At 42.2% G+C, this 111,748-nt stretch overlaps 5 protein-coding genes across 7 annotated transcripts; all 5 read right to left on the bottom strand.

The window, feature by feature from the left end:
• Window positions 1-23,315: 23,315 nt before the first annotated feature.
• Window positions 23,316-27,062, bottom strand: fam174c (family with sequence similarity 174 member C). The gene is made up of 3 exons (XM_066647721.1): window positions 26,645-27,062; window positions 25,976-26,104; window positions 23,316-25,091 (listed from the first exon to the last, which is right to left on the bottom strand). Exons 1-3 carry the CDS (start codon window positions 26,941-26,943, stop codon window positions 25,088-25,090), a joined length of 432 nt encoding a protein of 143 aa, XP_066503818.1. The 5' UTR covers window positions 26,944-27,062; the 3' UTR covers window positions 23,316-25,087.
• Window positions 27,063-28,062: 1,000 nt separating this feature from the next.
• ptbp1b (polypyrimidine tract binding protein 1b) lies at window positions 28,063-41,415 on the bottom strand. The gene is made up of 16 exons (XM_066647274.1): window positions 41,351-41,415; window positions 40,604-40,654; window positions 39,160-39,190; window positions 36,176-36,236; window positions 35,903-36,075; window positions 35,196-35,342; window positions 34,264-34,419; window positions 34,045-34,155; window positions 33,281-33,455; window positions 33,102-33,182; window positions 32,852-32,997; window positions 31,658-31,691; window positions 30,748-30,840; window positions 30,448-30,664; window positions 30,271-30,348; window positions 28,063-30,173 (listed from the first exon to the last, which is right to left on the bottom strand). The coding sequence occupies exons 1-16, from the start codon at window positions 41,356-41,358 to the stop codon at window positions 30,041-30,043; spliced, it is 1,695 nt and encodes a 564-aa protein (XP_066503371.1). The 5' UTR covers window positions 41,359-41,415; the 3' UTR covers window positions 28,063-30,040.
• Window positions 41,416-47,929: 6,514 nt separating this feature from the next.
• On the bottom strand, window positions 47,930-53,311 carry si:ch211-262i1.4 (solute carrier family 46 member 2). The gene is made up of 6 exons (XM_066646895.1): window positions 53,285-53,311; window positions 52,368-52,901; window positions 51,011-51,493; window positions 50,255-50,338; window positions 48,914-49,070; window positions 47,930-48,037 (listed from the first exon to the last, which is right to left on the bottom strand). Exons 2-6 carry the CDS (start codon window positions 52,843-52,845, stop codon window positions 47,992-47,994), a joined length of 1,248 nt encoding a protein of 415 aa, XP_066502992.1. The 5' UTR covers window positions 52,846-52,901; window positions 53,285-53,311; the 3' UTR covers window positions 47,930-47,991.
• Window positions 53,312-53,683: 372 nt separating this feature from the next.
• misp (mitotic spindle positioning) lies at window positions 53,684-61,313 on the bottom strand. Its single transcript, XM_066648052.1, has 5 exons — window positions 61,201-61,313; window positions 57,311-59,576; window positions 56,127-56,350; window positions 55,944-55,982; window positions 53,684-55,867 (listed from the first exon to the last, which is right to left on the bottom strand). The coding sequence occupies exons 2-5, from the start codon at window positions 59,439-59,441 to the stop codon at window positions 55,775-55,777; spliced, it is 2,487 nt and encodes an 828-aa protein (XP_066504149.1). The 5' UTR covers window positions 59,442-59,576; window positions 61,201-61,313; the 3' UTR covers window positions 53,684-55,774.
• A 6,662-nt stretch (window positions 61,314-67,975) lies between these two features.
• palm1a (paralemmin 1a) lies at window positions 67,976-101,593 on the bottom strand. Of its 3 annotated transcripts, none has more exons than XM_066647403.1 (9): window positions 101,292-101,593; window positions 90,204-90,249; window positions 89,175-89,255; window positions 82,574-82,701; window positions 81,513-81,621; window positions 77,642-77,663; window positions 77,080-77,163; window positions 74,674-74,805; window positions 67,976-73,158 (listed from the first exon to the last, which is right to left on the bottom strand). In XM_066647403.1, exons 2-9 carry the CDS (start codon window positions 90,246-90,248, stop codon window positions 72,605-72,607), a joined length of 1,155 nt encoding a protein of 384 aa, XP_066503500.1. In that variant the 5' UTR covers window position 90,249; window positions 101,292-101,593; the 3' UTR covers window positions 67,976-72,604. The 3 variants fall into 3 exon arrangements, with proteins under 3 accessions (XP_066503500.1, XP_066503499.1, XP_066503501.1); XM_066647402.1 differs by lacking the exon at window positions 101,292-101,593 and adding an exon at window positions 90,739-90,882; XM_066647404.1 differs by lacking the exons at window positions 74,674-74,805; window positions 77,080-77,163; window positions 101,292-101,593 and adding an exon at window positions 90,739-90,877.
• Between the last annotated feature and the right edge of the window lie 10,155 nt (window positions 101,594-111,748).

Consider the following 111,748-nt stretch of genomic DNA (forward strand, 5'->3'; position numbering starts at 1 on the left):
GGCACTGGTCCAAAAACCAGTGTGTCTTACCACGTGAACATTGATTTCCGGCTTACAGTAAACATTTCTCCTCTGTCTTAGCGATGTAGGGGAATTGTTCCAAGAATCAAGGCCATTCATCAAAGCTTTCCAGGGACAGGCTCTGGGCGCGAGGCTACGTGAGAGCGACTGTGATGACAGTGATGCTGCTACCTGGAGGAATACTGAATACTGATGGAAGAACGCAGTGAAAGTGAGCTGTGGAGCCGTCTGACAGCCTACTGTCACCAGCGCCCCCCCTCAGGGTGACCACCACTCGTGGAGCTGCATCGTGAGAACCCGCCGCACTTCTCTTTTTTCCGTTTTTTTTTTTCAGCTTTCACCTCCAACCGGGTCGCACAAGGAAGCACTCGAAGCAAGATGAAGTGCTTTTCACCCTCTTCATCCTCCTTCTCTCAGACATAGGCCAAAGACAGAGACGGGGCACTGGAGCAGCGGCTGAAGGACAGACCAGATGTCAATCAGCATTGGTTTTTAAGGGAATTAAAAAAAGAATAAAAGTACGCTCTTGTTCACTCGAGGGTCCATCAAGCATTAATTGGCTGTACTTTGTGTTTTCGAAAGAGGTAAAGACTCCAGCGTACAATAAAACTATCCCAAAAAAAAAAAGCCTTTCAGTGCGAAGTGGGAGACGATAAAAATTCCAGTAGCGTGCAAAGCAGGTTGGATGAGGAGGAAAAATGCACCTTTCCCTGCTGCCCACTGCGGAACTCACAAGTGCAACCAATTAGGGTAATTGAAAACAGAAGATGTGTCCAATTAATAGTGTCTTTGGAGAAGGCGGCAGTGGTGCATTGTGGTTAGAGGCAAGGGGCGAGAGGAACATTGGCAATTACTTACATCTCACATGCCAACGCAATTATCCGTCCACAGGAGGGGGTTCTTGTAAATAAACAATGGGACAGGCAAAAAGCTGGCAGGTGGGGAAGGAGTGCAGGGGGGTATTAGGTGGAGAATTTGCCTGCTGGGGGGAAAAAGCCCTCGTGATGGGAGGCACTCGACCATACCTTTGCATAATACCCCTTTTAGGCAAAAGCACCAAGTTGTCAAAGACATCTGGACTTGCGGACATTCCGACCGATGGACCTGTCAGGAAGGTCTCGTGGCGAGCTTTATCCACGCGTCGTCCTGCCTGCCTCGCATGTCAAATCACGCATGGGCACTCATCGTCCGGTTGTTGCCTGGAAGTCAAACACTTTTCAGGCCTTTTTCGTCTCCCACCCCTTCCACGTCTCCCAAAGGCAGCACACAGCAATTTGTATTGATCACTCTGACAGCCATTGTGCGGCTTCTTATTCAACGGGGTGGCTACAAGGGAGCGGCACTTATTGCTATCAAAATATGGCAGAGAGATGTCTCATAAGTAGTTAGCACGGCTGGAGAAAAGTGATGGGGGTATGTTTTTGACACGCGTTGGTGTGCTGTGTTTTGGGGAGGGTAGCATGCGGCAGCCAAAATTAGCATTTAAAGTACTTGCTCACCAGGCATTAGCTAACCTTGTGTGCTCAGTCAATATGCCCCCCGCTGCCCTTTAAAAACTACCCATCTCCCCTCCGAGAGTTGCCTCGAAGTGCTGCAAAAGTTCACTGGATAAGCTTTCTTGGATGTTTTCATGATTGAAGTCGAACTTGTCCCGGCACCAATATTAGCAACACTTCACTTAGCAAACGCTAGTCTTCTGCTGTTTCAAATTCGTATTTAGTTTCCTTTCAGCGTGAGCAGATCTTCAAAAGCAAGGGATATTCTTTGTACACTTTGGGGCAGGGAGTGAGAGCAGTTTACAGATCTACACTGAGGGACCCCAAAGTGCTGTAGATAGATAAATCCTTCACTATCCTCAGTTACCAGAGCGCTACCACAGGCAGAAGGAAATCACATAACTGCACAAGCATGACCCAAAACTGACAGACAGACATTAGAATGTAGAGCTGTCAGTCAAACGCTTTCCTGGCATTAGAGCTTAGTGCAAGCTAGGATTCAGATGTCAGTGCAAAGCCTACTGATACAAGCCATTTCTCAGCCTCCATATTCGATGGGATTGCGCTCAAGCAACTCTCGGACACTCTCGGGCAGGCACAATGTTGGGAACTGGGGCGCCAGCGAATGAATTGTTTAATAACATACACTTACTGCAGGCATTGAAAGAGAGTTGGTCTAATCACGTTTCAGAGAAAAGCAAACGTTGTGTTGAGGTTTTTCCAAAGCAGGCTAAAATAATTGCTACTTGATCAGGAATTAGGGCAAAGGTAAGGGCTTACACCTGGGGTCTGTCTGTGTATGTTCTTAGGTAAACTGTCCTAAATCACCACTGCCTAAAGAACTGACAGTTGTGGGTACAAGATAAATAAAGACACTATAAAAGAAAAGACAGGCAGACAGTTTAGCAGTTAAGGTAAAGAAAAGAAAAAGATGAAAAGATGTGTGTGAGCCAAAACTTGTGGATGCTGGCAAAGAAGAGATTAGCTCACTGCAAATATGAAAAACGGCGACGTTTCTTGTCTGGCACTTTTCCCGAGTTGACATCAGCACTCGGCATACTGACACAGGCCTATTTTTCTGGCCCAGTGGGAGTTTCACCTAGTGGAGCACAGCACAGGTCAGTGCTGGCAAAAAGAAAAGCAAACCTCAGAGGATGTGAATCTTAGAAGCGCATTCGGCGACTAGCCTTGCTAACGCTAAACATGCAGCAACTGCATTCCCAGATTTGTTTACGCACTCCTAATCACTCTGGGCTCCACAAAGTAAATAAATAGAAACAGATACCCATCCATGTTTTTTCCCGTCATCACCCTGAAAGGCATGCTTGTGGTTTTCCCCCTATATGTATACATATTTCCCCAACTCACTGCATTTAAAGCTTCACAGCACCAGTGCATAATTGATTTGATGGGCCCTGAAGCCCGTTTCTCGTCATCAACGCAGCTGTATGAAATAAGGACCCGCCGCTTTGGCCGCGTCCAGAACCAAAGCCCTGCGGCCTTCCCTTCCTGTGCTCTCCACAGCAGATCCGCCACATTAAAGCAACAAAGGAATCACTCCGTTTTTGCCCCCTGGTTGTTAGTGGCTGAGTGAGTATAGATTCACTTGTTTTCAGCAAACGGGAATGAAAACAAGAAAGTCTTGATGTTTGCATAAACTGTGATAGTGGAAAGAGGAGGCAGAAGGTATATTACCTTACACGAGCGACTGGTCTTGCCCCTAGCCCACTTATAAATCACCACTCAGAAGAGTTGAACTTCCCACACATGAAAATACCCTATATCTAGTGTAAGCAAAAATGGAATACTTGACATATTATCATAAAAAGTACTGTGCAAAAGTCAGAGACCACGTTCACTCCTTATCTGTAACTGCTTTTCCGGTTCAGGGTCACGGTACGTCTGGAGCCTACCCAGAATCATTGGGCACAAGGCAGGAACATACCCTGGACAGGGCACCAGTCCGTCGCAGGGCATCAAACACATCTACTCACACTTCTGGACACTTTGCATAGTCAATCCAGCTACCACCTTGTGTTTTTGGACTGAGGGAGGAAGCAGGAGCACCTGGAGGAAACCCGTGCATACACAGAGAGAACACACCAATCTCCTAACAGACACATCACAAGAGGTGGAGCTCAAACCCACAAGCCCAAGACCCTGGACTGTTGAACAGACAATTCCCATAAATCACTACTAAAAAAAAGGTTCTGGAGGCAGTGCTGCCTTCGAGTCAGAAGGAATGTAATTGGTCACCAGCCAACAGCATACAGTTATTCTCCAGAATCATATTCATTACCTTTAATGCCATTTTTGACTCAGAATCACATATATTCCATATATAATGAGATCCAGTGGAAGAACTACTGCCTTACAACCTCTGGCATAAGTACAGCTCTCTCAAGCACAGGCTCCACTGAAAGAAAGAAAGAAAGAAAGAAAGAAAGAAAGAAAGAAAGAAAGAAAGAAAGACTACATGTGTGCAGGAATTAATGGGCTTGCTCAAATACCTAATTAGGTGACAAATGTCCTAAAGACCTGGGCTGCTGTGAGATTTTGAGCGATCTGTCGGCTTCTAGCCGCAGAGGCTAATGTAATTGTAAGGCTCATCAGCGCCTGGCTGGCTACACTGCTGGTCCTCTCGCGAGGCGGCACTAAATGAACTTCACGGCGACTGAATCAGCTCCACTTCCTCTCAGCAGGATAATGCCAGAGCCCCCCCTCCCCCCAAGCCTCCGGGACGTCCCGCACGATGCAGGCAATCTGCTGGATAAATAAGAGCCAGCACAAATAAATACATACACAATAAGCCCGGCACTATGGCCCATACTGAGTAGAAAGTGAGTTTCTCTCTCTTTCTGTTCTTTTTGTTCTCTCTCTCGGTCTCTCCCTCTCCATTCCTTCCTTCTGCTACAGAGTGGAAGCAGCTGAAGCATGGCGTAGACAAGCCAATCTTCCTTAAGGATGTCAAGAGCTGCGAGTGTGGATGGCAGCTCAGGACACTCCTCTCACACTGCTCTGCTGACAGCTTCTTCAGGAGAGGAATGAGGAAGATTGATCAATGGCGATGATGTTTGAGGGTCAGAGAAGGGAAGCCTCCAAAGAGGCGTCCGTGTACAAAGGCCAAGATTCATTCAACACCCTTCAGTATAATATATTCAAGCAAAGCCCAGACCCCGATGAGTGAGTTTATGATCGCGTCAGTTGTGGTGCTGCAGGCTGTTTGTGGTTTTGCTGTCTACGACTGCAGCCGTCCAGTTGGGATTGCTCAAATGGCTTTCTCTGAGCTCATTAAGAGAAACATAAATACAAGGACATGGGTGAAAAACAGCCAAGATGCAGGCACAAGGGAAACTGCGTTGACTATTGGAATGCTGAAGTTTTAAAGCAGACATACAATGTAATGCAAAATGGCTGAGAAAAGAAATGGTGCTCCAAACTTTGTAATAGGGTTGGCGCAGTGGTGTAGCAGGTAGTGTCGCTGTCACACAGCTCCTGGAGCACTTGGGTGGTTTTCTGTGAGGAGTTTGCTGTGTTCTCACAGTGCCCGCGTGGGTTTCCTCCAGGTGCTCTGGTTTCCTTCCGAAGTCTCCAATGTCTCTAATGAATATATTTGGTTATATTTGAAGCACGATGGCACTGCAGGAAGGTTCTGGATTCAATCTTCACATTAGGCCACTTTCAGGAGTTTGCTGTGTTCTCACAGTGCCCGCGTGGGTTTCCTCCAGGTGCTCTGGTTTCCTTCCGAAGTCTCAAAGTTGATTGTGTGAGTGTTTGAGTGGATGTGTGAGTGTGTGGTGCCCTGCAGTGTGATGTCACACCCTTAAGCTGGTAAGCGATTACAATCAATGAATAAATGAATATATTTGGTTATATGTAAAGCACAGTGGCACTGCAGGAACATCCTGGATTCAATCTTCACATTAGGCCACTTTCAGGAGTTTGGTGTGTTCTCCCAGTGTCTGCATGGGTTTCCTCCGGGTAGGTTTCCATCTACATGTCTGTGAGGATTAACTCTCTTCTTAGGATCACACCAAAGCCATTAAAAGTACCCATTAGCATCCATACCTCACTATCTCTTGTAGCTACAAAAATTATATAGTAGGTTCATAGCTGTTATTAGCGTCAAGTTTTAATAATTAAATTAAATAAAAATGCAAGCAGCTCATTTACTGAACAGTTGGGTCAGGTGTGTTAGAGCAGGAAAAACTAAAACTGTGCAGCCCTCTATGACCAGGGTTGAGAATTATTGATCTAGATAAATGCTCAAAAACACTGTGTTCCAGCTCTACTAAGGTCTGAATATCTTTGTAGTGCATGAGTGCATGAAGTATAAAGGAATGGCACACCTGTAAAGTAACTTGGCTGGGTGACCTCTCGTCCACACCAGCACGGCAGGGCTTTGATGGCCCACCTCCACCTCCTGTCCCCTGTGGATGCGTCGGACTCGGCTCAAAGCGCCGCATTTAGTCAGCCCTGGGGGAAGAGTGACAGGAAAGTGAAGGGAGACGCCGATAGTCTGTCAGCAGGGGCTGCAGAGTGTCGATACCTCCTGAGTGCAGAGAGACAGTGCGGAAGACACGGCAGATATCGACAAAGTTCCCTGCGCTTCAATGCGAGACCATACGGCGAGGCAGCAGGGTGCGGCCGCCTCGATAAACACCCAGTCTGTATACAAATCAATCACCAAACCGGGCCAAAACCCGAGGAGCCACTGAAGCGCAAGGAACAAGCTACGTGAATATACGGTGACGTCTGTATTGCTTTCGTGGGAGAAAGCATAATGAAGTGACTCCAGCAGCTTACATGAATAAGTCAGTGACTACATACCTCCATCTCCTCTGAGGATCTCGGCCCAGGTCCGGGAACGCTGGTGATGGCTTTTCTGCAGGAATGCCGGGGCGAGCCTGTGATCTGAACACGAATCTGAAAATGGCTGTTTGGACGCCAGAGAGGAGAGAGGGAGGGACGGCTGTCACCTCAGAGCTCAGGCCGCACAGAATTGCCTCAGCCTGGTGCCGCTGCCTCACACTGAGGCACACAGAAATGTGCACTTTAATGGATTTTTTTGCTGTGCTGCCCACTGCTTCCTGCTTCTTACCAGCCCACCGGTCCACCAGTGAGTGTGAATACAAAGTATACAAAGGAAAGAGAAGAAATGCTTATTTAAAATCATTCACATCTTTGTGTAACCACAAGACTATAATTGGACTCATTTGCATTTTCAAAGAATGACGGATTTCTCACTAATTGTTGTAACTTGGCTGTGAGCTCTTTAAATTCTTCAGCTTTTACGGTTGGTTGCCAATTTTTTTAATAAATTACTGTGAGGGCGACACGGGGGCGCAGCAGGTAGTGTCGCAGTCACACAGCTCCAGGGACCTGTGAGGAGTTGGTGTGTTCTCCCTGTGTCTGCGTGGGTTTCCTCCGGGTGACTGTCTGTAAAGAGTGTGGTGTGTTCTCCCTGTGTCTGCGTGGGTTTCCTCCGGGTGCTCCGGTTTCCTCCCACAGTCCAAAAACACACGTTGGTAGGTTGACTGGCGACTGAAAAGTGACAGTAGGTGTGAATGTGTGAGTGTGTGTGTTGCCCTGTGAAGGACTGGGGCCCCCTCCAGGGTGTATTCCTGCCTTGCGCCCAATGATTCCAGGTAGGCTCTGGACCCACCGCGACCCTGAACTGAATATTGTTTGACTAAGGAACATACAGCAGAAGAACTGTAGGAAACTAAATTAAACACAACTACTAAATAAAAATGTTCCAAGTCCTCTTTCTGTTACGAAAACAAATATTTGTAATTCAGCACTGAATTACAGTGTCTGTACTAACTGAATTTGCAGTATAGGTCTATAGTGCTCTTTATAGAGAGTCAAAATGGTCACTGTGATCGAGCTAACTACAAAATGGCCGACAAAGTATCTATTTCTGTAATGGAGTGATTCCAAACACAGCTTAAAGAAACACTTGGTATTTTTGCTCCAGTGCTCCCCCTATAGTTGCAGAGTGAGGACGTGAGGAGGCTGATTTCCTACACTTTTCCAAAGTGCAGTTTCTGCAGTGCTGAACCCGGAGTAACAATGACAGTCGCTCTCAATGTAACATCTCAGTGAAGCTTCAGAGACTCTGAAGCTGTAATTTACGGCAAATACACTACCGTCTCTTCAAGAAACGTTTAGCCGGAGTGAAGCGGAGGAATCCGTGTCTGAAACAGAAAGAGAGAAGTTTGGTCCCTCCGCAGCCGCGAGCTGATAATTAGCTTCTTAGCGCCACCTCCGCTCGCGACCCTTTCGGTCGGTCACGAGCGCGCTGCTCTTCCCGGAGCTGATGTCTAATTACCGCGCGCTGTGGCGGTGTCACTGCCCCCCGAGGCCGCCGCCAGCGGACACAGATGGGGCTGATACCCATAATCAGTGACGGGAAACACAACAGAGAGAGCGGCGGACACAGCGACCCAGCGGCGGCTACAGAGTTAGAACACCGGGAGCGCGCAGGGGGGTGATAACCTATTAACAAACTCGACAGGAAATCGAAGGAGATGAGAGGAGAGATGATAGCTTAAGCTGTGATCAGGAGAGCATGAAGGAAAAATGAACGCCTGTACATCTCTCTCTCTTTCTCTCAACACTAAGCAGCAGCAGGTTTTTATTATTTTATTTATTTATTTATTTAATTTTTTGGGCAACTTTTGAGAGATTTACATTAAGACAGCTGCTGATTTTGAGGATTTTTTTTGTCCCCAAACTAAAAAATGTCCTTGCTGCCAGTTCAGCGTTCAGAGCCCAGGGAATGCTGACTACACTCTGCAGGAACTGTACTGGACCTAGTTCATGTCCAAAAGTGATTATCTACTGATTCTCTGAATCCCTCCTTTCTACAGACTCTCAAACCCTTCTAGCTCTGCTTTTATAAAAATTCCAATGATTTAACATTTTACAGAAATGACTAGTCACACCTCTGTAGGTTGTTGTTCAGTTCTTATACTTTAGTAACAGGCTGCATGATGACAGCTGTACGACATTTGTCTGTTATGTTTTGATCTCTTGCTTTCTCTCTCTCTCTCTCTCTCTCACACACACACACACACACACACACACACTCCTCTCTTTCTCTCTCTCTCTCTCTCTCACACACACACACACACACACACACACACACACACTCCTCTCTTTCTCTCTCTCTCTCTCTCTCTCTCTCTCTCTCTCACACACACACACACACACATTCTCCTCTCTCTCTCACACACACACACACACCCTTCTCTTTCTCTCTCACATACACTCTCCTCTCTCTCTCTCTCTCTCTCTCTCTCTCTCTCACACACACACACACACTCTCTCTCTCTCTCTCTCTCTCTCTCTCTCTCTCTCACACACACACACACACACACACACACACTCCTCTCTTTCTCTCTCTCTCTCTCTCTCTCTCTCTCTCTCTCACACACACACACACACATTCTCCTCTCTCTCTCACACACACACACACACCCTTCTCTTTCTCTCTCACATACACTCTCCTCTCTCTCTCTCTCTCTCTCTCACACACACACACACACTCTCTCTCTCTCTCTCTCTCTCTCTCTCTCTCTCTCACACACACACACACACATTCTCCTCTCTCTCTCACACACACACACACACCCTTCTCTTTCTCTCTCACATACACTCTCCTCTCTCTCTCTCTCTCTCTCTCTCTCTCTCACACACACACACACTCTCTCTCTCTCTCTCTCTCTCTCTCTCTCTCACACACACACACACACACACTCTCTCTCTCTCCTCTCTCTCTCTCTCTCTCTCTCACACACACACACTCTCTCTCTCTCTCCTCTCTCTCTCTCTCTCTCTCACACACACACACACACACACTCTCTCTCTCCTCTCTCTCTCTCTCTCTCTCTCTCACACACACACTCTCTCTCTCTCTCCTCTCTCTCTCTCTCTCTCTCTCTCTCTCACACACACACACACACTCTCTCTCCTCTCTCTCTCTCTCTCTCTCTCACACACACACCCTCACACTCTCTCTCCTCTCTCTCTCTCTCTCTCTCTCTCAGTCAGTGAGGGGTGGTCTCTGAGTGGGGAGGGTGTAAACGCAGAGAGGAGATAAGAAGGAAATGTCTACATTAGGAAAGCCTGTGCATCAGAGTGATGCGTGAGAGCGTGGGGGAGAGGTTGCGTGTGCAAACTTGAAATGCTGCTGTTCACCAGGTGTGACCAACAGCAGCACGCGCCTCACTGAGGCTGAACAGCCACAAGCACATGTGTGGAATTAGGAAAGTAGAGGGCACTGAGCTGCATAAGGAAAAAGATAGGGAGAGACAGTAGTGTGTGTGTGTGTGTGTGTGAGGGAGAGAAAAAGAGAGACTAGGATGATTATGCCTTAACTAATTCACCTTCGGGTGGCATGGTGGCGCAGCAGGGTAGCGTTGCTGTCACACAGCTCCAGGGTCCTGAGGTTTTGGGTTCGAGTCCCGCTCCGGGTCACTTTCTGTTTGTTCTCCCTGTGTCTGCGTGGGTTTCCTCTGGGTGATCCGGTTTCCTCCTATGGTCAAACAACACACATTTGTAGGTTGATTGGAGACTCAAAAATGTCCGTAGGTGTGAGTGAGACTGGCGGCCCCTTCAGGGTGTATTCCTGCCTTGCGCCCAGTGATTCCGGGTAGGCTCCGGAGCCCACTGCGACCCTGAACTGGATAACCGTATACAGACAGTTAATGAATGAATGAAAATTACACCATAACTTGTTGTTTTTGACGCCAGTGTTTCTAATTTTCCTCTCCTCAGGGATGCACTTGATACTGTGGCATCGGTGTCAAAGAAAGTCATGGAAACATAGCACTTGGGCACTCTGTACTGAACAGGTAATAAAACAAGGCTTTACAAAGACTCTGAAAAGCCACGTCACAGGAGGATGGGGTAAAATGGCTGAACATTACGTATGAGGAAGGTGGACCAATGCACAACATGAAACCACTCGCTATGTACACAACACAAAATATAGACCATATGCTAAACTCCAACCCCTCACTAAACAACAGTTAATCATGTCCCTCACTGGAGGAGAGCCACAGCGCACATCCGGAGCCCCCTAAGCCTAACCACACCCCCTGAGCTCCAACAGAATCACAGGGACCCTGGCAGACACCACAAGACTACAATCTGATCTGGACATTTGAGATTGCTAACGTTTAACTTTTAACAGAATTTCTTCCTCTAAACCACCTCTAATTCTGCTTGCCCCCCCCACCTCCCCCCCAGAGTCAACAAAGCCCACCTCCGCTCTTCCTGGCATTAGAGGCTAATCTCAATAACTGTGTTTTCACATGATTATTATCACAGCCTCCTTGGTTTTGATTGTCCAGAGGCTCTGTTTCTGTCTCATTTCCACTGAGTTTATTTGACTTTGTCTTTCAGCACTCTGCACAATGAAACACAGCCGGTCAAGCCTCCCATGTGGAACTGAACGCAGAGCGGGCTACAAGAGCACCTCTAGACCTCAGAGGAAGCTAAGGTGGGTGCCCAGTTCAACAGACATTCACTCTGTAATCTCACTCATATTCAGCGGTGAACCATTGCACGAAGGACCTGAACACACCCCGGACAGGGCGCTAGTTCAACACAGGGCATCACACACTCACCCCGTAACACACTCAGGCTTGTGGATAATTTCACACAGGACACCGGAGCACCTGAAGGAAACCCACAAAGACACAGGGAGAACACTCCACACTCCTCACAGACAGTCACCCGGAGGAAACCCACGCAGACGCAGGGAGAACACACTGACACTTTTTGAGTCGCCAAGCCACCTACCAACGTGTTTTTTTGGACTGTGGGAGGAAACCCACGCGGACACAGGGAGAACACACCACACTCCTCACAGACAGTCAGGGGAGCGGGAATCGAACCCACAACCTCCAGGTCCCTGGAGCTGTGTGACTGCGACACTACCTGCTGCACCACCGTGCCGCCCATATTTTATCATATTTTAATTAAATTATTTGGCTTAATGTGTCCTGAAGCTGGCAAGAATTTTTCTTTTCGTGCACAGACCCTAAATGTACAAGAGAAAACACCACGAGGAGCCACATTCTACTGGAATTAACTTAAAAGCAGATCATACGTAAAGACTAAAATTAAATTAGATAAATTAGAGAAGCAATAAAACCCCACACAAACAAGCACTAACTGGATTTTCAACAGCCCCCATTATCGCACCTGGAAGTGAACAATGTAAAAACTGCATTAAGAGATTAGAGAGAAACCTGGGCTTCTGAGAGACTCATTCCTTTGAAAGGTTTAAACTTTTGATTCAAAAGAAGTGCTTTATTAATTCTAAAGAAGATGGGGTTTTTTTAAGCCCCTTACTGTGTGGTCTCCTCTAAAGGAACTCTGTTTGACCCCCATACTAAAAAAGCCCACCCTGAACCTATCATGAGACTAACCCCCCCCCCCCCACTTGATACGCGATTATGAAATGCCACAATTCAAGGAACTGTGGTGTGGGAGGAGAGGTGGAGGAGATGAAAGAAGCAAGATACTTAACAATGAAAAAAACGCTGGCTTTAATTCTTAACTGACAAGGAGCAACACTCACCTCATTAAACCAATGAAGAGGAAAAAATATCATTCTGCCTCGACTCGTGGCCTCATCTCAGAAATCAAATCCTCAGGGATAAGCTCAGCCTCCTCCCCCTCGCACCCTTCATCAGCCTCCCGTAATTTGGATTTCTAGTGTAGGACTCAGGCTGATATGGTCCTTCAAAAGTTTGGAGTCACCAACTCTCTTAAACTACTCCTCTGGTCATTTAATTAATTCCTTTAAAAACCTGTTAGTCAGAGTGATATATTCACAAATTAATTCCAAGAAGTTATGACACATTAGTTAATGATTTATTTAGAGGGACCTGGAGGTTGTGGGTTCTAGTCCTGCTCCGGGTGACTGTCTGTGAGGAGTGTGGTGTGTTCTCCCTGTGTCTGCGTGGGTTTCCTCCGGGTGACTGTCTGTGAGGAGTGTGGTGTGTTCTCCCTGTGTCTGCGTGGGTTTCCTCCGGGTGACTGTCTGTGAGGAGTGTGGTGTGTTCTCCCTGTGTCTGCGCGGGTTTCCTCCGGGTGACTGTCTGTGAGGAGTGTGGTGTGTTCCCCCCGTGTCCGTGTGGGTTTCCTCCGGGTGCTCCGGTTTCCTCCCACAGTCCAAAAACACACGTTGGTAGGTGGATTGGCGACTCAAAAGTGTCCGTAGGTGTGAGTGTGTGAGTAAATGTGAGTGTGTGTGTTGCCCTGTGAAGGACTGGCGCCCCCTCCAGGGTGTGTTCCCGCCTTGTGCCCAATGATTCCAGGTAGACTCTGGACCCACCGCGACCCTGAACTGGATAAGGGTTACAGATAATGGATGAATGAATGACTTAGCTGTAACTCAAAAACGCTATGTTTGATGTAGGAAATGCTGGTTCTCTGGATCCACCTGTTTGTGACAGTGTTCCAAAGAGAAAATACTCAGTCAGTGGGTTGACTGCTGATTACATTATTGATACACCATCTACAGTATGAACAGATGTTATAAATTTGATTTTCACAAGTTTGTCTTTTTATAAAAAATCATATTGATTTAACCGTCAAAATCTTCAAATATCACTTTAGTCTTAAGTGGATATTGCCAAATGATCATTTGTCTTCTTTCTACAGTTAAAATGCTAACATAATTGTCCCCAACCTAACCTTTAACATTGGTTGGGTTATAATGTCTTGTAGTGAAGCACTGTCCCATATTTAAAGATTCTTTGTGTATTTGTGCATCCACATTCCCACACTACAGTACCCAGCATGCATTATATTAATATTGTCATGCAGCCACTGAGAGATCCCCTTAGTGCAATATAGAAACCCTGGCTGCTAGCTAGCTTCTGATGAAGTGGCTCATAAACACAGAAGTGAGAGTCAGCTCCCTAGCAGCGGTAGCTATCTGGCTTCCTTCTGAATTAACAAGACAGCGCAGCGAAAAACAACAGCCTGTCCTCAAGTATTCACTTGAGTATTCACAAGTATTGGCCGGGGCGTCCCGAAACTTTGATCTTCTGGTAAAACCATTCTTTTTTATGTGGAGGTTTGTTTTGGGTCTTTGTGCTGAAAGGTGAAAGTCCTCTCTGAAATTCCTTTTGTAGCATAGGGCTAAATGTTTGGAAAGGTTTATAATCCTCTCCACCTTGACCATCCATAAAGCCCCATTTTCAGCTGAAGAAAACAGCCCCAAAGTGTAATGTTGCCACCACCATGCTTTACTGTGGGTGTATTGTCCTGTTGGCGTTGCGCCAAGGCTTACCTTTTAGAATTATAGCCTGCAAGTCCAACCTTTGTCTCATCAGACCATAACACAAACGTTATATAGGTTTTTGCACACTGTAGCCGAGCTTGGATGTTTTCTGTTGTAAGAAAAGGCTTAGGTTCTGCCACTGTCCCACTCAGACCTGACTATGTGAAGAATATGGGAGATTGTTGTTACATGAAGTACACAACCAATACTTGCCAGAAATTTTTGCAGCTACTTTATTGTTGCTGTATGGCTCTTGGCAGCCTCCCAGACCAGTTTTCATCTTGCGTTTACCTCTGTTTTGGAGGGATGTCCAGCTATTGGATGCTGTTGTGCCATTTTTCCACCCCCTTCCTGAAATAAATATGGGATAAAACACAGTCACTTAATTGATGACAGGTAAAAAACAGGCATTTTACCAGGGGTAGACTTATTATATCCACTGTACATAATCAGAAAGGAGTCTTCCTAATCTTTAAACTGGACAAGCTCACGTTACAGACTACTGCCAATATTTATAGCAGTCAACAAGGCATTTTAAAGTAGCTGTACTACTGTACGTACTCTTCTACTGCAAGAATGCATACATTAATAGATGCACTGTGTGGGAGATGAACAATATTAAGTCTTCACATTGTGAATATTTATTTCTTTCTATATCATAATGTGCCACACAATGTGGGCATGATGGACCTTAACAGTCTGAGTCATGTACGTCCACCACCTCCACAGCAAGCGCTGTCAAGAAAAGAAAACATCACGCTTGTTCAATTGAAAAGATGGAATGATCCTTAATGGAAAAAAATCTATTTATTTAATTTGAGCCATGTTTTTTGGGATTGCTTTGGCCCAGTGCGCTACACCTCAAAGGCAGAAAGCAGCAGATAAATGAGACGCAGTCAAAGAAATCTGCAGCACACAGAGCGAGATACGTCTGCTTTCTCATAATGGCTTTTTCAAAGGCTATTATTATTTATGGGAAAATAAGTACAGTTTGTTTAAGCGAGGTTGATAGGAGAGAAAAACTCCTTTTATTTTCTTTTTAATTAAGTTCTTGTTTCTTCACTACTTTTATTTTGTTCTAATACCACGGGAAAATTGAAGGTTATTTTGATGCAAAGTCACATGCTCATCTTACAGGAATTCATGGTGATGTGTGTGTGTGTGTGTGCAAATGTATAACTAAATAAATAGGTCTGTCTGGGAAATGTAAGAGTTGTTCAGCGCTACATATCGTCACTGTCCAATTAAAAACATGTATCTCCCAAAGTAGTAACTTTACAGGAGGAGGATAAAACCTTCTTAACTTTCAGTGGAAGTCAATGTAAAAAGATTTTATTCCAAGTCATTTAGGAGCATTTCTATTGGTCCATTCCTCATGAAATTTACACACAACGTGAAGGACAGCTGCAGGGTTCGAATGATGGAGTAAACTAAAGATCACCTCTAAACCACTTTGAATTTGAATTTTTTGTGAATATTCCTGTAAATTTATTCACACCTATTCTTCTGATTAATCATATTGATGTTATAGAGTGTTAAACACTGTGAACAGCCAATCAGAACACAGGTCATTTACATCCATCTTACAGGGCACAGTACCAAAAAAACAGCCAAAATTCATTCATTCATTATCTGTAACCCTTATCCAGTTCAGGGTCACGGTGGGTCCAGAGCCTACCTGGTATCATTGGGCACAAGGCAGGAATACACCCTGGAGGGGGCGCCAGTCCTTCACAGGGCAACACACACATTCACACATTTACTCACACCTACGGACACTTTTGAGTCGCCAATCCACCTACCAACGTGTGTTTTTGGACTGTGGGAGGAAACCGGAGCACCCGGAGGAAACCCACGCAGACACAGGGAGAACACACCAACTCCTCACAGACAGTCACCTGGAGGAAACCCACACAGACACAGGAAGAACACACCACACTCCTCACAGACAGTCACCTGAAGGAAACCCACGCAGACACAGGGAGAACACACCACACTCCTCACAGACAGTCACCCGGAGGAAACCCACGCAGACACAGGGAGAACACACCACACTCCTCACAGACAGTCACCCAGAGGAAACCCACGCAGACACAGGGAGAACACACCACACTCCTTACAGACAGTCACCCGGAGGAAACCCACGCAGACACAGGGAGAACACACCACACTCCTCACAGACAGTCACCCGGAGGAAACCCACGCGGACACAGGGAGAACACACCACACAGACAGTCACCCAGAGGAAACCCACGCAGACACAGGGAGAACACACCACACTCCTCACAGACAGTCACCCGGAGGAAACCCACGCGGACACAGGGAGAACACACCACACTCCTCACAGACAGTCACCCAGAGGAAACCTACGCAGACACAGGGAGAACACACCACACTCCTCACAGACAGTCACCCGGAGGAAACCCACGCGGACACAGGGAGAACACACCACACTCCTCACAGACAGTCACCCGGAGGAAACCCACGCGGACACAGGGAGAACACACCACACTCCTCACACAGTCACCCGGAGGAAACCCACGCGGACACAGGGAGAACACACCACACTCCTCACAGACAGTCACCCGGAGCGGGAATCGAACCCACAACCTCCAGGTCCCTGGAGCTGTGTGACTGAGACACTACCTGCTGCACCACTGTGCCACCCCAAAATTATTTTATTTATTTATTTATTTTTGTGCAGAAAACAAAGTGGACCTTGTAAAGACGTAAATATCTTTAGCACGTGTATTTTATTTATTTTATAATTATATTGTTTGGTTGTGAACTGTGCTACACATAAAGGTCAGATTTTTAAAAAGTTGGAATTTCTCCACTTTATCTTCAACAGACATTTATTCCTCACAAATGCAGCTCTGAAATTACAATTACAAATGATCCCACAACTCGACGGCGCACTGTCCCCTGTGCCAAGACCGCGCTCTCGAAAGAGAGGCACTCCTTTATGAATCAGCACAAAACAGATTAATGCAAAGTGTCCAAGGGGTCAGGAGGTCGGCCGGGTGAACAAACAATGAGTTCAGCTCTCTTTCGCTGGGGTCACACGTACAGAATGGGAGCAGGCCAGGGCAAACTGCCCAGGAGAAAGGGAGAGGTCATGAGTAGCAGACCCCAAACTCCCCCCTTCCCCAAACACACACAGTCTACAATCCCACCTCCGCTCCTGAGGAGGGTGCATGTTCCCAAACAGCGGCCCATGGCTTTTGTCCGAGCGAGACGAACGCTTAAAAAAAAAAAGAGTCAAAGAAGAGACTGAAAAAAAGAGGAGAAATCTTTAATCACCTTTTTTTTGAAAGGGACTATTGGCTGGGAGTCTGGGCGCTCCTCTGAACTGTCCGTCAGTCTTACAGGGGGAAGTTTCAGGAGCCATCTCCCCGTGACAGGCGGGAAGGGCCAGATGGAGGGGTGGGATAAAAGTAGAGAAGCAGAGGGCAGGGTTCGCAAGGAATTAGGCGAAAGAAAAAATGTTTTGATAAAGAGGCAGATCTTATAGGCAGTGTTTCCAGCTTTAAAGAGCCCTTCTCATGAAAAACCCTTTTTTTTTTCAAGTAATAAAGAGCACATGCCCTGGAGAAACATTTCTTCCTGTTTGTAAATTACACAAATGACTGTAACTACACAAATATAACACGTGGGATGTAAATAACCCTAAAGTTTCAAAAACACGCCCCTGAAACTAAGCTGTACGCATTTTGTGACATCACAAAGAGCTAAATATTTACATACATCCACCCACTCAGCCTAGAGCAGAATGCATTTTGGTTGAGGCACAGCCAATCAAATCAGAAGTAATTAGCATACATCAGCCTAAAAGAGACAGTAACAAAAAAAACAGGGTGTCTGGGTGATTCTGAGGGTTAAGTTAGAAAGGGCCAGATGGAGGGGTGGGAAAAAGCAGCAGAAAAGAGGAGAGAAAGGGTAGTGAGGGATTAGGACCAAAAAAAAAAACCTGAGTGTGAAAAAATTTTAAAAAAAAAGAAGAAGAAAGAAAGAAAAAATGACTGGGGTGGAATGTTCGCCGCTTGGCTGGTGTGTGTGACCAACGCTTTCCCACAATCCAGCTTTGTTCGCTGGTGTGTCACGGCGCAAATGCGAAGCCACAGACCACTGAGGAGAGGAGAGAGAGAAGAGAAGAGAGAGAGAGAGAGAAAGGATGGAGGGAGGATGAGGGACGGATATAAGGAACTGGAAGAGCAGCTAGCTTCTGTTCTCCGAAAAAGCTCCCATCTCTCCATCTCATTTCCATAAGATTTACTCCGGCAAAAACGCCTCAGTTCCTTTTTATTATCCTCTGGCCCCCCACCCCTTATTTAACTCTAAAGCACAGGAGCAGGAACTCTTTGATCCAGTCGACCTTCCCAGTGATAAAGCTGCTCGTATGTTGCAAACAGTGTGCGCTGATGTAGGCCCCACCGCTGGACTGAATCAGGGTTCCTGCGCTGGGACACATCAACAATTCTCTCTGATATCATAAACACTTACCGGGGAATTTCACCAGGATTCGCAAATATGTTCGGAATTACCGCATCAAGGTGTAAATAGTCATTCAGAGTGGTTCAATATGACTCTCACCATTCCAGTTGTTCATTGTGGTGGTGATAGGAGTCAGACGTGGAACATTTCTGTGAGGATTTGACTGTCTCGGGTGACATAAACATTAGCAAGGTCATAGGCTCATGTGCTGCTGCTCCCACCTCATCTCAGCTTCTCTACTGTGATTATACACTTTTAAGGAGTACGTAAACAAGTTCACTCGGCTCAAACCTACCTCGGCAGCTAGACAGAGACACCAGGTGTGAGTGGCTATATTTCAGACGTGATAGTGAGCAAACGTGGAGGAGTGAAATTTACGGTGCATTCCTGCAGATTCCCACAGCTTACAGCTTCCAGATGCCTCACTTTCCAAACACAAAGACGTTCTACCAAACCTTGAGGTTACACTGGTGAGAATGAACGAGGGGTTCAAAGCTTATAATGCGTCCTAACACATGGCCATTCACTTGTTGCCTATCGACGAGCACATTCTTCAGAACGTTCCTGGGGTTCTGAAAGGTAACCAGCAGTCACTGACTCTCCTCCATGTCGCCAAAAAACCTGATTTATGACCCTCTCACCAACAGATTAATGATCTGTTTAAAGGGGATGTCTTATAACCCCTTTTCCATGTTTCCACAATCCTCTGGTCCTCGCGAAACATCGGTGAAGTGGTTTGATTTAAATATCTCGAGAATCAAACAACACAGAACAACCTTCAGCTCCTGTTCCTTTAAATGAGACTGAGCCTCTGTTTACTGCCAAAGTGAGGAAGTTAGGATTGAGGCGCAAGCGGCAGAAGCCCTGGTTTTTGGCCATTTTCGCTTTGTGCTCTTTCTTCTCTGTTTCTGTTTTCTCCATATTTTTGGGGGGTTGTGGTTGTGATGTCACAGCACATGGGGGGTTTGTTTGCTCCTGATTGCTTCACCAGCTGCGTGCTATTGGGGTCAATTTCCCAATTTAATATTTGAAATCTCAGCTTGCTCTAAATTGACTCCAAATGCAATCATTTTACATTTACACTGAAATATAAGAACGTTTTTTCTTTCTCCTGAAAGTTACTTTTTCAGAAAAGAAATGAGATTTGGTCCAGAGACGATAAAACGAAAAGGTCACCAAACTCACAGGGCAAAACCTCTGTGACTTCCCTTGACAACGTTGAATCCCAGTGAACTTCATCAGTTGACTCGTCTTTGTTTATCAGTCCGTTAATGATTATGTATGTGTGAATGAGAAAGAGGGAGAAAGAGAGTTTGTACAAGCTTCCTCTGCCACTCAGTGGATCTATTGGTCTCGTCTCTTTTGTTCTGTCACTTCCTTTGAGGCCAGAGTCTTCTCCTCCACAGCCTTTGTGTCCTGGATGAAAAGGGCGCAGTTTATTATGTCCCCCTGTGGCACTCAGTCAAGAAGAGGCAGCCCCGGCAATCCAACAGCCAGCAAGGTCAGGAGGAAAGTTCTCCTGTGACTTTGAAACAGAGAGAGAGAGAGTGAGAGAGGAAGAAGAAGAAGAAGAAAAAGGAAGAGAGAGAACGAGAAAGATAGGATGGAAAGAGGAATGAAGGCTTATGACCAAAGGGGAAAGAAAGGCCTGAAGAAGAAGAAAAATGGCACAATATTTCTCCACATCTTTTCACTTCATATAGCTTCTTCAATTTGACCTTTCCAGACTTTCATGACCTGCTTTATAAAAACTAACCCCTACAATTTCCATTCAGAACATGGTGGATATCTAGCTTTCAAATTATAATATATCTCAGCCTGGTTAACGAAGCAGAGCAGCATTCACGAGTGATGGGAAATTATGATTCAATTTTAAACGAAATCAAAGAACAGGCAAGTTATTCCAGTGTAGGAATTCTTACGCTGCATTCAGTCAGCTCATAAAATCAGATAATGCTCATCTCACCAAATAATGACCACTGTTTATTTGATTCTGTGGTCAGAAACCGGAGAAGGGATGTCCATTACAACTTGAAATAAATAAAATTGGATTTGTCCACGCTGTACCGAAAATCTAATTTGGGGAAGGATACACATTTAATACTCTGGGATTTTGTATGTTTGAGAAATAGCCGTTAATTAAATTAATTTGGAGTTGATTAGGGCCATCCAAACGCACCATAAGTAACTTTAGCGGCCAGCGCCGCTTCCATATTTTAACAAATAAACCATTTGAGACTTTGCTGAGTAAGTTAGGACATATATCTCAGACCTCTTAACACACTGATCCCCACAGCTTTGCCTTAATGATCTGAACAGATAATTCTGTTTCCTCCCATCTATACCTCCATCTATCGTTCACACAGCTGTGAGAAACTGTAAAGATGGAGCCGAGGCCCTTGGGAAGGCCAGTTTCCCGTGTGTTACAGGATGTAAGCTTTAGTGCGTGTCCTTTATCGGAAGGCCGTGGGTTTTACACACGTAGCTCACACTCTGTACAAACGGCCAAAGACGGCCAGGGAATCTCCACAGGAAACCGAATATATCTCCACCAGATTTGGGAGAGCCACACAAAGAGGCACAAAAGGCACAAAAGGTAAGTTTTTGTGCACTGAATAGCATCTAAAAGGTAGCAAGGAGCGGCTGCTTTCCACGGCTTTCTTTCACGTGAAAGCGGATAGACTGCTGAATCGAGCTGGAGAAAATAAGAATCATCAACAACACTCCAGTTCTTACTCTGGCTTTGAAATGCAGGAAGCTCACAGCCGGAGAACACCTTCTCACTAAGTACAGGGTTTATTATTATTTTTTTTCTTTTTTTTTTTTTTTTTTGGATGGGGTGGGTGGTGAATGAATGAATGAATTTGTCTCTCTCCCAGCACTCTCTCTTTTTCAAATGTGGGATTTTATATGGCTCTGTCATTGTGTTTCCAGTGCATTTATGGACGGGGGGAATGCGGGGACCATTTTTCTTGCAGCACCAGCCGTGCCAGTCAATGGCATTCGTTCCCCTTTCTGCCTTCCCTCTCAATGCCTTTCGAAGTGCAGCAAATTGTCCTTGACACGAGTCAGCCGGAATTATCGAACGCAAATCCGATCACACACTAGTTGGGCTCTCTTATAGTCTGAAATTTTTACAGTGGAACGTTCCAGTGGGAAAATACATTGAACATCCTGAAAATATTACAAGAAAATAACTCAGAATGGGTGAACTAATGCTTACATGAATTTAAAAAAAAATCATAGGTCATAAGACTATATAAAATCCAACGTCATAAACCATCATCATAAAGAGGCCTTTCACTGACAAAATGAAAATAAAGAAACATACAAGGACACAAGAGTAAAAGGTATAACAGAGACATATCACACCTGCCATGGAACACACAAAAAAAAAGAAATTTAATCACACAGTAAGTGAAGAAAAATAAAAACTATAAATCAAATATACACAGAGGCAAACCATGACTTTTAGAGCCAAGCCTCTGCCATAAATGTCAGGCTCAAGACAAAAACAAGAAGAAGCTAAAGTCTGAAAGCCTCACTGTAAAGTTTCTAACAGCATTTGAAAATCTTAATTAAAATTAATCATAAATTTTACATAAAATATGCTTTTTATGTTGCAGTTTTACAGTGACTCCTTACAGTAAACAACCCTGGCACAGAGCTGCTGCTATCATTTTACTATGTGTTTTTTTCCCCTCAGAATATTTGTCCCACCCACTGAAAGTCAATTATGGTTGATTTACTCCCCTCTCACTTAGTGGTTTTATTTACAGCATTAAGCTGAAGCTCCTATATATATATATATAAACTGTTTTGACTGTCTGATTTTTCTTTTGGGTTTTCCAACAAAAATGTATTAGCTGTAGTATGATTGGTACAATCTGAAAACTTTGACATATAATTAAAAAATACTAAAATTTCATTCATTCATTCATTCATTAAAATTAACTCCATGTTTCTACAATATTTTATCAGCTTCACTTACCTTATAGGTGCATTTTTGTAGCTCTAGTTACAGATTGTAGTACTTCGCATTACTTGCCCCAACTAATAATATGGTATGTTTTTGGCCCTCTATTGATCTATAAACTGCTGTTCAGAACCACCACAGAGACATTATTTGGGTGGTGGATCATTCTCAGCAGTGCTGTGGGGTCTACATGAGTTGAAAATGGGTGAGCTGGGTACAAGGTGTGCATGTTTGAACCAGCTTATTCAATAAAATGTGCAGGCCAGTACCTTGTACATTCAGCCCATGCGGACTATAGATTCTTGTTTAATTTAAGAGAGGTTTTGTGCTTTCACGGACCCTGGAAGGTATCTATACATTTAACCAGTGTAAACACTTGCCCTAGAACATACATGGGTGTGTTGGGTTGGTTTACTTTGGACATTATTTTAAACATAGTAATAATACTGTTAACTTTTTTTTCTTTTTAAGTTCTGCCGGTTCCACTAGAGCGCCGCCATGTTTCCGTTGTAAACAGTCTGAGGGCGCCATCTTGTGTCTGTGGCCGAAACGCTTCACACAACCACGAAAAAATGTAATATACGTTCTTAAAGTGTTTAGTGTAAACAGTGTTTTAATTATTTTCATTTGATCGATGTTTCAGACCAATTTTAGTATTAACAGAAGTCTAAAATTGTATTTTTGTAAAATAAATGTATTGTCCGTTAAAGGGGAGCCGTACTATAATTAAAAAGTAATAAGATTTATGAGGAAACATTATGAAAAGTATAACTTATATATGAGCGTTTCCACATCTATACTATTGCTATTCGGTTTTAGAGGCTATTATATGTTTGGCCGACACACAAGGGCATTTTGAAGCCAGCTCAATTCTGCCTTAGGAGTACACGTAAATAATTATGTTCTGACTGCTAGGCCAAAACAATAAAATTCAACCCTCCATTACTAAAGAGTATGTCCAAAAAAATTAAATAAAATAAAAAATCCACAACAAGAGGAATGTTTAATTGAAGACTCTTTATTTGAAAGCAATTTCAAGGAAATTCTGTTACAGCAGCAGAGGTCCAGCCCCAGAAATGTATTCAAACTTACCCTGCTGTACAACTGTATAACCCCTGGCCAGAAAACATCATGTAAAAATGAAAGAAAAAAAAAACTGAAATTTGGAGTGGCATTCAGTGACAATGTATTTGTCTGCATATCTGTTCTCAGTTGGATTACATGCACATCCCTTTGTAATTCAGCTCCTCAGAGGGTAAGTGCAACCCTGACAACATTTGGATTTATAAAATTAACTGTAAAATTATTTCCACCTCAGCCAAAAAAATTCTTTAAACGGTGATATAGAAATATATTAAATTCAAAACACTTTTTTAACTAAGAAATTGGATCTTCAGAAGACAGGAATGCAGATAACAGTTTCATAGCTTCTTCACAAATCATTTCAAATCACCTCAGTACGACTTAGGAAAAATAATTAAAGGCACACTCTTGAAGACTTTTGAATATTGAGTATGAAGTTCCTGCAGATATTTCATGCACTCCCTCCAAAATAGCACAATAACAAATACTGTAATAAATAGCTGGTCTCATGCTTTACACCCTTGTTCATCACGTGGTATTTCAAACTCCTCACCCTGTATCTAACGAAGAACATATCAAAGAAATGCACATGTCAAGGCCTAACACACAAACATTGCAAGAAGGAATCACAGCTGTTGGATGTAGCAGGGTTGTAGCTTTGGCAGCAACAGATGTCAGAGGTGAGACATCTATTTATAGGATTCATACACAGATTAGCAGGTGAGCGAGAAGTTGTTGTGGTTAGGGGAAGTTTGTCTTCTGATTGTGTATTTACTGTGTAGAACTCCGTATATAAACATTCTCTAAGTGCAAAAGAGGAGTGTAGGAATGCTTTACACAAATAAGGGATGCACCTCTACAGGAATTATAGTCCAATGCTGATTTCCAATATTTTCCATATCTGCAAATGCAGATATATAAACATTTATAAAATGCAGATTTTGGGACTAGATCCATTCAGATTAGCATTAGAAAGAAATGACACATTTGTTTCATATGGGTAGGAAATGCCATAAACTGAACACAGTGCAGAGCCTAGTGTTACTTCATCAGTTTGAATTGTGTCTGTCCAGTGACAAATTTTAAGCACTTCACTGATTTACATGAAAATAATGTTCACATTGCATTTGTGGTGGAGTTTCAACCAGGAATTTTCTCAAAAGCAACATTTTGGACCACACATTATGACCACACCATTCAAAACCTCTTTCACAGGAACCTACACAAATACAGTATGTAAGTCCATTAAAAATCGGTGACAGTGTGTGATACGTCATTAATCTTTTTTTTTTTTTTAAAAATTGAGAAAATAAAACAAATATTATCATCGACAGAAAATGTGGAATCAAGAAAAACAAAAGACCGTGTATCTTGTTTCCAAGAGGAAACGGTGGTAATTTAGCACTATGTCTGATTAGTACACAGTCTGAAGGGCTCGTCAAAAAGAGCCTGCAAAGGAATAAGCAGTTTTGGTATACAATATCACCAAAACACCGTCCCACAAGCAACACAATACCCTTGCTTCCGAAGCATAAATCAGGACCTACTCCAGTTCAGAGATGGCCTTTTTGGTCAGTTAAGTCTATCACAAGTACACTTTCCACTTTATTGCTGAAAGATGTAGGCATTCAGCATCGTAATATACAGTACTTCTTCACTAGTCGCCCAAGAAAAAGGATTGTCTTCTCAACATTCTTCCTCCGTAACTCATCTGATAAAAACACAAGTCAGACACATTAGCAAAAAATAAATAAAAGCCTTTCTAATCACTATATTGATCAGTGGCATCAGTTTAAAGAGTCAGTTCTGAAATATCAGCACTATCTGACAATATTTTTAAATGGTGACTACAGAGATTGTTCAAAAAGTTCTGCATAAATGCATGTTTTTAGATAGAAACTATAAGAGCATTGTATTGGTTTAATGAGAGACTGTAAACTTGTGTCTTTTTACACTGCTGAGAAGCAGAGGTCTCAAACAGCCATTTCATTCATTCATTATCTGTAACGCTTATCCAGTTCAGGGTCACGGTGGGTCCAGAGCCTACCTGGAATCATTGGGTGCAAGGCAGGAACACACCCTGGAGGGGGCGCCAGTCCTTCACAGGGCAACACACACATTCACTCACACCTACGGACACTTTTGAGTCGCCAATCCACCTACCAACGTGTGTTTTTGGACTGTGGGAGGAAACAGGAGCACCCGGAGGAAACCCCCGCAGACACAGGGAGAACACACCACACTCCTCACAGACAGTCACCCGGAGCGGGAATCGAGCCCACAACCTCCAGGTCCCTGGAGCTGTGTGACAATATTATGATTTTATATATTATTTTAAATATTATTTATTTTTAATGTAATATTAAGGTAAAACAGTCCCGAGGACGCCTTGCATGGCCCCCTCCACTATGTAAGGAGCTTTAAATACGCTTCACAACTCTGTCCCTACTAAAGTTTCTCAAGAACTGAACATTTCCTGTTAAACCAAACTTTGTTTACTACTTAATCTTCAATATTTAGTAGAGCATTGGTTATGAAACATCAGGGCAATATCGTTTGAAGATGCTATCACAGAGCATTCAACAACTGTGTCACCTTCTGAGGGATTTGGCTTCGTACACAGTTGTATCCTCCTCATCGCTCTCCAGGTGTGCCATCTCCATTGTGTCATCGTAGTTCGATAAAAGCCCGTATTTCTTCCTCTGTGTGGTTGTTTTATTCAGACTGGAAAGAATATGACAATGAGAAAATAGCAGTGAATATCTGGGGTGTCGTTTAAATCCCACTGGTGTTACATTTGCAAACGCCTGTAAAGTACAAGATATTTTAAACCCAGGTAACAGCCTTCAATATAATGTCTTCGTGTTTTAGACAAATAACTTTTCATTTGAACAAGTAAACCTTATCTAGAGCACTAGCTACTCACTGACTAACTGTTAAACTCTGAATTACCATCGTACCTTATTTTTAATGATATCAAAGTTCACACACTGGCGAGGGCCTTTAAAAGTTCTTGTTTCCCACAGTTTAAATAAAACATTTGATGGAAAACAATAAAAAATGAGATAAGGCTGGATAACTTTAACAAAATCTAGATGAATGTGGCTCCAGCTGTTGAGTAGAATTTCCCTTTCCACCTTAAATGCTGCAGCCGTTACAGTAGCGTTATTTAAGGTGGAACAGCCTGTAGCCAAACAGTTAGCTTAGCCTGCGGCTGGCCCCAGAAGTTGTTCCCCTAGTCAGCGAAGGCCAGCTCGGACTCACCGCACTGCTCGGACGAGGAAATACAGCACACCGATTAGGGTGATACCGATGAGCACATATAAAGCTCTCTGGATCACAGAGCTGTCCAGACCCAGGCTGGGGGAAGCCAAATTCCCCCTGGTTTTAGCGTCAGCGGGGCTGGATTTGTTGGTGCTCGCGCTCGTTGCTGCTCCGTGGTCGGCCTTTTTAGTCGTAGTCGTAGCCACAGCCGCCGGCGTCACCGCGTCATCCGCCAAACACAAAGCCAACAGCAGAGAGACAAAGAGGGAAACCCGCATCATCATCATCTTCTTCTTCATCACCTCGGACTCGGGGAAAACAAACTTTAGATTAAAGTCGACCGACTTTCAGTAGCACACCGCTCTCCTTCTTCCTGTTGCTGTTACTGAGTGATGACGCGTTTCTGAGATAGCCCTGCCTCCCTTAGTTACTGTTACTACGCCTGTCAAGCTTTCAGCTCAGACACTTAAGAGACATGACTCAAACTATGCACAGGATTGTTAAGAGAAGAGAAAAAAAAAAGCCTTAACCCATGGTGGATCAAGACAAGAATCACAAAATGAATCAAGACAATCTAAAATCACGCTTTTTCACTTTGTTCTGGCTCCTACACGTATCTACCTTGGCATCATTGTCTTTCACATTCACTCACAACTGTTGGCATTTTCACACACTCCCCCAGTTACTCACACTCAGGCCTGGAGGTTGTTTTACATAGTCAATCCATGTGAGGGATCAAAACCAGGTCCCCAGGATCCCAGGGCCCTGGGTCTGTTACACCACTGCCTGCTGTGATTATATTTATCAAATAAGTTTTTTTTATTGTAAAAATGGTAGCCATTATAAACTGCATAGGATGCTTAACAGCCTCCAAATGAGCCTTTCTCAATCAGATTAAGAAACCTTGGTCTACTTCAGTTTCATACTTCCTTCAAACTTGTGCTAAGAGGCAAAAATTGAGTAGTACAAAGGAAAATTAAGTGTACTTTTATGTATTTTTAGGCGAGACAATAGATTTTCCACTCCACCTTAAATGGTATCAGCAAAGTAGTTTAAAAAGGCTATATAGTACATTTAATTCATTATCTGTAACCCTTATCCAATTCAGGGTCGCGGTGGGTCCAGAGCCTACCTGGAATCATTGGGTGCAAGGCGGGAATACACCCTGGAGGGGGCGCCAGTCCTTCACAGGGCAACACAGAAACACACACATATTCACTCACACCCACAGACAATTTTGAGTCACCAATCCATCTACCAACGTGTGTTTTTGGACTGTGGGAGGAAACCCACGCAGACACAGGGAGAACACACCAACTCCTCACAGACAATATAGTACATTTATTTTTGTATAATTATTTGAATTTGGGCACAAACAGTAATCAGATTAATAAATAAACGTACCAGGAGTCTGTTACTAGTTTTCTATTAGCTGCGTTTGGTCATTATAAACACATCAGTGACACTGATAAGATAGCGTGTGTAGGACAGCGGTGGGTTAAGATTGTTCCGCCACAAAAAAACAAAGCAATCCACCAATGGTTTGTGCCTGAGATGATGTGATAATACCTGGGCTTCTAAACTGTTTTATTATTTTAACAAATGAAATAAAAAATACACATCTTGAGTAAACAATTATTTAATTAAGGTATAACACAAACATAGAAATTACACTCTCCATATCAAGGAATGTTAAAGAATTTTGAAAACAGCATAACCCTACTTTCTCTTAAATTCAACTTTTCTTTTTCTAAATTCTTATGGTCCACAGCTGTAATCAAAATATACATCTGCTTTAAGATATAAAAACCTATTGCTTTTTAATATTGTGGTACAAAAATAATATCTACACCTCATCTATCCACTTTAAGGAAAGGAAATCATTCAATCAGTAAAAGGCAGATGATGTGTACTGAGGTTGTTCCAATGCTGTGCAAGGGTGCATAAGACTTAGTCCTGCCATTTTCAAAAGATCAGTATATAAAATGTTCAACAGCACATTAAGCTTTAACCATTTTGCTTATGAAAAGCATCAAGTTGCAAAGATTCTTGGTATGGAATTAAAAAAAAAAAAAAAGGTCTTTCATTTATCTCACCCCATTGGTCCCACGCAAAGACAAAACCTGCAAGACTGAAAATATTTGCATACAGGAAACAAAATGCATTACTGAATTCTTTTTTTTTTTTTTTGATTAAACAAAAGTTAACATGCATCTATATGGTATTTCATCATGTGACATTCTGGATAGCTGAATGACAGCTAGGAACAGGTACAATATTTAGCCCAGAGACTTTTAAGGCAAAAAACGGAAAACGTTTAAACTCAACAATACACCGTGGTGCCTAGAAAACATTTGAGAGACCCCAAGGTACAAATATATGCCCCTCCCAATAAAAGCCATTAAAAAAACAAAACAAATTAAGCCAGCCCACTGAAAGTACATGTGGGAGGAATGTTTGTCTCCTTATCAATGCAAGCTGAACAGAGCCTTTGGTTTCAAGCTGTAGTGTACATATAAAAAGCTACACGAGTACATAAAAACATACTGGGGCATTACAACAGAACAGGTATAAAACATGATACATGAAGGCCAATACTTAAGATCTATATGAGGTACAGAAAAGTAGCATAGGCACAGTAGTATTACAGGATCTACTGACCAGTGGCCAACATGCAATGGCCAACAGTATCAAAACCAATACACTTACAATATCAGATCTGCACACAAATGATTGCTTTAAATTAAAGACATATGTAAACATTCTATATCTATAGATACAGTATGAGTCAAATGCTGTTCAACACAGAGCAGAGAGGCCTGGGCAGACACACAATATGCATTTACACATCAGATAAAGAGACTGAAAGCCCTGAGGCTGTAGAAAAAACGATAACCATATACTAAACGTACACAGAAGTCATGTACATAATTTGTTTTGTAAACTAAGTTTCACAAACCTTGGTTTCCACATCACAAATTGAAAATGGTCATTTATGGTCTCGCAGAGTAGAAAGATTTTTTAAAAAATGGTAAGGCACAAGTAGTACCTCTGGAAACGCTGAGCAGGACTTTAAAAGGAATAAAAGCCTCCAGAGGGAAGTCCTCAATGCAAGTTTGGGGGAAAATAATAATTAAAAAACTGTTGAGAAAGATTTAAGGCTCAAAAAGGCTAATTAAGAGGAGTAAATATAGATAGGTGATAGTCCTCACAGATTTAAAAAGCAATAAAAATGTTTACATTATGATGAACCACTAGATATACTTCATAAATACAAGAGTGGAATGCTGGAAGTGTGTTTAGTGGTTGAGGCTTCTGTGAAACTGAAGTCATCTCAACTTTAATGTTTGTCTGTGACTGGTCATTCCAGTCTAAATCAGTCTTTGTTTCCTTCTCTCAAATGGTAGATTTGGAGAAGGACACCCTAAGATGGTGGTTCTCGCCAAGGTCATGGTTGTGGAACTCGATGAGTGATTCGATTGCTTCCTCCACTGAACCCATCTGAATCAGGGCCATCTTGTGGTCTTTCCTGAGAGGTAAAAATACGTTAGCGTCATGATATTTGACAAAAAAGACAAGAGAACACCACATGTTTGTATATAAAAAATAAAAAAAAAATCACTTACTGAAAGAACTTAAAGTTCTTGACAATGGCACCAGAGCTGGAAAACAGCATCTTGAGATCTTCCTCAACAACTGAAGGACTATTAAACAAATAAAAAAAGCACACAGCACAAGTTACATACACGCCATGTACTGCAAAAGGGAAGAGACAAGAAATATTCAACTCATTTGTTGCTTACGGGATGTTGGAAAGGTGCAGGGTTGATGACGGAGGGAAGATGTTTGAGTAGTTTTTGGAGCCAGGCTTCTTAAAGCGATGAAGGGGAGAGTTACTATAATCCTTAGTAAGCCCCTGGTCCTCATGTCCCTCACGCGGCAGCTGAACAGTTGTATGTTTGGACAACGTAATGCGCAGTGCTCTGCCATACAACTTCTGTCCATTCAAATGGCTCATGGCTAAGTCAGAATAAATAAACAATATCAAAATAAACAAATGTGCTGATTTAGAAATGTTAATAAAATATTAAACTTCAAATTACCCAGCTGTGCCTGAGTCCCATCAGACATCTGAATCAGAGCATTCTCCTTTTTGTTGAACATAATCTTCACTCTAATCACATCACCATATACACCTAGACAGCAGGTGAAAGAGCTGGTGAGTCAGGCAAGTCTACAAGCTTCTTTATAACAACTGTAATAACAACCTGAACCCTACAAACTTCAGATCACAATCAAGACACTCCTTCAAACGAGTGCAGCGGCATTATCCTTATATAGTGCAAGAGCTTCACTGAAATCAGAACACCTCAACAGAGCTCAACTATCCTATGCCAGCTATTGGCAGAAAATCAGGGATTTCATGATCTAGGGTCAAGTTTAAGAAAAAGTAGTTTTTAAGATCATGGGCAAGGCGAAAATGTTTCTAGCTGAGAGGACAGAGGAAGGGAACACACTGCATTTTCACAGATCGGTGGAAAAAGGAATGTAGGTCCGTATGTCCCTCCTTAAATGTATAAACGGTCTTGAGAAAGTGAAACTCAGCAGTAAAAAGATTGGGCGAAAAAAATAAAGCTGTTACTACAAAAATTATGACAGGAGTCTTGACTATTAACCAAAGTTTAAAAAGCGTCCCTAAAAAAATAAATAAATAAAAGACATGCATAAACAAACTAAATTTCAAAAGCATGCGTCTTAAAAACAGTAAATGCTTTCTAATAAAAGCACAAAAAGATACAGCATCTCATTCAGATTTGAATGTTCAGAATATTCTAACAGCCCCTTAAGCAAGTGTTTTCGAGAGTGCTGCAGCTTTTTGGAGTATCTCAACACACAAAAACAGCAGAAACCAAAGAAGCACTCATGTTTTAGGAACAAACTGCCTTGTGAGGGAAGAAATTAGAAAAGAACAGAACAAACAAGTGATAACAAAAGATGCTAAGGATAACATACCGAAAAGAATAAAGAGGCATTGGGGCGTAACTCTCTTTAGAGGACAGCAGAGGAAGGCAGCGGAGGGAGAAGGGGACAGGTAAAGATCGGAGGCAGAATGGAGGTTCAACATATCCACAGCGAGGAGGCAGTTCCACGGGAAATGGCGAAAAACGGTGGTTGGATCATGAAGATGGTTAATGGATTGGGAGCAGGAAAAAAAAAAGGAGGGGACGGTGTACATGTGGGTTGAATGTGTGTGTGGGGACATGTGCCAGTTTTAATGACAGTGTAAAAAATAAATAAATAAGATGGTAGTGGACATGTGCGTGCAGCAGGACATGTTTTTAAAACAAAAACAAAAAATAAGAAAAGGGGAAGGGGAGGGAGAGAAAAGGAGGTAAAAAACAAAGGTCAGTATACATACGGAAATACAATAGTGGTCAAGTTAACTTTCAAAAGAAAATTATTCAATAGAAGAAAGCTGTTTTTCATAAAATTAAAGATAAAAGCAATTAATTCCTCATAAACGAAAGGTATGCCTAACAGCTGGAGCCCTTTTAAAAGAATATGCCATTTTCAAGTTCACTGTATGAATGTAACATTGTTTATGCTTTAATAACACTCATCTTGAGCCAGAGAAAATTATGAGAACTATAAATGAAAACCAGATCCAGGTACTTCACAGCACCTTGCTGCCCCTCTGTTAGAAAAGCAGGTTGGTGCAGTTTTCAGAGCGCTACTAGACAATGAACTTGTGAATACGATCTAGATTTTCCTTTTAAAAAAGGCCAGCTGACAAATACACAGGAAGCTTAAATTAACTTGAAATGTTAGAAAGAGAGATTACAAACTAAAGCTAAGCAAAAAGAAGGGTTGAATATCAAGGAGAAAAAAAAGTAATAAATAAATAGTTGGCAAAGCTTATGTTAACTGACTTAAACCTTCCCAAAAATGAATTTCAATATTCAAGTTACATCATTCTTTGTGGGGTAGACCTTTCTGTAAAACAAACTGAGACAATAATTCAGCCCTGAAATACATATCCTACACAGTTTGAGGGTTAGATCAGTATTATCCTTAAACTTGGAACAAACCTGCTTTTAAATAAATAAACAGACCTTTAATAGAACAATATCAATGTCAACTTAGCAATCCTAACTGTCTTTAAGCCACGTGATGCAGTTGTATATGGGAAAGCTTCAGTCTACTAACCTCAGGGTTAAGATTGCTGACTAGCATAACACAGTGTCCACCAGAAAGGCTGGGGAAGCCCAGTCTGCCTGCTGCTGCTGCAGCTGCTGCAGCACCAGGGATGGCCAGTGAGGCCAGAGCTCCAGGAACACCAGGCATAGCCAACCCTGAGAGAGAGGAAAAGGAGGAAACAAAAGTCCAGCCAAAACCAAGATTACTACAATTACTTTACATTGTAAAAAGAAAGGTGCAGTGAATATTTTGTACAAACCTGCTGCCTGCTGAATAGCAAAGGCTGGAGGGAAAGCGTGAGCGCCAGCATATGGGGAAGCAGAGATGATTCCAGGAGTAGCTACAGAGAAAAAAAAACACATTTCTGCATTAATATGCAAGAAATGTTACTTAGTTTAAAATGCGTAATAAAAAGACCAGGTGCTAGCTATGCTTTACCAAACGCAGCCATTGCATGATGTTCAAGAGCAGGCTGGCTGTCCCCTGTTGGTAGATCAGGTCGTGTGTAGTCCCGACTCTTGTCATTGTTGTACTTAACGTTCAAACTTGTCAGCTTGGAAAAGCTGATGCGCAGAGTACAGCAGGCGTTGTAGATGTTCTGTCCATCTAGTGCCTGGGTATAGACAATATCAGCTTAGAAAGATACACACACACTTTAAAAACAAGTACTTACAAGTTACAACAAAAGAAACACACAGTACCAATACAAGAATTTTAAAAGCAATACGTTGTGTGTCTTAGAAAATGAATACATTTCCCAAAAATGCTCATGCGGTTTCATTCAAAAGGCAGTTTCAGAAGTTATGACTGGCAATATTTAACCATTCTAGATTTGGTTCTCTCGTTCAGGAAAGCTACAGGAAGTGTTCAATGCACACAATTTGTTTGAAACTAGTGAATATGATTGTGTCTGGTTACTTATTCAATTAGCTGCAATAGAGAAACTATTCTAAGCTTATACAGCAGCATCCCAACATGACTCAATGAAGTGAAAGAGCAGCCAATTAGAACGTAATATTAATATACATGCCCATAAATCTGTCTACTCTTTGTACCTGGCAGTATGAATGTAACTAGAGAATCAATAGCATGTTTAAAAACAGTAAAACAAGTACAAATATTCATTCCCATAACATTAATATTCTAAAGCTTTATAACATTACACAAACTCTTATAAGTGACCTCAAGATGGCGCCACTTACCAGCTTTGCATGCTGAGCAGTAAGGCCATCAGCAAACTGTAGAAGAGACTGGAACTGATTGTTCTTGGTGAAGGTAATTACCTTCAACACTGTGCCAAACTTGGAAAAGATCTGTTGAAGACAGCAAACATCATGAAGGACGCAAACAAGCAGTCAGTACCATGATGCTGAATCCAAACGGTAAAGCTCGTGAAAGAAGAAACAGAATGGGTAAAATACCTGGTGCAGGACGTCCAGAGTAACAGGGTAGAAAAGATTTTCCACAATGACTCTGAGGACAGGGCTGGGGCCAGTCACACCAGAGGGGTCCACACCTGCGATAGACATGCTGCCTGTCTGGACCGCATTCACAGCCTGCAATGCTGCCTGCGCTCTCTGCCATTACAAACAAAAAACAGGAAGTAACGGTCAAAGTAGCAATAAAGCAAACAATATTCCAAATTGCACAGAGGCAGCATGAACAGCCAAGCTCAGCCACACAAATAATAAAGAGGAACCCAGTAGAGGTACAAAGAAGTGGAGATTTGATCAAAAACATTTAAAAAGAAAATTAACATGGCTGTCAAAGAAAGTGGTAAAATTTCTTTTGGCATGAAACTGAGTGTTTATTCAAGCTGATTACACAACCAGACAGAAGAACAAACTGAGCGACTCCATCAATGGAATGAGTAGGTAGATAGGCCTCAGCTGTGGAATGCTGCTCAGCCGATGCATGAGGTCTCCAAAGAGACTATGTTTTAAAAAGGGAGGGCAGGCTTTTGGGCAGCGCAGTAGAGAAAACCACAAGATACATGCAAGGCAGTAAACAAGCCCTTCAGCTCATATTAACGTTCCACAGCAGCTGGGGAGAGAGTAATCATGGCTACAGCTGCACTACAAAGCGAATCGCCAACAACCTTCAGGAGATACACGTTTCAGAATGATAGCTGCCTGCACAAGTCCCTAACAAATGACTCATTCGGCAAAATATTTATCGCAAATGCAAACTGTGCCATAAGATCAGAAATACAAATTGCTAAAACACTGCTGAGAGATAACATCAAGATGACGTCTGAGCTTTAATTGCCCATTAAAATGATGTTAGAAAAGAGATGTCTGGGGAAAAAAAAAAAAGCAAATGAGAAAGCAGGAAGGTTTCACTAAGCACATACCACTTGGTTTGGTGAATTGTCTGTTTTCAGCTCTTTGTGGTTGGAATACTGCATAAAAATGGGATGATTTCTGATGACTGGTGTGACTGAGGAGTAGTAGCTGACCATAGTCTGGGCTGCTTCTTCTGTGTTCATCTCAAGGAATGCCTAAGGAAACAAAACATAGCTTAGCTCATATCCCAGCCAGAGTACATTAACTGTTTCATTATGCACTACAGGAGACAAGGAGAAAAAAATAAAAAAGGAACATGTATGATCAAATGAAAATACTTTTCCTTAAAGCCCTCAGAGCATAAGCTAACCTATCTGTGAGCAGATATTTTATACATTTTAATTGCTTTGCAGTGTCTTTAAAAATTTACAAAGACAACTGTGATGTATGAGCCAGACCAGACATTCTCCTGGTCAATGCAAGACAGGGTGGAGAAAAAGCACTGCTACATAAAACACAGCTGCAGTCTGAGAAGAGTGTGAAGCTAACTGGGATAGCTGTTTTTTCTGTTCGTTGTTGCTTACTGTCACCTGTGGTGAGTTCAGACATATCTTTTGTTTTAAGCCTCGCGACTGAACTATGAGACACACTAAGTGCAGATTGTCTTCATTTACTTGTCTATATTTAAAACTGCCTTGATCAATCTGACAGTACCTTGCATCCCTGTGCATTTTTCCAAACACTTATTACTGGGGTTGAGGCATGATAAGAATACCTGGTTCTTTCCTTTCAGCATGAGCAGGTTGGTGACTTTGCCAAAAGGAAGGCCTAGAGAGATGACCTCAGCTTCATTGATGTCACTGGGGAGCTTGCGTACATGTATGACACGAGATGGTACACCAGGACTTCTGATGTCACCTTTGAACTTCTTGCTGTCATTGCCATTAGCTGTAATAGAGAACACATCATTAGGTCAGTTTGTTAACAGATATGCAATGCACATTTAGAGGTGACATGGAGGAGAGGTTTCAATAAGACTATAATATACCTGCTGAACTCATGATATACGGCCCGTTGGAAACACAGGAGAAAAGCTCGTCAGATCCTCTCTGTTAAAAACAAAAAAAGGAGAAGTATTTGTAATGAGGCAACTTGCTAATCAGCCTTTAATGACGAGTTTCACACCCGTTTTCCTCCATTTCATTACTTTGTAACATGTCACTTAAGAACGAGCAGGCAAGAAAAAGTGTATGAAGTAGACAAATTTTTACGCTGCAGGAACAAGAACGGACATGGTGAAACATTTAGCTTCAGGAAGCTGCTGAACAGCCACAATCCTACAAGAGACAGCCAGCATACCAAATAAGGATACCTTTGGGCTATATTACACGTTGTATGAAAAAAAAAAAAAAAAAAAGTAAAAGGAAATGGGCATTGTGACAACACACAGCTTTCCTGTGCAAAGGGCGTGGTCACAGAGCAACCATTCCCCAAACCCACCAGCAAGGAAACAAGGAAGGAACTTGTTTTAAATGGTGGGTGGGGGTGGGGGGGATACTAAAAGTTTCTGGGTCATCAGGCAGGAGGAATGAGTGGGCAGACTGACATTTGCTCAGTTCTCTCACAAAGGGGAAGACCCCAAACACTGCAGTACAACTTGATTTATGTGACTGAATTAGAAAAATGCTGCTGTGCATACTTAGATCTAGATGGATAACCATGTAAAAATGAAATGTGAAGACCTAAGAGGAAACAAAACAGCACAACTCACATTTCTGTAGCTATGTCTTTATGCTATGGTCAATTTTGAGGGGAAAACAGGACTATTCCAAAAAACTTCACAGGCATTGTCAAGTCATACCATGTGACCAGAGGAATCAAATCACCCAATTCCGCAGCCTATTGGAGCCAGACAGGCCACATGCATGCATCCTCCACCACACATTTAAAATTCCACTGCCACAGGACTCAATTAAAACCATATGTAGCACTGCAGAGGGGGAGGGTGGCACCAAGGTCTAATGGGGTAAGGAAAAACAGAACTATAATGCAAGCTGAACAACGTTGTTTCACCACACCATGCTGGTTTTAGTCAAAGCTATTGCAATCCCTTGTCTTAAAAAAAAAACAAAAAAAAAAAACACCAACAGAAGACGGTCTACAGAAACCACAGCCAGTTTCACCAAAATCAAAATCCTAGAATAACTAACTTTTCTAGAAGGCACTCAAATTAAACATTTGTCATGTACACAGTGTAGTTACTACGATAAAACTACACTTATGAAGACAAAAGGAGCACTGAAGAATGGAATTTGCAACTGTCTTGGGGTGGGGACAGGGGAGTGAAGTGAAACCAGGTTAAAAGGGATTAGAAAGGTGTGGAGAAAGGGAGGAGGGTAGGAGACGCCAACAATGCATGCCAAGAATGGGGCTGTTACCAGGGCAGCCCTGATTGTCATTCGTTCACCATGGAGACGTGCCTGTGGCTGCAGGTGAATGAAACCCAACCCAGGGCTCTCTGGCCTGAATACACAAGGTTGATTGTCTTCTGAGGGCCAGGTGTACATTTCGCCTACTGTTCAAGCTAGTCAAAGATTTACCAACCCCACCACAGGTCACCATACAAGGCATCTTCCCCTCAACTCCACATGTCAGGACAACACCATTTTCACCTTGTGCACAATATGCTACATAACTGATTTACAACCAAATTAAAGTGTAACAAAAGGCAGAGTACTGCGTGAGCCCCAGTACGAACCATTAGCACTTCCCCCAATCACCATCTCTCTAATCAGCACCGCTGAACAAACACAAGAGCAACATGTGTATACAGAGGGGAGAAGCAACATATTTGCATGTGATGAATAGGCTCCATTCATATCATCGTGTCAACACCCAAGCCCCTTTTTGAGGAATACTTTAAAAAAATGGGTCCACTCACTGAGCATAAGGCAAACAATGAAGTGGCATAATGGAAGCTTGATGGAGTTTTTATTCTAGAAGTGAAAATCCAAATATTACATTGAACCCCTAAAACACACAGAAGGAAAACTGGCAAGATATTTAAATGTTTCATTAACCATTAAAACGCACATTACGTAAGGGATCACCGAATACTACTGTTCTTCATCTACAACTTTCATCAGGCATATCACTTCCTGGAAAATTATTTCAGCAGGAAAAAATCTCAAAAGAATAAAAAAAAGTTTGATTATTATAAATCGCTGTTCCAGTCGTTTAATTCATGTGTGAAAAATGATCACGTTCTTCAGTGCAGAGTGAGATCACAATGGATAAACATGTCCTGAAAAAAGACATCATTTAAGTCGTTTATAAAAAGAAAGTAATAAGCTATTCTCTTATATGTCCTATAACATTAATAATACATATTCAGGTCACTATACACACACCATACAGTGCCTGAAACATAATGGCTAGGTCCACTGTCTAAATAGTGCTTGTGAATTGCTCTTTTGTTCTGAATGTTGTAGGTCCCCCTTACTACCCACATACCACAGATGATTATCTTTAGTGAAAGACTGGGGAGGAATGCAGATGTCACAGTAACATTTGGAGGCAGATTCCAAGAAAAAACCTTTTGCTTAATGTTTTCAGTACAGGTACAAATATTGAATAGACGTTTATAAAAGAATAAATTAATTTTTAAAAAATTTAACTCACACAAAAAAAAGCCCTCCTTTCATGTCCACTTTGAATTTACTAATTTGAAACAATGTTCTATTTGGCAGCGGTGGCTGCAAAAGACGAAAACAGCGTAATTAGGCCTGTTAAAAAGGTGTTGATCTGGTTAATCCAGAGTATCCCAGCCAAGACGTTATTCTATTCAGAACAAAACAGGTCAGGTTGGTTTGGCAGGAGTGGTGAAGACTACAAGATACACCTCAGCAAGCAAGTAAGCAATGTTAGCATGAGTTCAGGGGAACTGAAAGTGTGAAGGAATGAACCACAGCTGTTTAAAGGAATTACAACATAAAAAAAAATTAAATAAAAGTATGCAAAAATAGCAAATACCTTTGTACCAACTGCAATATCATGGACCACACTGTAGAAAAAATGACAACATTAGAGAGACAGGAATCAAGCACAAATGTGTAAGAAAAATTAACAAACTTCTCCAGAAATAATAATAATAAAAAAACAACAATATGCTGAACATCTAGCCAGAACGTTAGGCCAACACAAAATACTCATTTTGACCTGAGGGTAGTATTAACCTTGTAAAAAAAAAAATCCCTGAAAGTTGTTAACATTTTCCCACTACAGTTAATCAGAGTGCATTACGCAGTCTACATTGCATCCCATCTTTCTTTCCCACAGATCTCCCTGAATGCAAGAAATATGAGTGGCATTTGGGTCCAGGCACTAGTTGAAGATTAACCCCCACATCCTGTTTCTCATGATCTCCTTACAGGAAACATAATGGCGAACAGGTCCTTTTGCAGAACACAGTCAGCCAACTTAATCATTTAGTTCAACTGCAGGGGAACAGCAGAAGTGTTTCAAACTTGAAAACATTGAGGGATTACAGAAAGCGTTCATGGACTACTCTAAACAAAAGATAATTAACTGCAAAAGCAAATAAATACCACAGTGTTTGGAGGTCAAGTGTAGCTTAGAGTTAATATGCAATAGCCATAATGCAAATGAATAATCTTTTGCCATATTTTAGGGACGTCTGGATCAAAGGACCAACACGGGCAGTTCTTTGGTAACTAATATAGTGTAAAAGAAACATTCTTCTGTGTTTGTGTAAACATAGAATGTAGCTAAATAGTTAACAGCTATGTTCCAATTGTGTTCAATATTATGATTAGGGATTAGTTACACATCTTAACATGCACAATAACGAGTTTATGGAGAAAGTTAACATTTTCAACTGACTGAGATCAAAATGTTTATTTCTATTAGACAACCCCTAGCACTTAGCTTCTGTTATGTGGTGATCAGAGAAGAGCTGAACAATTTGGGGAAAATATAGAATCTTTTTTTTTCTGATTGCAATAATTTTCTAAAAACTAAAAGCTCTACAACCAAGAGGTAGTACCTTGTCAACTTGCGATTTCAACATAAAATGATTAATCAGACTAATTGTCATTAACACAAAATTATTCTCTTTCAGCCAAATACCACCATACTTCAACACAAAACATCATAAATAAGAACATATCCTGGCTGTCAAACACAGAAAACTAATTTTAGCATGAATAATGTCTAATCTGAAAACATTTTACATTTTAATATAAAGAAAAATAAGGACAGGGGAAAAAAAAGAAAGCTGGGAAACCTTAAAAATAACTAAATCAACTTACTAAGTTTATGAATTTCATAGCATTTAATGCTTTTACTTTAGTCCTTGTTGAACATCTTAGTTACATGACTTTAAATTAATTTCATCTTTTAGTTTTACAGTACAGATCATGGTCGGAATCCAAGCTGTAAGAACATGTGGACTTACTCTAATTCTGCGTAACTCGATCCCATAGGATACAATTCAGTCTCTAGGCGGCTGCATAAAGAAAAAGATGTCAATGCCACAACAGAAAACCAACTAAACTTTGTTGCTACGAGCTTGAAAAACCCTCTATGTAATCCAAACTTAGATTTATTTGGGGGGGAGGGGGGGGTTACAATAGTGCAAGAATTGTTTACGAAATCGAAATCATGCCTAACACACCGGAAAACATTTGCCAAGTCGACTAGGCTGCAGTCAGTGAAGAAAAGTTGGTTTCTATGTGGCTGAGAGTTGTTGGGTTCATACTCGAATTTTCAGTTCCTCCTTAAGTGCTACAGGCGGCCCGGGACTTTGAGTCGGTTCCGTTCTGACGGCAACTACTACACCTTTTAAGGTGGAGTTAAAAATTCAACAATCAAACCAACTTCAGCCTCGTGGTGCTTGCTCACAGTGGGGAGTAACAAGCGAAACAGAAAACGGCGCGAATAAAAACACGACCTTAATAATTAGTAAAGTTCTGAAGGGAAAAAAACGGGGTGAATAAACTAACGTTAACGTTACCCGTTTCCATCGCAACAAAACAGTGCGCGTGCACGCTAGCGGCGACTTACTTCAATTAAAAACTAATCCACCAACAAACATTTTCTCTGTTATTTGTTCAGTAGAAAAACGCGCAGCTTTAAAAGTAGATATAATAACCGCACAGGCTTTATTATTAGTTTAGGATGAACCGCGTCGTGGGGCACTCACCCGTCCATTGCACACACAGGAACTTCGGCTGTGATCAGGAACTTCGCCGCTCGCCCGAGTTTTCTTATACAGCCACAAAATGGCGGCGCGCGCTGAGGCGGACACGACACTCTCCTGTGATTGGATATGGCTAAAACACGGGGGGGACACGAGCTGTGCCCTGACTGGATAAGACTTAACATGAAAGAAAAGAGCGGCCTTCTCTTTTGGATAAAAGCCGTCCAAGTGATGAGGAGCTCGATTCCGTTCAACGAACCGAATCCGTAGAGCTGTTCTTCTTACTGTGGTAAACCCAGGAAACTAGTTTAAACCCGATTAAATCAACGGTTTCGTCGACTGAATCAATAAAACCCCATTTACACCCACCCGAATGATACAGTTAGAAGATATTTTCAAGAAAAACATATGCCGTTCAAAAAGCGTAAACATGTTGCCATATTGTATTTAACATGTCATAAAATAATTATAGGCTACGTACCCATATACATATTATATTTCTTTCAGTACCCTTTTGTGAATATACTTAGTACCATTTCTTATGTTCCCTCACTCCTACACAGCCCCTGCTGGAGTTGCCAGGGCCTGGTTTCTTATGATGTAAGAAAAACCGTTGCTAAAACATGCTGTAAAACGTCACTATTTAAAATTAAATTTATATTTCAGCCCCAGTATAATGCCTGATGTCAATTTATCTTGACTGCAATGGACACAGAAAAGTAATTATATGTGGCTGAATTATTAATAAATACTATTTGAATTTTAGAAAGAACTCATTCACAACACGGGCGGTCGATTCAATTCGGTTAGATTCATGAGTCGGTTCAACTGATCCATGTCGAAAATATGTCTGTTCATCGGACATGAAATATTTACTTCTGGAAGAGACTCTGAACACGATTGTTGTTTTTAATAACAGAACACACTGACATTTTTTCACCCTGATAAACGAAACCAGAGCACTGGCAAATATTTTCCAAGTAAATAACACTTACCACTGTTGGAAAGGGAAATTTGAGAGTCATTTTGATCGGAAGGCCTTCCATTAATGTTATAATTTTTAATAGGCATATACTACGATATAGTAGTGCAGTCACTTGAAGGTCAAGGTTTGTTTCTGAAGCAAAACCTTGCCTCTCTGTTTTTGTCTTTTTTTTATATAATAAATTGATTAATAAAGCTCTCCACAGTTGCTCAGAGAAAAGGTTATTTATACTTGAATGTTAAAAATGTTTTTTCTTTTCATTTAATTTTTAACATTTTGATATTAAGAATGTTTTTTGTTATATTGATTATGTTTAGGATTATAGACCTAACATTTTAAAAATCATTTCAGACGGTTCATCTTCAGAATTATGTCTCAAATACCTCCCTTTCTCCATCAACACATTCTGTAGCTATTCAGTTCTGTAGCATGAAGTCATGGTTGCACAGAAACATGCCCTGTACACTTCTGTAAAGTGTTCGTTGTCTGAAGCCAACAGAATAAGTATCATCTATACTACAGCAGGTTCCAGCAACAGGTGGTTACTGTGTCCTAAACAGTGCTGCTCAGAGAGACACTGCTGGCTATCCAGACATATAAATATTGCATGAGTAAGTCTGTACCACAGAGAATTCTCTTTGAATTTGTTTTAAAACACCTGACGTGAGACAACTCATGGAACAATTTGTCGATTCTCAATTTAAAAAAGCAACAAATATAAACAGATTTATAATGATCAGAAATGAGCATAGAATGCAATTTCTTCAGCAGCCACCTTTTCCACTATTTCGTGTTACACTTGTGTACAAAGATACTGCTCTCCCATGCTCCTATTTACTCCTCTCCAATCAGAACTGTAGAATAAGCCCTGTGGAGTCAGGTAGCATCATCAATAATTGCAGGTTTCACACTCAGGAAATTGCTTTTCCATGTGGGCGCAGGTTACACACCTGCTTAAAGATAAATAATGGATTAAGAGGCTGTGAGAGGAGCTGAGCCTCATTGTCTCCAAGGCAGCCAAGGTCCAATGGGCCACAACCGAACCCAAATAACAGGTCAAAAATAGACAGAGAGTTAAACCTTTAATAACAATCTGTTTTTCTCCATTAATATTATCAGTTAATAATGATATTCAGAAATATTCGCAGTGTTTTATACAGGTAGCAGCCTAAAATATACATAATTATAATAAAACAAGCAGACATTATTTTAACAACACAAATTATTATATAGTAGTATTTTATTTGATAAAAGTAGTTGTATAAATAAAACATTCTGTAATAAAATGTATATTTTGGGACGGCACAGTGGCCAAAACCCACCATTGGTCACTTCCTGTGGGGGTTTTGTGAGCTACCAACCTGTCTGCATGGGTTTAAGTGAATTTGACTGTTCAAAACATGTCCATAGGTGTGAGTGAATGTGTGAGTGTGTGATGCCCTGTGATGGACTGGTGCACCTTGTACCCAATGATTCCAGGTAGGCAATTACATGAAGTGTATTTTTATTATTTATAATGGTATTGTATGCTTATTTGGAGTGACATCTTGTGGCCGATATGAGGAATCGCAAAAAACCTTTCTAGGACGTCATCTTTGGGTGGACATTTTGACTGAACAACTACTAGTTCATTCATTATCTGTAACCGTGAATCATTGAGTGCAAGGTAGGAATACACCCTGGAGGGGGCGCCAGTCCTTCACAGGGCAACACAAACACACCTACGGACACTTTTAAGTCACCATTCCACCTACTAACATGTTTTTGGACCGTGGGAGGAAACCGGAGCATCCGGAGGAAACCCACGCGGACACGGGGAGAACACACCAACTCCTGACAGACAGTCACCCGCAGCGGGACTCCAACCCACAACCTACAGGTCCCTGGAGCTGTGTGACTGCGACACTACCTGCTGCACCACCGTGCCACCCACAACTACAGATTGCATAGTTTAATACTGAAACGATAGGGTTAGTGAATACAATTGCAGCATCCAACTTTTGTAGAAGGGTCTGGTCAGGTTTTACTGGGGAACTACCTCCCTTTTTATTTGATGAATCAATACAATTTCCCTAATTGGCCATTAATGGTCCAGAATTACTGGGTGCAAGGCGGGAACACACCCTGGAGGGGCCGCCAGCCCTTCTCAGAGTGACACACATTCACATCTTTAGACACTTTTATGTCACCAATCCACTTACCAACATGTGCTTTTAGACAGTGGGAGGAAACCCACACAGACAAGGGGAAAACACATCAAACAGACTTGAACCCACAACCCCAGGCCGCTGGAGCTTTATGACAGTGATACTACCTGCTGCACCATCATGCAGCTTCTTTTTAGAAGCTCAAGTTTACAAAATTGTAACACAGTTTTTCTTAAAGCAGAAAGAACAATATGGTGGTTTTACTGACTGATGTAAATTAATGTAAGTCTCCATTCAGTCTTTACATGATCATTACAGGTTTTAAAATCATAAATGCTTTATTTAAACACTAATGACAAACAACACAAGATGCTAATCTGATCTGGATGAAGTAGCTACAAAAGACAAATGAATGAATAAATAAATGAAAATACAAATTATTGTTCAGTCTTTGAAAAGGGGGATGATTCCCACCCATAGATACACTCTTGATCTATACAATAAAATTATCAGACATCGCACTTTTGTACTTTGTTGATATAGCTGTATTTGCTGTATGATGCTATGCTACATTCTGTTAAAACCTAAAAAACTCCAATATAACTGTCTTCTACATTATTCATTCATTATCTGTAACTGCGGGTCCAGAGCCTACCAGGAATCATTGGCGGGAATACACCCTGGAGGGGGTGCCAGTCCTTCACAGGGCAACACACACACTCACACATTCACACCTACGGACACTTTTGAGTCGCCAATCCACCTACCAACGTGTGTTTTTGGACGGTGGGAGGAAACCAGAGACAGACAGTCACCCGGAGGAAATCCACGCAGACACAGGGAGAACACACCACACTCCTCACAGACAGTCACCCGGAGGAAACCCACGCAGACGCGGGGAGAACACACCACACTCCTCACAGACAGTCACCCGGAGGAAACCCACGCAGACACAGGGAGAACACACCAAACTCCTCACAGACAGTCACCCGGAGCGGGACTCGAACCCACAACCTCCAGGTCCCTGGAGCTGTGTGACTGCGACACTATCTGCTGCACCACCGTGCCGCCCTTTTTCTATATTAAGGGCACTTAATGTATTAACACTACATGTGTTAATTTGATTAATAATTAGAATAATGAAAGTAATGTGAGAAAAAGGTTATATATGGAAACAATTTAATCATGCAGGTTGATGTTATTATTAAGAGCTACTACGGTAATATGCTTGGAAAATAATGTATATGTTATGTATATATCTGAATAACTTGCCAACAAAATATACATTCAGTATTTTAATCTATGCATTTTTACATATATATGATTGTTGTATATTTGCAGATGTTAGACATTTGACTTTCTGACGTCTGCTGAATGTGGAACACGTGTCAGAAATATAAATGGACCACAGCAACAAGTTTGGCTACCAGTGTGAAATGGACATGACTACAAGTGATCATGTCAGCCAAGGGCGTAGATTTGCGCTTGCCATTGGTAGGGACCTATGGATCTTTGTTGTGCAGTTAATTTCCAAATCATGTCATTCACAGATATAGAGGATTATATTATACATTTTCAATAACATTATTATGATGGACTCATTTCATTAGCTTTCACTTGACTTTAAGTGACTTACACGTTTCTTTGGAAAATAGCTCATGTCCACCTTCTTCTTTTTTGCTGCCATCCACACTTGATTTTGACACCCGTGTGTTACCCACGATGCACCTGAGTCTTGCAGAGTAAGTCTCGCGTTCATTCCGCTGTTAACAAACAAACGTAGCTACAGAGACTCAGTGACAGTGACAATGCAATAATCACTGGATATTGGTGGGGACACGTCACCTCTGTCTATGCTTATACTACGCCCTTGATTTCAGCCCTTCCTGATGCTATATTATAAGAAGGCAAAACATGAATAGGAAGGGCAAGTGAAAGAGGCCTCACAGGCCATCCATTGGGAGAGTTTTAGTCCTAGGGGATGTGCACTTGACAACAAAGCCTAGAACTGAACTTTACACATGTCACGAATACACATGTCTTTATGGATCAAGTGGTCATTTAAAAATCTGGGATAAATCAATTGTACTTGAGCAGGTTAGTCTGAACTCTAGCCCTGAACCTTCGGATGCATCAAACAAACCAGCCAAGGATTAGTGAACTGGCTGGCAGACCTTGACTCTGAAACTGTCAGAGCTGCCACCTCTGTAGACCAGCAGAATGAAAACGTTCTGAAACTTGAGTGGTCAAGCTTAGAACACAACAAAACCACCTCCATTAGGAAAGATCCCGCACTCTCTGACACAGTCATTTTTTTCTCAGACCACCTTGCAACACTCCAGAGGCAGATTCTCATGAGAACATTTCTGACTGCTGCTCTGCTGCCCTCTTCTGCCGAAGGACAGTCACCGTCACTGTATTTCCTGTTACTGCTCAGTCATCCTTTATCCTGCTCAGGGTCATATATATATTTCCTCAATTACAGACAATAGTTCATCTCTTGCTGATTAGAATCTCCACAGAGCAGGTATGATTTGGGTGGTGGGTCATTCTCAGTGCTGCAGTCACACTGAGGTGGTGGTGTTAGTGTTTGTTGCGCTGATATGAGTGGATCAGACACGTCAGTGCTGCTGGAGTTTTTAAAACCCTCATTGTCACTGCTGTCAGTCAAGTGCGTGCTGTGACCAGTGATGATGAGCATGACAAACAGAAACTACAGCTACAAAAGAGTAACAGATAAGACTTCTACAACTCTAGCAGCACTGCTGTGTCTGATCCACACATACTATTACCTTCAATAATGAAACTTTACCAAACATTTTAACGTGTAATACTTTTCATATTTTCCTGCAATTTTATTTTAATTGTATTTGTCATTCATTCATTCATTATCTGTAAGCTCTTATCCAGTTCAGGGTCGCGGTGGGTCCGGAGCCCACCCAGAATCATTGGGCGCAAGGCAGGAACACACCCTGGAGGGGGCGCCAGTCCTTCACAGAGCATACTTGTATTTGTTCTATACAATTAATAATTATTGATAAAAACATACTGAATTAACTTAAGATTGGTGACTCAAAAGTGTCCGTAGGTGTGAGAGTGTGAGTGTGTGTTGCCCTGTGAAGGACTGGCGCCCCCTCCAGGGTGTATTCCTGCCTTGCGCCCAATGATTCCAGGTAGGCTCTGGACCCACCGCGACCCTGAACTGGATAAGCGCTTACAGATAATGGATGGATGGATGAATTAACTTAAATACAATAGTGGAATACAGAAATTAAAACAAGCCAACAGCATGATCATTTGTCGTGTTTGAAATATAGCTTGAAAGATTTATTTAAAAAGTGGATTCTCTGTTGCATATTTTAAAAATAAGTTCTAAACAACTGTAACAGTCCTGTAACATCTTCAGATTGATGTTTGAATACATATATTATGGGATTTTTACACCCCAGTGTGCTCTGTTTGTCTCTCCTCTGGTGTCAGAGCAGGTTTGGTCTGTGTAGTACACAACACTCTCATATGGTGGGATACTCTTCCCTCCTCTGCCTGTAATTCAGGTATCTGAAAAAAAACAAAAACACAAAGGGAATGTAATTAGTGGCCCATATATGGTGTGAAAGCTGATATTGCAGTGATAGTGTAATGGAAATACCACAGTTCTCTGTAATCATGAAGAAAGTGTCCCTGTTTGCTGCTTGAATTTAATTGAAATTTGTCTTTATTAATTTTCCTTATGTTCAGTATTCTCTAGTTTACCCTGTCTTGTGTATTGTGGGTGTCTGTTGCTTTAAATATTGTCCCTGTACGATGCTATGTGACTAATAACCATAGTCAGGGATTTCAGAAAAAAACCCACTGAAATACTGTATATTCTTCACCTAACAACTGGTATTCAACAGAATTAAAGCAGTACTTTACAGAGCAGCAAGGTGGCGCAATAGGCAGCGCTGCTGTCACATACAGCTCCAGGGTCCTGCAGTTATGGGTTTGAACTGTGCTCATGTGCAGAAGCTCTAAATATAGATATAGTTTGTTAGACTTCCTTTATCCCTGGTCAGAGATGGCAGTTTTTAAACATAGGGTAAACATACGTCATAATTTCATTCATTTACACTGATACTGTCCTTGTGCATTTGAAAGCTGTTAATACACAGTGGGCTCAGTTCTCACAATGACTATAGAATCTCTCAACGTCTGAAATCCAGCTTCTTTTATTACTGCTTCCCATCACCATCATTATTGAATTCATCATTCCTAGAGTTCATGTAAGGGCTCTGATTCAGAGTGTATTTGCTGGCAGCAGTGGCAGGGGAAACCACAGCAACCACAGCTTTATGACTGAACAGTTAGAACAGGCTTATCAGTAAAAGCAGAGCTGGATTCAAGCCTCTTAAGAGAGAGTTTTCCGGTCAGCAGTGTATAGGAGAAGACACTTACAGGACTGGGATGACACTGAGGTAGCTGATGGCACAGGACAGGAGGAAGCACAGGCCACTGTCGGAGTTCAGAGTGAGAGGGTAAACGGAGGTGAAGAACACTGTCGAGAGGACCTCTGTCACAGTGAGCGCCAACTGAAGCCGTCCAAAAATACGGCCTAATAAACACAGACAGAGCAGAGTGACCTCACACCTTCTGCTTCTCATCTGTTGATGGAAGCCTTTCAGAACTTGTCCTGAAAAGATTTCATCCAGCAAGAATGAAAACACAAAGCAGAAGTGGAGAAACCGCATTTTGGTTTTGGGATTCTAATGAATTCAGGCCCATCTTCGAAGAAATGTGTCCCAAGCAGTGACTAGGAATGTTTCAATTTTGATTTCTTTAATGTAATATTTTGTATTTATGTTTGACAGTATATATATATATATATATTTAAAGGTGACAAAAAATGTGAATCATTGCATTGTTCTTTAAATATTCATTCATTCATTCATTCATTATCTGTAAGCCTTATCCGGTTCAGGGTCGCGGTGGGTCCAGAGCCTACCTGGAATCATTGGGCGCAAGGTGGAAATACACCCTGGAGGGGGCGCCAGTCCTTCACAGGGCAACACACATTCACTCACACACTCACACCTACAGACACTTTTGAGTTGCCAATCCACCTAGCAACGTGTGTTTTTAGTCTGTGGGAGGAAACCGGAGCACCCGGAGGAAACCCACGCAGACACAGGGAGAACACACCACACTCCTCACAGACAGTCACCTGGAGGAAACCCATGCAGACACAGGGAGAACACACCACACTGCTCACAGACAGTCACCCGGATGAAACCCACACAGACACAGGGAGAACACACCACACTCCTCACAGACAGTCACCCGGAGGAAACCCACACAGACACAGGGAGAACACACCACACTCCTCACAGACAGTCACCCGGAGGAAACCCACACAGACACAGGGAGAACACACCACACTCCTCACAGACAGTCACCCGGAGGAAACCCACACAGACACAGGGAGAACACACCATACTCCTCAAAGACAGTCACCAGGAGCGGGAATCAAGCCCTCCTTTAAATATTTAAATATTTACATCCTTACTACTGTGTTATACTATTTTTAAAATCCATGAAGAATATAAAGCCACTGGAGGGAAAATAATACATAAACAATATTAATTATTCATATTTGGGGTCACATGAAGTATGCTTTTCATGATCAGTAAAAGTTTACTTGTTACAAAACATAGATAATAGTTATTTCATCTAAATATAGACACACGGGTTTTCCCACTTGTCAGAATTATCCTGCTTCTTATTTGACATCTCAGTTACCGTACTGCTGTGCGTCCAGAACCTTGGAGAGCATGGCCCGCAGCGTCGGCATGGGAACACAGGCAAACATCATTATTCCTCGAGCTGGGGGTTGAGAAACATGTTCATACAAAAGGTTACACAAGCGCTGAGAGTTTGATCGCAATGGCTTTGATTTCAACACAGTTGTCACTTCTATTTATTTCATGAGATGATACGTGGTTTTGAAAGAACAGATGCTGTTGCTCATTGGAGTGATGTCCTTTATTGTATTGTCATTATGGGATCCTGCTCATTATCTGGCAAGGCTCTCAACTGGGTTCTGGCCAAAAGAGCCCAAGCATTACACCACGTTCAACAACAAAACAACAAAACCAGTTTATCTAGTTCAGGGCCACGGTGGGTCCGGAGTCTACCCAGAATCAGTGGGGACAAGGCGAGAACACAGCCTGGAGGGGGCACTAGTCCTTCACAGGTGATTAATTGAATATTCAATAATGAAGGCGTGGGTGACTAGGTGCAATTTTTAAGGCATTAGGGTTTCATTACATTTTTGGAAATACCTTCTAAATATGTCTTTGTGACAAAAGAGGATAAAAGGATTTTACCAATGACTGCAGGGAACTGTAAAGAATACATTTTCAGTGGCGTAACTGAACTTTAAGCTTGGGTCCATAGTGTATCCACTACATTTATTTAGCTATTTAAATGCACTGAAATGAATTGTGGAACCTTGTGTTTCAATGACAGTATTAACTGCCCCATAGTGTCACTTACCCATGAAGTAAACCCAGCTCTTAGCTGTAAATGCCATGATGGCCATCCCAGTGCAATTGGAGATGATGCCAAGAAGAGAGAGAGCTGAATCCCCCATTCCCCTGGACAGCACCAGGACCCCCAAGAAACTGGTGAGGTACATGGCATCAGTGGCTGCTCTGCCGTACCCCGCCCACACCGAGTCCCAGCTCAAAGGAGGCTTCAGCACGTACAGTGTCAGAACATTCTCTGCCCCAATCATGCCCAGCATGAACAGCACCATGGCCAACATCAGCAGACGGACTGCCAGCCTGTCGGTCCTCTCTGTTCTCCCAGCCCGGGACAGCAGCGGCTCTTCTTCATTGTTGTTTTGCCCCGAGCTGGACAGGAGAAAGGTGGAATAAAGGAGTGACACCACATCAAATGAAATGGCCAAACCGAGCAAGACCACCCCTCTCTGGCCGAGCTGGTACACATATCCAGACAGAAGACCTGCCAGCACCCCTGCAATTAAAGATGCAAAATGTAGGTCATCAGTATTGTGATATATTGATAGTTTCCTGAGTGTAGCATGGGAATTGTGCATTTTTTGAACAGCTGGATGTTACTTACATGATTAGAAATAAAGGCCAATTAGAGAACACAGGTCAATTAGGTCAACTGAACAAAGACTAATAGAACAGGACGCATTGAAACACACAAGAGCCACGATGCCCAATGCAAAGGGTTATAAAAGAGCCTTAAAAATATGTTCTATGGAAAGCCTATTAATTTCCCTTTTAAATGGTGCCACATTTATACAGAACAAGCATTTGTGGGATGAGAAGTAGAGCTGTGTATGTGGGTTGCACCTATGACAAATTTGCCAAATCTTCTCTGTCAATGCCAAACAGCTTCTTCTGCCATTGACTCGTTTGGTGTGTGGTTGACTGGATGATTGAAGTTTAAAGAAACAAGACGTATTGGCAATTTAACAATTTATTCATTTAAAACAGGAGCCTCAGTAGCGTGTGGAAGAACCATACACAGCCACAACAGCCTGGCATCCCCTCCTCACGCTGGTCACCAGCCGGGTCACACACTGCTGTGGGATGGCATCCCATTTTTCAACCAGCATTTATCGCAAGTCAGCCAACGTGGTTGTGTTGGTCACTCTGGCACAAACAGCACGCCCAAGCTGACAGGGTGAGGAAACTATCTTCTTGTGGTGTTGTCTTTTTGCAGCCTGTCTTTGACATCCCCCGTTATATGTTAATTAGAAATGTGGCATCATTTAAAAAGGAAATTAACAGGGTTTCCAACGGTATAAGATTTGCCAAGCATTGTTGAAAATGGCTCATAGTATAATGCTGTTATTGTTGTCATAGTCGCCCCTTACCTGCAATCCCATAACAGAGATCCACGATGTTCAGCTTCAGAGTGCGGTGCTTCTGTTTGGAGCTGAGAGCTGCTAAAGCCACCACACCAGCCCAGTAGGCTGGAGACCCCCCACAGAGCCCAAACACCACAGAGCCCAGGAAGAGAAACTCCACAGGTAATCTCACAAACTGGAAAACTAGCAAGAAACACATGCCGAAGACTGAGCCCAGCTGAGAGGCCACTAGAAACACTTTAGGTCCCCTGCGGTCCACTATGCGGCCCAGCAGGATGTTGGATAACATGGCTGCTACCGCAGAGACGATGGAGTGAATGAGGAAGAAGCGAGAGGATGCAGCTTGGGCCTGGTCAGCCTGGCCATCTGCTTTTTCCAGCGATCTATTGTATACAGTCAGCGTAAGTGACATTTCAAAAAAGGAGGTGCCAAACTTATGGATGACCACCACTGGCTCCACTAAAGTCAAAAGTCTCTCCATCATATCATCCAGGACCACTGTGTTTGATTCCTTTGACCTTTAATGCACTTTACAAAGACCTGTAATACAGGAAAAATGGATAGTGACTATACTGCATTTATCAAGATTGTGTCCCAATGTCTAGTGAGCTGCCGTACGTAGGCAGCTGTGTAGTTGAGCATGGCATTTTAATCAAACGCAAACTTGAGTCCCGCAAAGTTTTTCCAGCTAACATTATTTAACTACAATTATTTAAGGCCAAGATAAACGTTACACCAGTCATCAAAGTGTTTTCAGTTTATTTTATGAAATAATCCTGAATCATATAAAAAATGCAATCCAGCTGAATAATAGTGAAATTTGAGATTCCATTCATCACATTATTGAGAGTCTGTATCTATATGTATTCAATTAAAAAGCCATGTCTGGGAAATTGGTTTATGAATGTGATCAGTGTACATACCCCACAGCTCTCTGCATCGTCCTCTCAACAGTCTCCGGAGACGACAAAATGACTATTAAACCATCATATGCCAAAAGCACCTAAATACACAGGAAACCCTCCCCTAACCCGGGTTCTACAGAGATAGCAGCGTAAAGTTTGGCAAAAGGAAGAAAAGGGAAGGTGTGGTAGTGAAGTGAAATTGTAAGAGAGGGAAGTAAGGGAATACCCTCTGCATCTGCAGTGCATGCAGAATTAAATCTGTATTGGACAGGAGCCAGCATTATGACAGGCAATTGCCTGTAAATCAAGCCTGTGTAAACCATTCAGATTCACAACACTTACAGACAATGAGCTCCCCAACCTTGTAATAACCATTCGAGCCAAAAACTGTGGGTTTAAAACTGTTTATTTCCATTTCAACTGATCAACCTTTAATCTTAAAAAGAAATATCACTTAAGGTTACAAATATGTTTTAATACAGATTATGTATTTTACACTATGTTCACAAACCTTTGGCCACACAAGCCATTTTGTATTGTTGTTTTAGGGTACAAATATAGCTTTTAGTACACTGTTGAACTTTCAAAACATTTCAATATAACTTTCAATATACACCTTCCCCACTGCTTTTTCTACATCAGGTTTCTCCAGTGAGCACTCTGCAGACTTAATCTGGACTGCAAGTATTAATAATAATAATAATAATAATAGAACAGTAAAAAAACAGTAGGCAACTGACTGCTAAGCTAGCTTTGTTTAGCATTTGTAAGTGGTGCTTTTAGCAAAAACATAGCTAGGGATAAAATATATATATATATATATATATACTGTATATATATATATTAAAGTTAATATCGAAAACAGAAAATTCAGTTGTGTTTGGACCATGAATTTTGGTTTACTGTACTGGATCTGACCAACGCTATGCTAACTTGTTTTCTAAATTGTAGCCATGTGCTAGGTGGCTAAAACATGAAAAAAACTCGTCATAGCTTCTTCAGAGAGACCTTCCCTGCAAACACCGTGGAGGACTTCCTGTCTACTGTGTTCTCCCACCAAGGAAGTTAATCTCATGTTACTCTGTAAACATGTCTTGTTATACGACGGATATAGAACGGCTTTCTGTATTCATGAGGATTTTTTTGACAGAAGAGCTTTTTGGGAACAGCTGTTTTATTGGCTCTGGCCAAAGCAAATGATCTGATCCCAAAATTGCTGGACATGAGCAAATTTGTGTCTGTTGTTACTGATGGCACTCTCTCTGTGGTTGGACAATACAAGGGCCTGGTGTGTAGGTTAGCTGCTAAACACATTACACTGAGCTCCAAACGATATGGAAAAAGACAACATGTATATATTGATGAATCTTGTCAACCCAATTAAAAGGTGTCATGTTCAACCTACCACTGTCACTTTTCTCATTGAATGATGAGTAAAATCAAACAACCGCAGCTTATTCACTTATCACAGAGGTATAAGCCCTACTCCATTCAAAACTACACTGGCTCCTACTTGTGGTCAGCATGGAAAGTGCATGTGCTCATTTCCATTACTATATATATATTACTTCAGATTTTAAATGACCAGTACAGTACTGGCCACAGAGACATAGATGCTTGTTTCCCTGTGGATTTCAATAATAAACTCCCTTTATCATAGCAAAGATTCCTAATTGAGTTCCTTAGCCGAACTTAACTGGGTGCTGTTGGACGGCACATTATTGAAACAAATGTTCCTGGGTCTTCTGAGCGATTCAGCTGACAATCCATCAAGCTGCAGATTGTTTTAGAGCCTGTGTTGTGTACAGTCCTTTTTTTAATCCAATTTCATTTTTGGAATTTTAGCTTAATGTCATGGTAGTTAGTGCCTTACAGTCAGTGCTGTTTCTTTAAGTGCTTTCTGGGATTTCAAGTTCCTTGTTTAAAATACATCACTTTGGATCATGAAGCAAGTTTACAAGATCAAATATGAATTACTGCTAAATTTTATCTCATATAAAAACAAGCTCAAAATTACAGCAGAATAAAAGACATACTTTGAGAAACTCTGCAAGACCTGGACTTTAACAAGGCACCTGCTGGAGAGACTTACATTTCTTTAGTATTTTAGGTCTCGTAGTTCACACAACCTCTTCAAACTGGAGTATTTCACCTCTTGGACAATGTTTGGCAGAGACACAGCAACTGAGGGCAGTTATGTCTGTGAGAGAGCACCAAAACTTCTAGAAGAAAAAGCTTGCCAGAGGAATACACTGCTCTAGAAGCAGCAGACGTACTCCTCACACCTACACCCAACACTCACGTCATAAAATGGTGGCTATCCCTAAATGTGTTATGATGCACAGTGCCATTTGTTCTGAAGCTTCTGATCATCTGTGTTACCTCTCTGATTGAGTGTCTTCATAGGGTGTTGTCTGTGTGGCATTTAAAGCAAGCCTGTCCAGTTAATCAGGTCTGGAGACAGCTGGTGTGTTGGCATTAGCACTAGCATCATATATTTCCACTCTCTCAGCAGTTGTTGTCTTCATTGGCATAAACACCGGCCTCCCAGCGCAGAGCTCTCGAGCTTTTGTGGCGTGTCACACGAGTCGCTTCCACGACCTGCAACAAAACAACAATCATCAGGAAAAAGTAGCTTGATCCAGAGGTGTTAGATATGAATGAGCACACTTCTTACTTCATTGTTGATGTCATCAATCGGCTGTATCCCAGCATACTAAAGAGCAAGATAATTAAAGTTAGAATAAACAACTGCAGATCCATTTGTGTTTCATAGAATAGATTTGCTTAAAAAACAAGTGATGGAAGTAAGAATGCAGTGAAAGGTGCAATTGCAATGTTGCCAAAGTCGTCCACTCACAGCGCTCTCCTCAAGCTTCTGTCTGACACGTCTTTCCTCAAAGTCCTCCAGCAGAGTCTCGGTCAGGCCTTTCTGGGCAGGGGTTGTGGGGGTGGAGGAGGCCTCAGGCTGTGGATTTGCGAGGACAGTGGGGGTTGCCTTTGGAAAAGCTGGAGAGGAGGGTTTTGTGCCACCCCAAGGCTGGGCTGTCATAATAGACACAGAAGGAAGTCTGGAACTAGGGCCTGTGGAGAAGAAATGAAAGTACTTGTCTACACACTGTTCAAAAGGGAAAGACATTGGTGTGTGTGTGTGTGTGTGTGTAATTTGTTTTTACATTGCCACTGGCATTCAAATAATGCAAAAAATTATTCTAACATCCGTTGAAAAATCTGCATTGATTGTCAAAGTTACTTCTAAATGCATTTTCATTTTCCTGATATCAATAATTAACCACTCTTCAGCACTATATTAGCACCCTTTCGACTTGCATGCTCAAAGTTCATAAGCTAATTGAGTAAGCTATTTCATCTCATCCTTAGTTGCTGACATCTATAAACAAGTACCACAAAGGTTAATCAGTTACGCGTTCAGTGAGAGACACATAAAGAGCCGGCATTTAGAGAAATGGGGACATTATTCTGGAAGCTACATGTTCAAGGACAGGGGGCACAACTCCAGTTCTAGGAGAATGTGCATCTGACAGCAAAATAATCTGTGTTTGTTAGCATTTGTTGATGTTGCAAAAGTCCTGGCAGCACACCAAAAAGTCCTCATTGGTTAGTTGCTCTCAGTCGTTGTACCTGATATTGCTTTCAATTTGAATAATGCCAAACTGTAACCTGCTAGCAGCTAATAAATAATCCCACTTCCTGTATAGATGGTTCTACCGCGTAATATGTTACAAATTATTTACACTTTATATATTTCAAAGTCTGTCTGTTTTGGAATACGCTGTACTCCAAATTCATCTAAAAAATATAATCAGGAAAGTTTTGCTTTAGCATTTGCAAAGTTTATTGTGTCTAGCGTGTTATATATTACTTCTAAATTCTCTAGGTTTAACTGAACAAAGGTTATTTAGCAAAATCTTACTACTCTACTTCATTTCAATTTAAAATATGGGAACACAAATACACAAATGTCATGATAGCAATAAGCAAATTAACTTGCATTGCAAAGGTCAGCAGACTAATTTATAATACCTGGTAATGATACGCGGGCAGGGGCGATATCTCCACTCCAGGAATGTGAAAGGTTATAACTGGTCTTTGTAGATTTGTCTGGAAGCACAGCGTCCACCTCCACCAAGTTCTCCTGAGAACTGTTTAATAAAGACCGGTCATTGTTGTTTGAGATGGCTTCTGAAGTTGTGGGCTCTGAGGTGGCATTATCTTGGTCTGCTCTCAAAGACAAGCTGCTGGTTTCTCGTTGCTCTTGAAGCTCCTGTTCTCGTCTGAGGTCTTCCTCTATTTCCTTGCGGATTATATCAGACGTACTTAACATTCGAGACCACTCGCCTGAGCTCTCCCAGTGAGCTCTTCTTGCTACTGTGGCCTTGCTGCCTATCACAGGTTCTGGCGGAGAAGATGGGGAATTTATAGGGGAAAACATTCTCCCGAACTCTTTTACTTTATAGGGTGGCGTCCAAAGTGTTTGATTTGCTACATTTGCATCATTGTCGTTCGCTCCCTCCAAAGTGTAGAAAGTTGTTCTGACTGTTCTGTCCAGAAATTCCACGGTGGGACCTTTTTGGATCATAGCTTCATTGTGGTGTCGGTGGGGACAGCAAGGTGAGAGGATCTCTTGAGAGTCAGGTTCATGCCTCTTTTCTTCAGCTTTGGCATCCTCTGTAATCCGTGTGTTTTCCACATTAACAGATCTAACAGGCACCTCATCTGACTGTGACCCAAATGTTCTCCTCTTTTCACCTACATCCCCTGGAGTCCTTCTGTCAGAAAGTGGGCTATGATTGACTTTGTCCATCTCTCGTTGAATAAGAAAACTAACTCTGTTGGTCTCTTTGGCTTTGATAGGCTTGATCTGTGGCAATGGCTGGGAGAGAATAGGTTTAGTCTTAATCTCAACCATTTCTGAGGAATCTGCACGAAAAATTCCCCGTGATCGCCGCAGGTCCTCCTCCCGTTCCCTGGCTACTCGGATCTCCTTTTCAATGGGTGTTTCACTCATACTGGCCATTGATGGACTCAGCATCTCTGAAGGCTCAAAAAACACACTGTCCTCATTTGTGTGGTTTTCACTGTGTCTAGCAAGTGCTGAATCGAGATCATCTACTGAGCTACTTTGTATCCTTTCTTCTGGATCCTCATGGATGGTCACTGTCCCTTTCGTCTCCTCTTCTAGCTTCCAAGGAAACTGATACTGGCTTACCCCATCTTCAAGGTTCTTATTTTTGCTAACATCTTTTGTGGAAAGGAAAGCTTCTGCCGGCAAAGATCTTGCTCGTAGCTTTGAAATTTTTGGTGTTTGCTGAGGGCTATAACGGAAGGGGTTGTCCTGCGAGCGCTCCATCAATTGGAATTGCTTGCGTGCAGCATTGAAATCAATCTGCTGGTTATCAATAGCACCAGGTTCTGCCTCTGTCTGGGGACTTTTTGTGATCACAGGGCTATAGCACAGACTAAATCCCTCAATTAGACGATTGGGTGATTTGCTAAGATCAAGGTTCTCCAAGGCACTCCACTGCTCTTTCAAGGCAGGCTTCTTTTTGGGTGCCTGACTCCGGATGATTTCAGTCCGGTCTGGTACATCCTCCTCTTCTTTGTTGTCCTCTGCTAAGACATCCTCCATCAGGTAGCAAGAATCCCCATTACTCTCCTGGAACAGCTTCTCAGGTCTTCGTTCCTCTACGTACGTCTGCAGCTTGAAACTGTTCTTCTCCTTCAGGGTGGACAGTTTGGCCTGTCTTTCAGGTGATACCATATAGGCCTCGTTGCTCTCCGCCTCTGGGCTTGTTGGGTCTTCCACAAAGGAATAGAAACCCGCATGGGAGTCTGTGCTACTGGGAGTGCCAGGGCTGCTGGGATCACTCGGTTGCCAGTCCTCAGAGACACTGCCTTCCTCAGACACAGCCACTTGTCTAGCATGAACCACCACGTCCCGTACATGCTCGCCGTTGGGGGCTGATACAGTGACCGAGGAGTGGACACGTGCCACTGAGATCTTATCAAAGCTGAATGTGGGTGAATCTGCATCCCGACCATAACTCTCAGGAGACAGAGTCTCACCTCCAGGGCTCAGCATGGCCCTCAGGTCATACTTCTCCAGCCTAGGCGTCAGAGGCTTCATGACCCATCGTTTAGGAGTGCTGCCCATGTTTCTGAATGAATGGTGATCTTCGGCAGGTGCGGAGACAGGCGATGCAGCAGGATGACCTGAGAAGCTCAGAGTTCGCCCTTCACCAGGTTTGTCTGCATCTCGAAGACGGCTTGATGCAAATGTTGTTTGTCTCTGTGAAATAAAGAGACATTTAAAACAGTTTAATGGAAATCACGTCTGTTGAATATGTTCACTTCTGTTACTCATTACTATCTCCCACTGTAAATTACAGTTTAAGAAACATTTTTGGCATTCAATCTTTCCTATTTCACATGGTACAGTATGCAGCACTGTGGTGCAGCAGGTAGTGCTGTAGTCACACAGCTCCAGGGACCTGGAGGTTGTGGGTTCGATTCCCGCTCCGGGTGACTGTCTGTGAGGAGTTGGTGTGTTGTCCGTGTGGGTTTCCTCCTGTTGCTCCGGTTTCCTCCCACAGTCCAAAAACACACATTGGTAAGTGGATTGGCGACTCAAAAGTGTCAGTGAATGTGTGTGTGTGTCCTTTTATGTCATAATAACTTTACTATGAAAGTTTTACAGATTTCACCATCATTAATAATCCTTTACAACTGTGTTCTTTATTCTGGACATTAAACCTCTACATTTCATAGCATCCAGCTTATTATTTTAAACTGTGAAGTTGTACAAGACTAAGATCAGAATAAATGTTTATACAAATCAAACATCAATGAAAACAGCTACAATTTTCAGTGCCTAAGATTCAGAGATGAAAATGATACCATACACAGTATGTTTATGGCTAAGGAGGTAATCCAGTTTTAGAGATGGAGCACATGACTCAAGATGAAGGTGGCGTGAGAAATAGAGGAGAGCAGCCTCTCCCTTTTCAATCATTTACAATTTAAGCTTCTATTATCTCTGAAGAATGTAACCAGTGCTTTTTAAACAATAAAAGATTTCCCCCTGAGGTGTTTACAGTGGGATTACAACATAATGCTGAATGACTGGAGGTTTAACACCACCTCATTTAAGGCGTCCATGTGTGGAAAAAAAGGGGAAAAAGAATGAAGAGAATTCAGATTTTATCATATTTCAGGTGGAATATTAAATATTACACAAATTACACATTGTTGTATGAGAAAGTTGCCCGATCACATATTGCCTGATATTCAAGGCTGAAGAAACATGAAACATGAAAAGATAAGTGCACATAATGTACACAGAGCACACCTCGGCACATTCTAATGCTGATATTTGAAAGTGAATATATTATGAAGGCCACCACCCCCTCCACCACCACCACCCTCAATTAATAAAGGACAAAGAAATGATGCACTACATTTGCCAGAAAAGTGTTATATTCCATTTTGTTTCACGTAGAGTATGTGCTCCTTTTACTTGAATTACACATTTTAAAGAGGTTAATGTAGTAAAGGGTATAGCTCTCTTTTGGACCATAAGTTCTATATAGAACCATTTGAAAGGTGAAATGATTCTTAAAATTGATGTAAATTAAGTTGCATATTGTTTTATACACTTCAGCAAAGTGCTCTTATACTGAAACTGATACTATTCCACCTTCTATTTTTAATGCTTCTAAATAGAACCATTGACTTTACTAAAAGACCTTAAAGGACCCTCTTTTTGAAGAGTGTATATATTGCATTCTTTGTGTTGCACATGGTAAATTCTGTTCCTCAATGTAATTCAGTCACAGAAGACAGGACACAAAATATAAAACAACAGTCAATTAATCCTCTAATTCCATAATAACTGGATTTGAAATCTCACTTACCTCCTGACAGCGCTAAGATGTCAGAGCATTGGATACAATACCCAGGTGATATGAGCTATGACTGTTTCAGAGTTAAAACTACTTGCAGTAACTGCTCTGAATGTAGTTACGGCACATTTGATAAGCCACTCCGCTCCTGTGCTTGTTGTTGAGAAGTTTTGCAGTGAGAGGGTGGCCGTGCGTGACACAGGGCACTGTCCGCTCCTGATAAACCTGCAGTGATGAGGTTTCTTGGAACCTTCCCTCTTCTCCCTGCTGATTGGCTGAGGCAGCCTTGTGGGAGTCCCCTACAAACAGAGGGATGTCCTAACGTGGACAAACCTTCACTACTTGTGTTTCACTCTGTACAGTCATTTTTACTACTCCTTATTTCGAAATAGAAACTAGACCTAAGGAGGCTGAACTTGTTTCTGCTCATATATTAAAGGAGGACTTCCTCTGAAATCTACGGTGGCCAAGAAAGGAAACCATTTTGGGAAATACAGAGAATGGAACACGATATTAAAGGACAACACAATGTTAGAGAATTTCAAAGACAAGTGACAGGTAGGGGAAGTACAAGCAGTGGAACTGTGTTCTCTGGAGAGAGGAAGCACCATCCAAGGTTTTTGTACATTTCTGGGTTACTACATCATTTGAAAACAGCATTTTATGGAGAGGAATTAGTGCCAAATTGAAAATAATCACTGCAATAGGACAATGTTGAATACAATCCACACTAACATGCAGTATACGTGACAAAATGAAAAGCAAAACCGCTATTACATTGTTTTACATTGACCTCTTCACTGAAAAACAATAAACAAGAATGCATTTTAAAAATTAAATGCTGAATTCGTATCAGAATTGAACATAAAACACCTAAAAATGCAGTCAGCTCAACTGTATTTTGTTCCACTGTGTGGCGCTGTGAACGTGCCGTAACAAAACGCAAAGCACACGATTGCATTTAGCCAAGAAAAGCGCTTGTGTCACAGTCAGTGACCTGAGGTAAGGTTCAAACCCAGGACCCCAAGACCCTGCAGCATTGTGGGAGCAACACCAACTTCTACCGCACTGTGCTGCCTTCTAATACTGGAAAAGATTAAAATACTCAGCCATGTGTCATATATTACATACTTTTACTATAACTGATATTTACTTACGTTTACTAGAAACTATATGTTTATATTTACCCACAAATATTTATAACATATTTGAACCAAATCAGCCATTTCACTCTAAGCTCCTCTTTCTCTACACTGACAGTCTGTTCTCTCAGCTCCAGTGACCAGACAGGAGCACTTTGTAGCTCTACACTTACAGACTGTAGTCCACCTGTTGCTCTGCATACATTGTTTGCCTCCTTTACCCCTGTTCTACAGTAGTCATGACCCCCACAGGGGTGAGTATGCTGGTGTGTGCTGATTTACGGTATATGTGCATATATGGCCTTATATCAGATTTCCGCATGTGGATGTGTCCTGATGCTGGACTGGAACATTCCTTATTTCGAAACAGGAACAATAGCTGAGGCGGTTGAACGAGTTTGGGCTCAGACTTTAAAAGATTACTTCATCTTAAACCTGAATTAAACTGGAAACTAGACTGACGCACCTTAGTCTCGGCTGCTTTCGTTTGTTTATGTTTACTGTAACATTTTAATGTGGAGAACTTCCTAATAATGCTTAGCTTTTAATTGATCAGTTTTATCAGAACGTGTTAAAAAATCTTCACACGGAAAATTAGCATAAACATGAACGGGGTGGTGCGGCACGGTGGTGCAGCAGTCACACAGCTCCAGGGACCTAGAGGTTAAGGGTTCAAGTCCCGCTCCGGCTGACTGTCTGTGAGGAGCGTGGTGTGTTCTCCCTGTGTCTGCGTGGGTTTCCTCCCACAGTCCAAAAACACACGTTGGTAGGTGGATTGACGACTCAAAAGTGTCCGTAGGTGTGTGCATGAGTGTGTGTGTTGCCCTGTGAAGGACTGGCGCCCCCTCCAGGGTGTGTTCCTGCCTTGCGCCCAATGATTCCAGGTAGGCTCTGGACCCACCGCGACCCTGAACCGGATAATGGTTACAGATAATGAATGAATGAATGAATGAATGATCAGGGTGCACCAACATTTGCAGGTGACTATAATGTTTTTGTTCTTTATTTGTGCCTTGTTCTAAGATCCATTCCTATTTTTTATTCTTATTCTATTTTCTAATCATTTTTTTTGCAAACAACAAAATGCAATTAGTTGCATGAGGTGACCCCCAAGTGGGATGACACTTAAGACACTCCAATTGTTCAGAAATGACCTGTTCTCCTCTTTTTCCGTGAATAAACTATGCGATGCAATCGAAAGTTATAAAACAATTAATATTTAATCTCTGCTTGAAGTCGCATCATACAACCTTTAGACTTGGCCATGAGTAGAAACGCAATAAAAACCTTACTGGGAAGCTTATGAAAAAATACAATTTGTCAAAACCTTTATAGACACCTTCTATAACCAGTGAATTCAGTTAAGTTAAGAACCAGTGTGGACTCAGACATACTTGTGTATTCATAACTGTTATAATCTCCATGGAAATGTATGAAATATAATAGAACAGTCTCCATGCCCAGTGCCAAGTGTTGATTAGTGAAGTAAAAAACCACACAGGGTTTCAGTTTTGATTAGGTGCCCTTCTTAAAGCACATGCTTTGTGATTTTTTTAAGTATTTATACGTCATCTTCACAATACACTTTACTACAAAACACATTTTAGTATAAATTTACTGATTATATAATTATCTCAGAATTTAAACATTTTATAATTAAATAAATAAAATAAAATGAATAGAAATGTACAGTTGTTTCTGTTCAGTCTAAGTCTCTTTCCTTTTACTCACAGGCACTTTGCCCAACCTTTAATTCCAACTGTACCAGCTTCTTAAGAAGTGAAAACTGGAAACTCACCTCCTGCCAGTAGCTCACGTTTAAGCGAGACTTGACTTTCAGTGATAGTTTTGACTGCTTTAGGCTTTTATTGTACTGTACTCACAGACAAAGTTCAGACAGCATAATCAGCCCCATCCCCACCCCCACACACACACACACACACACACACACACACACACACACACACACACACACACTTACAGTAAAGAGTGTGTGAGACTGATAGATCAGGACAGGGGAGGGAGAAAAATGCTGCACACACACACACACATAGTCACACAAACACACACATACACACACAGTCACACAAACACACACAGTTTTTTTTGAGAAAAATGTAAAGTTTTATATCAGGAACACCTTTACCTTGGGCCAGGGACATGTTTATCATTGTATTGCATCAACACTTTTGGGCAACGAGGAAACCAATTGCTCTAGTTTTAAAAGTAAAATGTTTTCTTGCCTGATACAGGATTTCAGCTGTTCATGTCTCCATTATAGTATTTGTCCTCTCATAATGCGCTAATGGGTCTGAACTAGTCTAGCACCTCTCTTTTACTATGAGACAATACCATGGTAATCCTTGCAGAACATGGATTGTCATTGACTTGCCAAAATAAGCCTAAGCAGAAAATACATGATCTAGCATGTTGCTCCCAGTTGTTCTGCATTAACTGTGCCATCACAGATGTAAGTCATGTGCACTAATGCACCACAAACCATCGCGGATGCTGGCTTTTGAAGAGTGTACTTATAACAAGCTGGACCCAGAATCCATGATTTCCAAAATAAAGAATTTCACATTTGTATTTGCAATTTGTATTTGAGGATTCATTTACGATTGTGAATGCAGCAAAGACCTGTGTTTACAATGATTTTCCGAAGTGTTTCACACATGCAGTGATTATGAATACAGAATTGAGTCTACTTAAAGAGCCACCAGAGGTCACAATGACCACAGCCAGCTATTACTGATTTTGGGCCTTGTCCCTGCATGTAGAGTTCTCCATATTCTCTTAAATTGTAATATTATTATGTATTATGTAAACGGAAGGACTGGCGCCCCCTCCAGGGTGTATTCCCGCCTTGCACCCAATGATTCCAGGTAGGCTCTGGACCCACCGTGACCCTGAACTGGATAAGGGTTACAGACAATGAATGAATGAATGAATTATGTAAATTAAGACATCCCCATGTTCTTTACTACTTTCACTAAGTTCATTCATCCTGTAAGCGCTTATCCAGTTCAGGGTTGAGCCTACCTGGAGTCATTGGGTGCAAGGCAGGAATACACTCTGGAGGGGGCGCCAGACCTTCACAGGGCAACACACACACACATTTGAGTATCCACCTACCAACATGTTTTTGGACTGTGGGAGGAAACCCACGCAGACACAGGGAGAACACACCAACTCCTCACAGACAGTCACCCGGAGCGGGAATCGAACCCACAACCTCCAGGCCCCTGAAGCTGTGTGACTGCGACACTACCTGCTGCACCACCGTGGCACCCCTACTTTAATCCTTCAATTATATCACTTTTTGCCCATGCACTCACTTAGGAGATATTTTTTTCCCAATATTATATATATATTATATATACACAGTCCAGGCTTTTGCTCTGCATAGGACAACCACAGAGCTGTTATTACTTGGATAGTTTATCATGTGTGGTTGTTAGTGTTAGTATTCGTGTGTGTGTGTGGTGTGTGCGTGTGCACGTGTGTGTATAGAACAGAACATTGTTTTCCTTACCTTGCTCTCTTGCTCTAAGCTGTGACACAATACTTGCCAGGGCGGCGTGTATTTAAACATGACTCTGCAACACCTGGACCACTTTATCCTTCACACAGCAGAGCTCAGGCATGAAGTGTGGTTTGTGCAAAAAACACCAGTGGGCGATCACTCTCAACTAACTACAGCCACTCTGCTGGAAGAGAGAGAAAAAGAATGAACTAACTGCTAATTGTTCTATATAATCGTACACAATATAGCACATGCTTTTCAGAAACGATCCAGAAATCATTAAACATTTGCACAGCTGATTTAACCTGTAGCGTGATGCTAACCAGTGTGGGCATCTATCACTGACATAACAGAATGTCCAATGGCAGTGCAGCCTGTAGCAGTTTGAAAAGATGTGGTGGCTGGCTTCACGTGTCTCTGAGGACGTCTGTAGCTTAGAGCATTAATAATTACTTTTTCTAACTAATCAAACTGAAGATTAAACCCCCAATATCTCTCCTGAGTCCGGAATAGACCACCCACCAAAAATATCCAGTGACAAACTAACACAAACTGTAGGGCAGAAGAGTTAGATTGTATAACTAGCCAGGTAAGTAGGTAGGTCAATTGTAAAGTGAATCCCAGTGGAAATAATAGGCATTTAGGGGTGAAAAATAGTTTGCATAAGCTTGAAATGCTCAGCCATGACTTAAAATGCAGGCAGATATCCTCACCTCATTCTTAACGTCGTCCCAATCAGATAAGAGGATCTCTCTGCTCTATTCCATGTCAGTGTGTAGATGTCACCCAGGCTGGAGCCCCTGCCATTCAGGCCAGCCACTAAATCCTGGCCCACTGCTGGTGCTTTGGGCTGGATAACTCTGGTAAAGCCCCACCTCCATTCCAGCTGGATGTGCGTGTGTGTGTGTGTGTGTGCATGCATGTGTGTATTTCAGAGCATCACCATCTGTGTGTGGTCCAGGAGGCATTAACCAAACACACAATGCCTGAAGTGGGTGTAGAGGGAGCTGGGTGTTGTAATATTCTAGCAACAGCTGCTGTGTGTGTGTGTGTAGATGGGCATACAGTATGTGAGTCTGCTCTGAGTGTGTGTTTGTGTGTGTGCACGTGCTGAGAACAGGGATATCAGGCTGGAATGCTGCTGACCATCAGCAAGCCCTACACAAAAGCTGTGAATAGCTGACCACCATCCACATAATATGGCTCCACCCAACGGCATAAAGCCTTTAGCTACAGACAATGGCAACAAGAACGCTAAGGCCTCTCTTAGATTTGCCCCGAAAACACTCCCGCTGCAGTGGAGCTAGCACTGGACCAAATATCAGTCATTATCACAAAGAATAAAAAACAGAAGAATCACAGAATTTGGGATGAATCTACTTGCAAATTTAATATAAAAGAACAGAGAACATGGGGCAAATTGTGTTAGTAACTCTAGTTACTGTTAGTAACTCTCACCATTGTTGAGATAATACTTTGTATCCCCATTTTTCTTTATTTTCATGGCTGTAGCTCTTTATATCAAGTTACTTTACTGTAACTGCTTCATTCTGATCAAGATCATGGTGGGCCTGGGGCCTAACCAGAATCACTGGGCGCAAGAAAGGAACACACCGTCATTCTCATACATATGTGGACAATTTCCCACAGCTAATCCACCTCCCAAAAAAGTGTTTTTGGATTTTGGGAAGAAACCTGGAGGAAACCCACACAGATACAGGGAGAACACACCCCTTCCCAGGCAGTGACCTGAGACCTCTAAAACCCTGGCACCCAACAAGCTACAAAATGGCCTCTAGTTGCATGTTTAGACTGCTTTAACTTTTCTTAAGTGGTACCATTTTGGGCAAGGTTTTGTCATGTCAGCAATGGTAGGTAAATGACCACTGTCATGATTAGGTGCCATATATTGTACCCCTTTCACAACTACAGCAGACATAGAATGTGCTGCATTTGCAATTTGGGCTTCCATATATGGACTGTATGGATATGAACTGTTTTAAGGATTAACCGTTTTTACAGTCTTATTGTTACAATGGTACATTAGACTCATTTCCCCTAGAAGCTTTATTTTAAGGGAGCGAAAAATAAGACAGGACACATTTGACAACTTCCTTAAAGTACATCACATTTTAATATCTCATTTCAAACTTGTTCTACAGCACTTTCAAGTCGGTAAGAAAGCAGACCTTAACAACTGACAAAGCACAGAGCAGTGGCAGTGGGAGCAAACACACACACACACACGCCTCACACACACACACCCCTCATTAGAGAGGCCCGTCCTTCAAGGAAGAAAGAGAGGAAGTGACCTTGTGGACACTCCCTGGACGTCCAACTCCTTCACTGGTCATGCTCCTTGACACTATGATCAATACACTATGGTCAATCTCACAGACATTATGGAGGACAAGGGAAACTTCAACTACACAGAGGAGATGACATCACCCAACATGGATATGAATATGTAGATATATGATGGCTATAGCTATAAAAAGCATGCACATTTACAAAGAGAAACGCCTGGCCAAAAGAAGGCCAGGGTATAAAGGCATTCAGGTTGTGGAACATGTTGGAACTGGAATGTTAGAACTGACAAACAGCAGGGGGCGGTGCTGAGCAGGAGTCTGAGGTAACCATAATGCTCACAGTGCTGTGCCATTCAGGGCTGTGGTAGAGGAAGCCCACAATCACCGCTCATAGAGACAGATTTAGCTTTTTTTGTGCCATATTAGGGTTGAAAGTGTAAGTAGTGGTGAGAAATCAAATTTACACAAATTTGCCCTCATCCTACAAGCAGATGTTTGGTGTCTGAAGTTTGCTTCTTTGGTATGGCACTGAAGCTATAATGCTAATGTAGCTAGCAAGCAGTGAATGTTTGTAACTGCACCATACAGTGTTCAAAAGCATAAAAAGCAAACTCGAATTTCTAGGAAATCAAAATGAAATTAAAATAGACCCTTTTTCCTCTCAGTAGTTCAAGTCTCAGGTCATATTAACTGGAATCATACAATGACATGATGCTATTTATGCAGTTCCATTTAGCGCCCGCAAGCATCCATTACCGGTTAGCGCTTTTAGCCTCACAGCTCCAATACAAAAGTAAACTTTGGACCTCAAACAGGTCTGGGCTGATGACGTAAAATAAAAGAAGAAATGTGTGTACATCGGACCTAGCTATCACTTTAAATGCAGAGAGAAAAATGGAAATACTTCCAGACTAGGCTTTTCAGGTTTAGCTCCATTGACTGCATCACACCCGCAACCTGGGTTTTTAATAGACACAAAAGGGGTTTCCTCTAGCTCTGTCCACCTTTGGCTCTCTAATGGAAATATTCATAGCCACAAGGCACACACCAAATAGTCCTCAAAAAAAATCTTCCCAGAATAAGTGCAGTTATACACCATTAATGCTAATGCCAATGTGTACTGAAAGGAATGCATACACATGCTTGCTCTCTATCTGTTACTCTCTCTCTCTCTCTCTCTCTCTCTTTCTCTCACACACACACACACACACACACACACACACACACACAAAACCTGGACACATACCAACACACACACAATCACACAACTACCCAAACACAATACCTCCAAAACTAGCGTGGCAGTGCCACTGAAAAAGCACAATGCAATTTCATACGTTTCTAAATAAAAACAGGTTAGTTGATAATGTGGTTCACTATCTGTTTACGATAGAATAAATGAAATAAAGTAAATGATTAACAAAATAAAGGCTGACATCTGTTGTTAGAACACAAGCTTGAAGTGTAAATGTACGATGTTTTCAGGGCAGATCTTAAACACTGCAGCTGATGCTATAGGTAGCTGCTACAAGGCTGAACCAGCCTTAGAGGCTGCAGTTACAACAGCCTGATGCAAGACTGATGCATGAGTTTGGAGAGATTAGCACCACGAGAATCCTTTCCACTCACACTCTGTAATGCACCACAGGTATTACAAACCAACCAGATCCCACTATAGTTCAAAAAATGAAGACAATGTGGATTTCAATTGCATTTGGTAAACACACTTTAGAGGTCAGATTCTGTATTTCCATATTTTTATGAAGTAGTTAATGAGCATAAGACATAAAATTTATCTGAAAGCTGTGTAGTGTCACAGGAAGCATATTACAATTGTTTTAAACATTTAAACACTGCATAACGAGTTATTAGCAGGTTCCCAGCCATTCAAAAGCATATATAACATTATTATTGAACAGCATCCGAGAGGGGCTGCTGAACGACTGAATGATTTTGTAGATGCTGAGCTGTGTACAAGAGGGTCTTGCATAGGTTTGGCTCCAGCAAATGGGTCATTTCTGGCTGTGGAAGGCTCTGCTTGATAGAAGGCAGTGTATATCAGCACAGTGTGTCTCCCTGGACTGAGGGCAGAGACTTTATGACCATAATAATTGTAGCATATAATATCGCTATTTAACGATAAGCTTCTTCAATACGCAAACAGACCCTCCACAGAACATTAAGAGGAGTATTTTCCAAGCCATGTGCACAAAAAGGGACTAAGTGGGATTACGATTATTTATGGAAAGATACAGGTGCTTAGGAAATTAACTGAGGAAAAAATACTGAGAAAAAAAAATCAAGGCCAGCGAAAAAAGACACTCATATCAGTCCGACTTCCCGGTATGAAAGACCACTCTCTTTAATACTAGTTATAGTCCTTAATTATGCAAAGACAAAGTATATTGAAATGATCGTACTGAGGATAAAGACACAGGCATGTGAATGTGTGAGTGAGTGGGTAGGTGTGTGTGAGTGGGAGATGGGTAGGCCTGATACAGGTGAGGAAATGCAATGCCGCTGGAGCGTGTTTCTCTGTTGTAGGCCTGGGTGATGTAACAGATATCGATAATTGACCAGTAACCTAACAAGAAGGTATCAAATACGATAAAAGCTGGAGAGGACAAATGTAAACAGTTTGATAATAGTATTAAACAATCTGTATGCAAACTGTACTCATGGTTACTGTTAAAACGACAAATTACCATTAAAAAGCCAGTAGGCTCAGTGAGAGTTAATTCCCCACCCTTTCTGTTGAGGCTTTCCAAGAATGAGAAATACCATCTAACCGTCAGCAATCTCTCCACAGCTTCTCCTAGTTGTTCAGAGGTGTTGTAAAATTATGTAAAATAATAATTAATGGTTTCCCAGTAGTGTCCTTTCCCAGTAAACAAGGAACGTCCCTGGACGTTCAAAATAGGTCTAAAAGTAGTCTGTCCGTCAAGGACATATTTTAAACGTTAATGGACGTCCAAAATCCATCTTAATAAGTTAGTTAAGTGGTGACCAATCGATAACGTCAGTGGACGTCCAAAACGCCTTTTATACAAGTAATTTATTTCGGGACCAATTAATAACGTCAATGGACGTCCAAAATACGTCGAATAGTCGTCTTTTCAATGTCTGTGTTTGGACGTCTTTTCAACTTTCATTTTCAACCTTAAGAGAACGTTGATTAGACGGCAGTCATTACGCTATTTCAACGTTGAATCAACGGCTAATTGTTTACTGGGTTGATACTGTCAGAAAACCTCTCACTTAAAAAAAAGGTGTACATGAAACGTATTTCGAGCATGTGTTGAAGCCTGAGATTTCTCCAGCAGGGGGTGCTATCACAATGCAAGTTGCTTTAAACGCACAAGGAGAGCATTTCTAGTGGACTATATGCATTTTTTTGCTGTAGGGGTTTCAAAACAATTAATAATCAGCAATGCCAGTTCTAGTTACTTTTTTTAAATATCACCCAGGCCTGGTTTCACGTGTCACTGTTGTTTTGATATTTTTCTACCAATGCCTGAGAGGGATTGGAAGATGTTAAATGTTTCAAACTGCAGCATCACCATTAACAGCCTCTCTCTCTTTCTCTCTCTCTTACTCTTACACACACACACACACACACACACACACATACACACACACACACACATACACACACACTTGCATGCTGCACTGCAAATCTGAACTCAACAGACCTGTAAGCTCCATAACTGACATTCCATAGCGCGTACTGCTCCAGGTTTCTGTATGGCATATATTTCTGAAATCCTGTTACTATAAGTCCTTGTTCTGAAACAGCAGGAAAATGTCGTTTCTCACAGCTTAACAAGTCAAATTTTTGCAACGATCACTCTTTCCCCTGCATGAGAAGGATTCAATGCATTAGCAGGGCCAGAAAACACTTTTCACACCATGCTTCTGTCAGAAAAATAGGGAGCTTGAGAAAGAATGTAAAATAAATATATATTAAAAATAAATGACTTATATATAATATAATTACAGAGATATCTGAGTCCTTCATATGGAAAGTTAAGACTACAAAAATCCATGACTGCGTGTAAGAGGTGAAATCTAGGTTTCAGTGAGCGATGGTTATTTTAAGAAAGAAAGAGAAAAAAAAGAAAGAGAGAGAGAAAAAGAAAAATAAGAATGACATTTCTTCTGCAAAATCTCTTCATGGGAAGTGTGATAACAAATGCCTCTTGTTTGAGAGCATAGGTCTCAGTCACAAAAGCAAAACAGGGAAGGAGACAGAGCAGGGAGAAAGATACAAAAGAGGGAAAGTGGGAAAAAAAAGGAAATTATCAAACAGTTACAAGTGAGGTAAGAAAACAATAGCACGTTGTTTTCTCTCCTCTGGTTTTGCGTTGGTGTTGGTTTGTCTGCGGTGCACCCTTCTGAGTAGAGTTCCATTTCCCTCACTAAGGGAGTGTGCCATGGGCTCACATGATGGAGCAGCATTTGCACGGCTGCTTCTCCTTGCTCTTAACCACAGGTGCCCCGTCCTCTGGCTCTGCAGGCTCTCCTGAGGCCTCCTGGGCTTTGGCTGGCTCAGCCGGACCTCCATTGGGAGGAGCCTGCTGCTCCTCCTTGGCCTCACCCTTATTTTCCCCATCCTCGATGACCACCAGCTCGGCCTTGACTGTGGTGCTTTCCAGCCCCAGCACTTTCTTGGTCTCGTCCTCATCCTCGACGTTCTGGTAGCCCATGAACACCATTGTGACTGGGTTGTCTGCGCTGGCCTCGTTTACCTCACCCTGTTGAACAGTTGCGGCCGACTTGGCTTCCACACCTGTGATCTCTAAAATGGCTGCTGGAGTGCTCCCTGCTGTCCCCGTATCTGTCACGGCCCTCTCTTCCTCCTCTGCCTCTTTCTTGGGGGTTGCTTTGGTGCCCTCGCTCAAGGTGATTTCGTCTGCTTTGTGGATGAGCTCCTCCACTTCAGATGAGCTGAGCTGGTGGACACCGTTAGCCACTGCACCCACTTCATGCACCACTGCAAAAGACAAAGTCGGCAGGGTGTTACGAAAACAAACTGGACCTTAGGTAAAACCTAAGTCATGCCCTTTGCCATAAGGTTGTCATCACAGTATTAAATTTCAAAATGGTGGAAAGTTCTGAAATGAAGTTGCTCTTTACATATTATTAGCACATCTACAATGGTAAGAGATTAGTATAATTACAGTCATTTTATTTAAACCCCTCTACTTCTACTTTAATTTACAAAATGTATTTAAAGTCATTTTTAATCCTTAGGTTTTTTGTTAGTTTTAAACCTAGCTGCCTAGCTAACAAATGGTAGCCTAATAGCTAATTAGCGCTAGTATATTTGGCCCATTGTGTACTGTTAGATCTTTATTTATGGTAGCTAAAGAAAAATGTCAATCAAATTAAGCTAATCTTAGTGTTATTTTATGTCCCTAAAGTGAGTTTTTCAAAAGGAGTCTAAATGTCTGGAACAGACCATTAAATTACCTCATATTTTGCTTCATTCATTATGTTTCTTAACAAACCATTAGGTGTCGTCAAATATGCCTGTTCATAGACTAGCAAACATCAAATGGATGATAAAATGTTGATTAAGTTCCTTATACAAGAAACGTGGTGTTCTGTTGCTGGATTTTGGTTTTTCAGTACACTTTGCACTCAACTATGAAACACACTTATGGTAAAAGCACATGAACAATCAATGGTCACCAGCAGAAGACTGTAACTGTAGGGTGTGTGAGAGAAAGGTTCCACATCACTTGTTGGAAGTACACACTTAGCTACCCAAGCGTCAGCCTGAGGCTGTGACAAGCTTAGCAGACAGAGCAAAGGGGCTAAGCAGGGTGAACACATGAAAGAAGGAGAAGGGGTTGTTAGCATTAGCAAACAGCAGCATTAGCATATCTGCTGCAGGTGGAGGGTGCATAAACTTGAATTGGTTTTCTGTGATGCGTTTTTAAGATACAAAATTGCAATTTATCTTAAAAACATAGATTAACCCTTAAATGGACTGAACATAATGTTGCACCTTGAGAAACATGACATGGACAGATCCTCTGAGGTTGATGTGAGCACACAGAACCAAAATCAAAATCCAAAAGGAGTGAAAGGCTGGGAAGCTCCAAGCTGGGTGGAAGTGTGGTGCGGGTCATGCCTAAACACTAGCAATAAATTCAGTACAAGTGGCAAATGGTAATGCTGTCAAAAAGCATAAAAAATTAATGATTTGTTTTTTTAAATGAAAGTATACATTAGGGGTATTAGGATGACAATCTCAGTGTTGCGGTGGCTCAGCTAAGCCATGCTAAACTGAAGTATCTTTACGAGAAGCTGTTGTTATGGTCAGTTTGACCCTTCTAATATAACTGTCCTTGGTCAATACACTTTTTAACTCTTATTCAGAGCTTGATTCCAGTTTAGAAAAATAAAAAATGATTTTCCAAATGTACGCTTATAAGTGTATGAAGGAACACTAGCACTTCTCGTAAAGCAGCCTGACATTAAGTCCTCCTGCACCAGTCACCTTTCTGTTCATCCTCATACACTTTGACCCCTTGCTGAGAGAGGTCTTTGGGCAGTAGTGTGTTGGTGGACAAGACCTTGGTCTCGCCCGTGGCCAGGTCCTTCTCAACAGTGATCTCTACGGAGTACATCGCTGGGCGAGCAACGAGAGAAGAGATTAATATCCTGCAAAGAGGGTGCTCTCATTCTCACAAAACCAAGCAGCCAGTCATGCACTCAGCCTATAATTAGTGCTGGGGTGTAATGATGAAATACTTTCCAGTCATGTATATCGTCATATCAAAAGACGTTATAAATCCCAAATAATTAACCTTTGCTGCCTATTTCTAACCTGTACACATTGATTTGTGCTGATTTCTTACTATTCAATTACACAAAGAAGCCTTAAATAGTGTTTCTACTGGCACCTTCAAAAAAAGCTCAGTTTTTGGAGAAGTATCACACATGTTTAAACCTTTTAAGTCTTGTATTATTATGTATATTTCAGTTTTGACTAAAAACAGCCAGATGAAAGATGCCCAGTGAGGATTATTGTTTCATTGAATGGGTGTAGATACAACCAAAACATCTCTGCCATTAGATAGGACTTCAGGATCTGAACTAAAAGCCAATTCACATCAAATTAAATGCTAACATAACCAGGTACTAACAGTGGAGTCTACACTTTACATTGTGTGTGTTTACATTTTATCCTGCATCTTACATAGAGTACAGGCACATCAACAGTCCCAGGTCTTGTCTGCAATTACAGCTCTCAACCAGTGCTCAGCGAGTGCAGGGAAATAAAAGTACACATTAAAAACAAGCGTTTCTGCTCCTTGTTCCTGGGTTCTCGCACTGAACTGAGCTGTGGCTCATTCTAATTTAAAAGAGCAGTCCCTGAAAGTTTGTTCATTCTGAACAGGGCTGTTTACACAGGGTGAATACGCTGCTGTGTGATTTAATTCTTGTAGTAGTTTGACCAAACTATTTCACAGAGGTTTCATTAAGACCCCAGAACGGTGGTCTCACTGAAAGCTTAGATTGTTCTCATCCTCAGAGGAAGTTCAAGCTGATAAAGCGCAGCCTTTTTTCTCATTTCATTTAAGGGTGCCAAGTCTCCTGGAGGGCAGTGTAGTGTGTAATGAATATCCAGTGATTATTATAAATGCTATTATAATATAGCATTAGGTCACGAGAGATACATGTTGTTTAGAAGGCAATCATGACTTCAATTACAGAGCTGCTGCCAGTGGGCCGCTTTCTAAAGGTTATTTAGTTAAGTATTGTGTCCAGTCGCTTGCTGCCATGGCGACAGCTAAGCCAGCAGCACCACGGTTACCGGTTCAATGGAGCACCGCTGCCATGGTAACCTCATCTTTTCTGAAAGAATCTGCCTAAAATAACTTTGCTAATAATTCCCCATCCTGCTCTTCCTCTTGGTTCCTCTTGGTTTGGAAGGGAGGGATGGTTTAAAGCAAGCGGAAAGTTTCACTGATTGGACACACCAAAACACACGCAGAAACGCAGACAGAGACTCCAAAGACAGAATTAGCAGACATGGTATTAGATGAAATAAACATGATTAGTAGTTTTGCACACTTAACACACACAGTTAGAGGGCAGTATACTGAGAGGCTGAAATATTTAGTTAAATAAATGAAATAATAGTTAAAATATATACCAAAACATCATTAATTCACACTAAAATAAACAAGCAAATTACTTCAGTCCTGTACATATTTGCATATAAACAAATACACATACTGTCATTGTTGGAACAAAACCTCATATCTCCAAAATAACACAAATAACATTTCTGTGGTCTGTTCCTTCTTTGGTCTGGTTTTGGCAGAATTACTCAGTACTACACTCTGTCTAACTGAATACCACACACTGTATATCCACATTATATATGTCACCATGCTAACGTCTGCACTTCAGTGTGAGCCTAGCTTTCTATTGGTTTCCATTTCTTTGATCATCACCTCACCATCATTTTAACACCTCTGTGAAGCAGTTCACTGAATATACAGCTGAGTGTGGTTCCTAGAGACTGCAATATAAACTAATCAGTGCCTCTTTCCCAGGATTGTCTAGCACCTTCACTGACTTCTCTTTCCTCCCCAGGCTAGTGTCTCTCATCTAAGTAAATGTTTGATTATGAAGCAGAGTGAGAAGATGCTTCCTGATACATCACTGAGCAACTATTACAGCTGAATGACCAACAAAAACATTCCTGCGATGATGTTTCTAATCATCAGACTCTAGCCTTAAGTCCAAAAAATGAGCAAACAACATTTATTAAAAAATATTTAATAAATCCAGTCTATTCACATTGTGGAATACAGACAATAATAAAACCACACGCCAACCTCATTTATTTTATAAAATGAAAAGCAAATTCAGTGACAAGGACGAGTCTCACCTGCTCTCATCATGTCAGAGTCAACTCTGGATTTCTCCAGACGAGGGCTGACGTGAACTTTGACCTCTTTGATCTCTCTGATCACTAATGAAGGTCATAAAGCAAGGACATGAGGAGTGGAAGGGGACAGTGATAAGAGACAAAAAGAGGAGAAAATGCCCAACACACACACAGTATGCCGTAGGAACACAATTAAGATAAAAAAAGATCCTTCTGGGTCTTGTTTAACAGCACAAACTTGAGCATAGACTAAATGCTTTGTCTGCTTTTTAAATGTTGCTGTAGGTTCTAATGCTCAGTCTGGTGTTTCCTTCACATCTATTAGTAAAAATACCCCAACAGTGGCAGTGTGTAAGTGTATGGAACCTCATCATTCCCCCAGGAAGACTAATGACATCTGTCAAGCTCTGAACTAAAATGCTGTTTTTCAACCCAAGGGAAATAGAGTGTGTACTAGAGATGGCTGACAATGCAAAAATCAGATATGTAATGATTCCAGGCCAATACTGTGACAATGTTGATGTATTTCACTTCTGGAACAACTGGGGTAAGAATGACATACCTTTTACAGTGTCTCCAACAACCTGAGAGAGAGAGAGAGAGAGAGAGAGAGAGAGAGAGAGAGAGAGAGAGAGAGAGAATGTTATTCCAATTTTACATTCAAAGTATTCTCAAATATTTTTCAGATTTTATTAATAAACAGTTATGAATCTTTATTGCTGCCACAATTATAATCTCATACTGTCAGACTAGCCCCAAAAAAGAGGAAATGCATAGATATTTCCATTGGTGTCTTCATAATTTAATAGCTCAAATATAGCATAATCATACTCAGAATATGATTAATACAATGGGAACAAAATCTGAAATCTTTAATCTTTTAGTACCTAAAAAATTCTATATATTTAATTGCAGAGGTCTATGATATTGTTTAAGAAATGCTTTGTGAATTTCTTTTGGATTTACACATGCAGAGACATGGTGCAGAGGCTGTTACAAGGCCAAACAGTAAATTACACTTAACAGACACTTAAACATTGTCACCAATGACACAACTGAAGATTCCAGGCTCAGGTTGGTCAGTTTAGTCATATGCACATTCACTAAAATTCACCAAAATATGATATGCCATGATCATCATCAGTTAAGATGGATGCATCACTGTGACTACTGGTGTTATTAGACGGTAAATAATATAGCTATGTTTGTGTTGATGGTAGTGTCGCAGTCACACAGTTCCAGGGACCTGGAGGTCATATGTTCGATTACCGCTCCGGGTGACTGTCTGTGAGGAGTGTGGTGTCTTCTCCCTGTGTCTGCGTGGGTTTCCTCCAGGCAACTGTCTATGAGGAGTGTGGTGTGTTCTCCCTGTGTCTGTGTGGGTTTCCTACAGGTGACTGTCTGTAAGTAGTTGGTGTGTTCTCCCTGTGTCTGCGTGGGTTTCCTCCGGGTGACTGTCTGTGAGGAGTGTGGTGTGTTCTCCCTGTGTCTGCATGGGTTTCCTCCGAGTGACTGTCTATGAGGAGTGTGGTGTGTTCTCCCTGTGTCTGTGTGGGTTTCCTACAGGTGACTGTCTGTAAGTAGTTGGTGTGTTCTCCCTGTGTCTGCGTGGGTTTCCTCCGGGTGACTGTCTGTGAGGAGTGTGGTGTGTTCTCCCTGTGTCCGCGTGGGTTTCCTCCGGGTGACTGTCTGTGAGGAGTGTGGTGTGTTCTCCCTGTGTCTTCATGGGTTTCCTCCGGGTAACTGTCTATGAGGAGTGTGGTGTGTTCTCCCTGTGTCTGTGTGGGTTTCCTACAGGTGACTGTCTGTAAGTAGTTGGTGTGTTCTCCCTGTGTCTGCGTGGGTTTCCTCCGGGTGACTGTCTGTGAGGAGTGTGGTGTGTTCTCCCTGTGTCCGCGTGGGTTTCCTCCGGGTGACTCTCTGTGAGGAGTTGGTGTGTTCTCCCTGTGTCCGCGTGGGTTTCCTCCGGGTGACTGTCTCTGAGGAGTTGGTGTGTTCTCCCTGTGTCTGAATGGGTTTCCTTCGGGTGACTGTCTGTGACTGTCTGTGAGGAGTGTGGTGTGTTCTCCCTGTGTCTGTGTGGGTTTCCTCCGGGTGACTGTCTGTGAGGAGTGTGGTGTGTTCTCCCTGTGTCTGTGTGGGTTTCCTCCGGGTGCTCCGGTTTCCTCCCACAGTCCAAAAACACACGTTGGTAGGTGGATTGGCGACTCAAAAGTGTTCGTAGGTGTGAGTGTGTGACTGAATGTGTGTGTGTGAGTTGCCCTGTGAAGGACTGGCGCCCCCCTCCAGGGTGTATTCCCGCCTTGCGCCCAATGATTCCAGGTAGGCTCTGGACCCACCGCGACCCTGAACTGGATAAGCGCTTACAGATAATGAATGAATGAATGTGTTGATAATGTGGAGATGCCTGGCTCCTATTACCTTCACTGTAAATTTCTTACAGTGGATCATTTCACATCAGACAAATCTGAATAGTTTACAATTTAAAAAACGGACAATAAAATGGACAATGTAGGATTTTTGGTCCTATTTAAACATTTGTCCAGAGGGGCGTAGTTTTGGTCCAAAAACGAAATATCCCCCGGTATTGTGTTCCAGGTTCATGGCTTCTCTTATTATCCCCAAACAAGCAGCAGGGATGTCCAAGGAGTTGGAACATAATCCTTGGAAGGGCTTTAACTTTTTGGACCCGAATTACCCAGATCTGTAGATATCGGTATCAGTTTATTTCTCCTCAAAATAAACTTGTTGCAGCACATTTAGAAGGTGTAGGATGTAGGTGTGTAACAGCAACATGAGTCATACAGCTCAGAGTGTTTTGTTGGAGCCACTTTAAGAACGGACATAAACACAGACACACAATAAAGGAGCTGAATTCCACCTTAATGAACTAAAGGGCTGCAGGAGACTGGGAGTAAATGACTCAGTAAATCTCAGCAAACGACACCGTGAAATGCTAATAAAGAGAATGTGCACCAAGACAATTTTACAGAGCCAACACGTTAGAAGCCTCGTGGCAGAATAGGCTTTATCAGTGATATCTAGGTGCTAAGGAAAATGATATTTGAAGAGACAGGTGTCCCGTACTTTACTATTGTCTCTGCACAACATGTCACATGACCTGTCTGTCTGCAGTCTGCTAATTAACAACAGTTAAAAGATCCGTTTCCAAAATCAGCTAAGGAAGAATCACTTCCAGAGACAAGAAAACATCAGACAAACTGATGCATGGTCTGGTGACAGGGAAGTGGATATTGATCAGTACAGGAAAGCAATCAGAGTCAGAGGCCATAATTACACATGAGAGCAGACGCTTCACTCTTCGGCTGCTGTGGAAATGGCCTCTGCGATGGAAATGGCTTTGTTAAGCTAGCGGAGACATGTCTTTGAGGTCAAGATCTGTCAATTTTGGGCCAGTTATTTCACTTTGGCCACTTGGGATACCTGAACTCACCCAGATAGTTTGGTTGGTCCGTGACGAAGGTAAAACAATTAGAAACGATAAGCTTTAAATTAATATATCAGGGGTCCTGGTCGTCCAACCCCAAGGTCACAGTAATTTGCGTGTCACATGGGCACTGGAAACCAATCAGGTTTGTGGTGGTCATTAGATATGTACAAAAAGTGACACTTAATATGTATCTAGCTGGTGTATGGTTATAGATCTAGAGAGATATATTTTCCCATAATAATGTATAATTAGTGTTTGTTATCCTCTGACTCTCCATCAACGGCCAGTCTGTGTCGAGTGGAACACTGTTAGTGGACTTCTCTAAACCCAGCAGCAGCACAAGGTATTTAAAACCCTCAGCAATGCTGCTACACAATATCACACTCCATGCAAGCCATGATCATCTCAATGTCAATGCTGGGCTGGTAATGGTACACCACCCAAAAATAATATCAAACCAGCACTGGTCCTATGGCGGTGCTTTTGTACTGATGCACAGTGTAGACAGCGGCTGACTGATTCTACAGCAACAGATGAGCTACAGCCTGTCCTTATAAAACTCTGAAGTGCACCTCTTTACTAAATACACCGGTGTGATTATCAAACAAGAAGAGTGTAGTGATCCGGCTGTATGTGTGTGTATATGACCAGACGTCCTCTTTTACCCACACATGTCCTCTTTTTTAGACTTAAAAAATGTCCGGCCGGAATTTCACAATCGTCCGGGATTTTGTTTTTCTAGAGCTTACATAGAATTTCGAGAAGTGTTTCGTTCACAAACTAGTCCCGCCCTCCCCTACTCCGATTGGTTCGCTTGAGTGAGAAAAGGGCGTGGTGAAGTAGCCTAAAATCTTCTGATTGGACGGTCTGACTGTAGAGCTACCGTTATTGGTCGATAACCTTCTCTGTAAACATTTAATTGGTCAGTCTGCACGTCAATAGTCGTCCACCCTCCCCCCCCATATGAAGGTCTATGTCTCACTTTCTTGTCCACAGCCTTGGTGTCCTCTTGCTTGGCCATGTCAGAAAGACTTTCTTTGGTGGATGTTGCAGACACACCTGTCTCCAGCTCCTCCAGTTCCTGCTCCAGTCTGGGGAAGCAAAGAAGCATGAAATGGGGGTAGGGTTATATAGAATCCCATCAGTGTTTCTTTCCTTCAGTCCCAGTATTCACCCATGAACACTGCATATTTTTATTCAAGCTCAGCATCAGGAAAATTAATAATCACATTTAAAATGCATGTACAACTACATTGATAAGAACATCTGAACAATTCCACAAATATTCAAAAAGCCATGTTAAATAAGGAATAACTAACCCAATATCAAATAATGCCTTTGGGGTCTGTCAGACCAGGACAAGGTGGATGTTAAAATACCATGCCCAACTGTCCTATAAAAAGTAATGAAGATATGACGCCTTCATCAGCCTCTATTTTCACACTGCACTTTAATAGGAACAATAGCTCGCCTGCATTACTCATTCAGAGGCATGCTGCTCTGGAGCCAAACCCTGCTCTGAGCTCTGGCTGCCCAGCACAAGAGGAGGAATTTAATCAGGGCGATGGAGAGCCCACTGACCCGCCTGCCTGCAGAAGATTGATGCCACTGCTTCACCATCAGAAAAAAAAAATGGAGACAAATTGGATAAGCAGGAGTTTGGCTGCTGGACCCACACTGTGCTGTAAAAACAAATGGATTGAGCTTCAGACTCCCTGCTTCAGCTCTGGCAAAGAAACCAGAGACGGCGTTGTTACTAGTGAAGTATGGACCTCTTTTTCCTGATTGTGTTTGTCTGCTGGTGGTATGACAGTTCTAAAATTTGCATTAATTAATGCAGGATTCTGGATCATTAGCGGACCACAAAGCACTCTTTGGTGGTCTTCGGACCAATACAGTGTAAGAGCCAGTGTTCAATATTGAGCTGGTTTAATTAAAACCCATTAAAGCAACTTAATTAACCACATTTTCCTACATTTCTAGTGGGTCATGATATTAATCAGTGTGTGTGGACCGTGAGGTGGACAAAGCTAAGGACCATACCTCAGAATAGCCTCCTCAAGTCCTTTAGTCTTGGCTTCGTCTTCTTGAAGCTGCTTCTTGGCTTCGTCTTCCTCCGATCCAGCAGAGGGCGCTCCATCCATCAGCCATCGCTCCCTTAATGCCTTTGACTGAGAATAACAAAATAAAACGCACAAATGATACTCGGAACACACACACACCTGTGGACAGACACAGGGAGAACACACCAACCTCCTCACACACACACACACACATTCTTGTCTTCATGGTTTAAGGGGACTTCCATGTAGACTTACCTTGACCTTAACCATAATGTCTAATAATACCATCCTTACCCTAACCCTTACATCATGGGCACGTTTTTTATTTTTTCTTGTCATGTCATGAAAATAAAAGGAGCAAAAGACAACAAGTCCCCACAACTTGATGAATATCTAGAACACACACAAACACGCACACTTCAAATGAGTAAAGATTGAGAAGAGTGTTATTATTATTAGGATTTAGTGCAAGAACTATTCAATGAAAACATTTTACATTCCGCCCTGTTCTATCAAGTCAAACCTCAGAAAAGCGAATATTATGATGCAGAAAATATTCTAGAATCTAGTGATGCAATGGTTCATTAGGAGGCGCTCATTCTGTAGAGACTAATCATGGACCACCCTGTGTAAGGCTATATTAGGAAACTGGTGCTAAAACTGGTTTGTCAGAGCGATGTTCTGTGTTGCTTTGACAGCCGCTCTGTGTTTACAGTCTCATTATTCTCTAGCTTTCCAAGATACAAGGATTCGCCAACTGACAGTGAAAGCAGTCTGTGGTTACTGGTCAATTAGCTTTCAGCACCCTCCTTTAAGGAAGAGCCATTAAACACTGCAGAGGCCAGCTGAGCCCCAGTTTTCTGAACCTTCCAGTGTTCCCGTGAGCGAGCCTTGATGGACATTGGGCGGGGCTCTAAGCTGGTTAGCGAAAAAAGCTACAAACGAAAGCCCAGAGATCAACCCTCTGGTGATTTCCATGGCTCTGCTGATTTTAATCATGACAATCAATGTGTGTGAAGTGGACTAGCTTGTGGACACCTCTTCTAATGACCCTTCTATTCTGTGGTGCACCCACTGCTGCCTAATGTGCTGTAGGAAGGCACTGCCAACAGAACGGTTTGATGTCACCATGCCCAATAACAGTGTCTAGTGTCAGCTAGAGGGGTATAAAGCACCCTAGCATTGGGCTGTGAAGTGGAACCTAGCAATGGACCAATGAGAAGGCTGTGCTGGACTGCTTGAGATCAGCTCTCTGTTGCTTTCAATGGCGACAATCAAGATGTGTAAACCGGACTCTGACCAGCAGCTAAAAGCAGGCAGTGTATGACTATTCCTTGTCAACTGGCAGACATTCGAGCCACTGTTGGTCCAGCATCAGCTGGCCTGGGAAACAGGAAATGGCCATTCATTTGAGGAATAATGCAGTGGACAGACGTGATCAGACATTCAGGACCCAGCAGCAGACCCGGGCCTCAGTCCATCTCACTTCCAGTAATCCAGACACTGGCATGGCAGAGTATTTCACAAATCTGACATCCAAAAGAAGTCCTAAACACCAGAACACATTCAATATTTGGCTTAAACTTTTTTTAAAATATATATTTTGGGAATGGTTAATTGATTTACGTAAATTTCCGAACAACTGCTTTTACTGCAGTCAACACATCAGTGCACACTCATTCAGTCATTCATCAGGGATGCAGTGTGTCTAAAGCCCATCCAGTACCATTGGGCTCAAGGCAGGAACACACTCTGGACAGGGTGTCAGCCCGCATTAGTGCATATAGTGATTGAGATATATCCTGCAGTGTGTTTAATATAAATGGTTGACACATCAATAACACTGACCCATGGCTTTTAAACCAGAACCGTTTACATTCCTTGCTTGAAGCCTAAGAAACCTTCATATGACTGGACAAGATGTCCACAGCTTACAAAGACTGCAGTAGGTTACACCTCATTTACTCATCACTGTGGTCTGTGAAACCAGTATTACACAAACCAATATACTGATTTACACGGCTGCATAACTCTACAAACTAAGACTGACTCCAACCAAAAGCCCCAGACTGTTTGATTCTAGGCATTTCCACATGATAAAAAAAACAATGGGGGTAATTAAAAGTGAGGGCCCAGAATTCTGCAATAGACGGTTATTTTCTGAAGCAGTTTCTGCCACAAAAATGTCAGAGCAAATATTAAAACTGTCACATGATCCTCCAAACAGAAAACAGAAACCAATGCACATACAATGGAATATTTGCTCAATCAAAGAGAGTTGTATGTGTTGGCCAGAGGTCAGCCCCTGGAGGCTTCTTGGCATAATACACAATGCCTTGCAGGCCATGGACATTCCTGCCTCTCCCAGCTGTTCCCGATCAAGATCTGCTTCCCTGCAGCCGGCCCGTAACACATCTCTTAGAGCAACATACAATATTGTGATTTATAAGCGACACTTCTTGTTCTTGGATAAATATAACTGCGTCCTAAGACCTAGAGTAATGTCACATAACTGACACAGCACAAAACAGCAAAGCTGGTCCCATTTGTGCAGAATGTTTTAAAAAGAAATTGGGCCGGGACATTGATAAATATAATAATGACCACAGTTTCAGTATTATTCCAGCAACACTTGACAATCTAATATTGAAACTTCTATTGCACTTTCATGTACAATAAAATGTATATACAACGAAAGTTACGGCCTTAAAGGCTAAGCACCAGCGATATGAAAGTGTCAAACAAATAAATAGTGGAATTTGAGTTCCTAACTTGTGTTTATTGATAGTCAGAAAACATGTTATTTCTTACTAATTCAAGAAATAAGGTTTAACCCCCCCCCCCCCCCATATGTGACGTAGATGGTGGAAAACAACTCTAGAAGTCGCACTTAATTTAATGCAAAATGAGGAAAAGGTGTGTTGTTTTTGGCTGCAATCATTCAATGTACAGTGGGACATCTGTGAACAAATGGCCCAAAGATCCCAAAATATCCTGAAAATTGACTAAACTTGTCAACTTTAAACGGGCACTTTGGAAAGGACCATCCGCTCACTCTGTTATCTGTAGCTCATTTCACTGGCGCTTTTCCAACAATATGGGCATGTAAGGACACCAACGAAAGGTGTTCAAGAGCCTCTGTAACATGGAGGTAAACAGAGTAAGGACACTCACTTCGCCTGTTTTAGTTGGTGTTAGTTAACGTTAGCTTGACTCGCTAAACTCGGTGGCTCAGATTATACTCGAGTACGTAGCTGCATTACGGAGGTTTATAGTGAATTCGAGTTCGACTTCGATCACATTTACAAGAATAACGGTACCTCTAAATTTGAGTTTAGCTTATTGCTAGGCTATTGTCATGAATAATGTTGGTTATTTAGCTAGATAATAGCTAAATAGATAATAGATAATAGCTAAAGCTAGATCATAACAGTCAGTTATAACGGTGTTTTACCGCGGCGTTGTTCAGCTGTTGTCCACCAGTGACGTCACGGTTGCGTTCAAGAATTTCCGTAGCGAGCTCGGGTTTTTCCATCAATTTAATAAAATTGTCAGTTTTAAAGCAAATTAAGCTGCTGTTTTCATTTTAATTCATACTTATAAATGTCAGTAACTATAATAATGTGAAATATTCATGGAGGTCCATTAAGTGGTGCTAATTTAAATGTTCTGTTGAATTTCTATGTGAATAAGTTCAAATTATAAAATAAGCATTATGTTCTCAAAACATTCCCACCATTTAATTTTTCATTCACATTAAACTTCTTTGATTTACCACTGGCTAAAAAACGAACAGGTGTCTTGTAACACCTAACATGGCAACTGAATCACAGAAAGTCCCGCCTTCAAGATAAACAGCCTTGCTGTTAAAGATATACACATTAAAAATGCCCCCTCGCTGTCCTCTTGTTGTGGACATATGCACAAGTGCATAACCCTTTAGTGTAAATAAAGCAAAAGTGTTCTTTTTTTAATGCTATTCTTTTCAGCTTGTCTCTGCAATCTGAAAAATGTATTGGAAACAATATCTCAGCCAAAAGGTTTCAATTATAAACTTCACTTCCCATTCAGAAATATAGGAGCCTGGTTTTGCATGACTTGCAGTACCAGCCTGGAGGCAGTGCCAAAATGGCTGCCGAGGGGATAGACTTGAATTTATGGACTGTGTTGATTAAGAGTCTGATTTTAGGGGGTCTAAAATTTGATTATATTCTATAACTGGGGCTGATACATTTTTCTTTTACTTTTCATCAGTTTTCAACATAGAAAAAAAGGTTTACTGTCATTTAGTGCCATTGTGAGTTGGAGGCAGGATCTCAATATCGGCCAAAATTATCAGGCCCAAGTGCAATGGTTCTCTCTCTCTCTCTCTCTCTCTCTCTCTCTCTCTCTCTCCCAAACACACACATCCTCCAGCACTGATACAATGAGAACTAAAATAGATGACAAAGCATCATAAACTCACCATATGCATCCGGTGCCTGGCTATTGTTCTAAAATGGTAAAATAGCCAAAGAAAAAAAAAGCTTTTCCCCAACAGATCACTGACAGAACATGATCAGGGTCTGTTTAAAAGCCCACAGACCAGTGTCTTACACCACACCACCAATCAGGCCAGTGCAGGCCAGTGAGCTGCTTTGCATCCTGCATTAACCCTGGGAAACTGGTCTTCCTTTAATCTTAGACTTATTTACCAGCATTTCACAACAGATGAACCAGTGAGTCCTGAATACATCAGCAGTACAGCCAGCTGAGAAACCCCTGGTGAATTACATCCACCCTCTGCTACTTTATTACACATTCATTATTTAGGCTGTTTTAAGCTGAAGTAAACTGTAGTTTGAGTAAAGTACCCAATCAGAACTTGTATTTACACAAACACACACATATACATACTGTATGTGTAAATATCTGAGACATCACTGCTTTAAAGAGCTCTGTAATGTGTTCTAATATCTTATATATTTCAACATAGCACAGACGAATGAGCTATAATTCAGTTTAAGTCTCACAGTGGCCCCTCTATCTTAAAAAAAGCCATTCTCTATTCACTAAGTATCCCTCGCTCTTTCTCTGCCTCTCACTCTCTCTCTTTCTCTCTCTCTCCCTCTCTCTCTCCCCATTTTGCTGACTACGAATGCAAGCTCCATGGAAACTGCTAATGGAGAGTTTTGGATCTTCTCTCTGGCTAACGCAGCAAAATTCCCCCTTCAGTGGAGCACCTCTTTAAAGTTTGATCAGTGGAAAAACGCCTTTTAACAAAGGGAAAATCTGTAGCTGAGTTATGTTTGAAATGATACCAACATTTTGCTGTTGCAAAGAAAGCTCAGCTCAGGACAGGTTTCATTACAGCAGAATGTACTTAAGAAGTGTTCGTAGGTTCTTAAGTGCCCTTAGGTAAGAGAACGTAATATCCAAGTCACTTAACTGGTCTGTTAAAAACAATGCCCAAAAAAAAAAGTTAAAAAGTTAACTCTGAATAAAATGACCATGAAAAGTCCTCTGGACCTCAAAAGACTTTCAAAAAACCCAGAGGCACCAAAACTACGGGACATCAAGGCCTATTTAGTGAGAGGAAGCTTTGTGCCCCCCCCCCCCCTTGCACAAAACAGGATGTCCTATCACCCCACTCCCAAAAACAGTTTCTTCTTCTTCCTGTGTGTGAGGGATGAGTGTCCTTGGCTGAGGCTTGTACCTCTGCAACACTTTCACATTGAGATGCCCCAAAACTGCAGCTCAATTCCCGTTGATCCCATAGGACTCCCCTGCTGTGCCCAACCCGGAGAGCTCCCCCAACTCCCTAAAACTTTCATGACTTGCCTCAGTTCCCCCTGCCGTTAGTAGAAACACTGCCAAAATAGCAGACCATTTACTGGCACAGGACGAAAGGCCCAGCAAACAGCGCAGCCCTCATGAATAAGTGAAAGCAAAGCAAGTAAACATCATCGATAATAATACTTGGGCTTTGGCTCTAGAGACATTTACAGACACTGAGCTCCACATCTTACCCTGCTGCCTACCTTTCATATGTTCGCCATCACCAATGACATGAAAGCTATTTTCACACACATTTCCAGACACCCCTAATAACGAGAGTGTTCGGTTATTTTAAGGTTTACCCACTGCCGACACAGCTGTTCAGTTCCACACAGCTTGTATCACCTCCACAGGAAAGGGTTGGGACGGTTTGAAGCTTTCAATCAGCAGGAAAATTGGGGGCGGGGACAGTGAAGGTACAACAGGGCTTTTCTTGAGCAAAGCACCTAACCTAACAACTCCTCCCTGGGCACTGGGATTGCTGCCTGTAGCTTTGTGTGTGTGTGTCTGTGTTCGCTGCCACAAATGGGTTAAATGTGGAGCTACAGTTACATTGTATTGTTGTGCACTGACAATAAAAGCACATTTTACATTTAAAATAGCAGGTAGCTGCACGAGCCCAAGGCCACCCTGCCCACTGCTGTGTCAGCCAGAGAAATAAAAGGGCCCCAGCACTGAGCTGTGGAGCACTGGATCTGCACTCTGTGGCGTGATGGAGCTCCATATGTTACCTCAGAGATGACCTGGTGTGGCTGTTGTCTTACCTTGAGGTGCTGTAGCTGTCTGCGGTCGTCCTCCAGCTGCCGCTTCTTGTTCTCGATCTCTGTTTGTTTCTTTCTCTTCTCCTGAGAACAAAACACATCATAACTGAGAATTTGTATTCCACAGTAATGTATTAATATTATATTTCCAAGAATATGAAAATTGGTCAGTCTGTGTATTTCAAATAGGAGAAAATTCTTTGCTTGTATTGTGCAGGCATCTTTGTTGCTTCCAGATCAATATAGTTAGGGTGCATTATGTCCTTTGGGTTCCTTCCTGTTGAGGAGGATGGAGTTGGGGGCTATGGGTTTATAATTGCATGCGTGGGTGTGTATACACACTTTAGGGTGGGCCTGAGAAAAACATCACATAAAGGAGCAGGGGTCCTCCCTCTGGCAACAGGGAGAAGGTTGGGGAGTCTGAAACGTGACTTTGTACACAGCACTTATATACTGTTTACTCACTGTTAGACCTAAAAGAGGCCTGGTACTTCTACTTTGTCCAGGAAGAGCTTTACTGACCAGAGATCAGCCTTGTTTCAAAACACAGCTGAAAAAAATTGCTAAAAACTAATGATCAACCAAAAAAAGTATTTCTTTTAAAGGTTCATTCATGAGTCTTCAGTGGTGTTTTTTTAGGATTTCAGGACTGGACATAATTTGGCGTCAACAGCAGAATCAGCTGATTATTAATGGGTGCGACATCATTTTCTGCTTTCTGGACGTTATATACCAGAGTCACTGTAAACCTGAGGTAAAAGTAAAAGATTTTTTTGGGTGGGTCCTATTCTTGTCAAAGACTTGCTCAATGACCAGTGATTAACTCCATCCCACTCTTATGTCAATGTGAGCCAGAACTCAAGCTAGTTAGTTTTTTGGACCTGATTGTAAGACATGTTTTGGCAGAATGGCTGTTTGGAGCAAGGGGGACTTGTGTAAATCTGATTTTTCTTCAGAGATTATGTTCTGTGATTCCGCGAGAGGAGCTGCAGTCCGGGGCCTGGGAACATGTGGCATTAGCTTCGGACTTACTGCTATGGCCTGGAGCCTCTCCTGCTGTGCCAATGCTTCAGACATCCTGAGAGAGAGAGAGAGAGAGAGAGAGAGAGAATATGAGTGAGATACATCTTTCAGGAAGACAAAGAAGTTGGAAGGAAGCTGCGTTTCTTTCACTAAAGCGAGTTGCTGTGTTTTCACTCCAGTATCCGGAGTTTCTGTGCATTTTCAGTTGAAACTGAACACTGTGAATGGGGAGGCTTTCAGATCCTTCCCTTTTGTCTCACATCAGTGCAGTTTATGTTCACATTTGCACCCACAAAACACACATTACCACCAGTTCCCATAGTTTCTTTATTCTTTCCCTTGGCGTGTAACGAGGAACGAGCCTGTGCTGCGGTGCTCCAGACTCCTCGCTCTTTTTCTGTGGTAATTTCATCCGTACGGCAACAAATGGTGGAAAAGATTTACGGTCCCGTCGTCTTCCACAGCCCAGATGTTCGTCCTGTATGTAAGACCTCTACCAAAAGCTCTATGACATTTAATCCAGATTCCAAGCAGTGTTACTTACGTCCAAATCACTTCCAGCTCTACGTAGAAGCAGAAAAAGCCAGGAAATATAGTGGAGAACTGTAGCCAAGTGCTAACAGCCAAGTTAAGATGGCACATTCCATTAGAGAGAGAAAGAAAACACTAATCTGGACTAAAGGTAACAGGATGGACTCTCGTGAGAGTTTAATCAAAGCTTTTTGTTGAGTAAGCAAAGGCTCAGCTCTGGAGGAAACTGCAGTAATTCTTCCAGCATTTGAACAAATCTCATTTTACAAAGAGGCATCACTAACAACTCAAAACACACTCCAGTAAGCCCCACCTCTGGCTTCTCACCACTGGATATTAACAGAGGATAAGTCAGCCCTAATCTGAGACCGAATCCGGCAACTCAAACACTTGAGATAATATACAACTTGTGTGTCATGATATAATCCTTGTTTCCGTGTTTCCCAACCTCCTGTCCTACACTTATTGTCAGAGTTAAGCCATATTCTGTTTACAGTTTCTCTAAGTACATGAGGATATTATTTTAAAATATCCTCTGATATTTCTGACAACAGAACTGAAGCAGCTGCACATGCTCAGTGCCAAGAGTTAGTCAGAATGGCATCTAAAGCCCCTCAGTATTGGGCTGGGAAGCAGTGGATCGGCGTTCTCTGCAGTGATAGAGCTTCATCCAGTATTTATACATATTTCAACTTGATTCTATTTACATAGCAGTTTTATAAGCACGCAGTGTACACAAAAGTGCAATACAGCAGTTAATAAACAAAAGCAAAGTCATAAAAGCTCTAAATATAGATGAATTATAGACTGTATTAAAGAATACAGGTACTTTCATAAGCCAGTGAATTAAAGTGCGGCAGCGCCGCCCTGTTGTCCAACAGCTCCACACTCTTGGGGTCACGACTAAAACGGCCCGATCTCCTTTCTGCTTAAATCTGGATGGTGGGAGAGTGAGGAATAGCTGAGAAGAATATCTTAAGACTCTGGGAGTCTCAGAGACACAGTGTATATCCTGGATACAGAATGGCCTTTTAGATTCATTCATTCATTATCTGTAACCCTTATCCAGTTCAGGGTCGCGGTGGGTCCAGAGCCTACCTGGAATCAATGGGTGCAAGGCAGGAATACACCCTGGAGGGGGCACCAGTCCTTCACAGGGCAACACACACTCACACACTCACACCTACGGACACTTTTGAGTCGCCAAGCCACCTACCAACGTGTGTTTTTGGACTGTGGGAGGAAACCGGCGCACCCGGAGGAAATTGTGCTCTGCAAGCTACCACAGGGCATTTAAACTCTGGCCTTTTGCACCAAACTACCAGGGGCAATTGCGGTGTGATGGTACGATACAATGCAATACCATCCAACCCCCTCAACCCAGAACTAAACACTTAATAACTGACCGCGCTTAGGTACTCATGGAGTTTTACCATTCCACATCCTCACAGATGTATTCCAATATTACTGTAGAGACTTCTCTTAAGAGTAGAAGCTATTGGACAAGCGGGTTTCCATAAACCTTTGTCCATATAGTGTGGCTAGATCAGAGCAAGGTAAAACACCAACACACCAGAGGGTCTCCAGATCCAGTGTTAGGGTATTAATGGATTAAGGACAGCAAACAAAACTGATCCCAGATCTGAAGCATGACACTCTATGGGTCTAACGATGACAGACACATGTCCCACCCTCTCACTTCTCTGTAAGGGACAGGCGTACGTTTCCTAAAAGATCCCACACCGTCTGCCTGACCCCTGGATTCCAACCTCACTCCCAAGGACGAGGGTCTGAGCTTTTGAAAGATGAGGAGGTGTGCCACGAGGGAAAAGAGGAATGCCTGGATTCTGCCCCTGCCCTGCCCCTTTCCCTGACACCCTGCAGACTGCCATGTGTTTCCCATCTTAACATGGCCCCCCCCTCGCTCTCAGCACCCCTCCGCATATAACACACACCACTTGTACAAACAGGAGACAGGAGTGAATGAGTGTGGAGTAGAAGAAAGCAGTACGGCACTATTCTCGGTATGCTGTCGTCCTGCTGCAGCATCCAAATCTGTGCCCCGTCTTTATTTAACACCCCCCTGCACCCCCCCCCCCATGGCCTGTATACTTTGAAATCCTCTACATAAATTTTGCCTAATCCCTGACTCTAAGGTTCAATTCCTTATTGTATCGTTGCATAGATCCTCATGAACGTTCATTCATTCATCTTCTGTAACTGCTTCATCCTGACCAGAGTCGCGATGTGTCCCAAGCCTGCTCTTTGGGCATTGGGCATCAGGAACACACCCCAAACAGGGCACCAGTCCGTTACAGGGCATCACACACTCACCCAGTCACTTGGATCTTTGAACAACATAACACATTCAATCCACGTATCAGCATGTGTTTTTGGATTGTGGGAGGAAACCAGAACACCTGGAGGATACCCATACAGACACAGGGAAAACACCAACTCAACAGCCAACTCTTCACACACAGTGACTCAAAGCTAGGACTGAACCCAGGACCTCAAGACCCTGGAGCTTCGTAACTGTGACATTACTTATAACATTAGTAATTCATTCATTCATTCATTCATTCATTTATTTATTTATTTAAAAAGGTATCTTTGTATGGAGGCGTCACATGGCTCCAAGGACCTGGAGGTTGTGGGTTCTAGTCCCGCTCCGGGTGACTCTCTGTGAGGAGTGTGGTGTGTTCTCCCTGTGTCTGTGTGGGTTTCCTCTGGGTGACTGTCTGTGAGGAGTGTGGTGTGTTCTCCCTGTGTCTGTGTGGGTTTCCTTCGGGTGACTGTCTGTGAGGAGTGTGGTGTGTTCTCCCTGTGTCTGCGTGGGTTTCCTCCGGGTGACTGTCTGTGAGGTGTGTGGTGTGTTCTCCCTGTGTCCGTGTGGGTGTCCTCCCACTGTCCAAAAACACACGTTGGTAGGTGGATTGGAAACTCAAGAAGTGTCCATAGGTGTGAGTGAATGTTTGTCACCCTGTGAAGGACTGGTGGACCTGGTTCCTGCCTTGCACCCAGTGATTCCGGGTAGGCTCCGGACCCACCGCGACCCTGAACTGAATAAGTGGTTTCAGACAATGAATGAATGAATAATCTTTGTATGAGAGGCTCTTCATTCCTTGGTAGTGGAGACTAGATTTCAAATGACTTAGCATTGAATAAAAATAAAAGACCATTTTTAGCATCAATCCCAGTAGCCATCTGATCATAATCAGGTGCTAGGGGTCAGTGCCACACTAAGCTGTGCCTTGCCAGTACAGAACACGAACACACACACACACACACACTGGCAGGGGGCGTCCACTCAGCATTTTTCACTCATGGGATGACACGACAGGATGCAGCACAAAACGCTGCAGAGCTCGGCCCACCGGCTCAATAAAGCTCTCAGCTGCTACAGCAAAAACAGCGGCCCTTACAAAGACCACCACACTCAAAACCCCAGCGGCTAACAGGCCACAGCACCGGTCAGTCTCTGCAGCAGTGTGGTCAGGGTTAGTGGGTCAGAGTAGCCGCAGCGTATATTACATAACCTCACATTGTCACTGGCTTGGTCAACGTCTTGGCCCGAACCTGATCCTATGAGAGACAGTCAGCTGCAGACTCCCAGCCATTCAGGAAATGAAGATCATATGTCTCACAGCGTCCAAACACTAATTCCCAGCCGTCGCATGCTCATTAACTACAACCAGCACAAACAATGACCAGGTCTCAGGGCTACTCCGGCCCTCAGGCACAGAGAGGTCATGCCACTATCACAATACTGAACTGACTGACAGATTGTTTAAGTGTGGTATCAGAGTTGATTTTCCTTGTTTTGTGGATGCTACATTTTTATTTTTCTGTTTTTATGTTTCCATGAATATGATAAATAACGTAATACATAAACTTTCATTATTAAAATTCAGAATATTACAACATAAATACAACCAGGAATGTACAATACCAAGTTTCTTACGTTTCTTAAGGTATTTTGGAGCATTTCTATTGGTTCATCAATGTAAAAAATAACTGTAAATGTCATTTTTAAAAATGAAGATCTGTGGTTTTCTTCCTACAACGATGATAAAATGTGCAGCTCTTCTACCTTCTCAGTCTTTCCACATGTGTCTGAGCTGTTTTCCCTCTGGTAGATTTTGATATTCATAGACATTTCACCACAAGAAGATTAGAAATATCACTAAAAGTGCTTGTCCTTGAATAAGGCCGTCTATGAAATATGTTGTGTCTCAAAAAGTGTCTGTTGTTTTCCAGAGGATAAGCTTCCTGTCTCTGAATGGATATTTTTAATGCCAGTGAGTCTCTGTTCTAAATGGACTTTGTTTTTTTGTTTTTCCTCACACATGTAAATTTAGCGCAGTAATCAGACGCTGACTCTCCACACGTCTAGCCCAACAACAGCAGGACCTCAAGGCCAGTGTGGACTTCAGTTCACTACCCCATTGTTCATGTCTCATATTAGGGCCTGATCGATATCAAAATTTTGATTTTAAGAAGCTAAGCATGTTGTGGACATATACAATATTTTTATTTGGTTTGGATGAATTCGAGATTCTGTACTAACTCATTTTGTACGTTTATGAGATCATAATTGTTTCCTGTGTCTTGTCACTCGGGCTGAATATCTTGAGTGCTAATAGCGCCCTCTTGTTGTGCATTTTCAGCCTGCTAAACATGTCTTTACAATAACGTATGGATCCATTGTTTATCTTCCAAACTGTGAACCCAACATGGAAGAAGTGATTGTAACCTTAACAGGAAGCCACCAAAAATGAATTAACAAATTGTAGTAAATGAGCTTTTTAAATAATGCTAACATATATGCAAAGCTAGCTGTGTTATCCCTCCTGGGGCTATTGTTTTGCAAACAGTTCTGATATCCAGCACTAGGCTAATTCATTTCCGCCGGTTGAAAATGGCAGATAATTCAAAACACTTCATGAACATTACGTCTCTGGCCATGCAGAAAAAAAATAACAAAACAGAACATTATTCTCCAGTACTTTTATGGTTTCAAGCATTTTTTAAATTAACAACATCTTCCACCAATTAAGGTCCAATCGAAACTTTGTCACTGTCAGAGTCAGGCCCAGGGAAAGCTGGAATTCAAAGCATTTTTCTTGCCTTTAGAAATAATCTCAAACACGCAATGAGCTAAAACAGATGTATTTCCACTCGACTGAGAAGCACTTCACGCTGGACTCCGACCTGAACATTGCCTTCTTTCCTGCTTTCACAGTTCCATCATTTCATGCCTTTCAGCAGATTTCAGTGAGACGGCTGCTCTGAGCCTGGTGAGGAAGAGTATGCTGAGAGCTGGAGGAAAGAAAGTACAAGTGACAAAGAGTGGCTTTGAAAAGCTCATGATGCTCCCTCTAAGCTGGGAGGGAGCTTTAAGACACCGTGCCAAATTTGGTCCTTAAAACTAAACTGTCACTGAGATATGTTAGAGCGCCCATCTCAAAGACTTTTCACACCATTTATCCATATTAGCTGTCAACGTTTTAAAACAACATACACTCTCCAGTCTATGTCTTCTGAATAGTTTGCTACAAACTCTGCTACAAATCTACTGCCATTTGTGATTCCTTCTGCCTCGTCAGCTGACAGCAGTTTAGTCTAATCCACTCTTTTTTTAAAGTAATAAGGTGTGTTTTGGGAGCTACTTTTTTTAATGCAGCAATAGATAATGGAAGTTTAAACATAGTCATGTAAAAATTAAAGATCACAGTTTTTGTTACAAAACTTAATTTTTTTTAAAGTAAAGAAAATACAGGCAAAATAAATGAAGGACATGGCCCCATTAATATGACCCATATCAATCCTGCGTTAATAGCTCAATGTATGAGACTTGAAAGAGGGTTCTGTATCAAAGCACAAACTGGAAGCCAAAAAGAGCCCTGTTTTTTTTGCTCATGTTTTACAAGCACCTCAAACTGTAGCAGCTCTTAAACCAGCCCCATTAACAGCAACAATACTGCAAGCACCAATAAAAAAGCACCACCCAGCTCATTTCCTTACTATGTGCTAGCTTTAGCCACACATCAAAATGTCCACTAAACACAGGCTAAGTCAATCAGAACACTGCTCCCTATGTGGAGAAGCTGATTGAAGATAAGCTGTGTAATGGCAGAGAAATTTACTGGGCTGGAGCAGCACCTTGTAATGGGCCAGAGTCAATCTGGTTAATTCTGGTAAATCTTAATTTTTTTAAAATATTATTATATCTCTTTGGACAATTGAAAGTAAACAGTAAGGATGAATGTATACTTCCAAACATTCAAACAGAATACCCTCTTACTAAGCATATAGCTCCTAAGCTAGTCAGAAAAGGCAGGTGTTGTCGAAAATGCTAATACCATTTAGCACTGAAGCTACCTGTTACCTCAGGTTACATGTGGTAAATTATGATGTTTTCAACACTCATACCAACCTAACAAATGTTGATTTGACTTAAATGAGCTGCAGCTATCAGCTTAAGCTAAGCTTTTGTGAACTAAATGGCATTGACCAATTAGCACAACCTCAGTTAAGATCAGGATGTAGTTAGAGAGGACTGATCTAGTGTTTGTTAGCAATATTAGCATTGTAGCTTAAGCTCCAAATCATGGAAGCAACCATGTATGAGGTAAAAATGTGTTATGAGCCATAAAAATATTCACATAATACATCTTTTTTTTTTCTTAAAGGCAATAAGACATATTAGACAGGGTCATTTTAAGAGAGTTTAGTTATCATGCATCAGATGGTTAACATGTTCCCTGCACAATATTAATATCAGTAACCCGATCAATATCTGCTCTCACCTGCCATGACCAGGGGTTGCAGTGAAGAAAATGAGGTTAAAAAGAAGTGAAGAAACTGAGGCAAAGCCAGCAGCTGTGTTTCATCAATGCTTTATAAACAACCACTAGCTGTTTTTTCTGCATATTACTGTGTTCAGAAATATTTGTGTGAATACAACTAAAAGCTCTGTTGTAGGGAAACTTCACAATTTATGATTGTTTACAGGGGTGGTGAAAAGAACAAGAAAACCATTGGCCTCAAAAACTCCTTCACAGTAAGGTAATACATAAAACGGTCAGAGATACACAACAATACCCTTAAATACATTTTTGGGCTAGTGTTTTTGCTTAATTCCACCATATAATTACATAATTACATACCATAATTAACATTACATATAAACATCATGAATAGTTTTGCTGGTCTTTTGGATACTAACTAAAATGGCTATGTATGCATTACAGATCCTTGGTTCTTATCACCACCACTGTAAAGGAGTCTGAGTCTAAGTTTCTCTACAATGGACCATTCACACTCAGCTTCTTTGAATTAGTTTCTTTCAATGATTGGGTTATTCAGCTATTTTTAAAATATGAATGGAATTCTGCTTTAAAAATAGGGGCCAATGGGCATATGACATGAGATGCATACTTGTCTATGTACGTGAAGAAGCTAATGCATCATATGACTGTCCACCAGCTTGCCTGGAGTTTTTTTCCATAGGCGCTCATTGAGTCATCCTTCTTTGATGACTGCTAGTTAGCATGCTAAACCCTGACACCACATAGTACCCCATTAAATGTCAAACTGGTGCCCTGTTCCAGGACCCTGTGAATAACAGGACTCCCACTGACCACTAGTCACTGCACAGGAACAGCAACACAGCCCTGGGCATAAACTAATAGACCTTCCACCCACTGATTTATACGCCTATTGAAGACTGCATATGCCTGCAGGCTACACACTGCGGGGTGACCTTGGTGCAGGAGCAGACATGGAACCAGTAGTCTAACACAGCCATAACCTTCCTTTGCTTTAGAAAGATGGACCATGGAAACCTATCAGCCTTAGACAGAGATAGACTGTGGCTTCTAGTATGTGACAAATATACAGACGTCATAACCACAGGCTATTCACGTCTACCGCCAAACGAGTGTACACCATATACAGGTTTATATACTATTGCTGTCCAAGAAAAAAACAAAAAGCTGCAACATGAGCACACAAATCCAACAAAAGACCAATTGTTACTTGTTTTTATCAGCTTGTCTATATTTCCCATGCAAATGTTACAAAGTTCAGTTATACAAGTACAGAAATTCACATGAAGAGAGACCACTGAATTCAACGTTTTATTTATGTGACCATTCAAAGTGTTGGCCTCAAAACCATTCACTGAAGTGGAAGAATGCTGTTAGTTTCTATGGAGACCCCACCCATAAATCACATCCAAAAAAACAAAAGCCATACAACATGAGTGGGAGCGCACAAACAGCTCACTTAACCCTCTTGCAAATGACAAACAACAGTAAAGAACATTATCAGCACACAACACTGTTACAAGCCATTGGCTTCAACTCAGTATACCATTAAAATCCACAGTTTTGAAATCAGGAAAGCTAACAAGGTTTTGATTTGCTTCACCCCAACATAGCCTACTTGTTAGCCACAAATATACACAGAGCAATCTTGTTGAGCCTAAGCTTACCATGTTCAACGCCAAGCATGGGTTAAATGGGTATAAACCTTCAAACTCTGCCTGCAGAGCGGTAGATCCGTATTCACTCTCCAATACCACTAGGAAGGGTGGCATTAATCCAGAACAAATCATCTAACATTAGTACCTGACCTCACCCGTGTTCCTGAACGTAATCCATACTCACAGCAGTGTTCCTGTCTTTCTGTTAGGAAGCATGGAAAGGTAACAACTGTTTCAATGGCTGGAGTGATTATTAGAATTACAGTTCGTCTTATAGAAAATCATTGGCAATGATGTGGCAAAGCTGCCATTTAAGTGTAATTCTCCCAAGAGAACAGTATGCACCAGGAGTTCAGTGACCTAAGAAGCCGATATGGCTTCTTGGTGACACTGTAGAAGGCTGTAGCAAGTGGAAGAAACTGTCCTAATGCACTAAAGCCCCAGTAACCACCTCAGTCCATTCACTCTCCAATAGTCGCTCCAGGAATCTCAATCCAAGGCCCTGCCCATATCAGATAGCACATGCCTCTCTGTTACTGATGGGAATACTCAGGACTCTGGCTGATATCCACACTAGCCATAAATGACCATCATAATCACTCAGACAGCAGTAGACACAACAGAGAAGATAAAGCGTGTGTGTTGTTTACCTCACATCTGGATTCAAAATAAGTTTACACTGTGGCTTAAAAGAATAAAATGCTTTACTTTTCTGACCAGCGTTCAGGACCGCAAACAGCCAAATCCTCAGCCACATCTTGATCAATGGCTTCTTGGACACCACTGGGATTTACAATGTTTGAGAGGATTATTTGGGACTGGTAGCAATGGACAAAAACATGAATTCTGTCAAAGGTTTGAGGCTGAAGAATGTGATGCTTTAGAGCTAAATATTCCATAACATAGCAGGTTTGTGTGGGAAGGCCTCTTTAAAAATCATTCCAACCCTCTCCTTTGAACTCCAGCATATTTGATGAAAGCTCCTACACTTAATTAACTAAACCTACACTAGAGATCAGACTGCACAAGCCCACCAGAGTAAACGTGATTTGGGGGGGGGGGGGGGGGCTCTTACTGTAAACACAGCCATGGGGTGCATTTCTTCTAAGCAGTGAATTACAAAAGATGTTAAAGTGTTAATAAGGGACTGGTTGACATTTGAGAAACATGCATGACCTCATCAGACCCCAGCAATGTTAGAGGCGCTCTCTGGCTATCAGGAAAATTGAAAATGACCCTAGCACTTTACACAAACTGCCACATTGAATATAATAACATGAAATGTTTATAATAACAATATTAATATACATTAATAAAGGTAAAAATCATCCCCTAAAAACCGGCTTAGGTTTAACTGGATTTGCACCTAAACACAGATCCGAGATTGTACAACTAATCACACTCTCTCTGCAATTACCCCTCTGCCACTCAATTACAGCTTATAAGCCCCACCCCCACAAATTGACAGGATTGGTTCCTCTGGTTTATGATGTAAGAAAATGGTGGTCTGAATTTGCTCATTTCAGACTGCAGTTTCAAAGCCAAAAATACTTTGCCCTGGCACTAACTGCTGATTTTGCTCACGATATGGCTTCTATTTTATCATTATTTGAGAATGCCCTTAAAGTTCACGGCTCACAGAGGCCTGAATATGAACCTGAGGATCATATTAACCCCTGCCTTTCTTAATGATGCCTTGCCTTTACTGCTACATCCATTAAAAACAATCTCAGCAAAAGCAGCTCCCCTCCGGAATCACACAAATCACCACATACACAACAACCATAGCTGACTGCTTTAACAGCGAAGGCGGCTCAAATCAATGGTCAAACCCGCAGCTGAACGGCAGGTAACGGGCGGATGAACTTGACTTCCAGGCCGGTCGTATTTTGCGTTCCACATTAAATGTCCGTACAATTACGGCCCGGCAATTCGCACGGGAAGCCAAGTTCATCCGGAGGAGAGTGTGGCTAATCGCAGGTGTGGCTCTAGAATGAAACTCGTTTGAAAACAATCCGCCTCCAAATGCACAAACACCGAGGCGAGCATAATCGAATAAAACAACACGGACTTACTCTGCAGTGTCCAGATCCTGCCCAACTGCTGCTGCCCAATATTAAAACGGCTTAGGTGGCTTTATAACGGTTCGTATGTGCGGTTTTGTCCCCTATGTGCCTTATCAAATGAGCAGCACCATGAGCGTGGGTCTGTGGGAGATCCCCCTCCTCAGAATGGATCAGAACCCAGCCGCAGTGAGGGAGCGCCGGTGAAATAGAGCCGTCCTCCCCCCGGTCCGCATGGACAGTGAGTGGGTCGCGTCCCTTTTGTCTGACACCGGGGATTCAGGGCGTATGTGTGGACCTCGGTGTTGATGTACGGGGCGTGTGTGTGTGTGTGTGTGTGTATGTGTGTGTTTCATCCGCCCTGCAGGTGATGAAAGGCGAGCTTTTGACGCCCCCTCATGGATCTGGAGAGGGCTTTATTTTTTTGGGAGAAACGAGACCTCGCTCAGAGGCAGCCTTTTATCGTAAAACGGTTCTTTAATGTTTGGATCAGAAAATATTATGGAGCAGTTCCACTTTTGAGGAGCACGTAGCGTTGGTGAATATCCTACTTAAGAAACAGCACTTATGTTGTTAGCATAGCAGTGATGCTAGAGAAGCTCCAATGCTGAACACAGCCAAAACTAGCATTTCTATTGAACATGCATGTTATCAGCACCACCCCCCCCCCCCCATCAAGTTGAATATTCAACTTGAAAATTAAAATGTTTTTTATAGATATTATATTGTTCGTACTCAAAAGTGTCCCATGAGTGAATGTGTAAGTGTGTGTCAGCCTGTGAAGGAATGCCGCCCCCTCCAGGCGGTGTTTTCCCGCCTTGTGCCCGCAGTGATTTCGAGAAGGTTCTGGACCCACCGCGACCCTGAATTGGATAAGCGGTTACGGACAATTAATTAAATAACTAATTGTTCAGCATTTATTAATTTATGTTCTATAAAATGACCAAAGTCAAACTTCAATTTGAAAAGCTGAGCTTTCCAAAATACTAGTCATCTTCAACGCCATGTTTGAAAGACCCCTGTAGTTTCTGTCTGAGGTAATTCTTCAGCTTTCACAACAAAAGCCACGTATAAATTAGCGTAGATCAGACGTTACATGGGTCATGGCTGGTTTGAAACTGGGTCCCAACAAATGCTCACTGCATGAGGCTCTAACAGCAAAATCTTTAACCCCTTCTGAATGGTTCAGAACCTGCACTCAAAATCTGACAGAGAGCACAAAAAATTTGCAAGTGCACAGGTTTTGAAAATTTTAGCTAGAGTAGTAAAAATCTTAGCATGTATTTATTTTGACCAAAAGGAACCAAACTTAATGAACAAAAACTTCTCCCACATTTTAAAAACATGGCTTTTGCGTTTTGACATTAAAATAATTTAGTTTAGTGACTTTAGTGAATTACTCGATAACGAGAACTTTCTTCTTCTTCTCATGATCTTCAGGAAATATTCAGGACATTTGTGTTGTATATTTAGGAGCTTGAAATACGTTGTAATGGTGAATGCTTTCAGGTAATGTTAAGTAAATGCTGATAGACACAAATGAAATATAGGTTTATCATAATAAACACAGGATGACCCATTTAATTTTCTGCCAACGAACAATGAATCTATGAATAAATAATTCACCAGAAATATTTCAGTTTCACCTCCTTAATGTAACGTGTATTTTTCTATTTTATTTCTTGCACTTTGTATCACTCACTAACGGGACATTTCTGTGGAGGGGCTCTCCACCTAGTGGTCACGTTTTGGAAGTGCACCTGTCTAGAAGGAGATGCTACTGTGCTACAATGCTATTTTTGCGGTTGAATGTCTGCCGCAGGAATAGTATCTGCTCTTCTGAGAAGGCTTTCCATGCATACAAACACATGAATGTTAGTGTGTTCATGTACAGATGTTTGATGAATGTTTCTGCCACTCCAAATCATCCTATTGGTACTGAATTGAGCTATTTTTCCAAAGATCACAGGTCCATAGCTGGGGGACTTTATATACTTCTGCATGACACCTGACACTGTGTCTGATCTTAAGCACCCATTCTGTTAGTAATGCTTTTCTACAGTGATTACAAAAGCTGCGTGCGCAGAAATGAATTCCTGTGTCAGTAATGTGTGCTCCTTACAATACAATTGTGTCACTCATTTAATATTAACTCACTGTACTCTAAATATGCCACTGCGGCACTGGTGAATCTCTAAGCTGCCTATAGTAGCTAATCAGAGGAGAACTAATATACATGTTACTCTTAAAGGTACAGTAACAGTGTCACGAATGATTTATGACTATTTGCACATAACACCATATATTATGAGTGCAACCCAGGGGGACAAAATAAATCACAAGAAGGCTTGTTGTATAGGGGTCCTTTAAGTCTCTAGTCCTATCATAAAACTGTCATATAGCAGGGCAAAGCACAGCCATAATCTGCCTGTAGTGTGTAGTGTAGGTTACATAAATCTGTGGACCTTACAGGCTGTTGTAAAAGCATTTAAATCAGCTGCTACAGTGCTAGTGGTGGCAGTCCCATTGATCCTGAGGCATAGCGTAATGTCTGGAAGCCATTATATAGACTACCCATAAGGCTGACTCTGTTGAGCAGCATTGCCTGCCGCTCTCACAGTGGCTAGTTCACAGCTGTGGGCCTTAAAGCAGAGGATGAAACAGTGAGCAATATCAAAGGCAGCGGTGAATTCATCCTGAGTTGCAATCCCATCAAAGGCCCTCCCACCCAACCACGATGAGGCTTTCCTCAAAAAACCTGCCTGCCCTCACACTGCTTGACATTTTAGTGCCTAGCTTTCCACTCAAATTTGTCGCAGTATGCTAGCACTGCAGTGGTAATCATAAACAGAAATGCCTTGAAGCATCTCAGGATACTCTACAGCAAAACTAGGCTAAAACGTACTGACAGAGATAATCAACAGCCTCAATCCATGTCCATAAATAGGCATCATGCATAAACAGGTGTCATAATCACCATGCACACAAACCCTATTCATATCAGGAGATCAATGGAGGCTCAAAATGGATGCCAAAAGCATGAAGAGAAATAATGCTTTCATAAAATCCACATATTTAAGTTGTTGAGGTGTATTCTGAAGGTACATTCAGATTTAGGTGAGTGGTGAGGACAGTGGCGGATCCCGGGTGATATCAGTATGGCCCACCTGAAAACACAAAATATATATTCAAATTATGACAATGTACACAATATGAACATGAACCCGCCCACCCAAAGCCATCTTGAACCCATGAAGCCCCTGTTCTTCCATTGTGGGGCCTACTATGGACAGTTCTGACTGGGTCCTTACAATAATAATGGTTCAAACCAAGGATATCTCATTCACAGACATAGCAAGTGAGTCCACACATATCAGCGGTTATGTATGCAATGTTGGGAAAAATGTATTATGCAGAAAATTTAAAAAATTTGTTGGATTTGCCCTGTAAATTATTCTCTTATATATTAGGGACAGCACGGTGGCGCAGCAGGTAGTGTCGCAGTCACACGGCTCCAGGGACCTGGAGGTTGTGGGTTTGAGTCCGGGTGACTGTTTATGAGGTGTTTGGTGTTCTCCCTGTGTCCATGTGGGTTTCCTCCAGGTGCTCTGGTTTCCTTCCACAGTCCAAAAACACACCATGGTAGGTGAATTGGTGACTTAAGATGTGTCCATAGGTGTGTGTGTGTGTCGCCCTGTGTAGGACTGGCACCCCCTCCAGGGTGTGTTCCTGCCTTGCATCTAGTGATTCTGGGTAGGCTCCGAACCCACTGCGACCCTGAACTGGATAATCTGAACTGGATCTGCCTTGCATATAGGTCTCTCTCTCTCTCTCTCTCTCTCTCTCTCTCTCTCTCTCTCTCTCTCTCTCTCTCTCTCTCTCCATTGTCACACACATCCTCCTATAAGCAGTCCCTGTGCAGATTCTTCAGTTGCACATCTCTCTTTCTCTCACACACACACCACCCTGCACTGGCATGTCAGTTGCCGTGGAAACTTGACACGTTTCCATTTGCTCTGATCAATGGAAATGTTGGTGGTGCAGAAGGCTGGAAGGCTGCCAGCTCTCAGGAGTCTTCCCTGCTCCCAGTCTCAAGGAGAGGGGGACAGGGGATAGTTCGGAGTGGGTGAGGGGGCTTAACTGGCTCAGGGACAAACTGCCATCACTGTGGCTCAGGGCTTTGACTTTGTTCCAGTCAGGCTTTAGTCTCGGGAGTTAGTCTCACGCTAGATTACCACTGCTCTTGTCACTATGTTTCTGACTGATTTATTTATTTTCATTTGTTAACCATGTGATGGCTCCCTTTCTGACACTGACTGGCAGATAGAGAAGTGTACGATATTATTTGAAATTTATATCACAATATTTTTATTTATCTGCGCAAAAATGTCAGAGAACAGTTCTGCTACTTAACAGCGTTCATTAATTATAACTGATCTTATTACAAAAATAAGTTTTTGTAAAAAAAGAGTTTGGTGTGTTCACGGTCCAAAAACACACATTGGTAGATGGATTTGTGACTCAAAAGTGTCCGTAAGTGTGTGTTGCCCTGTGAAGGACTAGTGGTGTTCTTTATCTTATAGGTAATTTTTTTTTTCACCACAAAACCTTGAATTATGACCATAATTATGACCAAAGGGTGGCGCAGTGGCGCAGCAGGTAGTGTCGCAGTCACACAGCTCCAGGGACCTGGAGGTTGTGGGTTCGATTCCCGCTCCGGGTGACTGTCTGTGAGGAGTTGGTGTGTTCTCCCTGTGTCTGCGTGGGTTTCCTCCAGGTGACTGTCTGTGAGGAGTTGGTGTGTTCTCCCTGTGTCTGCGTGGGTTTCCTCTGAGTGACTGTCTGTGAGGAGTTGGTGTGTTCTCCCTGTGTCTGCGTGGGTTTCCTCTGGGTGACTGTCTGTGAGGAGTTGATGTGTTCTCCCTGTGTCTGCGTGGGTTTCCTCCGGGTGACTGTCTGTGAGGAATTGGTGTGTTCTCCCTGTGTCTGCGTGGGTTTCCTCCGGGTGACTGTCTGTGAGGAGTGTGGTGTGTTCTCCCTGTGTCTGCGTGGGTTTCCTCTGAGTGACTGTCTGTGAGGAGTGTGGTGTGTTCTCCCTGTGTCTGCGTGGGTTTCCTCCGGGTGACTGTCTGTGAGGAGTGTGGTGTGTTCTCCCTGTGTCTGCGTGGGTTTCCTCTGTGTGCTCCGGTTGCCTCCCACAGTCCAAAAACACACGTTGGTAGGTGGATGGGCGACTTAAAAGTGTCCGTAGGTGTGAATGTGTATGTGTGTGTGTCGCCCTGTGAAGGACTGGCGCCCCCTCCAGGGTGTATTCCCGCCTTGCGCCCAATGATTCCAGGTAGGCTCTGGACCCACCGCGACCCTGAACTGGATAAGCGCTTACAGATAATGAATGAATGAATGAATGAATTATGACCATAAAGTTCAACATTGGCCTCATTTCAAACATCATCTGTTTTGTTAAAATGCTCTTTAGCACACTCCATGCTGCCTTGTGTGTAGAAGCACTCTATGGCTTCCGGCATGTTTTTCCTCGCAGAAAGGCACTTCACGGTGGAGATATGGACTTTTATTTCATTTCTCTCAAAGGACCTTTTTTGGATTGCTGCTGAGCTCTCAAACAATATTCCTGGCTGTTTTCTCCGTTATTTTTCTTGGTCTTCCACTTCTTAGGAAAGATATCATTTAACCAAGTTTCTCCCATTTCTGGGTTATGGTCTTCACAGTTGCTACTTTTTTATACCCCTCTCCAGCTCCATGAAATATTAGTAATTTCATTTGTGAAGTCTTCTGATAGCTGTTTTCTTGTTCCCTCTTGTTGCTCTCAGCAAACAGCTGCTTCAGAGACACCTGCAAATTTAAACTGAAGGCTAATGTAACACATCGGATGCCATCATCAAACGATTTTTAAAGCACAGGTTCCACATTTTACAAATTCAAGTTACATGTTTTGAATGTTTATCAAAGGATGCTCAGGTAGAGGGGCGGCACGGTGGTGCAGCAGGTAGTGTCGCAGTCACACAGCTCCAGGGACCTGGAGGTTGTGTGTTCGATTCCCGCTCCGGGTGACTCTCTGTGAGGAGTTGGTGTGTTCTCCCCGTGTCCGCGTGGGTTTCCTCCGGGTGCTCCGGTTTCTTCCCACAGTCCAAAAACACACGTTGCAGGTTGATTGGCGACTCAAAAGTGTCCGTGTGTGTCTGTGTTGCCCTGTGAAGGACTGGCGCCCCCTCCAGGGTGTATTCCTGCCTTGCGCCCAATGATTCCAGGTAGGCTCTGGACCCACCGCGACCCTGAATTGGATAAGCGGTTACAGATAATGAATGAATGAATGCTCAGATAGAAAGCTGAAATATAGAAACTTAATTAGCCACAGAAATAGCATGATGATACAAATCATTATTACCTTATACTATATTGTCCTATGTGTGATAATAACTGAGATATCTTATTACATTAATATGATGACCTTTGATTAGCAGTCTAAATAATTTGCTGAGCACACATTTGCTGAGGCTGAGGATTAGCAAACAGCAACGTTTCAGCTGAAAACTTGAGGTGAGGAAAGGATTAGTCGCTGGCTAGTCGGTTCTGACAGGCGTCCATGAGCTTTGAACATTAAACGGGGATGATTTCTCAGAATTATTCCACACACAGAGAGACAGGGTTGTTATGAGGTCAAATTAGCACTCGCGTAGGTTTTATTCAGAGCTAGCACTTCTGAGCAGTGAGTGGCAGCAGATCAGAAGAACAATCCTACAGAGAAACGAGAGAGAGAGAGAGAGAGAGAGAGAGAAAGAGAGAGAGAGAGAGAGAGAGAGAGAGAGAGAGAGAGAGAGAGAGAGAGAGAGAGAGAGAGGGAGAGAGGGAGAAAGAGAGAGAGAGCTGCAGGATGGTGCTGAGGTTCACTCCTCATGTGGGTCTGTGAAGAATAATATGAAAGAATTTGCCTAAAACTGAATGCCATTGACCTAAAATGTAAGTTCTACTGATTTTAAGGAGAAACTGCACCAGCAAATGAAGCATAAAATCATTTGAGGTTGACTGCAGCTCTTGCATATTTTACTGTCGGTGGCATGATTTTGATTTCAGTGGCTCACCATGTGAAACTCTCCTCTTTCAATTGAAAACGTACAGTCAGTGCATTTTAAGGTTTGCCCTAAGTTACAGGGTTCAGGGAAATCTTAAAGTGGCTGTGAACTTATTTCAATAATCTGTCAATACATTTATTGTCTCTTGTTTAATATAATATTGACCCGTATCAACTGAGAAATATTTATATTTACTATAATATTCATTGCCTTCATTCATTCGTTGTCTGTAAACACTTATCCGGTTCAGGGTTATGGTGGGTCCAGAACAATCAACGAGCGCAAGGGCGGGAACGCACACTGGAGGGGGCGCCAGTCCTTCGCAGGGCGACACACACTCACATTCACTCACACCCATGGAACCTATTTTTCCACATCACCTACCTTTTTGGTTTTTTTTTTGGACCTTGGGAGGAAACAGAAGCAACCGGAGGAAACCCACACAGACACTGAGAGAACACACCCAATTCCTCACCCCATGGAGCTGTGTGACAGCGACACTACTTGTTGCGCCACCATTCATTCATTCATTCATTCATTCATCTGTAACCCTTATCCAGTTCAGGGTCACGGTGGGTCCAGAGTCTACCTGGAATCATTGGGCGCAAGGCGGGAATACACCCTGGAGGGGGCACCAGTCCTTCACAGGGCAACACACACACACACATTCACTCACACCTACGGACACTTTTGAGTCGCCAATCCACCTACCAGCGTGTGTTTTTGGACTGTGGGAGGAAACCGGAGCACCCGGAGGAAACCCACGCGGACACAGGGAGAACACACCACACTCCTCACAAACAGTCACCCGGAGCGGGAATCAAACCCACAACCTCCAGGTCCCTGGAGCTGTGTGACTGTGACACTACCTGCTGCACCACCGTGCCGCCCTTTATGTAATATGTGGAACCATATTACAACATTCTTTTCAAGCAATGCCTTGAACCAATTAGGATTTGACCAGATGATTTTGGGAGTGATTCATTATCATAACAACTGACATCACTAATGCTCTGGTAAGTGAATGGAAGCAAATTCTTGCAAACAAGTTCCACAATATAGAATGCTTGCAGAAGCTGTTGTAACTTGTGGTTTCAAACGGAGATGATCAGTAAACAAAGTGTCCAGATACTTTTGAGAATGTATGGTATAGTGCTAATGAATTCTTTAATCCTGTGTCCAGAGCCTACCCAGAATCAACTGATAATGCGCCAGTCCATCACAACGTATAACGCTCTCACAGTCATTCACACACTCACACCTATGGACACAGGCGAGTAGCTAATCCACCTACCAACATGTGTATTTGGACTACGAGAGGAAACTGGAGCATCCAGTCGTTCACAGAAATGGCCGGAGGCAGGTTTTTGAACCCACAACATCAGGACTCTGGAGATGTGTGACAGCACTTCATGTTGCTCCACCATGCTGCCCAGTAAAGTGCTCACCAGTCGTCCAAATGTTTGCCAGAATGATGCTTTCAGCTTAAGGCTTTAGTTAAGTCTTATTTTGCAAAAGCGCTTTAAGAGTTAGAGAACATATTTCAGAGAAGGACTTGAGAAGTAAACAAATAAACCCCGTAGCTCATCCGTCACGCATCTCATTTTTTTATTAAAAAGAAGAAATGTCTATTTTGATTGCCTTGATTATCATTTCATAACTGCTAAAGCCTTTGATGCTCACTATTAAGTGTGGCATTTTTGCCAGCTGAGATGATGAGAGAGGCCAGGAAAAGCACTTTGTAAAATAAAGCTTCGACACAGTGAGTAACTCAGGCACCTGGAGATCAAAGGGCCCACAGCTTTAATTAAAGCTCTTTAAATTTTAATCAGGGTGTGTGAACCGGGACTAAGTGTGAAGTGTGAAATAGAAGTCATCATCCACTTGCTCATTCTATCTTCCTGTAAACAAGGAATGTGGGAGTTTAAAGCACAGTTAGGAATGTTACAGGACTCTAACGTGAATTAGAGATGACCACAAACGGTGTCTTCAGACTGATACCAAGTAATATCCGAGCTAAAACAATACCTATAATTTTAGTTTTGCACATGGGAAAACATGGGAATTTCTTTTTTAATTCATCCGAGAACTTACATTCACGTTTCAGCATAGCTGCTTGAGATGAGGGTGGGTACATGAGCTTTGCCTGACGTAAACAAGGACTACTGACGTGCAGACTGACCAATTAAATGTTTACAGAGAAGGTTATCGACCAATAACGGTAGCTCTACAATCAGACCGGCCAATCAGAAGATTTTAGGCTACTTCACCTCACCCCCTTCTCACTCAAGCGAACCAATCGGAGTAGGGGAGGGCGGGACTAGTTTGTGAACGAAACGCTTCTCGAAGTTCTATGTAAACTCTAGAAAAACAAAATCCCGGACGTTTGTGAAATTCTGCCCGGACATTTTTTTAAGTCTAAAAAAGAGGACATGTCCGGGTAAAAGAGGACGTCTGGTCACACTAAATTAATAACATGAAATAGCATACCATCCAAAAAGGCCTAAATATGGCTGTTGCGTTCACTTAGCTATATTTAATCATGCTACTTTTCATTTTAGTAGCACTCATAAAAGCATAGTTGTACAGCACTTTCCAGAACATGTGTCCAGTCAAATAAAGTATTTTTATTGCATGTGTTTGAGAGTAAGAGCAAAAATATGCACGGAGGCTAGCATAAAGGCTAATAGTGCTAGCCTCCTAACTTTCAACCTAGCTTTCTGGTGGCATATCCGTAATTTTAATTCTCAACAAGACACTTTAGTATCCTAAGTTTACTGATAATTCACAGCTTGTATAACTCTGTAGTAAATCCACTGACTTTCTTCTGGCTGCTTAAGCTTGTCTTCTACATCTCCAGACAATGAAGACTAAAAAATCTTTGTTATGATTGAAACTGAGTCTTCCTGGGAACAATCTGCTAGATTCCAACTCTCAAGTGAGAAATGAAAGAGAAATTACAGGCCTGAATGATACCAGAAAGCAAAAGCTATGTATTCAGCTTGTTCCTCTCAGAAAAATAAAATAGGGTCTGTGTATCAGGAGACCAGATCAAAAGCCAGTTGTTCCACTAGGCACACAGGCAGACGCTACTGAAGCTTCATCAGAATTACGAAATGCATGTGTATTTCTCATTCAAAATGCTTTCTGAATTATGGAGATGACTCCTTTCATCCTGGTGCCTCTCGGGAGGACACAGGATTCCTAGCAAACTGCTTTATAAAGCTTTCTTCGAGCAGACCATTGAGCTCCGGAGCACATTCCGAATGCGTTACACTGTGGGTTCCTCTGCAAATGTGATTCAGCGTAAGGAAATGGCTCCAAACGTCTGTCTATGCGATTGTGATCTGGAAGCCCCTCCTCAGCCTGTCCCTCACACTC

This window comes from Hoplias malabaricus, chromosome 16 (assembly GCF_029633855.1).
Source record: "Hoplias malabaricus isolate fHopMal1 chromosome 16, fHopMal1.hap1, whole genome shotgun sequence".
NCBI classification, from domain to species: Eukaryota; Metazoa; Chordata; class Actinopteri; order Characiformes; family Erythrinidae; genus Hoplias; species Hoplias malabaricus.

Coding starts and splice junctions, on each gene's coding strand:
- fam174c (XM_066647721.1), bottom strand. CDS start 26,943: ATGAAGAAGAAGATGATGATGATGCGGGTTTCCCTCTTTGTCTCTCTG. Junction 26,105..26,644: donor TTCCTCGTCCGAGCAGTGCG/GTGAGTCCGAGC, acceptor TATTCTTTCCAG/TCTGAATAAAACAACCACAC.
- ptbp1b (XM_066647274.1), bottom strand. Junction 36,076..36,175: donor GTATATCATGAGTTCAGCAG/GTATATTATAGT, acceptor TCTCTATTACAG/CTAATGGCAATGACAGCAAG. Junction 31,692..32,851: donor TCAGCAATCTTAACCCTGAG/GTTAGTAGACTG, acceptor TGTCCTCTAAAG/AGAGTTACGCCCCAATGCCT.
- si:ch211-262i1.4 (XM_066646895.1), bottom strand. CDS start 52,845: ATGATGGAGAGACTTTTGACTTTAGTGGAGCCAGTGGTGGTCATCCAT. Junction 51,494..52,367: donor TCTCTGTTATGGGATTGCAG/GTAAGGGGCGAC, acceptor CTTTAATTGCAG/GGGTGCTGGCAGGTCTTCTG. Junction 50,339..51,010: donor GAGCTGGGTTTACTTCATGG/GTAAGTGACACT, acceptor CTCAACCCCCAG/CTCGAGGAATAATGATGTTT.
- misp (XM_066648052.1), bottom strand. CDS start 59,441: ATGGGCAGCACTCCTAAACGATGGGTCATGAAGCCTCTGACGCCTAGG. Junction 56,351..57,310: donor TGCCCGCGTATCATTACCAG/GTATTATAAATT, acceptor TCTTCTCCACAG/GCCCTAGTTCCAGACTTCCT. Junction 55,983..56,126: donor AGAAGCTTGAGGAGAGCGCT/GTGAGTGGACGA, acceptor CTTGCTCTTTAG/TATGCTGGGATACAGCCGAT.
- palm1a (XM_066647402.1), bottom strand. CDS start 90,836: ATGTGCCATCTTAACTTGGCTGTTAGCACTTGGCTACAGTTCTCCACT. Junction 82,702..89,174: donor GACAGCTACAGCACCTCAAG/GTAAGACAACAG, acceptor TGTTATTCTCAG/TCAAAGGCATTAAGGGAGCG. Junction 74,806..77,079: donor CTCTGACATGATGAGAGCAG/GTGAGACTCGTC, acceptor TTGCTCGCCCAG/CGATGTACTCCGTAGAGATC.